A 139,985-nucleotide genomic window follows, 5' to 3' on the forward strand; every position below is an offset into this window, starting at 1 on the left:
CTCTCAACTTTGAAAATAATAATTTATTTTCATAAAAAAAATTCAATAACATATTATTATTATTATTATTATTATTATTTCTATTATACTCTTAGTCCTCATATTAATTTAAAACAATTTACAAGTGCTTGATGAAAATAAAAATGATTGAAATAAGAAATCACACCAATACTGTTTATTGAGATTTGAAGCAATATATTTTAACTAATTCAGTTGTAGTAGATATTTGAGTTGTTTTTTTTATTCATGACACATTTAATTTATTCACTATTTACTTAAGTCGGCCTCTTTCAAAGCCATTGAGTTTGCCTTTATTTGGACCAATTTATATCTATTGGGCCCAAGCTAAGTGGGTGAAAAAGATATATTTTAAGTGATCTGGTCATGACTCGATTATGACCGAACAATACAAAGACTTAAAAGAAAGAACATAAAGAGTATTAAATCATATATATATATATATATATATATATATAATACTCATAAAATATATAAAAACACAAATAATTTAGAATTACACAAAATTTAAATTCATTACTATAACTTAATTCTATGATTTATAATATTTTAGTCTATACAATAAATCTAACAACATATTTTATAAAATAATTTAGCTAAATTCAATTTATCAATTAGTTAATTTGATTTGATTAATTGACTGTTGATTAATTTAGTTTAATTTTGATTATTTATGAAAATAATTTTATTATTATTACTTTTTTACAATATTTTCTCATAATAAATAGTAAGGCGTCTATAATTTTATTATTGTTGACATTTCTTATTACAACAGTTCTATTAGCTCTTCATCTCAATTAATTAATAAATCAAATGTTTTGAGTTAAATACTTGTTTATTTTGAATTGTTTCCATAAATTATTTCGAAAATATTTGTTACATGTAAATCGTATATATTTAATCATGAACTTATACAATTTCTACAATTCATTAAATTTTTAAAATCAATCAATTGAAATACACACATAATCAATCAATTGAAATACACACATGCATGTGAAGACAAGGATCAAGATTTTGTTGAACTTCTAATCTCTTTACATTAAATCCAATAAATTGATTAGTGACTCACGGACCACGTTGGCTCGTGATTATACATAAAGTTTCTGCTCAACACAACAAAGTCCAAAATTTTTATTCTTAAAAAACATAAAAACACATAATTTCTTTGGAACAAGTATTAATTTCGTTAAAACATAGACTAAATATTATATTAGAATCATTTAAAACATATTCGAACAAGAATTTATTCAATTTATCATGTCATCCACTATCGGACCACTATCATATCATATGCTATCGGCCCACTTTTGAGTGGGTCTTGAACCCTATGCTTATCTTCCGGAAAGGAAAAAAAAAGGAAATTAAGAGGTAAATAGTATTTTGGAGAACTCGTCAAAGAATTCACTCACATGCTGCTACTGTCTATCTCTTGTGACTTAACCCCACCAACTTCTCCACTCACATGAATGTTATGCTGATATATGTATATATGAAATGAATTCCTCTACTTATCACATGACTTTGTCCCTTGCTAAAAGCTTCATGGCCAACATTCTCTGCTTCCATCTTTGCTTTTTTGTACTGTATACAGTCTTACTTCAAACTCTAAGTGGAGCTTACAACTCCGGGTTCAGTGTTCAACTAATCCGCCAGAACTCACCAAATTCTCCCTTCTACAAATCAAATGAACTTCATATGCATAGACGTGCCTCATTTTACCAAGTTCCCAAGAAATCATATGCCCCAAATGGTCCCTTGACTAGAGTCACATCCAACAATGGTGACTATCTCATGAAGCTCACATTGGGGACACCACCAGTGGATGTGTATGGTTTGGTTGATACAGGCAGTGACCTCGTGTGGGCACAATGTACACCTTGCCAAGGCTGTTATAAGCAGAAAAGTCCTATGTTTGAGCCTCTAAGGTCCAAAACATACACTCCTGTTCCATGCAATTCAGAAGAGTGTAATTCACTCTTTGGTCATTCGTGCTCTCCTCAAAAACTCTGCGCATATAGTTATGCTTATGCTGATTCTTCAGTGACAAAAGGGGTGCTTGCAAGGGAAACTATCACATTCAGTTCCAACAATGAAGAATCGGTTGTTGTTGGAGACATTATATTTGGGTGTGGACACAGCAACTCTGGAACTTTCAATGAAAACGACATGGGGATCGTTGGTCTAGGTGGGGGTCCTCTGTCACTTGTTTCACAAATTGGTAGCCTTTATGGAAGTAGAAGGTTTTCTCAGTGCCTGGTTCCTTTTCATGCAGACCCTCAGACTTCAGGTACCATCAGTTTTGGTGATGCCAGTGATGTTTCTGGTGAAGGAGTAGCCACAACTCCTTTGGTTTCTGAGGAAGGTCAGTCCCCTTATCTGGTCACACTAGAAGGCATAAGTGTTGGAGACACATTTGTGCCCTTTAATTCCTCAGAAATGCTTGCCAAGGGAAATATAATGATTGATTCAGGTACACCAGCAACATATTTACCACAAGAATTTTATGACCGTCTAGTGGAGGAATTGAAGGTGCAGAATAGCCTGTTACCCATTGATGATGACCCAGACTTGGGCACACAACTTTGCTACAGAAGTGAGACAAACTTAGAAGGGCCAACCTTGACTGCTCATTTTGAAGGGGCAGATGTGCAATTGATGCCAATACAAACCTTCATTCCACCAAAAGATGGGGTGTTTTGCTTTGCAATGGCTAGCACTGCTGACAGAGAATATATATTTGGCAATTTTGCTCAATCAAACATTTTGATTGGATTTGATTTAGATAAAAAGTTAGTTTCTTTTAAGCCAACTGATTGCGCTAATCAGTAGACTAAAGTTAAGGCTAGATCAAGAATATATTTGAGATGTAACATCTTCATATAGTATTTTAATTAGAATACCAGCATGCGTGTAATATTGAATCTGCAATGTTACGTACTGTTTTCATTCAACATTCTTTTTTCTTTCACTTTCGTAAAAATATGGACCCTCAGAAGAATAAGGTTAAAATATACTATGCATGCTAACGTAGCGTAGTGGCCTAGCATTTGAACACATATGAAACTTCCTGGTCGAGGGAGTCTTTTATATGTTTGGCTTTCATCCAAGATGCAAGCAAGAATGATCAAACAAAACTCAGTCCCCACATAATTACCCTTAATATTTTGATATATAAGAGATCATCAACATTTAAAATTTGTTAGTGATCACATACTTCAAAGAATCACATACAATTTTTTTCTTCGAATCTTAGTTATTAAAAAATAATCTGATGCTATATATCTTCAGTTTTCGTTTATTATGACAACAAGAATTTCTATTTGATCGCTTTTTCTCTATTTTTGTGTGTGTGTATACATGTAAATGGATTTATACATTCATTATATTTTAGAAAATGCATTTTAAAAAGCTATAACTTTTATCCTCTTAAAGTACACTCAATTTCTACCTTGTTAAATATACTATTTATAAAAAAACAGATTGCATACTGTTGGGAACCTTTTCTCTACCATCTCCAAGTTCAAGTGTCTACCGAGTAAAAAAAAGTTCAAGAAAGCTCAATTCATGGGATAAAAAATGCCGCATGGAATTAGCTACTCACTGAAAGGCCAAATCATGTACAAACCATGATCAGTAGACGGAGGCAAAAGATCCCTTCCCACACTCTCCAACTGAGATTTGGAGTATTTCTTTGCCAGCTTGGCTTTGCCGGCAACAGAGACGTCGTGGAACCTAAGACAACAAAACAGTGGAATCAAGAAATTACATTAACACTGAAAGCTGGTAATATCATCATATAGAATGCTTAAGTGCTGTACAACATACCAGATGCCAATTCTTGCTCAAAGGTTGCACAGCTACCTGGATCTCTCCCACATTGCGCATAGGAGGAAAGTGAGGAAAACATAAAATTCTCTTTTTGAAATCTTCTTTATCTCTACCCCGAACATATGAACCCCAAGAAGCATTACCCTCTCTTCTAGTATCTTTCAAGAAGAATAAAGTGGAACCTTTACAAAGAGATTTGTATGGTTCCCTAGCATCAAAATCAAATTCATTTGCTTCACTATTACCATTCCAAGCAGAGTAAGTTCTTTCAGAGCGCTCCAGTTCACGGGGAGAAACAATGTTAGGCAGGACTTGAACAACATAACCAAGTGACACCGAAAATGTTAGATGTTGTGTATGATCGTAACATATGGAACGCTGCAAAAAGCTTTTGGGGTTGGCTTTCATGGCTTTTGTAAAAAGTTTCAGGCTGTCCAAAGAGCTCAAGCCAGGATAAAAGGGATGTACAGCTTCAACATGATGAATTGACACAAATGGTGCTATTGGGTGAGAGGATAGAAGACCATGAGCGTTACCTCTTATATCCCACTGAAAGGTTAATGAAAAATTAATCCTGATCATTTACGAATTCCAATGAAAAAATGGCTGGATGATAATTATACTGTACATCTGACAATTTTCCTTTCTCTTAGAATGGAAAGAAACTATAAATTAAAAACAATAAAAGATGCGACCAAAATAAAATGGAGTATAACAAAATACCTGGTGAAAACCACGCTCCCATGTCAGTGGAATGCCAAGTTCAGTGATACAGGCATGCAGTCGATCATCACTACCATAAAGCTTTGGATACCTCTCAATGCATTCATCAAGCATCTCAGAGAGTGCCTTTGCAAGTGGCTGACTTATTGCAATCCCACCACCACCAAAGGCCATTGAGTGACTGAAATAGGAATTTGCTGAATGGCTCTCCGAGGGGCTACCTATATAAATCATTTCTGAAGAATTATACTTGCTGAGAACATCAACTAGGTTATTCACGTTAAAGATGGTATCATCATCACAGAGGACAAACCAGCGCACATCAAAGAGGCCGAGCCGAAAGCTCTCTTTGACAATGCGAGAAATCCGGAGGCCAGAAGGGTGACCAATGGGATTAGTGTAGCGGAAATATGAGATGTCTTCAGAAATCATGATAGGAGGCAATAAATCATCTCCAGGTTCTTCGAGCACTTGTTCTTCTAACCACACATGACCACGCATGTCATTAGGACGCCACCACAATTTGACATATTCCTTCCTCCGTTTCCAAAGTTGAGATGATCCTGCTATGCCAAAAACAATATGTTTAAGTGACAAGCCTTGCTGTTCGACAATACTGCTTCCATTACGATGATGATCTTTCATGGCTCGGAATTGGAGAGCAGAAGGGGGTGTTACTTTTGCATGGCAATGAGAAGCACACTTCTTCCAATTGAAAAAGTGGGGTCTAGTTTCCCGATCCTTTAAACTGTGAAAGCAACATGTAGTTGCATCAGAGAACACAAGAGAAAGCCAAGCAGTAGTAGATATGAGAAGTGCTGCAATGGCTACGGCCAAGGTTCCAATTCGGCTTTGGCGCCTCGGTGGACTGACAGGCAAAGGACATAGATGGGAATTCTTGTCATGGTCATGATAGGATGACACAATGGTCTTCAAAGTTTGAGTCATCATCACCATCATTCCAATTTGCATGTCTGCCTCTCACTACCAGCAGAGACACAGTGAAAAGGCCAAAGGAAAACTATAGAGGTATTTCACCTCAGCAGCACACGCCCGAACCAAAACGTGTAACACCCTACAAAAAGAAAAAATAAACAGAAAAAAGTTCCCATTAAGTGCATCATTTAGGATCTATTTGTTTTTTTCAAAACTGGCAACTTTTAGAAGTCTTTTCCAGAAAAAGAAACTACACCTCAAACCAATACAGAATGAGAAAAATAAAAAGAACAATGTTAATTGCATAATTTAGGATTCATTTGTTTGGGTGGAAAAATTATAATTTTTTAGAAGATTTTCTGGTATTACACTACTTTGAAACAAGCTAAAAATATGAAAAGTAAGTGCTGAAACAGGCTTTGTAAGCAGATCCGGAAAAGGAACAAACATGATAACATCACTGACTAGTTATGCAGTCACTAATAATTTTTATATAAAGAAAAACTTAAGTTTGAAATTGAACATCCAACAGCTATACTAGAATTGTACGTGACCTAGTTAACTCGCCTCACGCATCGCTTCGCAATCAAAAGGGAAAGGGGGAAATGGAAGAGTATAAGGAGACACTCTATTTTGGGCTACATTTACACCCTTAGTTTTCATGATCATGGTATTAATATATAGCTGTTTATTTTATATCATTCATATATATTTTCCAGCTTAATACCTACGAACTGCCATCAATCTATTCCTAGGCAGAAAGCCAATAGAACATAATGAAGGTGAAGGACGAGGCAAAAAAACCCCAAGACAATATGGGTTTTTTACAGTGGGGAATTTCTTCAAACAGGTAAGGAGCAGTAAAACAACGACGTAAAGTAAAAGGGAATGTTGAAAACAGCAAAAAAGTTTGTAAGTGATTGAAACAAATTACAGAGAGGGTATTGCAAAAGTGAGCCATTACCTCACTGAGAAACTGTGGAATCAAGGGGTTCCTGTTCTTGGTAGGTCTCCAAAATGGTGAAAGTGCAGTGATGGTGTTGAAAACTTGGAAGCGGTTAAGTAACCATTTGATTTGCTACATTTGCATGGCTCATCTCTTCATCATGGTGTGATATTGAAAACGGAGATCGGATTCAGAAGATGCAACCACCAAATCATGCCAAAATCAATAATTGAAGTGTTATGCTCCAAAGTTTTTGAACTCAATGTCAAGCGTAATCATCGCCGATACTCCTATACGTTCACTTTAATTTGAAATTTTTGTAATACCTTTGCCTTCTGTATTTTTTTTATTCATGTGCATTGATTGGTAGGGATTTCAAATATGATTTCTGATATTTCAGTTTCACAGTTCTTCTTTTGCCTTTCTTCTTCACAGTTTTCTAAATTTCAATTTACAGTTACATATAAAAATATAAATATATATATATATAAAGTTAATCATAAAAACTCAAAATTAGTAATTAATTTCATTCTAAATTTTGAAATTTATATATAAATAAAAAACATGAATCTTCCAAAAACTTTATAATTAAAAAAGATTAAGGCTTCCTATTGTATACTTGTAGTGGAACAAGGTAATGAAAAAAAAAACTGTGTAAGAATTTAAAATATAAAAAATACTACAATTAAAATTGATAAGTGCGATATATCACAATTGTATCTTAATAGGTAAAGATGATAGATAGTACCTGAAATTAGTTGTATAATTGTTGACGTGTCAGTAATCTCCTCGTTCCTTCCTTTGAGTCTCCTTCCTTATATGCGGGTGCTTGATCGGGGTTGACCTAAAAAAGGTACTCTAAGATCAAAAGTATTTTATGTAAAGAGTGTATTTTAAAGGGATTAAAAACGTACCTTACATCTATGCAAAAAGAGTTTATTTATAGTGTTGGTAATGGGTTCTTGTTGTGATAGACTGAATATTAATGATTCACTGATGTGTATGGTAATCCTTGATTCATAGGAAGATATACTGATATATAGGTATGTTGGTATATTTGAAGAATTATCTTCATTTGATTAGTTAGTATTAGCTTATTTATCAGATATATTTTCTGCATAATCCAGAATATAAATCATAAAAGACTTTTGTAACTATAGGTGTCGTAATTTATTAAATATTTTAAGTATATTTTGTTCTCATTTATTAAATATTTATGTTTTGGTATGATTGGGACCAAGTGACTCTTCCAGTAACAATCAAGAAGTTTACTATTTTAATTTGAAAATTTAAAAATAAGAATTTAAAAATTGTACTCAAAGAGTTAAGAAAAAAATCCTCTTAATGTATCTGTAGACTTTTATTCGTGGTGAAATACGAAATTATAAAAAGCATAAAAATCTTAAAATTAATTGTTTATTCACAAGTTTCCCTACTAATTCAACCACGTCTTTGTTGGTGTCAACTTTTTTTACTGTGGTAAAAGCAACATCAATAAAAGAAAAATGTTATTTAAAGTCCTTCAATATTTATCAAATTTAAAATTAAAGGACTTATTATTTAAATCATATTCAAAATAAAAGGAATTTGTTAATTTATTAACTCAGAAAAACATGTTACATCCTAAAAAATTTGTAAATGTGGCGGATAAGTTAAGTGAAAATGATGTAAATTCACACATCTTTAATTTAATTTAATATATAAAAATACAAGTATGTACATTAGAATAATTACAGTTTTCTCTAGCTATGTACTCTTTACTCTGAAATTCACTTGTATGCAAGTGAAATTTAGTTTAATTTTTGAATTTGTTTTTCATCTTAAGATAATGATACCATTAATCAATGGACCAACCATTGCCAAAACTTTGTCATCATTTTGTCTTTTTACACTGATTTTTTATAATTATGTTCATATTTTTTTTACAATATTTCTTTTAAACTATCTCTTATATTACCATGATGAAACTGATTTTATTTATTTTTCCTGTAATTGATTATAGAAAAGTTCTTTTAAAATAGATTCTTAATCTATTTTTCAATTTATATATTATGTACTATTTTTCCTTTAACAACAACTAGAAGCTCAACAAGAATTGCCAACAACATTCATTATATTTACTTACTGAGATGATAACATTTATTTCATGAGAAATGCTAACGACAAATTGAAATACACCAGTTTTCAATTATAATTTGATCAATATAATCTCATATAATTTGATCAATATAATCTCAAAATTATTTTATTTTAGCAAAAAAAATTTTAGTTATAATTTAGTATATGATTGTCAACGTATCATCACTTTTATTTCATATATAATCACAAGAGATGACAATGCATATTATCACATGTTGCTCAGAAAATTGCTAATGTGCCCTCCAAAAAAAGGCTGAAACAAAGTTTTTTGAAACTCATTAGAAACCTCATTCAACTATATCCTAGGAGTTTCAGAGACACAAGCTCCAATATTGAACAGCTTTGGAGGACAGAAAATGAATAAAATAAAGAAACATGTGATGGAAAAGTGTTACTGAAGACCATAAAGAAGCAAAGCTCCTACAGCACCAACACCAGCAACGAGTCCAACAATAACTCCAATAGGAGGCAAGCCCCCACCAATAGCTTTTCCAGTATTAACATCATATCTAGCAAACCTCTTCTTTGGTGCTTGACACTGAGGACATTCATATGTGTCCGTCTGCACAAGATCAAACAAGATGAGTATGACAAAAGCACTCTACACAAATACCATCCATCTCAAGAACACGAAGTTTCTCTGTTTGGAGTCAAATCAAATATCATTAATTGACTGTCACAGGATAGACTGTATCTAGTTCTGATACTATCTTAAAAAGTGGATTTTATGTCTAATTTAACATTATAAACCAACCAGCTTGTAAGGTGAGATTTGCAACCACTTATACATTATGAACTATCTCTAGTCGAAGTGTGATATCAAATCAGGAAAGATGCTAATGCTGACACTAAAACTACATCAATATCTCTAGTCGAAGTGTCTCTCAAACCAGGAAAGATGCTAATGCTGATACTAATATTACATCAATATCTTTAGTCGAAGTGTGATCTCAAACCAGGAAAGATGCTAATGCTGATACTAATACTACATCAATATCTTAAGTCGAAGTGTGACTTCAAACTAGGAAAGATGCTAATGCTGACACTAATACTACATCAACAAAAGTAAAGAGTTGTCCCCTTAGAGGAGGTTAACCACATAGATCATGTAACATAGTTGATTTTGGTCAAACACCAAATTATGCACAATGAAATCCCTTTAATAACCATCATACCATAATAAATTGCATAAAAGGCATTCTATATTAGAAAAAGGGTGCCTGAAGGAAAGAACAGAGGGATGAAAAGCTTAGAAGTACACTTTTATATGCTGTGTACTTACCTGCTCATCAAAAGGTTTCTGTAAGGTGTATATGTATCCACAATCAAGGCAAATGTGAGTAGCTCTTGCCTGCATGCAAGTTCACTTGATCAACAATTTAATTTAAAGTGGACATAACATCATCTTTAGTCCAGACAGCAAATAATTAGGAGGATGAACAAGAATGTCACTTCAAACAGATTCTTGCCTTTTGAGTCTCAGTCAGTTTTCTTCCAAAGCGAGGAGGAGCAGGACGCTTTGGGAGCTTTTTAACGTCTACCTGGGCACCTCTAGATAACAAAAGATGGAGAATTTAAGATGTTAAGCCATTGCAGCTGGTAGGTAAATGATAGAACAAAGACATGATTGCATGAAGATTAGAAAGACTAAAATATGTATCAGACACACTGACACGGACACTCATACAATACGGACACGAACACTTTGACACATATAATCTCCAAAATGCAGGGCACATGGACAGATCTATATATTATATTATATTATATAAATTAACAATAAAGATTTATGTGCATAAGTATGTCTCAATTTCTTTTTTGTGATAGAAAGATGTTTCTCATGATTGGTTCAAAAGAATTTGTTTCTTATTTTTATAATCATAATAAAAATTTATATGATAAGTTCGAATTTTTAGAAAATCAATGTATTTGTCATTTTCAAAATTGTGTTGGAACCGTGCTAGAATTGTTAGATATCCAACAAATATTTTTTGAATTTGACACTTCATTTATACCTGTTCTACGAGTGTCGTACGAGTGTCATTCGATAACTGTTTATGAACACACTATTTAAGAGGCGCGCCCGAGTCTCATTTTATGATGGAAGCAAACAGATGAACTTAAGTGGCATGATAATTTTCTCAGTCACATCCTGAACTTATGTAGCCTTTCTTCAGTTTTTATTTCAATAGTTTAGGGTGTTGGCTCCTCATGGTAGCCACAAGTTTACTAGAGAATTAATGCAAGTAAGAAGAGTGAACCTGCTGACAACAAAGTAGACAGAATCAGGTTTTGCTTGGATTGCTGTTTTAGTAAATCCAAGCTTATCCGCAGGCCACAATTCATCTCCAAAGAAACTGCTAGTGTAAAGAACTTGGTCCCCTGACTTTAGCCCTGCTTTTGCTGCATTTCCACCACCATCAACAGCCTATAGAACACAACAAACAAGCACACATCCATGAACAAATCCTCATTCAGAAATTGGAATGTGAAAGGGAGAGAGACACTATTATACTAACCGTGATGACAACACCCCCACCAGATTTTTGCCCTAAGGTGAGGCCAAGAGGCTTGTCAACCTCCACCTCAATTGTCTTTGAAGCTCCAGCAGTTTTTGCTGCAATCTCAAGCCTCCTCCCACTGATGGAGGAAACATTCTTTTTCTCACCAAGGAATGATTCTGAAACACCCCTTTTGGCTTCATGCAGTGAGAGACCTTGTAAAGATGTTTTCTGCAGATAAAGGAGCAAAAGATTTCAATTTGTTAATCTGCAAGGTAGAATAGTTACATGGTTTTTGCACTACCACTTTTCCATGATTCTGACTAATTTCCACTCAACAAGTTTTTGAGATTATCCACACCATTGTAGTGATTTTGGATCATGTAATGTAATAGTTTATTGTAAGAGAAAAAAAAATAGTACCTGGCATTGAGGAGGAGTATAGAGGTGAGAGTTTTTTAAGGAGGGACTCCTCCTGGTGGTGGTGAAGGTGGCTGAGAATGAAGTGGAGGAACCGGCAACCACCGCGGACATGTTTCCGGCGAGATATGTGGATAGGAATTCACCACCAAACAAACACACACGTTTGCTCTGAATTTTATAAAAAATGTATAGAGGAAAAAGTTTCTTTTTATTTTATTCTGAGATTAGATAATACTTGACTGGTGGTGGAAATGAAGACACCAAACAACCTCACTCTATGGCCACAAGCTATAGAGTTGCTAATAGTACTCCCAATCCACATGAAGTGTGTATCCCACACGCTTTTAAATGGTGTGTAAGACATTATACCTAAATGGTGTGTAAATGTCGGACATTATACCTAGACATTTGTATGGTATGTATCGATGAAATGTTCAATTTAAAAAAATATTTGTTAGATTTCTGATAATTTTAATATAATTTAAACACAATTTTTAGAAAAATACATTAATTTTCTAAAAATACAGATTTATTATATATTATTTTTATGATTATAAAAATAAAAAAAAATCCGTTCAAACAAACATTTTTTTATTAAAAAAAACTTACTTGTGGATACAAATATTTATTATCAATTTATATAATTCATAATTATGTAATATATAGATTTATGTCTCCAATCTTATATTTTAGAGATTATATTTATTTCTTTGTCTATGTTCCGTGTTTGTAGTCGTGTTAGTGTTTGTAGTAAATATGATATCTCTTGTTTGGCTCTTATCCAACCAAATCTTACATTTTTTTTTCTGTAGCAAGAAAAATACACCCTTCAGTTAAAAATAACCTTTAGCACAAAAGAAAATTAAAATTAAATAGGGATTTTTTAGTAAATAGGAGGAGAACAGGCCCTTTTTGGCAAATAGTTAAAATGCAAGAACTTTGAAGTAAAACCCTAGATCTGTTGGTTGTTCATTGCTTTGCCTGAGTGGTTCCAAGAGTGAGAAGTTGTAGCAAAGGGAAGAAGAGGAAGGAAGCGGGAAAAAACATAGCACACCAAATTGACGCTCTTAGGTTCGGAACCAAAGGGGTTAAGAGTGACTTTGTCGCTTCCCACACACTCTTCAATCTGCCCTCGAATCTGTAATCACTTTCTCTCAACTTCCTTGTTGTTAGTTTTTTTTTTTTTTTCACTTTAAATGTATTTTAAATTTCTAGCGAGAATCTTGATGAGCACAACATAGGCATTTGTAGCTGTTTCCCCTTTTCATTAGGACCCTTCTTGTGGGAAAGAAGGAAGAAATTAAAACTTGATCGTGATGAAGCTGATTATTTTGTTCGAATTGTTTTGGTGTCAAATTCCGCTCTGTCTTCTGGTCCACCCTTTAAATGTTTTGCTTAAATTTGTTGGTTTTTGGCAAGAAGAACAAATGAAAGTGATGAAAAGGCAACGTATGATCAATTTTTCTGAAACAAGTAAATAATATTTAGGTGTTATACTCCCCTCTGTATTTCGAATGATCTGGGTTTTTCTAACTGTTTTGAAACTAGCTTAGACTTCCTAGTCGGTGGCATTGGTGCATGGGTTCTCCTTGATATGGGCTAGTATTTGGTAGTATTTCTGAGCCTAGCTACATTTGCGTGATAAAAATTTGAAATGCATTGATATACATAGTATATAGGACAATCTCATATGGGGATATGTACTCAAAAACATGTACTATGAATATGAAATGGGCTATTAGCATGTAAATATGAGTAGTTCTGGTTCACATATTTTTGTGGTTAAGTGGGCAGTACTTACTTGTGTTACAAATCTTATGTTCTGTTCTGGTTCATTTTAATGTTTCTGACTTGTTTGGGTATAATTGCAAAAGAAATCTGATAATTATTAGGATTTTCATCAAAGTATGAATAACTGAGAAGCATTCACTGAAATACACGATGTAGAAAATTTGTTATTTCTAGGAGAATACCATTTATTTGGTTCTTAATGATTATCATCTGGTTTAAATTTAAATTATAAAATAACCTGATTTAATTTTGAAGAGGAAGACTAATTCATATTTAATATTTTTCAAGTTAGGAGCTAAGGTGAAGTGATCCCCAAATTACAAAGCTTGGAAGTTTCTCCCAAATCCTATAATGGAGAATAGAGTGAAATCCGAAAAGAGAAGCAAGGATCGACACCTGGAACGTGATGACAAATACCATCGTGATTCCAAAGACCACCGCAATCATCGTTCAGATAGGAATCACAAGCGTGACCACAAATCCAGGGACAAGGATAGGGATAGGACTTATGACAGAGATGGAGGAAAGGACAGGGATAGGACTTATGATAGAGAAGGAAGCCGGGATAGGGAAAGGGCTTATGACAGAGAAGGAAGCCGGGATAGGGATAGGGCTTATGACAGAGAAGGAAGCCGGGATAGGGATAGGGCTTATGACAGAGAAGGAAGCAAGGATAGGGATAAGGCTTATGAAAGAGAGAGTGGCAAAGATAGGTCAAAGGTGAAGCATGATGATGGTAGGGAAGATTTGGTGGAGTCACGGTACTCTTCACATTCTCATAAGCGGAAAGAGAGGGAGCACAGTGAGGACAGAGACTGTGAGGATAAGAAAATTAGGGTTTCTGAGGAGAGGAAGGAAGGGAAGAGAGAACGGAGGAAATTTGGGGATAAAGTCAAGGAGGAGAAAGAAGAAGATGGTGATAACAATATTAGAAGCATTCTTGAGGCCAAGGTCAAGTATGAAGACACTGAAGGTGACCATGTCTCAGCTTCTTCCAAAGACACTGTAATTGTCCAAAACGTGAGTTTCTTTCTTTCTGTTAATGTTTTCCTTTTAACAAGTATATGATGCTCAGCGTTTGTTTTAACTTTTCTTGGTTATAATTGAATTATAATATGTTTGCTTGCATAATCTTCCGAATACAGAGTTCTGATATAGAAATCATGTCAAATTGTAGGTTTTACTTTCAGTTATTGGCTTCCTGCTTCGTGAACTAGAATAGGGTTGCCAATTTACTTCAACACTATGAGATAACATATGCAGTTTGATTGACTCTCTTAACCTTATTGATAATTCTGTTTGCAAAAAGAGATGGTTTGTGATCTTATGCTTCTATCATTGTGATTTTTGTTTGTGTGCAGTTTAATTACATGCTCACTTCTCTCAGTTCTGTTTCCTAGTTCCTTCTCTTTTATTGTTCCTCTTGGAATACTTTAATAGGGACACTTTCACTGACATTTTATCCTTGCCCTTTCAGGGTGCCTTGGGATCACTTGCTGTGGCGCCCATGAGTGTGCTTGAGACATCTTTAGCTCCTCCTCCTTCATATCCTATCAAGGTATCTTTGAATTCTACCACAAATGAAAATAAGGGCGTTAGTATTACCGGGTCTCATGAGGTTACTGGAAAATCTAGTACAGACGGGTCATCTTCAACTGCTGGAAGAGCTGGAAGCCTCTCAATTGATGCCCTAGCTAAGGCGAAGAAAGCCTTACAAATGCAGAAAGATTTGTCAGAAAAGCTGAAGAAAATTCCTCAGGTAAATTGATCATTATTTCTATTAATAAGTACTTACTGTCAGCTGGACATTTCTCTTAAATAGCTAACTGATGATACTGATTTTGATTTTTTTTCTAACTGTACATATTCCTCTGAATGCATTAATTGCTGCTTTTGGCTGTGTAGTTGAACAAGAGTTCTACCCAAAATTCACAAGGAAGCTCAAACTTGGGTTCAAACAGTGAATCCACCTCTGCTTCTTTTGGCCATGTTTCAAATATGTCAATTTTCCCCTCTGCTGCTTCTGCTAATCCTCCAGCAAGTGGCACCAGTGCTGCTGGTATTGCAAATGCAACTCTACCCAACTTGGAAGCTGTAAGGCGTGCTCAGGAGCTTGCTGCAAGGATGGGGTTTCGTCAAGATCCACAATTTGCTCCTCTGATAAATATGTTTCCTGGTCAGATGGTAACAGATGTTGCTATTCTGCAAAAGCCAACAAAGGCCCCTGTTCTTCGTCTTGATGCTCAGGGGCGGGAAATAGATGAACATGGACATGTTATTAATGTGACCAAGCCCATCAACCTTAGCACATTAAAGGTGTGCTGCTTTCTTATTTGTCTCTTTATTAGTTTTTTCTTTTCTGTTTGGGATTCCTGTCTTAAGGCTGGAATCTGTGTCTGAATATTATAGGTCAACATTAACAAACAAAAGAAGGATGCATTTGAAATACTACAACCTGTATTGGATGTTGATCCGGAATCAAATCCTTTTTTTGATGCAAGTATGGGTGTCAACAAAACAAAGCTCCTGCGACCCAAGAGGATGAATTTCCAATTTGTAGAGGAAGGAAAATGGTCAAGAGATGCTGAAACAATAAAATTGAAGGTATACTGCATCTGTTCATCCCCTTCTCCCATTTTCTAGTGCCTTTCCCTCTTAGGTAATTCTTTTCAATTGCCTTGTGTGTGATCTGTTATTTTTATTTTGACTCATGTAGAGTAAATTTGGAGAAGCTCAAGCAAAAGAGCACAAGGCCAAACAAGCACAGTTGGCAAAGGCAAAGGCTGCTCCTGATATAAATCCCAACTTAATAGAAATAACAGAGAGAGTTGTAATTAAAGAAAAAACCAAGGACCAAATTCCAGACATCGAGTGGTGGTAAGCCTATGCTTATCTAAACTACTGCTTTCTATATATGTTTGTGTTTGTTAAAGTGTGCGGATTATTTAAGGGTGTTATTCAAATGTCACTAATTTTGCAATCAAAATTTAGCAGGTTCACTGCATATGCCTGTTTCAGTAGTCATCAGCTTGTGTTTTTCTGTTTTTTTATTTTATTTATAAAGATAGTTATAGTCACGTTAGAAATTATACAAATTGACAAACTGGAATAAACCACCCTGGCTGCGTTATAGGCCTGCTACAGTACTAGTTGAATATAAAACATGAAAATACCAGTGATAGTTGATAATTGCACTTGACAATGAACAATTTGAAATGAGTATGTATTTGTGATTCTAGTATTTCCTATCTTGGGGGTACTTCTTTTCTGTTCCATTGTACCCCTGGTTGTATGTAAACATTTATTCAGTTAACTATTTTGAATTTCAGGGACGTGCCTCTTGTGCATTCTGGAAGTTATGGGGACATTGATAATGGAACCATAGGTGCGGGTAAACTGAAAATAGAAAAAATCACTTTCTATGTGCAGCATCCTCGTCCTATTGAACCACCTGCTGAGCCCACTCCTCCACCACCTCAACCACTCAAACTAACTAAGCAAGAGCAGAAAAAACTCCGGACACAAAGACGAATAGCCAAGGAGAAAGATCGACAAGAGATGATAAGACAGGGCGTCATAGAACCACCAAAACCAAAGGTCAAGATGAGCAATTTAATGAAAGTACTTGGCTCTGAAGCAACTCAAGATCCTACTAGACTTGAAAAGGAGGTACGCAGCGCAGCGGCTGAGCGTGAGCAGGCTCACATAGATAGGAATATTGCACGCAAGCTTACTCCGGCCGAGCTCCGGGAAAAGAAGGAGAGGAAGCTGTTTGATGACCCAAATTCACTGGAGACAATTGTCTCTCTTTACAGAATAAATGACCTCTCACATCCAAAGGCTCGCTTCAGAGTTGATGTTAATGCTCAAGAGAACCGTTTGAGCGGATGTGCTGTGATTTGCGATGAAATCAGTGTTGTTGTTGTTGAAGGTGGAAGCAAGTCGATTAAGAGGTATGGGAAACTTATGCTTAGACGCATTAATTGGAGTGATGTTTCAAAAGAGAAAGAAGAAAATGAAGATTCAGATGATGAAAAGCCTGCCAATAAGTGTGTTCTCGTGTGGCAAGGAAGTGTTGCCAAACCCAACTTTAATAGGTTCAGTGTTCATGATTGCATCACTGAAGCAGCTGCCCGAAAAGTTTTTGTGGATGCTGGTGTTCCCCATTATTGGGATCAAGCCATCAACTACGTGGAAGATGAAGCTGTTTGATTTGTCTTCTAGTGTTTTTGTTCTTTGTTATTAGCCTTGGCTAAAATCTTGTGGTGAGTGAAGAGTTTTACAATGCATCATGCAGTGTTTTAACCGTAACAGTAAACACAGGATGGCTGCTAAATGATTCCTTGTTTCCTGCGGCTAATGGTATATATACTTTTCATAGATAGATCCTTTAGTGGTGTCACCTTTGTCATATCAAAGCTGCAAATGATTGTATGCAAAACACTGTTTGGTTAAAATTTTGGTCTTTTGGATTTTCACTACCATGTTTAAGATTCCAAAATGTGAGGTTTGTTTGAACTGATATATCAAACAATTGTTTAAGATTCCAAATTTGAGATTCAAATCTCATTAAGGAAGAGGTATCATATTAGAATAGTGGAATTTAAATTTATTTCATCTTCACAAAATGGGTTCATTTCTTAATGCTGGTGTTTTATGTGCTCGAACTTTGTTTATAATTGCAGATTTGTCAGATACATTAACTCTAATAAGATATTTTAAATAGACATTAACTTTCTTTTTAGCTTTAATATTATATAATTATTATTATACCTTCTCTAGTTTTTAAAAAATACTTATCTCCTGATTTTAGTAAAATAGCATCAGTTTTTAGTAAAGTGTAGTTGTTTATCTTTTTTTTTTTAAACTAACGTATTAAATATTTAAATAAAAAAATGAAAAATAAGAATTAAATTGTTCAAATATAAAATTAAACGATATAATATTTTAAATAGACATTAACTTTCTTTTTAGCTTTAATATATACATTAACTACTTATAATGTTTTAATTATTATTATTATACTTTCTCTAGTTTTTAAAAAATACTTATCTCTCCTGATTTTAGTAAAATAGCATCAGTTTTTAGTAAAGTGTAGTTGTGTATCTTTCTTTTTTTTATTTAAAACTAACGTATTAAATAAAATTTAAATAAAAAATGAAAAATAAGAATTAAATTGTTCAAATATAAAATTAAACGATATAATATATATTAATAATAATATTTAAATTAAAAAAATGAAAATTAAGAATTAAATTGTCAAATATAAAATTAAACGATATAATAACTAAAAATTATACTATCACTTAGTTACAAATTGTCTTAAAAAATATAAAAAAATATATATTTTTAAGAAAACACTGCTTTTAATATAAAAATTACTAAATAATTTTTAAATATATGATTAAATGCAATAACTTGTTATTATATTTAAATATGATTTTAATTAATACAAGTATATGTTGTAAAAAAGTACAGGTGTAAAATAATAAGAAATGTAAATGTTTATTTAAAATTAAAAAGGTATGATGAATATTTAAAAATTTAAGGAAAAATAGATGCATTCTTTGTATAATCTCTGTTTTTTAAATTACAAAGACCTGAAAGTATTAGAAAAATACCTATTCAAGAAACTGTATTTCAAAAGACAATATCTGAAGGCGTGTTTTTACTACGAATTTTCGTTAAACTATTCACACAATTTCTGGTATATACAAATGAACTCCATAAATTAAATATTTTAAAAAAAATATTTTCAACTTCTGAAGTAATTTTCACTTCACGTTCGTAAATGTTTTTTTAATCAAGGAGAAATTTTAAGTTTGGTTTTTATTTTCATCTGCAAAAGTTTGATTTTAGTTTTTCAGTTCTATAATTTTGATCATTTTATTCTGCAATCAGTTTTATGAATTTTAAATAAACTTTGTTTAATTTAATCATAAAAAAGACATTAAAAATGTAATATTTATTTAACACTAAACAAAAACAGAAAAATTATAAAGGTTCTATTGATTTACTAAATCTAAATAAAAGTTTTGATAAATCATATTATATTAAATTTTTATAAAAGTTTTGCCTCTGCTTATTATTTACTGTGAAGTTTCTTTATCAGTTTGTATCTTATATTTCTTATCCTTACTTACTTAGTGTACACAACATAACTAAAAACAACAGTGGCAAAACTGAAACAGTTAGAAGAAAGAAGAAGGATTTACGTGGTTCGTCACTTGTTTGTGACTACGTCCACGGGAGGGAAAAGTGTTCTTTTTTCCACTGATTGGTATGTTACAATAATTTACATATGGAAACCCAACAAATTCACCTCTCTGATTACAGTAATTGCTCTGCATGACACTGTTTTGAGATTACAGTGGATAGATACAATATATACATAAGTGTCATTAATGCAGTTCTTGGCGTGGCAACAAATATACAAATCCTTGCTTATCGTATACGATTCACATTTGAAAATGGCTCAACTCTGGCTTTAGGCGCAGCCTTAGATGCTGATTCTGGTGCTCCAAACACATTCCAGAATCTCAGTGTTTCATCTGCAGCAGCGGAAGCTACTGTGCAACCATCTGGACTCTGATATTAGTTAACATAACAGTAATTAGTAAAAGCCTTTTCAAAGACAACAATATAATCAGATTTGTGCTCAACAAAATCCAAAAGTAAATCAATTACCTGGGCCATGAAAAGAACTCTGGAAGTATGACCATTGAGCTCAGCCATCTTGACCATTGAGGGGTATTTCCAAAGTGTTAACTGATTCTGGGTGAAACCATGAGAGCTGAGTAACTCCCTCTCGTTCTTGTTCCACAGCAGGGAGCATACCTGAGACCCAGTGTCAATTGAGTTCAAGCATGCACCTGTGTGGGTATTCCAGAACTTGATGCATCGATCACCACTGCCTCCACCTGTAGCTAACAAATTCGATTGGAAGGGACACCAAGCAAGGGCTTTTACAGCTGATGTATGATCTTCAAGCCTGTGAAGCCACTGTGTTGTGGAATTAGACGATGCAGTGGCTCTATCCCAGATGTAAAGTAGATTATCATTTCCCCCGCTGGCTAATTGTGAACCTGAAGCTGACCACTTCAACCCACAAACCTCTTGCTCATGCCCGCTGTAGGTTTCAACAATATGTGATCTGATTCGAACATCATTGTTGATGATTCTACCATCCATTCCTCCAGTTGTGAGTATGTGGTTATTCCAAGCCAAAGATCCAACTCTCTGGCTGTGTCCACCTCTCAAAGTTCTCAACTGCAAAAATGAACAACACTATTAGTAAAGTATAAACGAATAGTTTATTATAGAGATTTAATAAGCCGAAGATATACCTGTCTATTTGAAGCTGTATCCCATAGTTGCACTTCAGAGTTGTTCAAACCAACTGCAATATGCCGTCCATCCGGACCCCAGCTAACGGATGTTACAGGGCCATCTTCATCCTCAAATGTAACAAGTTCTGAAGTGGAACCATTTGTTGCATCCCACAAGTACACTGTGCTTCCTAGTGCTATGGCAAGAACATTGGCGCTTCCCCAGTCCAGCAAATTGAGATAATAATCATCCACAAGATCCGGAGCATCCAAAGTTCTCTCAGAAGTCTGTTTATGACCAACAAATAAATTAGCACAACTTTGAAAACAATGACGAACCACTCAAACAAAATCTCTTCAGAAGCACTTCCATTGAAATAAAATCTCACTTGGGTCTATTCAATTAATGGTTTTCCACATAGTCATCACACTTAATACAAACTGAGGAATGAAATAAACTAAATTGATGGAATGTTAAACAGATTTTAGTACTGCACCTGAGGAATAAATCGTCGAGGCTTGACTGATCTATTATTACCCTGGAGAACATTAGATAGCTCGTGGGGGATTAAATCAACTGGTGCAGGTGGCTTGTTCTTGAAGGCGAGAATTCGTGTCCTGTTCATGTTTAGGGATTCTGCAAGCTGCTTCCTGTAGGCCTCTCGAGATGGAGAGTTCCCAACAGGATTTTCCTTACCTTTATTCCCATCTGTAAGCATGTAGTGAGCATAATCAAAGTCCATTGCCGACCGATTTGGTATGAATCTGTCCAACTGATGAGTGATCAAAACAAAAACACAATCAGATCTTGGTTTCTTTCCAAAAACAAATTCAAAGTGAGATATAAAGATTTATCATGTTTGGTTCCGAAACCCATTCAAAATCTTGGAAAAAAATAAGCCAATTTCAACTTCTCTGGACCACTTCTACATAATTAGAACTTCTAATTACTTAGATTTGAAACCCTAATCATGCAAATTATACAAAAGTTACAATCAAGCAGAAAAACATTGCAATAATCTTCTTACATTTTCTTTGGAACTCTTTCTTTGAATAAACTGTTCTTGAAGAGGGTAGCGTGATCGTGTCTTGAGGGTTCCGGAAGAACTCAAAGATCCTGCATCCATGGTTAGGAGTAGAAAACAAAAACACAAACAGAAAAGAACAGAAACAATATAGAAAACAGCGCAAATGAAAAGAAAATTAAGCACAAGGCAAATTCTGCAGAAACAGATTATTAGACAAAACGAAATCAGATAAACGTGGTTAGTAACAAAATGACAGAGAGAGCATTCAATGAAGTTCGAGCGCTGGAAAATGAATAGAGAGAAGAAAGAAGAAGATTTGAATGGTGAAGGATTTGAAGTAGGATTGTATATATAGTAGAAATAGTGACAGATGAAAATTAGGGTTTTGGAGATTAGGCCGCAACGGCTATTTTGATTTGTTTTTGGAAACAACCGTTATAAAGTGTATTGACCAAATTGTCCTTTTAATGGCGATAATAACGATGCTAGAATTGGTAATCATCTATAAAATTATAATAATACTTAGAAATTATTGACGCAGACAAATGTTCAGATATTAAATAATTAATTATATAAAATACAATGAATTTTTAAATTTAATCAAAAAATTATTGCCATAAAAAATGACAATTTCTATGATACACGTAGCATATTTGTAATGAAAAAATAATAATCTTCCATCTATAAAATAGATAAAATTTATTATTATCTTGCATATTTTTGTAAATCACAGACTATTTTTTTGTTTTTTTACATAATATATAGTAATATATTTCTAGTTTTAAATAGTTTAATTTATCGTTTTTACTCATTAATGTTTTTAACAATTATTTTACTCATTGGTGATAATTACTATTTATAATATTTTAATAATACAAATATTATAATAAAATCTTAAATTAATCCAAATTCGTCCGACACTTGTTCTAAAGCGTAGTATTTATACAAACAATATATATCAATATAAAAAATATATTTTATTGTATTAATAATATACCATAATATCAGTAATTATTAATTCAACCCTTGAATTAGTAATTGAAAATAATATCATCAAATATTATTGTATATCAATTTAAGATATCTAAGGAATGCATAATTTCTTAAAACTTATTTTGTTGCCGACTTATATTATATGATCTTAATAACGGTCAATTATTTGTTATATTTAGTTAGAATAAAATATATAAATTAAATTATTAAATTGATATTAAAAACATTATAATCTAATATCACGATATTTTAAAATAAAAAATATCCTAAAAATCACTACTCTCAATGATAGTTAGTTTTTTTAAAAAAAAATATCCATAGTTGTTAATAAAATGCAATTAAATACATAAGATTTTAGTTATAGTCTTTCTGTAGGCAATGAAATATTAATTAATTATATCCATTATTTATTTTATAAATCAAAGAAATGTTTTATAACAAGTTGAGTATTTTTTTTGGTTAGCTTTCTATATACTTATATTACATGACCAAAATATTAATTAATATTTAAGTTAAGGCTATTATTATTATATGTAATATTTTACGATAGTAAACATCTTTTGTTTTTTATTTAACATAATATATATTTTTGAGTAAAAAATAGTTTAAATTTTTGTCTAAATAATAACATTACATGAAAAACTACTTATAATAATATTTTCATCAACAATTGTTGTATATCAAGATATGGAAAAAATTGTGAAGATTTTTTTAAACTTGTTTTGCTACGAATTTATATTTCATGACCTGTTGTTTATAAAATAAGTAAGAAACTATTATTATCTTGCATATTTTTTCAAAAATCACAACTATCATTCTTGTTTTTTTAATATGAATATAATTAATATTATTAGGATTTTTAAAATCTTATTAATATTTGTACAAAAATCAAAACCCGTCTTTAACTAAAAATAATTTGATCAAAAGATTTTTACTTATTAATATTATTGGTTATCATAAATAATATAAGAGACATTGACGTGAAACACCGTCTATAAAAATATATTTATTTTGTAATTCTTTTCTTATATTTTTTATTGTGATAACAGAATTTGTTAATTGCATTAACTATTTTTTTATTGTTGTAAAAAATGTATATACATACAAATTTACATGTGTTTTTATTAGTTTAGGTGAAGCAATGAAACATACGAACTAGTATGATCATTTTGATGTTCATGTATGATCATTTTGAAGTTCATTGTGTAAAATTTTTTTTCTTTTTCATTTCTTTATCCCTGCATTCAAAGTTCACATTTTTTTTTCTATATTTCTTAGTTTTCTTCCTCTTTCGCCATTTTATCCATTATTTCGTTCAAGTAATATCTCATTGGTTAAGCGAAAATGAGATTAAAAATTTGGATTGGTCTCGGTTGTGTTTTAATTCAGGTGACACATTATTTGATCTAGCGAAACCTTTCTTACTTAAACGAAAACACAATGAAAAAAAAAATCTTTTGAAATTTATTTTTGTTCAAGTGATACTTTTTTACTTGATTTTTTATGTTTGATTTATGTGTTTAATGCATATTATGATTTACTTAAATAATGATACAAGGTAGATGATTATGATATTGTTTATGAATGATATACATGTGTCAAACATGTCTAGTTGAGGTCACAAATAGGAGACAATATGTGAACTTGTGTTTGCATGTGTATTAAGTATTGAAACTTATATAGTGAGAATATCATGACTTCAGTGAATGCTTAAATAACATAAATTTTCAAGTCGAGAGAAATTAAGAGAGATTTTATTACACATCTAACACAAAATAAGTTTAGGATATTGGATGCATTAAACTTGTCTTGATCTAAGTAGTTAAGGTTTGCATGTTCGAGGTGCTAAAATAGGTCAAATATTAGTCTTTAACAGAACATACTTAATCAAGTGTTTTCGAAGGAGTTAATAGATATTTGTAAAAATGGAAAAAATTAAAAAATGGAGGGTTGAATTGAGTTTTGATTAAGTTTTCAAATCTTTTGGATACTGGCTAAATAAGAGTATTGAGGTGATTGTTATGTATATTCAAGTACTTAGTTAGATGTAGTTTCGTCTGACCACGAGTTACAGACACAATCTTAATACTTATAATTTAACTTGTTTAAAGCTTTTAAGGCTACGTATTCACTTAAAATGTCTTCTCCTTCGTTAATGTAATGCAAATAAATAGAAAAATTACACACGATATTTTTAGAAAAATAACATATTTATCTAATTCTCAATCAACTATTGAATTTCACTAAACAAACATTCTTTAGCTCATAATTTGAATAAAGTGACCATTGTGAATTCGTGCTCGTTGGATCAGTTTCAATTTTTCTTTTATGTCTACTTCAGTCGTGTGATGAACTTGTTGGTCGAAATAAATTAAATGCATCTCATATATAATTATGTATTATTTTTTAATAGTTTTTCAAAAAAATTGAACGAAACTCTATTTTTTAATAAGTGTGACTTGATTTGATGTTGCCTATGCATACTTGTAAGAGGCATATATTATTTTTAGAGTTATTAATGCTTAGTGTAAGAATTTTACTTAGAAGAAACAACTTTAGAGTTTAATAGTATTTAATAAAAACACAATCTAATATAGTTATGTAAAGTACTAGATTTAGAGTTTTAAAATATTAATTTCTTATTTTTTTATTTAATAATTTACATTAACACTGGTCAAATTCCTGTTTTAATTAAGAATTGAAAAACTTATTTTACTTATCTAAATTAAAATGAAAATATGGTGCCACATGGCACCAGCCAGCACTGTCCACACATGTCATTATGTGGCTAACCAAATCCCACAGTGAAAACCAATGCTTCTAGAACATTCAAACATTTGTTTGGGCATGGAATTTTAATTAAGCAAAGTCAAAATTGAAAACCCTAAAAATTAAATTTCCCAAATCTGATTGGAATCCTGTGCCCTAACTCACGTCGCACTTATCGGACTGTCCATTCACGACGGTGCCCGAGTCCTCCGTTCATCGTGTCTCTTCGCCGGCGGCAGAGCCACCGCATTGACTCTCATCGAGAGCGGAAGGAAAAGAGTGGAAAACTGGGGAAGCGAAAGAAAGCGAAAGGTAAAGGGAGAGTTCGAGAGATGGAGAGTTCGGGGTTGGGTGCGGTGGATTGCGACGTTGGATCGATTGTGTGGGTTCGAAGAAGGAACGGTTCGTGGTGGCCCGGTCAAATACTTGGTCCCGATCACCTTTCTGCTTCTCATCTCACCTCGCCTCGTTCAGGAACTCCCGTTAAGCTTCTCGGAAGGGAAGATGCTAGCGTGTAATAGTCCTTTTCATTTTGTTATTTATTGAAATTTGATTACTTATATGTGGTTTCAATTTGCTCCATGCTTTGTTGATTGTAGTGCTGCTTAGTTTAGTTTAGACACTGATAACTAAGTCAATATCTGTTGAGAAAACTGTTATGCCGACGTTTATCTGATTGTGAGGATTTATGTGCATATACTATGTTTGTTGAATGGTTTCAATGAGTCAGAGAGTTATCCAGACATCTTCTTGTGACATCTATTGTGCTGCTGTATCAGTTGTCATTGGTGTTTTCATTATATTTTTCTGATTTTCCTTCTGTGGGTTGGTGTTGTTTTAAACAGAGATTGGTACAATTTGGAGAAATCCAAGCGTGTGAAGACATTCCGGTGCGGTGAATTTGATGGATGTATTGAAAGGGCAGAGTCTGCCCAGGGTATTCCCTTAAAGAAAAGAGAGAAATATGCTCGCAGAGAAGATGCTATTCTTCATGCTCTTGAACTTGAGAGGCAAATCTTAAAGAAGCAAGAAAAAATAGGTGTTGCTTCTTACTAGACTGATTTTAGATTATATAATGTACTGTTAAGAAAGGCATAGTCATGCATCCATTACCAGTAACATTAAGAAATGAGAATGAAAAACAAACTCACATGGTAGATCCTATGAAGAGGATTGAGCTCAAAATTTCCTTTGAGAGGCCCGCTCTCATCCTCTGATGATATAATGTTGATTATAAACTAATAGCTGAGTATAGCACCGCGCTAACCAGTGATGGGTCTTTGCATTGGAAGTTCATTCAAGCCAATGGTAAAACTATTTAGACAAAAAAAAAAGGTTGATGTTGGATGGAGAGAGAGATATATAATACAGTGGGTGATGCTTTGTTTTCAGGACTGGAGCAAGTAGGTGTAGCGCACCGATCAAAAAGGAGCAGATTTGTTTATTTTCCAGCAGAATCTAGTGATTCTCTGGATTACAAGGAGATTCCTGCCAATGTTGCAATGTCAGCTTCCCAACTTGGAGGGGATTATGCTTATTGCAGTTCTTTGGCTGATGAGAGTGAATCTGCTTTTATGGATGTTGTTGAATCTGATTCTTTTGAAACTGGTTCTGCTAATGCTGATTCAGATTCCTCTGAAATGGAACTAGACAAAGATGACGAGATGATTACACTTTCAGGTATATTTAGATATCCCCATCTTTTCTATTTCAAGTTAACCAACTGGTGAAGATGCTCTGTTTTGCTTACAATTTCTTGTGGGAAATTGCTATTCTCCTTCCATTCTTTAAGTCAAGAAAAAAAGGATTATAGATAGAGAAACTAAGTATGGAGCTGGAAGCATACAAAAAAGAAATATAATATAAACGCATGAGCTCAATCAAGCAATCCAGTCCTTAAAAAAACCGTGACATTATTTATTGTGGATTATGCATTAAAGCTAAACCAATTATATATGTCAGATTGGAAGTCAACATGGTTTCTGTTATGTTGTGGTACTACTTGCCTGTTTCACAGAGGGAGGGAGAGAGGATAACTTTTTTTATGTTGTTTCAAATATTCTTTTTCACTCTTCTGGTGTAATTGTAACCACAGAAACTTGTCATGATACTGAAGAACAAGAAAGCACTAGCAGTGAGGAACTTGATGAGTTGACAATTTCTCGAGACATTCCTCACCTCTATCCTCCTGAGCATATATCAGGTAATGAAGCGGTATCCAAATGGAAATTAAAAGGAAAGAGGAATAATCGTAATCTTGCAAAGAGGTTTGTTGGTGCTCCTGATGGGAGAGGTGTTGTTTTTTATGGAGCAGATGTTGGAGGACCGAGAAGCCGTTTAAATCACAGGAGATTGGATCCAAGTTTGCATTACTATGTGAATGGTATTAGTGATGTTTTTGATGACACAGATCAAAAGTTTGGGTTTGAAGATGAATATTCTCTAACCCCCAAAGCACTAGGAAAAGGTCAAAATAAAATTGGTCCCGGTGTTGAATGGGATGAATGGGCTCGGGAAGATCAGACTGCCTTCAAAGGATATTGGGAAAGTAAAGGGTGTGCTCCATTATATGGTGATCGCTATAATTTTGATGGAAGGAGGTCGATGCTGGTTGATGTAGACTTGAAGGTTCAAGCAAGCTATAGGAAAGCGCCTGTCCCCATTGTTTCTATCACAAGTAAGCTAGATGGGAAGTCAATAATAGGGCACCCAATCCAAATTGAAGCCCTTAAGGATGGTTCATCAGATAATCTTTTTTCTGTGGTTGATGACTTTAGTAACGAGGGGATTGGCTTTGAGGGAAGTAGTGTACTTCCACCAGCTTGGAGAACTGCAAGGAGAACAGCAAATTTTCGTGTTCCTCGTCCCCTTGTATTGTCATCTAATGGTGTTGAGAGTGATGCAGATTTTTCCATAGATCAAGAAAGAAATATTGAATATAAGAAATTAAATGATGGAAGTTCCAGTCACAAGGCCAGCCTTTCCAGGAAGAGTGGCCTTAACAGTCCTGCGCCTTGGGTAGACAAGAAGTCCACAAAAAAGATGCCAAAGAAAGTGAGCTTGTCATCATCTAGTCAGAAAACTAGAACTCTGTCTTCATTATCTATTGAAAGTAATCATGGTAAAAATCAATTACATGATAGAAGTTTTTATCAAACAAATAGGTTGATTAAACCAGAGATATCTGAGCTCACTACTGTCGCTTGCATACCAGTCAAATTAGTATTTAGTAGATTACTTGAGAAGATTAATAGGCCACCTTTAAAAGCAGCTACTAATGCAGCTTTGTCAAATACTGGTGTGGAGAGAAAATAATAGGTTACATGTACATTGTTTATATATGAGAACAATAATTTTAGCGGTGTTAGCAATTTGGGTATGTCTTGTTTCTAACAAAAGAGAAATCTTATGAGATTTATGGTTAGTTTTTTTTTTGGATGAATTTGTAGTATAGACCCCAATTCATCATGTAACTAGATAAAATATAAGGTGCATGAAGTTCATGCGTGAACCATTTTATTTTATATATATATTTGTCTTCTTGTCTTCTCCACCTTGACATTGCCCTTGGAAGCACTGTTTTTCTGTCTACTATATAGGTTTTTGATGGCACCTTGATCAAGTTAGTTCAGGTTTTTTCACCTCACTTTTTGCAAGTATGTTCTATACACTTTTGTATAAACTTTTCTATGATTACTTCTAACAGAGAAAAATATGAAAAAAAGTTAATTTTTTTATAAATTAAAATTAGTTTTTATATGAATTAAAAATATAGATCTAGAAAAGCTGTATAATATAAAATAATTTATACAAAAATTAGTTTTAGTATGCAAGGAAGTTAATTTTTTTATGGAAAATATTGTTCAAATATCAAAACTGAATAAGATTTCATTGGATAGTGTAGTAATGCAAATACTCAATTTTGTGACAATAGTAGAGAAATTTGTCTAAAAGCAAAATCTGAATAAGATTTCATTGAACAGAAAATGAATTAGACTTGGAATGAAATCAATCTGCTTCAAAAACTGTTGCTACTTCGAAGCTTTAATTAAAAAAAATAGTTTTTAAGGGTTACATTTAAAAGAAAACTGTTTTTATTTAATCATCAAATCTAAAGTTCAAGATGATATTAATTTTGTTGTCATTTATAATTATAATCTTATGTAACTTTTAACTAATTATTTAATTAATTTACATATTATACACATTATTGGGATATCAAAGTAAAAAGTCTTATAAACATTTTATTAAAATCAATAAAAAATTACTGTATTTATTGGGATTGGGATACTTAGAAAAAAAAAATGCAGTCCTTTTGTAATAAAAAGTATTTGTTTAATGTCAATTTACTACTACCGAAACTAATTCATATACACATTATAATAACCAATTTTAACCAAAAATAATTATACTCAGCTTTGAAATAGATGGGATCTTAAACTTGATTTGCCATTCAAAATCAAAATCACACGGTAAAAGTATCATCATGGGATGCACCAATGTACCACAGACAAATGTCCAACCAAAATGTGAAGCAAATAGTGATTTTACACTTTGAGGAACTGCTAGAAAGTGATTTTACACTTTTACACATTGATACATATTCAAAAACTGTTTTCCAAATTATTATCTATTATTAAAAAATAACTTTAACTGTAACTCAATCTTATGAATCCGATATTTAAAAAGTAATGTTTGCGTCATATATGTCAACTTGTGTGAGAATACATATTATTGATGGTCGATAATGAATGACCTAAAAAACTTAACAAACACTTGTTAAATTAAACTCATAAAGATTTTGATACTATATTAAAAAGTGAACTTTAAGTCTAATTCAATCCTATATCTCATTTAATCGTTAACCCTATCAATTTGATTTTTTCTTTTTCCTGAAAAATTCAAGTTGATCTAGGGTTTATTAAACAACATTTCATATATATAAAAAAAAGTTAAGAAATCATTTCTAATTCAAAAACTTTTAACATTAAGTTTGAGAGTTTTTTTTTTATATATATATTGTAATAATTTTTAGTTACCTCAATTTAAGATATATTCACATTTATTTACATTTATTTGTAACACTATTGTGGTAGCCGACTCTTCTTTTGTATATATTAATCTTCAAACACATTTTTCTCAATGTGAAAAAATTAAAAAATTATTTATAATTTAAATTTTGTTAACATTAAGTTTATGAATTTTTTTAATATATTATTTTTCAATTACATTTAATTTAAGATAAATAGAGATTTACTGAGTAAAAACACAATTTTTTTTATATATTGATCTTCAAACACATTTTTATTTAATACGAGACAAACTCACACTTAATTGTAAATGTATTTTTGTTGATCAATATAAGCTTTGTAGATTATCGATTTAGAAATTAGTTGACATTTTGAATAAAATTATTTCTTTCATTTAAGTTTTTTTTTTAATTTACAAGATTTAAATTTAATTTAAATGATTGTTTTAGTTGTCCATAGGATTATTATCACCTACTTGATAATGATAAAATAATTCATCTGAATAATTTAAAATGTCCTTGTTAGATTTCTCTTATTGATAATGTCCTTTAAAACTTTGACATTTTTTTATTTTTGAAGACTACCATAGAAAATAAATAAAATACGAATAGTTTTATTTTCAGGGTAACAAATACACATAATAAACGAGTATTTCTGATTAAAAACATTTATTTAAATATAAAAGATATATAGTTTTGGAAATATTTAGTTGTATTAGCTGCAAAATGAATTTTGTTTCTGCGACGTTGTTATATTGTTTGTTATTTGTAATGCGACACTGAAAGCAGTTCCGTTTTGGTGTGTTTGTCGCCGCCGCGAGGGAGTGCGGTGCCCTAGTTATCGAGCTTCGCTTCTACGCGACTGAGAAATTCATTTGTTTCTCTCTACCGTTCCGATTTTGAAACTGGTTGCGAGGTTCGCACTTCTCTCTATCTTTTCAATACTATGCTTTTTGTTTTACCTGCTCTGTTCATTTGCATTTCGATTCAAATTCATTTCAGCGTTCTTCCGTGCTCGACTCTGTCACGTGAATTCGAATCCTAGTTTACGGTTGAAAATTCTTGATATGCTCTGTTTCCGCTTGATGCCATGCCGTGTTTTTCCATTTCCCGATTTGCATTGATGCGACGAAATATTCTGTATGCATATGATTTTCCTTTATTAAGTTGTTGTTGTTGTTGTAATTGCTTTGAAACACTCTGTGCTTACATTTGAGTATGGTTGCGGAATGAATTTCTCTCCTAGGGTTTAGGAATACTGTGTGTTTGCAGTATGTTGGTGTTACTAACGTGTAGGTGTGAATTTGTAGGAGGGAACAATGGATGAGGGAAAGCATAGATCGAGGAAAGAAATTCATGAGGTGAAAGATGGGGATTCTAAGAGGAGTCACCGCGACCGTGACCGTGATAGAACTGGAGAAAGGGGTAAGGATAAAAACGACGGGAGGCACAGGGATAGGGAGAAGAGGGATCGTGAGTCACGAAAACCTGAAAGAGAGAGGAGTACTGATTCTGAAGAGAAGCATGATCGAGACAGGGAGAAGCGCAAAGATAAAGATAAGGATGTGGAGAGAGAAAGAGGTCGAGAGAAGAAAAGGGAAAGGGATAGGGAAGACAGGGAGAAGACAGACAGAGTAAAGGAAAAAGAGAAAGAGAGGGAAAGAAAAGAAGATAAGGAGAGGATTAGAGAGAGGGAAAGGGAAAGGAGGGATCATGAGAGAGAGAAGGAAAAGGAAAGAGAAAGGGCGAGGAGAGCACGAGAGAGGGAGAAGCGTAGAGAAGTTGATAGTGATTACAGTGATGGTGAATCTAGGGAGAGGGATAGAAAGCGGCACAGGAAGGAAGATGGTTATTACAAGAAGAGAGAGAGGGAAAGAAGCGTCAGCAAGCCAAGCAGGCAATCTGAGGAACATGAAGGAAGCCCAAGAAAAAAGAGTGTTGGAGATGATTCAGATACCAAAGATGGAGAGATAAAACCTACCCGTGAAGAGGAGATGGAAAATGAACAGAAGAGGTTGGATGAAGAAATAGAAAAGCGGAGGAGGAGAGTTCAAGAGTGGCAAGAGCTGAGAAGGAAGAAAGAAGAAGCAGAAAGAGAAAAGCATGGTGAAGTAAGTGCTAATGAACCTGAGTCTGGAAAGACCTGGACACTAGAAGGGGAATCTGATGACGAAGAAGGACCGGGAACAGAGAAGCAAGATACAGGTATGGATGTAGATGAAGATGACAAACCTGCTGATATGGAACCTAAGGATGTGATGGAGGTAGACACGGATAATGGGACAATTGCATCTGATTTACAGGAGGGAACTGCTGGTACACCTGAAGATGATGAAATAGATCCATTGGATGCTTTCATGAATTCTATGGTTCTACCTGAAGTTGAAAAGCTGAACAATGCTGTGACATCAGTAATTTCTGATAAAGCCGTTGACATAAAAGCCAAAGATAAAGGGAATGAGCAAAGTCGTGGTACACAGTCAAGGAAAGGTTCAAATAAGTCTATTGGCAGAATAATTCCTGGTGAAGAGTCTGACTCAGATTATGCTGATGATGAAGTTGAGAGGGATCCATTGGATGAAGATGATGATGAGTTCATGAAAAGAGTGAAGAAAACCAAAGCCGAGAAGCTTTCTTTAGTTGACCACTCAAAGATTGACTATGAACCATTCAAGAAAACTTTTTATATTGAAGTGAAGGAGATGTCGAAGATGACTCCAGAAGAAGCTGCAGTATACAGGAAGCAGTTGGAATTGAAGATACATGGAAAGGATGTGCCAAAGCCTATAAAATCATGGCACCAGACTGGACTTGGTAGCAAAGTTTTGGAGACAATAAAGAAGATGAACTTTGAAAAGCCGATGCCTATTCAAGCTCAGGCTCTCCCTGTAATCATGAGTGGCCGAGATTGCATAGGGATTGCTAAAACTGGGTCAGGCAAAACACTTGCTTTTGTTCTGCCAATGCTGAGGCATATCAAGGATCAGCCACCAGTTGTTGCCGGAGATGGACCTATTGGGCTTATTATGGCCCCTACAAGGGAACTTGTTCAACAGATTCACAGTGATATAAAAAAATTTGCTAAGATACTAGGTCTCAGGTGCGTGCCTGTGTATGGAGGCTCCGGTGTTGCTCAACAAATTAGTGAGTTGAAACGTGGTGCTGAGATAGTGGTTTGTACTCCAGGTAGGATGATTGACATATTATGCACCAGTAGTGGAAAAATAACTAACTTGCGTAGAGTCACTTATCTGGTTATGGATGAGGCTGATCGAATGTTTGACATGGGCTTTGAACCTCAAATTGCACGAATTGTTCAGAATATTCGTCCAGATCGTCAAACAGTTCTTTTCTCTGCAACTTTCCCCCGCCAGGTTGAAATTCTGGCTCGGAAGGTTTTGAATAAACCTGTTGAAATTCAAGTTGGCGGGAGGAGTGTAGTGAACAAAGACATATTACAGCTAGTTGAGGTGAGACCAGATAATGAAAGGTTCCTTAGACTCTTAGAAATATTGGGGGAATGGTACGAGAAAGGAAAGATCCTGATATTTGTTCACTCCCAGGAGAAATGTGATAGTTTGTTCAAGGATCTGCTCAGGCATGGTTATCCATGCCTTTCTCTTCACGGGGCTAAGGACCAGACAGACCGAGAATCCACAATATCTGACTTTAAAAGCAATGTCTGCAGTTTGTTGGTTGCAACAAGTATTGCTGCCAGGGGATTAGATGTTAAGGAGCTAGAATTAGTGATCAATTTTGATGTTCCTAACCACTACGAAGATTATGTACACCGAGTTGGGCGCACTGGACGAGCTGGTCGAAAGGGTTGTGCCATTACATTTATATCTGAGGAAGAGGCAAGATATGCACCTGATCTGCTGAAAGCCTTGGAATTATCTGAGCAGACTGTTCCCAATGATCTGAAAACTCTTGCTGATGGCTTTATGGCAAAGGTGAATCAAGGACTGGAGCAAGCCCACGGGACTGGTTATGGAGGCAGTGGCTTTAAATTTAATGAAGAGGAAGATGAGGTGAGGAGAGCAGCAAAGAAAGCACAAGCCAAGGAATATGGGTTTGAAGAAGACAAGTCAGATTCCGAAGATGAAGATGAAGGTATTCGGAAGGCAGGAGGTGATATCTCACAGCATCCTGCTTTTGCTCAGATTCTTGCTGCCACTAAAGTTAATGCTCCTGCATTGCCTACTCCCATCTCTGCTGCTCAGCTGATTTCTAATGGAGGACTGCCTGTTTCTTTTCCGTCTGTACTTGGTCTCCAGACCCCCGCAGTCTTGCCTGGTACTGGGCTACCCCTTGCTGCAAATGATGGCGCAGCTCGAGCAGCTCTAGCTGCTATGAACTTGCATCGCAACATAGAAAAAATACAATCAGAAGCATTACCAGAGCATTATGAGGCTGAGTTGGAAATAAATGATTTCCCCCAGAATGCTCGCTGGAAAGTTACGCATAAGGAAACATTAGGCCCCATATCTGATTGGACTGGAGCTGCCATTACCACCAGGGGGCAGTTCTTCCCACCTGGAAAAATCCCAGGACCTGGAGAACGCAAACTCTACTTGTTCATTGAAGGTCCTACCGAGCAGTCTGTTAAGACAGCTAAAGCACAATTGAAGCGTGTTTTGGAAGACATCACAAATCAGGCTTTGCAACTTCCTGGTGGAAATCAACCGGGCAAATACTCTGTTGTATAAAGGGTAAGATCCCATTCTAATGGATCCCAGTGTTGCTAATTTCATTATCATGGCTGTTTTATAGGCTTTATGCATGGTACATACCTCTGAAGGGATGTCCGTTTTTGAAGTTATTCTTTTTCTGTTTTCTATTTTATTTTTTATTATAGCCAGTAGGTGTATAATTATCCCTGGTTGGATGATTTGATTATATTTAAGTGGCTTTCTCCTATCTCCTCTTTAGGTAGACATTCTTTTGGTTCAGAACGGATATAGATACTGTTTTTATGGGTTTAAATTGGAAAGGGAAATGATGCTATGACTATCCTGCAACTTTTGATGTGATGGATTTAGATATAAATATATATAATAAATGATAAATTTGTAATTAAGTGATATAAAAAATTATTAAAATAATAGTATTGAAGGTTGTAACGTGGTTGTATAAAAAATGTATAAAAAATTGTAAGTTGTCAATGTATCGTTACTGTAAAACAAACTTGATTTATTTTATCAGATGTCTTAGCAATCTGGTGATATATTTGTTTAGTGATGCTTTTGTTTAGTTATTATTTTTTAAAAGGTTCTGCTACCTAAGTAAATCTACTTTTGGTAGTCAACGTGAAGGCGTAGTGGGACTCTGTTAAACAATCTTGTCTCGCGCCCCCAATCTGGGACGAGTTGCACCTATTGTCTGCCTTTCTTGTCCATTCGTTGTCATACAGGTATGGATATTATTGTAGAAAGTCCGTGCCATCGTTTTTTTCCCTCTCAGTGTGTTTGCACCTATGAAACTTCCATCATCTTTTTTTGTGCGTATCAGCTAATGTCAAGCAAGATTATTATTATTTTTTTAATTTTAATTGTGCAAAATCTCTATCTTTTTTATTGTTACCTTGTTGATCATTCACTGTTGGTGCAGGTGGTCTTTTAACCTATGCTTATCGCGCTTGCGTCGTGACTGTCTAAGGTGGTGATCGTGGTGCGACTTTTATTTTATCTTGGTTCTGTTTGATTTGAGGCAACCATTCTCTAAACTCAGATTTTTCTTCTTCTGTTATCTCATGTACCAGTTGTAGAATTGATGATATTTTTACGTGTTCATTTATCTGATTATACGCATGTATCTTTCAGGTTTTGATTCGGTGTCCTTTTGTAAGGGAAACAAGATTAGATGGAGAGTCAGTTATTAATTGATTTGCCTTATCATCACTGTATTTCACCACATGTATCATAATAGAATATATATCTTTCTAACTAGTTATATCTACATAACACCCATAAAATCTTTGGAATTGTATTGCTCCTGAAACTCATCAATTCTATTTTCTGTTGTAATTCTTCGGAATAATTCTTATTATGTTTGCTCCAAAAAGTGTTTTCAGGAATTATGGATGAAAAACTCCCAATTTTTAAATTACTGAACATTATCTGGACCCTGGAGCTATATTTATATGTACTCATGGCACTGTTCTGATTTAAGTGATTTTTATTTTTACAAGTACAGTGTTTTTTTAGAAAATAACCAATTTTTTTTTTATAACTGATTACTGTTTGATGGGATATCATAGTGACTAAATATTTTAATACTTGGACATGATATTTATTTTTGATTGGTGTTATAATAATACAAGTATTATGACAAATTACCATTTTTCAACTTGAAATTTTAAAAGAATAGATCAAAGTTCTTTCATGAGATACTAAATAGAGTTAATTTCCATGCATAATAATTTCGATACAAAAAAATGGAAATTATTACTACCAAAAAACTTTTATTTAATTGAAATGTTTAAAATAATTATAAAAACCAACTTACTTATCATATACTTATTTGGATGAGTGTATTTTTCAACCTTGGGAGTACGTGTTAGTTAGGTTTTTAAGTATTATCTTCCTCCTAAATATATTTTACTTTTAACTATTTTAATGAAAGAGGTGTAATGATAGAAATTAACCATGGAAAAATTGTCTTTTAATGTGACTTAGAGATGAGTTTAATCGTCAAACTATTAATTGTCTTGATTATACATATTATCAATTTTAATTTTCAATAAACAATTGGTATTGGGAAACATTTTCATTAAGAAAATATAGCATATATTAATTATTAACAAAAGGATAAATTAAATTCTTAGTCTCATTCAAAAGAGTGTCTACTTCTAGTTCATATTTTGATTCGTCAAGTTAAAAAAGAAAATTTATTCTGTTTGTAATTTATGTTCGTTTCGGTGTAAAAACGAGAGACTAATTGGTTTTGATAAAGAAAAGTAAATTTAACTAACCTTTAATAACATTTAAAAATGAAAATCCAATAATTCAATAACTTACTTGTAAAATAGAGTGTAATTTAAACCATTCAAAGGCAGGGGTTATTTGCATTTCCCCTCTTAATTTTTTAAATACCGTTGAGGATATTTTTTTAAAATAAAGATATTGATTAATTCTTTTACAACAAATTTGTATAAATAAATGAATAAATTAAAATGAGATAAAAATAAATATTGTTTTGAACCTTACTAATGATAGTTATTTTTTTCTTCTTTAAAAAATACAACATTTAAAAGAAAACCGAGGAAGTGAAGTATAAAAACATTTTTCATTCATAAAATAAGAGATTTGGTGTGAGTAGAAAGAAAGCAGAGAGAAAGAAGAAGAGATAGATAACAATGGAGTCAGAGGAAGGTAAAGCAGAAACAGAGATGCACCTCATTTCTCATTCTTCTTCATCTTCAAACCCAAAGCCAAAGCCAAAGCCAAAGCGTTTCGTCAAAAATCAAGTTCCAGATTCAATCCTCAACGACCCACTTCTCAACGCCGCCATCTCCGTCCTCCCCTCCAACTACAACTTCGAGATTCACAAGTCCGTTTGGCGCGTGCTCTCCACGGGCGCCAAGCGCGTCGCTCTCCAGTTCCCCGAGGGCCTTCTCATGTACTCTCTTTCCCTCTCCGACATCTTCACCACCTTCGCCGCCGTCACCCACTGCTACATCCTCGGCGACGTCACCTACGGCGCCTGCTGCGTCGACGACTTCGCCGCCGCCGCCCTCGATGCCGACCTCCTCATCCACTACGGCCACAGCTGCCTCGTCCCCATCGACGCCACCACGATCCCCTGCCTCTACGTTTTCGTCGACATCAAAATCGACGTCCCGCACTTCGTCGACACCGTCAGGTTGAACCTCGAATCGCGCCCCCAAACCCTCGTTGTCGCCGGGACAATCCAATTCGCCTCGGCGATTCGCGCCGCAAAGCCGCAGTTGGAGGAGTTAGGGTTTAGGGTTTTGGTTCCTCAGTCGAAGCCGCTCTCCGCGGGTGAGGTTCTGGGCTGCACCGCGCCCAGGGTCTCGTCGAATTCGCTTGGTTGCGGCGTTGGTGAAAGCGTTTTGGTGTTTGTGGCGGATGGAAGGTTTCATTTGGAGGCGTTCATGATTGCGAATCCGGGGATTAGGGCATTCAGGTATGACCCTTACATGGGGAAGTTGTTTCTGGAGGAATACGATCATGTGGGTATGAAGCGGTCGAGGAAAAACGCGATTTTGAAGGCGAGGGAGGCTCGGAGTTGGGGTGTGGTTTTGGGGACTCTGGGGAGGCAAGGGAATCCGAGGATTTTGGAGAGGTTGGAGAAGAAGATGAGGGAGAGAGGGTTGGATTACACTGTGGTTTTGATGTCGGAGCTAAGTCCTGGGAGGGTTGCTCTGTTTGAGGATTCTGTGGATTCTTGGATTCAGATTGCGTGTCCGAGGTTGTCCATTGATTGGGGCGAGGCGTTTGTGAAACCGGTGCTTACTTCTTTTGAGGCAGATGTTGCACTGGGATTGATACCTGGGTGGTGGGAGAAGAATGAGGTTTGTGATGAGAGTGTGGGTTGTGGTAAGAGGAGTGGTTCTTGTTGTGAGGGGGATGCAAAGGATTTTGGTGGAGACTATCCAATGGATTATTATGCTCAAGATGGTGGTGAGTGGAATTCATCTTATATGAAGAACTCTACTCGTCCTGCAAGGAGACTTTCTGTCTCCTCTGTTGCTGCTACTGCCATTTCGCAACACTCTTAGATTTTCTCCTTAGTTAGGACTATGAGTTCAATTTCCAATGTGAAGGTTTCTGGACTGTTTCTGACAGCACAACTACGGCAGCATTGACTGCATTTTATCATATTTTTTCTTGGAATATCGAAGATGCAGTGACAACCACAGTTTAGAACCTTGGTTGTAACAATTTGCTTTGAAAGGGTAGAGTCAATATAGTCTATTGTTTTCCTTTGTTTTTAGCTTTGTCTTATTTAGGATAAATTTTGTTGGATGAATATTTTGGGGAGGAGAAGAAAACATGCTGCAGTGCACTTTTCTTTGGTCTGATATGAGACTGAAGAAGATAGATTGTGATAAGGTCGTTTTCACATTACCTGGTTGGTTGGGAAAGTTGTGATACTTCAATTTTTGAACGTTTTTGCAGTCAGCAATTTCTGATTGAGAATGGAAGTATGGTTTTTGCTTTAGGTGATAGTTTTGTACATAGAAAATCATACTAATCGGGGGTAAGCAGGGGATATCAGATATCAGTCTCTTATTATATATTCTGCAACTTTTTAGGGCATTTCTTACTGTATTTGCCCAGGATTTTTAAGTTCAAATTCATGTTTATGCCTAAGAGCAGAGAATTTGCTTGCACAATGGTGCCCTGTGTTATGCTTGAGTTGATTTGAAATGCATATTAATTTTAGCTTTCAAATTGGTGAGTACCTCTTGAAGTAAAGTAGAAAAGTGGAAAAAGAAGGGTCATAAACTTTTCCTTATCCAAGTTAATGTATACACTAACATTCTTAGGACTTAAACTCAAAAGGGGGAACTGCTAGTTAGTGTGATTATTAAATAAATTATTAAAATCAGATATTAAAATATATTATGTTAATAAATTATGATTTAGTTATTTTGTTCTTTTTATCGTTCATTTATTTTATTAGGGTACTATTATATATCTAATATTTAATTATACCTGATTCTAGTACAAATAACTGATTTGACAAAATTAAGCGATTATGATATATGATCAATCTTGAAACTATTGGTTAATTTAAAATAGCTTTCTCGCAATTAATCTCAGTGTTTGGTGAATTAAATACCCTTATTTTTTCACTTTGAAGATATATATTTTAGTGTATATACACACACGACTTAAAGGACAGTATTTTTTTTTTTTAAAAGATAAAAGGAGAAATTAAATTGGAAACAGTACTTTTTTTACTTCTATCTGACAATTTAAAATCACAAAAAATATATTCTAAAACAATAATTATATATTTTCTTGATTAAGTTTCACCTTAAAAAAAATTCTTACCAAACAAAGGGATTTCAGTTACAATCTTCAAAACTTAGTGAAACGTTAGTATTTCACCGATTAATTTTTATTATTTCTATACACGGAAAGAAATAAGAAAAAAGGAAAATATAATAAAAATATTAAATTTCTATCGTTGATTGAATGGAGAAAAATTAATTTGATTGGATCACCAAATCATTATTTCGTACCAAATTGGAATAAATGAGATAAAAGTTCACTATCCCTCTCATTTAAAAAAAAACTTTGATAGTAACTTTATAAAACAATAAATGATTTTAATATTAGATTAAAACATTATTTAGATTTTTAATAATATCGAAAATATTTTGTTGATTGTGTATTTCATTCGACTCTCTATTTTATCTCCCAAATAAATAAAAATAAATCTGTCTATTTCCTTTTTTAATCTTTTTTTTTTTATCTTTTCAAACTATATATCTTATTCATCTTATTTTTCTGTTTTTATCTTCTTCTTTTTCACTATTTTACTTCTTATTATATTGAAAGAACCAACCCGTGTCTTTTCAAATTCGCGTTCTTATATTTTTATTTCTATAAAGAAAAAAACGTTTTACAAATTAATGCGCGGCGCGAAGAGGTCTCAGCGGCGGTTCCGAGCAGCGGTGGTTCCGAGCAGCGGCGGTTCCGAGCAGCGGTGGTTCCGAGCAGCGGTGGTTCTGAGCAGCGGCGGTTCTGAGCAGCGGTAGTTCTGAGAAGCGGTGTTTCTCTTTCAGTCTGATTGAAATTTGGCAGTGAAGAAGCTCTTTTCGTTGAAATTTGAATTTATCGGAACCTTCTCTTTTTCGGTATGCGTTCTAAGCTGCGATGATTTACACGATTTCCATTCGAAGCTTCCATGTTATTTCTCTCGTTGTTGCTACTTTTCATCATAGTTTTATATGCTTCAAGAAACTTCAAAATATCACTGATTATTCAATGCTATGTCTACGGCTTAATGCTTTTAATTAATTAATGGCAATTGTTTTTGTTCTGTTTGATGAATTGCCCCAAAAATAAACTATTGTGAATTTGAGTATGTCCGAATCTGTAAATTTGTCGATTCATTTACTTAATTATCACATTTTAATGTTCTACATTGCTTCTGAATGAAATGGTATAGATTACGTGCAGCAGTTAACTATGATTGATACGGCAGAAGAGCACAGCAACAAAAACTTTGTTTAATATTTTTTAACTTTAGGAAACTTATTTTCTTTGGAACTTATTTTTTAACAATGGTATAGATACTGTTCTGCATGTGTTGTTTTTCTCAGAAATTTTATGTGCAGCTTAAGAATCTTCTTTATTCTGCAGTTATTTTTCATTTTCATGTTTGAGGTGAGCTGTTTTATTTTTGGCCGTTTCGCTCTTCTTTATTATATTTATCATATTGTGCCTGGGTAGGTGTCCATGGATACAGATTCAAGGAAACGCACACTGGAGGCTTTGGAGAGAAGAATAGCTTTTGCTAAAGGTGAAGTTCTCCAAAATGAAAAGAAAAGCAAAGAGAGTATAAATGAAGAGCGGAAACCGCTTATTCATAAAAGTTCTAGTTCTAAAGATCCTTCTCCACAGATGTTGCATTCATCATCAGTCGCACCCAAGAAAGGTAATTCATTTTCAATTTTGTAGATTGTTCTTATTTCTTTCTTTCTTCACAACCGGTAGTAAGTTAATACCGTGAAGGATGTTTTACTTGCATTCGTTTTTCTTTAGTAGTATCATAAGCACTTATTATCTACATTAGGGGAAGTATTTTGTGTTCGTGTGTTGATTTTTGTGCTATTCATTAGCATCCAGTCTGATTGTCCAGGAATGGGGTAAACTTTTTTTTATTGTTAATTTGTGATTTTTGCATTATGATTCTGATGCATATATCTGTAAATATCTTGTTTGACATTTAGCTGATAATTTTCATTTCCCCCGTTTTAGGAAATTTCAGTTTTTCCGGTCATACCAATTCACAAGGTACTAGAAACTCAATGTCATACTATCCTTTGATATATAAGTTCTTTCTCTTATGTTTTCATCTTTTTGATTTTTGAGGGTTTTATGCAAAGTATATTTTAAATTTATCACTTCAATATATATGGACAAAATGATGTTAATATTTATTTGCAGAAATTCAAGATGGTCTTGTATATGCCCAACTTTCTGTGCCTATAAATGCCAATCTGCTCCCAACTAGTGAGGTAATTCCTTCTTGGAACTTGTGTCCTGACTGAGAATATTAAGAAAATCTAATCAAAGCATTTTCTGATGAAATTTTCCATTATAAATCTGTAATAATTAATCTCCTCCAACATCTGAACTTTAAAACAAACACTGATGCATGGAATGATTCCACAGATCTTAAAAGCCACCTTTTAACCAATTAAAATTGTTTGTGCTCTCAATCTAACCAGAATGTGGAAGTTTCTTTATCTTCAAGATTGAAAGATGCAGTTTTTTTCCATTAGCAGTGATAACTTGGTGGAAATTTGTATTTGTGACCATTGACATATATTTTGCAGTTTTCTGTTGAAAGAGGAGGTTCAATTGATGACATATTGCATGAGCTTCTTCAGAAGGGAGATGCTGCACAAAAGTACGCGCAGGGATCTAGAAACATGAAAATTGACAACTGTATCCTTCTTGATACTTTTGTACAAGGACGGGTGCTTTCTTCTGGTTCTCAAACCAGAGCTTTGCAAATCCATTCAAAACGCTCTAAGAAACACATGTCTATGAGACAGCATAAAAAGTGTGGATCATTACATCTTCCTCAAGAGTTCCAAAAGTAAGTTACAAGTACACTTCCTGACAATATGTTGATCCTTACTATTATTTTTTAGCGCTGCAATTGTTATAATGTGTATTCTTGTTGTGAGGAATCTTTTATTTCAGCATCAGCTTTTGTTTGGGAGTTTTAGTTTTATGCTGTGTACAAATAATGTTTTATACATGTTTTATTGGTCACACTTTTCCTACAATGGTGTTTTTTTGTTCCCTAATAGTTAACTCTGCTTGCAGATTCGACATTTTCAAGCCAATGCATGAAATGTGGAAAGATTACGTAATGCAGCTTCTTAAATCCACTGGGTACATCTTATGTATCATTTTTGTTGAGTTGAAAATTATCTGTTTCTTGTTTTCTGATTCTGCAGCAATGGGGGATGTAATTCATGATTATTTATGCTGCTTTCCTCTTGAGGCTTTTATGACTATTAACTCGTTTAATATTGCAGGAATAATCAATTGACTCAATGTCTCCTAGGTGCAGATCTACATGGTGCTTTCATTTTAGGTTTGAGCACATTCTTTTTTACTTTCAAACGAGTTAAAAACACCTAAGATAATCTTATAATAAAAAAGGAAAAGTTTCATACCAGGACAATTATTAAGGACAGTTATTTTATATTATTTTTTTTCTCAAAAGATGAATGTGTTTTAATGTGTAATTCTTTTATGTACATTGAAAAGTGTGTTAAAATTTCTGTTATATATATATATATATTACAATTTGTTCATATTTGTGCTCGATGTGGATCTTCAACAACATCTTAAACGTGAAACTAGATATTTATGGGTGATTTGATAACAACTCGATAGGAAGTGACATGATAGTCTCAATAGACTCACTAGAATAGGCTATGATATCATCTTAGAAAATAAAGTTTAATTAAACCGTACAAAATCAGTTTGTATATTGGAATTTTCACTCAATTATATATTATAATTTTTTCATATTTTTAATCGATGTGAAATCTCATTTTTAAAATTATGGCAATGAGTTCAATAGTGAAGATAACCCGCGGTTTGGTTCATGGTGCAGACCAAGTGTTTGATTTTCTTGTTCTAAGAAAAGATTCCCTGATCTGAACCCTCCCTTGACTTTGAAATCCCCACTTTCCTGCGTAACCTTTTTCACAGTCCATTAGAAGAAAAAGAGTTGTGCTTCTGATATATGTCTATATGAAAAAATTAATTATTTTAACCTCTATTATATAATCATCTGCATGTTATCACTGATTATACCAAGTCTATCTGTTTTTGCAGTTGTGGAGTGTAAAATAACTTATTTTGCAGGAATTTGTGGCGTCATGATTCGTGAAACTGCAGAGGCGTTTGGGATAATTACTGAAGATGATAAATTTCGAGGTAATAGAGACTTGCGTTGCATTATCAAAGTATGGGTTTTGACTTACTTTCACCTGTTCTCTCTTGTTCTGAGAATTCCTTAATCCTTATTTTAAGTTCATTTGTATCCCTTTCAACATTGTGAATTAGTTGATAACGAACTAGGAACCTTTACCATAACAAATTCTGGAAATTTTTTGGCTGAAGTTTAAGTTGTGATGATTTCTCTATCCTGAGATCCATCTCTCATTAATCTATTCGTTTCAAACTTGTGATGACCAAATATTTACTCTCTGTTTGGTATCGTGCAGTTGTTCCCAAAAAAGGTTCCGTGTTTGTGTTCCAAGTAGATTGCTGGAAAGTCACTCTGCATGGAGATAAACTTAGTTCAAGAAAGGTTGGATTATGATATTGGTGTTGATGATCCTTCAACTTGGCCCGATTTGTATCAGTTTTTGATGATGGTACTTCATCCTTTTTGAGGTGTGAACCTTGTTACTGTCATCTTGTGTTGTGCTTTGCTATTCTATGTTTTTTACAATGTTTTTCTTATTGTAAAACAGAATATCCGTAAACCCCTGTGTGTTTAAATGCTGATTGGTTGAAGAATTCTGAGCAGGAAGAAATATGTTCAGCCGTAATTCACTCAACAAGAGTTAATTAAATTATACGAACTAGATATACATCAATTTTTATATTTCAAATTGAATCATCATTACAAGTATCTCATAGCTATTCTAAATTAGTATTTTTTTTTTCATAATGAGCCTTGCTTTAAGGCTGTACAGTAGACAGCAATCCAAAGACTTTGGTTTGATATTAAATAAAATATTTCATACAACTATAACTACCATTAATATCTTTCCCATTTCTTTATACAATCATTGCAGTTTTGTAATAATAACCACACATACAGCCAACATAATAAAAAAAAGTAATTGCATGATAGCACATGTGGTTATCAAACATGTTTTTGGAATCTAGTCTGCACAACATTTGATTTTTTTTAAGTTATTTTACCAAGGACCCCCATGTCCCCAAATAAAAGTAAAATGAGATGAAATAAAAATTATTTACTTTAATCACACACGACCCATAAAGAATTATTTACATTTGTTTTAAAGAAAGAATAATTTAAATTCTTACTTCAACTACATCTCCGTCTTTGAGTTTTGTGTTGGGCAGTACTAACTGTCCATTAATCACAACCAGCCTTCCCTCCAAACCAACTTTTTGAGCAGCATCAGTAGCAGTGCTACCAGCTCTTAACCTCAAAATTTCACCATGAGGCCAACAAATAATTACCACTTCCCCAAGAGAACCGTGAAGATCATAAAGCTTTGCGTCGTACTTTGTTTGCTTCACACTTACTTCAGACCGCAATTGCTCTTCCCAGGAAAGCATTGTTCTCAAAAGCTTCACCTAAAACATGAATTACACAGTCACTGCAACATTCATTGACATTTCACAAAACTACGGGAATTGCGGGGTGAAAATAAAATATCACTTTCACTTTCGGACCGACATTTTGGCCAACTATGCAAAATAGACTACCTGATTGCTACCATCTTAACTGCATTTGAAATTTTAAATTTGCAACTACAATCATTACCAAAAATAAAAATAATGATCTGCAAAAAATATAGATTTTGCTTTGAGCAGAGCAAATTTCAGATTTCTAGATCAGCAACATTTTAATATGTAACCAATTTAAGGGACAGGAAGAATCAATCTTGAAATGAAGCCACTGAAAATCTCATAGCATGAAATAAAGATAATAATTGCATTTATATTATTTGAATGGCTATGATGATTTTGACACGGAAAGAAAACAAAGGAAAGCAAACAAAAGCAATTTCCATTTTCACAATGCGTATAAGATAATACCTTGTTATTGATGCCGGCTTCCGCAGAAGTTGATGCTACCAAGTCAAATTTTGAGTGTGATGTTATCCGGTCAACTTGTCTGCCCTCAAATACAGCCGACACAACAGCCCAATATTCAGATTCTTCTTTCTCAGTAAAATTGATAACTTGGATGAATGTTGGGAGTAGTCGTCCAAATTGGTCTTGCTGCGAATTATGCAAATAATATTATAAACATTATTTAAATATATTATTTTTTATGCATCTTCAGTATTAAAAAGTTTTACTTCTCATGTAAATGATGTGTAACCACTACATTAAATGAGTTTAATCACAAATGCAAACTAAATTCTAAATTATAAGAATCAAATATTTCAAAACAATTATTTTATCCATCGCGTGGCATTCGAAAGATCATAGAGACTAAGTAACATGAACCATTCATCTTTAAAACCAGAAATATGATATAGGATTGACATAAGTGATGAAAAATTAAAAAAAAAATGTGACCGATTAATATGGATACAGAGAAATAACTAGATACAATCAGAGCGGTACTTTATTATTTATGTTCCGGAATATAATGCTAGTTGTATAATTCATTTTATTTTAATATTTTTCTTCACTACCTGAGGACATAATGTTTCCTAAAATGAACTATTCAATCCTTATGTTTTACCGAGCACATAGTCGACACAGGAGAATAAGCTCTAACAAAAAATTGATGGATTACTGAGAATTTCGTCAATAGTAGTAATTACTGTACACGTTCAAATATTGACTTGGCATATGGCTGCCCAAAATGAATGAAGTTTTTCTCGATAGTAATTTCGACACCACAGATACATTTACAGCCCATGTTGGTGATTATGAACTAGATACGGCCAGTGTGCAAAGGATAGATTTTCATATCTAAAGCACAATTTCTGGTATGTCACTGTGTCTACATTGCTGATAAATAAAAAATAAACTAAAATGTAGCGTACAGTTATATTCTCTTAGAAAAACATACCTTGTGATACATTCCATCTCGACATAGTGTGTACTTCTCTAGACAAGTACACCAATCTCCATGTCCTGGTTCAAACCACCATTCATCAGATACCTGAAGCACATCAATAGGAGGCAAGTTGACCCAGGCAGTTTAAAACTTAAAATACACAAAGGAAAAAATGACAGAACAGCAGGATCTGGTCATGGAGAGAGCAATACAGAATACAGCAAGCTAGTCAGTAAGCTTAACTGTCACATATAGTGATCCATCCAAGAATTGGCTTCTCAGTGGGTGTTACTAATCAATGTGTCCTTTCCATAAACCATTCATCATGAGCCATCGCTTAGTTAAAAATGTTAATTTAAGTATCAAACCTTTTTGAATAGTCGTGCATAAGCTTCCCAGCGCTTGATATGGAAAGATCTTCTGTCAGCAACTGCTTCAGAGGCAGGTAGTCCAAAGCTAACAGCAACTAGCAATTCTCTTTCATCATTTTCTACACTGAAGAGATATTGAACACGAGTGATGACAATCAGTATGGGTAGCTTTTTACAATATAACATCCATTTGAAATGAAAGTGTTATGCACCTGATGATAACAGCAGCAAGTAAGTGACTTCCTTCTACTCTGAGAACTGGATGTCCAGCCTTGAATGACTTATATTTAGTTAATAAAATATCTGAAGAATTTCCTCCCCCTAAATCTTTGGAGAAATGGGAGGATGCTTCTGTTTCAGGTTCATCCATTCTGTCTATGGATAAAAACGGGTTTCCAGTTTCCTTGTAAAGCCAGTGTGCGGCAAGTCCATGTTCAGCACACTCATGCATCCTCTATCATGCAAAATGATAAATGAAAATATGAAGAACTAAAATACAAAATAGTAAACCTACAGCATATGCAAAATAATTTAGCACCTGTGTTCTTATTTGTACTTCTAAAGGTGAGCTGTCAGGACCTTGAACTGCAGTGTGCAAGGACTGCAATATTAATAGGTTAATACAATCATGAGCACAATTCTCATGACTAAAAGAACAAGATCGCTTTTAGTTTAGTTCATGAAAATATGAACAGGAAAGCCTAACCTGATAGCCACTAGGCTTTGGATTAATGATGTAGTCATCAAATTCACCATCTATTGGAGTCCAAAGCCTGTATAATAAAAGATAAAATAAACATATCAATTTAGAGCCATTTTCAAGGGACAATAGGGTTGGTGAATTAAAAAAGATCCCTAAGATCTATACATCTAACCTTCCACTCTTAAAGAACAAACACAATGAGCACACAAGTTCATACCCACCTCACAAGATAGTCCAAAAAACTGAAAAGGAAAAAATGATGGAAATGTAGAAGAGATTAATTTAGTTGATGGGTTTTTCATGGTTTTTTTCTCTAGGAGAATATCTTATCCTCCTCTGCTTCTTTGCTGCATTATTAATTCTATTGTGGATTTCTTTCCTAGTTAAGTAAAAAAAATATAAAAAATATACCAATATGTTGCATGTAAAAAAGGTTAAAATCAAGTTTATCTCTATCTTTATACAGTGATTGCATTTAATGACTTATATATAGGTTGTAGAATTAAAAATACTCTGAAATTTGATCATTTTTTTTACCTGTGTACAATGTCAAGCAGACTATAGCAACATTGAACTGCAGGACCATGTAAAGTTCCATTCTTGTCTCCAACAACTACTCTTAATGCACGTGCATCATATACCTTATCAATGCTTGTATCCTTTCGTTTCATCTACACAAGACACAATACAATCATGATATTTACCATTCAATTAGTTATTACCAAGTGATCTCCACAAACTTTAAGATCACTAGTGCAATCATTGCTCAGTAGGAAAGAAAAACATTCAACGCTATGGCATATTATAAAACGAATGATGGAGAACGTATTAATATTAAAATAAATGAATATTAAAACTCATCATTAGAAACCTCAGCAAATCCATGGGAACCTCAGATAAACAACCTATCTCCCACATCCCAAACACGGGAATTTGAATTCATATCTTATCCTTATAAGAGAAAAACTTCCGCGTTACCCTATTTAAGATGTTACTTTCCTTATTTGAACAAGTTGCACCACTATATAAGGGGATTTCAATCATCAAATCCGACTCATCCTTATGCACTAGCTAAACTCCTTGCTAAGTATGAAGTGTCTTTGGTAGCACCCCGTATAACCCATCACCATTGGAGTAGAAAGCAAATGCAAGAGTCACACTGTTGGTATGTCTAATGTAGAAAACGAGATGATTTTGTAAAATTTTATTCCCATTTGTTTTGTTGGGTAGAAGGTACAAGGAAAGATAAAAATATGTAATAAAAAGACATAAATGTCCCTAATAAAAAACTAAAATAGAAAAAAATATATATAAGTATTTTGGTCTTTTTGTTTAGTGACCAAATTTCCACTTCCCATTCTTCGCACATTTGGATGAATCAGGAATTAATATGGACCCCACACCTTTTTTTCATCCCTTCACCGTTAATTAAGCTTTAATAAAGGAGAAATAAAAAAGATCATGTTTTCCAATGTGGCTCATTTTTCCTTCCGCTTTAGGTCATTCCCAATAAACCATAAGAATCTAACAAAATTCAAGATCACGCAAATATGCAAATCTTTGCCAAAGAAAATGTGATTCAATGTTTTACTCACATTCACCAGTGCAGGAAAAAATAAACGAAGACTAACATCAAAAGCCTAGATGGTAGTTTGTGGGGGTGTTTTGAAGTAGGGATATCCATGTGAACATTGCCGAATAAAATCCACGGTCCTTCCAATAACATTTCTTGCTCACAAGAAAAGATGTGGTTAGCGAGAATAAATTTATTCTACAAAGATTTACAACCACAAAATTTGACGGAAACCTTAGTACTCACAGCAATATTGTTTTTTCATTAACAAGGTGTCATTATTCACTATCATCTTGCTCCTATTAAACTATAGGAAAGAGAGAGACATTGAGCTCAGACCATGTGTTTCTAAAACAACACGGATGTTTATGAAATCAATACAATAAATGAAGATTTGATATCCGCTAATAATAAAGATATGAAATATGGATATAAATAAAAACATTTCTAATATACATATATAATTTAGATATTCTTTCAACAACAAAGAAAGTTTCATAGACTTGTGTATCTTTTGGCAATCAAGCCAGCTTTATGACGATCCCATTTTAAGAGTGTACAACAACTGACATCCAACAATTGATTTGTGAGCTCAAAGAGGAACCAACTCCCAAGTATTACTACTTTGAAGGGTACACTTCTCATCAATCATCGATTGTCACTAGTCTAGGAGAGATAAAGCTTCAGCTGAGGACTTAGGAATAGGAATAGTAGATAACAAGCACAAACAAATATAATGTATGGTGGAAAGCTGATGATAATTGAGGTTAATATAGTGGGGAGAAGGATTACCGGTAGAAGATGTATCTTTTCTATAATAATGGGCCAGTGGTTTTCAGAAGAGACTAAATCTGATATAGGAGAAGGACCACACATAACCTCCACTTATCATTATTCGTCAAAGAGGAATCCCATACTGGAATTTCAATCGAGTGTGAATGATGTTAATATACTTGAGTTATGGCAGAGTCATATAGTGGTGATGAACGAAGATTGACAGTGGTGGAAAAGTGACTACATATATCATCATTACAAGGAACAAGTGTCTACGGAACAAACTCCAAGAAAGAGATATTTAAAAAGACAATACAAATTAATAAACAACTACAGAGAAAGAGTATCTCGACCATGTGAGGTTACATATAAAACATGTGGTACCAAAAACACATGGAGGAAGACTTAGAATGGGGGGAAATGATAGAGTGGGGTATCTCATCATTAAGGACAAGAGATGGCATCTAGCTAATGAGATAACATACTCTAAGGAGACATCCCCCCAAACACAATGAGGAAAATGATTGTGAAAAAGTGTCCGAGTACTTTCTATTAGATGTTTGTTTTTGGGTCAGTTACTCTATTTTGTTCAGGGGTACGAGGATAGGAAGTTTGTTGAAGAATACAATTCAATGTCATGACCAATTGGAATGGGTGAGACAAATATTCACAGGTTGTCACTACGAAAAACTCGTGTAGATAAACCAAATTGTGTTTTGATTTCATTATAAAAGTTTGAAATATAAAAAACACATTTGTTTAATTCTTCATTAACTAAATTTAAGTACATCAAGAATAATCATCAATAAAGGTAACAAAATATTTAAAAATGGAAGAAGTAATATTATAGGAAGGATTCCAAATATCAAAGTGAACGAAAAAAAGGAGAAGAAACTTTTTTACTAAAACTATCAAGAAAAGAATGACGAATGTGTTTTCCTACCTGACATGACTCACAATTCAAACTAGACAATTTTTTTCTCTAATAATAAAGATATGGTAAGAGAATAAATAAAAAATGTTCTTAATAATACATACATAATCTATATATTCTTGGTTATATAAGACATGATCCTTATTTCTACAATTATAACGCTAACCATACATATGACGCCATAATTTTATACAATTGCATACCTTACTGTATAAACTATACAGGCTTTTTAATCGGCTGGATAAGGTAATTTCCATTCCTGGAACATAACTGCAAATACAGACGAAAACCTTTAAGAACTATAAAATTGTTTATACCATGGCACTGTAGTCAGCAATAGATAGTGCTTCAAGAAACACAAAAATATGCTTCACCATTCACTTGCCATGGACGATACCAAAATGTAAAAATGGTAAAAGATAATGGTAAACAAGAACATACGAAGCTGATATAGTCATTTCCCGCTCAAGTGCTTCCTCACAAATTACCAATGATGCCAAAGCTAACCCAGCATCTTGTACAACCTTTGGTTTGGTGCATGTCCCAAGATTACTCCCAATACTATTGAGATAGTTAGCCCGTTTTCTCCGATCCAACAATATATCAAATGGAACTACAGCTTCCAAAAGATCCTGAAAAGTAAAATTAAAAAAAAAATTTGTTCTCACCCTTTCCTGAAACTTGTTGAAACAATGAAGATGTAACATTGCCTTACAGCCTCAGTAATTACTTAAACTATCAATCATGAACGTCTAAGGACAAGGAGTTCATTTCAGATAGCCCCCTTAAATATATCTTTAGAATTTTTATAACCATAATATACTTTGAATAAAATACATTCGATAACAAGGACTGAAAGAAGATTTTACAGGTTTCTTTCAAACTTCAAATATCCTTTTTTTATTGAGCTACATACGGGATATTAAGAACAAGTTAAGGTAACAATACTTCCTTGTTCACATACTTTTCAGTCTCACTTCCCCTCCTCATTCATTTTTTTCTATAATATTAGTAGAAAACAATTGGAACTTGCAAAATAACAGAAATATATATAAGCAAACAGTATAATCATTGAATTATTTTTACTCCTTCATATTTCATAGCCAGGACAAAACTAGCATTTTGGTGTAAGATTTTACAGTGGCAATAAGCACTAGCATAACCAGAAAGCAACCACAAATGAAAACTGTACACCAGAATTTAATCAAATCTAATGATCATACATAGAGTACAAACAAGTAGAATGAAGTAATCAACCCTTGCACTTAAAAATTCTTACCTTCATACTCACATCCCCATTGAACGTCAAGGATCCGTTATAGAAAGGTGTTGAATTGTTCTCATTCAAATGTATCAAATTGCCTTTTACAGAGAATCTTCTCAAGTTTCCTGTTCTGCTAGTAGGACTCCACATGGAAGCCAAATCGGCTCGCATCTTTTGAAATATTTGAGGCTGGTATCAACGAACAAATACAAACATAGGTGGGCCAGTGTCAATAAATTATAATGGTCTTATTATGTCATCTTGATAATGCTAACATTTTGTTGTTTATCTTAAAACTTGGGTTTGGGCTCAATTTAATCTTACAAAACTAACATATAAGGTAAGAATTGTTCTCCATTCATATAGACTTTAATTTAGTCATCTCACTAGTTGATGTGAGATTTATAGCACGCCTCTCACGTCAATAACTAAACATCACGATGAAATTTGCAAGACTTGACATGCAATGTAAGGATGGTCTGATGGACTGACTAGTAGGATTAGGGTTGTCCCCCACTTATATTCTTTAATTTGGACATGTCACTAGTTAATGTAGAACCTACAACTACTTAAATACAGAAATTTAAATAGTGTAACTTTCCGATCATCCACTTCCTGTTTAAAAATGAGATAAAATAATAAAGGTCCAGCAAATAGCTTAAGGGAGGTGAGAAGATTTTCATAGGGACCGGAGAACTTCATTGTTTCTGTATTTTTGTCTTTCTGCTGTGTCTAAGGTTCTTATAAGATTATATTAATATAATTGATCACTATCAAAGCAAAAGAAACATATATACTAATAGAAGACCTGTAGAACAGCAAAGCATAAATCTTCCAGTTCAGCTTTCAACGCCCACAGACCCAATCTTGAAGCAAGTGAACACCAAATGATTAAGGTCTCCTCTGCAACAGCTTGAGCTTTTTGCAATGGCAGAGCATGACTGCAGAGAGAGATAGTGTCACCTAATAAAAATGACCTATGAAACATAACTTATAACCTGCTTATCTAAAAAGTCAAAAGGCCCCACATGGCTAAGTTTGCTGGTTAAAGATGGCTACTAAAGCAAGGAAGTAAAAATCACTACCAAAAACCATGAAGAATTGAGAGGGCTATAATATTAAAATAAATTTTGTTTCATCTTCAAATAACAACAGATCTGGAGTAAAAGGCCAGAAAAGGGAAAATAAGCAAGACCAACAATAATCGGGTATAAAAGGAAAGAAGTTAAGAAGCCCAGAGTAAGTACATTGTTCTCATGTTGTGAAGACGATCTGCAAGCTTGATGAGCACAACACGTGGATCATCAACCATTCCCAAAAGCATTTCTCGTAAATTACTTGCCTAGCAGATTATGAATGTAACATATCAGAAAAGTTTGCTGCTAATTCCACCACCCTCTACCACGTTTTACAAATTTCAGAATGTGTATAGTTTCAGTATTGTCTTGACCAACCACCAGATGCATTATATTGATAGATACAAAAGATTGTTGCATTGACCTGTATTTTGGAAGCTTAGTATCGTAAAATGAAATGGATTGTGCACAAAATTGGCCAACCTCAAGCTTCTATAAGAATAAGTATTAAATATCTATTATAGAGAAAGAGGATGATATGATACAATCTTCTCTTCACAATTAATCTTTATATTGTTTAAAAACCATCTTAGGCATCCATTGTTTTCAGTATATTTTGATATTGATGATTAACATGATACCAAAGTAAACTTGAAAGTCTCAAGAGCTAATTGATATAATATATATATATATATATATGTGTGTGTGTGTGTGTGTGTCAAAGGCAGATTACGTACCTCTTCTTCGCCAAGGACACCCTGGTTTACACTTACCCTTCGATGTCTGCGTAATAGCTGCAAAAGTTGATGCAGTTATTGCATAATATGGTAATAAAAGAAAACAGCAACAATCTCCAGAGTTGTTAGGAGAATTAAGCTTGAAGCATCTAATCCACAAATACAATGAAATAGAAGAATATGTCACTAAACTCTTTCCCTATTGCCCCATACATCTGCATTAGCTATGAGATAACTGTTAGAGCTTAAGATTCCTAAAAACTTGAGATATTAGGTTCATAGTTGAAAATGGTTTACAGGTTCATAGTAACTTGTAATGAAATTTATTTCAATTATGAAAAATAGGGCAGCTAGGTAATAGATAGAGACTTTAATGCCATGTCCAAGACCAATACGAGCGAAAAGCTTTAGAATAAGTTTGTAAGATGAATGGATACAAAGACTTCTATATCTTTATTTCAATCAAGGTGTGTAGCAAATTGCATTCTAAAATCTAGCAAGCTAACTATTATGTACCTCCCACCTCCTTCAAGATACAAAAAAAATTCAAAGATATGGTACCTGATTAATGTAGCTTAACCTTGAAACACTAGCTACCAATTTGACCACATCATCCCCAAACTCTGCCCGAATGTCCTGCAGACTTTGGCAAGTGTCATCGACCACGTCATGTAAAATACCAGCCACAACAGTGTCAACAGCCTGAAACAGAGTATCACTATCTCAAACAAAGGAACAATTGAATAGAAACATGTTTTCAACCTGCAGTGCATTTAGCTGAAAAATGCAAACGATAACAGTAATATAAAAGTTAATGCAGTTCAAAGTAGTAAAGATTCAGTTTAGCTGTCTCAGTGACGTCAAAGGCTAAATCTGGTAAAAGAAAGACAATATTTTCAAAAAAAAATTCAATCAATTTAGAAACTGAGATGTGCAAGAAAGATATGGGAGCTTCGGTGGAAACTGCAGACATTTAAAAATAATAAAACAATATATCATACATTATCCAATAGTTTAAATATCAAAACTAAAAATTATGTATAAATGAGATAAATGATATTGACATTTATCAGTATAATTAATAGTACTTCGTCAACTTTAGTGTTCCACTAATATGTTTCTTCAGATTTTTTGTAACATCATAAAAGAAGAACATCCCCAGTATGTTTGTTGAAATTTATGGCGTATTAAAAATATATATGTTCTAATTAATGATACTGTCATTATATGCCTGGTTAAATGATGATGGCATCATGATCAAATTTATTAAATTATAATTAGGTCTGCCATTTTGTTTGTTCCATAACGGCATGGGTTCTCCTGAGTACATTGGATGATGAAGGGGCGATGAGGAGGAAAGGAAGTCGTGAATGCCTTCTTTTTTTCCACAAAGTAAAACAAATACCAAAACAAATCCAGTCACTATTACTAGCTGATCATTGGAGTTCATACTCGTTTACCACTTGATGGAACCAATGCAGCCAAAATTCTTCCTGTGTGGATACAATGTGTTAAATAAGGGTCTCCAGTCTTCCGCATTTGGCCACGATGTGCTTTTCTTGCAAATGCTATAGCCTTCTGTACCTACCTTCACACATAAGGTGTTTTAATGATGTAAAAAGATAACATACAAGTCATAATACAACACAAGTACAGATATTAAACCTTTGCATCGTTAAATATTGGGTAACCAGTAACATCTACTCCATCCAGCGTCACTGTACCTGCATGTTATAAATTTTGCTAATAAGAAAACTTACGAATAGACCAACCCTATCATGTGATGACAGACACGGCAACAGAAACTTTCTGTGGCATGCAAAGAACTATGAATTGTATATCTCAGCACTATTTAATGACACATGACTTGATGCTCCCCCTCAAGCATTTCGTATACGATATGATACTTACAAAATTATATAGCATGTGATAAACGTAGACTAGATGATACTAACATGATTCTAGTAGATTACTAATGTTGGAGATCCTACCGCCACTAAGAATAAGATCATATTAGTATATATAAGGGGTTAGTAAGATTGAGTTACACATAAATATATGTACTAAGATGATATCAGAATATGATATAGAGTCATACAGAATCCACTCTAGTTAGGTTTTTGGGGCTTTTATGCCACCGTTATAATTCTTTGTCCTTGTAAATCACTTCCTAATTTCTAGAAAAGTATTGATATATTCCTTTCTTAAACTTCACCCACGAAGGGGATTAGTTTCCGATTTTGGTTCATCCAAGAATAGAGCTTCTATATTTCTATCTTATACGTGTTTCTATGTCTCAAATGCAATCCGTAATATTATATTTTCATAACTTGTTTAGAGACTTGGATATACGTGAAGTACTATCAGAACTGAATACACGAAGCAAGTACAAGTATCCGTGCACGTGCTTCATAGGACACTATCTTCAGCAAAAGTCTTCAATCCGCAAATTCGTGAAATTAAACAATCATAAGCGCTTAAGCGACGCTTTAATTTGGCATCAGAAATCACGTAAGCATATTAAATCAAATTCAACCGCAATCGTGCAAGAGAATTTAAAATAAAATAAAGAGAGGAAAACAGAAGAAGAAGAAGAAGAAGACGCGGAACCTGGTTGCTCCTGCAGTTTAGGCCACAGGAAATCGACCTTAGTGGATAGACAAGCGCCGGAGGCAATTGCGACGGCGGTGACGGCAACCTGTGTGATGGCTGAAGAGACGGCGCTATGGACGGATGCGGCTTTGGCAGCGGCGGCGATTACGTTATCGGAGGTGAGAACAGGAGTGAGAGACGTCGGAACAGCGATTTGGTCAAGCAAACAGCAAAATCTGAAACGGTTAGGTTTGAAGGATCGGAATCTGCGAAGAAATGGAGATTTGTTCTGAGCTGCTAACATTTTGGAGCGTTGGCATGAGAGCACGCTCATGCTCATAGTTGTTTAACAGTGAAGTAAATAGTGATGATGGAAGAGACGGTTATTCTCCCGGGAAAATGGCGTGAGAGAGAAAATGAGTGGTTGAAAAGGGAAAAAAGGAATCTATGGCCACGGTTGCTGATTTTTCTCATTGAAATCTGGTTTTGTATTTTTGTGCGATGCATCTCTTCTTCACCACTAACGCTTGGTATTCTAGAGGATAAAGAAGGAGCAAGTGCCATGCCATCCTAAAACAAATTGTATTTTATTTAAATATTTTTTCTGAATATATTTAAAAATATAAAATAAATAAAGAGGATAATGACTATGTAAAATGGTTTTACAGTGTGATTTTTACGTCATTGTCGTATTAGTTATTATTAATAAATTTTCACATAATTACAGCAATAATATATTTATTTCTACGAGATAATTTATAATATATAACATTATATCATAAATTTTCATTATGATATATATTTTTTTCTATAAGATAATAACCTGTCAAACCGTGCTAATAACACAGTTAAAGAAAATAATAAATTAAATATGAAATTATTTATTTAGTTAATATTTATACAAAAAACTTATTATTATATATATATATATATATATATAAAGTATTATGTAAAGAGATTCCAATATTTTTGGTAAAAGTATTATTGATTGTAGATAATGATGGATGTGCTGTTCATGTTATATAAAGACCAAATTTGATAATTTTAATGGACAAATTCATGGTGCAGTTTACTGAATGAAAATAATGTGGCTAAAATAATTTATATATTAATTAATGTATAGATACTTTTGTTTTGCATTGTTTCTTTGAACTTTTATTTGTTTGGTTTGTAAAGTAAGTTAATTTTAACCTATATATTTAATCAATTTCATTTTTTATATTTTTCTTGTAATAGTTTTTTTTTCTGGAAAAGACCTTTGGAATAATTGTTATTTATGAAAATGATTTCATTTAAAAGTGATTTTCGGAGGAAAATTTATTTAAAAATTATCCAGAATAACTTTTGATTTTAGTGTACGCTTTTATAGAAAAAAAAAACTAACTTTTCTCAAAAACAAAACTTTTCTCAACAAATATTTAATGAAAAGGAATTCACATCAAATAATTTCTTTTATCAATCATTGGTCCTTAAATATTTCACATATTATCAATTTAGTCATTTGAAAAAACAAAAACAAAATATTGTCCCTAAATCTGTAAAACTACAAATTAGTTTGTAAATATTACAATTTAATAACAAAATAGTCCTTGATTAACAATAAAATAGTTGTACAAAACTTAACAATTCAACTTAACAGAAAGAATTTTTTTAATATTTAAATATTTTTTATTCACTTAAAAAATAAATTAACAACATTTCCTAAAGACCAAAATTATCACTTACATTTACCCTTTACTTCTTTCTTTATATATGCCTAAGCGACACTGCTTGAAGTTAACCTGTAAGAAGAAACTCCTTCGCTAATTCGAAAGAGAAGAGGAAGCGCAGGGAAAGCGTAACGACTTTAGAGGCAATTCCACGTTGAAGCAGGAAGTTTGAATTTAGCGAGAAGGGGGAAGTTTCCATTCGATCAATCAGCGGGTCAATTGTCTATTTACTTTCATCTCATCGTAAGCAAAAGCTTTGACTTCTGAACAACTATGAAAGACCAGTTGATGTTTGTCGTCGTAATCATTCTCGAATACCCTCGCTAGGGGTTTTAGTTCCAACTAGCAGCAAAAAGGCTTGAACACATAACTTCGTATTACTTAAGCAATTTAGAAAAGAGACTTTTCCACGTCAACAAAGTCCAACGATGAAAAGGGAGGGTACCCGCATTTAGACAAATGTGCTTAAAACGTGCAGCGAAAATGTTTTTTTTTAACAGAAATGGTACAATTTGATAAGAAAATTATGAGATTTTGAAAAAAATATTCATAACCTGGTATCATCGGAACACAACTTCATGAGAAGAGTTTGAATTTATAAAAAAAAAATTAATTATCTTTTTCGTCCCTATATTTATAGCCAATAGTCAATTTGGTACCGTGATTTTTAAAAAATTCAATTTGGTCCCTAAGTTTTCTAAAATGTATTCACTGTCAGCCAGGGTTGAATGGAAGACTCGTTTGTGTGTGAAACTGTTTGATTTTTTTCCTAAGTGAATACTCATCTGTTTGACGTGAAATTTGTGGCGTTTTATCCCAAATTCAATCTAGATTCTTACGTGAAATTTCAGAAAAAAATTATTCCGGGACAATTTATCTGAAATTTTGTAAAAAACCAAAGCTATCCTCTAGCAAAATTTGTGAAATTTCGCCATACTTTCTGCAATTTTATTCTGTGTTAAAAAATTGCGTTGAAAAATTCACACAAGCACTTTCTTGTGTTGTTTGCACCCTGCGAAGGAGACACGTCCATAATCAAATCACAAAAAGGAGATATAGGGAAGAAAAGCTAGGACATTTTGTTTTCGGAAAACCGGTTTTGTTCACTCTCGGTCTGTGTCTTACAATGCCCTATTCCTTGGGTCTTTAGGTCTGAAAATTTTACCAGACATTCTTCATTGTCTGTATTGATTTTTGGCTGAAATTTGAGCCCCAGATTCGTCCCACAAGATTTTCAATACATTTTCTATTCATCATTGCCAAGGTTGAAAGCAAGGCTTGTTTGTGTGTGAAATTGTTTGATTTTTTTTCCTAGGTGAATACTCATCTGTTTGACGTGAAATTTGTGGCGTTTTGTCCCAAATTCAGTCATATTCTTTCGTGGAATTTCAGGAAAAAATTATTTCGGGACAATTTTTCTGAAATTTTGTGAAAAACCAAGGCTATCCTCCACATTAAAGTTTAAAGTTTTTTTCCTGGGTATTTCTTTCTGGAGTTGGAGTACAAGTGTCGAACACAGAACCGCTGCACTGCCCCAGGTATGAGCTCTTGAATGGCAGGCAACAAACCCTATAAAAAATCAGATATAAAATAGTTAAATGAAAATTATAAACAGACAAAATCAACAATTGACAGCAAAGAATATACCTTTTGTTGGTCAGACATGAAAGTGATGCCTTCACATACATGTACACCCCCAACATCTTCAATTAAAAGCTGCAAAAACCAGGTCCAAGAATCTTTGCATTCAACCTCAACCACAGCATATGCTAGAGGTAGCATCTGATCATTTGGGTCACTCCCAATTGCTGTCAGCAGTTCACCACCATAAAAGCCTTTCAAGAAGCACCCATCCAAAGCAATTATGGGCCTACAAGATATAAAGTTATCCTTGCAGGCTTTTAAGCACACATAAAATCTGTTAAAATTTTTGAATCTATTCATGTCTTCAACTTTGACTTTCACTGTAGACCCCGGATTTGCACGCATAAGCTCATGTGCATAGTCATAAATTCATTTGTACTACTCTTGAAATGAACCTTGGACATTCTTCAACGCCATCGCCATTGCCCGTTGAGCTTTTGACTTACTTATACTTGTGTTCCATTTTCTAACAGTTTTATTCCTTACGTCATTAATTCTCAATTTTGAATTTTGACTTAAAGAAGTCTCCAACCTTCCACTCAACCATTTAGTGCTCAACAAATCAACCTTAAACTGCCTAGCACAGATATGCACATCATTTAGTTTTCTTAACTGCCAACAGCTTGTTGAGGGTAAGAACCCACAATATGCATACCATTCACATTGTCCTTGTGCTCCAATACAACGCACACGAACTCTCGAATTATCATTTTTTACTAATTTCAAATTCCTCCCTGAATGGACAACATAAGTTCTAATGGCATCTTTAAATGCTTCCTTATCTGTAAAATAGGTACCCAAATCCTACGAAAAATCTGCCATGTTTTTTGGCATTACAAAGGATGGAAATTTACCACCTGTCCTAATATCCTCATCACCATCTTCAAATTCGTCCATGCTGTCTAACTCTTCTGATTCCCAATCTGTATCTGACAGCCCTCTATCATTCACAAAGGTTCCTTCACTTTCATCGTCATCAACACCCAAATCATGCAAATCATCTGTACAATTTGGTTCTAAACCTTCAATAGGATTATTGGCCCGCCTTTTACTTCGGCGTCTATGCCTAACCTCGCCTTTAATTGTAGTACCCTCACCCTTATCTGTAGAACCCTCACACTCACCGTCACCCTCATCCTCACCCTCACCCTCACCCTCACCGTCAACCTCACCCTTATCTCTAGTACCCTCACTCTGAACTTCAATTTCACCTTCAATAAATTCAACTTCCCTTAACCAAGAAGAATCTTCTGAAGCATGCCCACCACCATGACCTTCATCCTCCTCATCATCTTCCTCACCCACACCTTCCGTACCATGATGCTCACCAATGTCCACACCACCACCATCTTCAACATTAGGTTCAACACCTTCGGGTTCCACACCACCACCATACTCAACATTATGTTCAAGACCTTCGGGACCACCACCATCCTCAACATCAGCTTCAACACCTTCGACTTCCACTCCATCACCTAAAACCAACATCACTTCTGCATCTGAAACAACATGCACTAAAAATAAATGAACTTCACCATGTGTATTTGCAATTTTCAGCATTTCTATTGCACCACCATCATCAACCAGAACCTCCAATGTATTTTCTAACTCTTCACAACCTCCACGTGAATACCACATCTCCTGTATTGATATAAACCCCATCTCCTTTAGGATGCCAACTATTTCAAAGTAACTCCATCTATCACTGTCACATGACCATGTTGATGTATCACCACCAACATATCTCGCATCACAAAATATCCCACTATGGTGGACCACAAGTTGAAAATAACCTTCTTTCATGATATGAACTTTATAAAAGGTATTCCTGTGAAATATAAATATACATATGACCACAAATAACAAACAAATAACAAACCAAACCTTCACTTAAATGTTGGACCACACATCACAAAATTATGTCAGAGACCAAATGTTGGACCACACATAAAAAATTGTTGCACATGGTGGACCCTACATCATAAACAACTCTGTATATGTTCTCTAAAAGTAATAAAAAACAGAACCACTCTGAAACTAAGTAAAAAATTACTAACCTTATAAAGGAGCAACCACAAAACGACACCACGGTCTGGATCGCAATCGCTGCCCCTTCACCACCTCTGGACCGCACCACATAATCGCTCCTCCAAATCGACCATGGGAACGCAGCTCACCATCGTAACTCACGATCGCACCACAAAGTCGAATGAGGGGAGCACACCTCCGAATGGAATCGAAGCAGGGAAGCGCACCACAAAATCCAACCAGTGGAGCAATCCTCGTATCAGAAACCCTAAATCAGAAATTCGAAATCCCCAATTTGAATAACCTAAACCCTAATTCAGTATTCACCAAAGTAATGTAAGCACAATCCACGTAATTTACACGTGTCTGCCACATAAGCACCACTTAACGCTGTTTGGTGATATTTAACAGAAATGACCATTTTGAATACATTTTAGAAAACTTAGGGACCAAATTGAATTTTTAAAAAATCATTGTACCAAATTGACTATTGGCTATAAATATAGGGACGAAAAAGGTAATTAAAAAAAAATGTGTTTAGTATGACTTTAGTTGGAAGAAAGAAGTTGTATATAGGGTTGTAAAAGTAAAATCAGATTACACTATTTTTATATTTAAACTAAAAATTATGGTGCATTTACATTGTCTTTTATGAGATTATTTCATTGTTAATTTTCATATTAATACATACAGTTTTATATAAAAAAATATTAATATGTTAACATTAATTTTTTATACAAAATATTATTCTAGAGATGTAAATTTTTTATCTACAAGTTATTTAAAAAAACAAGACTAATAGGTAATTTTTATAAAAGTTATAATAAAAATAAATTATTAAAAATATATAAATTATTATAAGGATGGTGAGACATGAAAATTAATATTTGTGTGATGGTGAAAAAAACAAGCTATAAATTCACATAGTAAAATAAAAATAGTTGTTTTTATTTACTTCGTCAATAAAAATATTATTCTTGACTTATTTGAGATTGGTTCGTCCATTTTTTTATGGAGATGAGTATTTTTTTTTAATTAATGTGTTGCATCATGAGGTCTGATATAAATTTGGTCTGACCAATAATTCCATTTAGAATTGGATGAAATTAAATATCACAAGTTTTGTAAATATTGTGGACACTTTACCTTGGAGAAAAATTACCTATGACAAAACAAGATAATAATAACACAAGGATAAGATAAACATATAACTTAAACTCCTCATAATCACATCATCATTTACTTGATTTAATTTTGTATAAACGACAAGAACAACAATGATGATTCACATTATCTTCTTTTGACTATCATCCTTTGTAAAGACCTATAAGTCAAACAAGAAGACGGTCTTCTCACACTTTCTCAAATAGAGAAATTACTTGATGTAATAAATCAATGTTCATATTATAATTTATTTATAATTTGCATTATTAACTTTTCATCATTCTTCATTTTGTGGTAAAAAAATTAATTTTAATTTTTTATAAATTTTTCACATTTAATTACTATTTTATATACTTTTAATGTATATTTTTTTATATTTTCAATGTATTTTTTTTATAACTTTTTAAAAAACAATACACATTTCTCTTATTTATTTTCTAATTGCACAATATTAATTTTTAATTTCATAATTAATATTTGTATATAATTTTTTTATACTAAAATATCAATATTTTTTTTAAACAATACAAGATCTTATGTAGAAGTTGTGTAAACTTACCGTGAATATTATCGCATTAAAATTGTGTCATGACATGATTTTATTTTTAAAAAATCAATTAAAATTAATCAATTATATATGAAACAACTTCATTTGAAAAAAATATCGTTTTCCATACTTCAAACTCATGTTAACACATACACCATTTGTTTTACATTGAAGTTGTGAGATGAAGTATGAGTTAGTCATATGAGTATTTTTTAAAAAATAATATGTAAATTTCAATCATTTTACATAAAATCTCACCAATTCAGTTAAAGTACCTATATTTAAGTTACATGTTGATTCTCTTTGCACTAATATATATTCTTTTGTAAAATAAAATTTTTGTATCATTCAACATTTTCCTAAACAACATTAGAAGAACAAAAAGAATAGTTGAAAAGAAAAATCAGTTATAGTAGAATTTGGGACAAAATAAAACAACAGAAAAAGATAAGGAATGAGTTGGAGAATCAAACGCCAGGAAAGAGAAGAACCAATGATTAAGAAACAAATAACACGCAAGAAGGTATGAGAACAAGTTCTTCTCTTTCCGCGTGTTCTGTGGAAGAGAGAGAGTGTGGCAAAAAGGGGGTCCCCCAAATTGATCAACCTTTGAAAAGAAAATGATTGTTCAACCCTGATTTCAAGCAATTGATAATGATGGGTTTTGTGAGATCTAATCCGAACATGAATACAAAGCAGCAATTGTTGAGGTTTTTGTTCTATTTGATGTCTCTGTTTCCACAACTATTGCATCTCCTCCAAATGTTTTGCTTCAAATTCAACAGCTTTCGGAAAGGGATAAACAACACTCTCATCACTCTACCACAAGCCTTTTCACTTTCCTCTCCGCTTCCCCAATGGCCTCAAGGTTATTATTCCCCAAAACACTCTTCATAAATCTTCTAAACTTGCTATTTCATATATTTTCATTATTATATATTTTTCTCAATACCATGATTTTACTGTTGTTTTTCTTTAAATCAGTATTTTTTAGGAAGTTGAGTGCCTGTAGTATATTTTGGAGTCAAAACTTGGATGCAGGTTGTTAAGTGATGTTAGTGTTGTGCTTTGATCAGAATTGAATGTACTATGAACATTTTTCATGGACTATGTGATAAAACTTCTATTTTAGTTAGAGAATAGTACAAAAAAAAGTAAGGCACTGTATAATATGTGTACTGTCTGTAAAAACTATACAAAGGTAATATTGGGCATGTTTCAGTTACTTGTATCTACATTAATGATTAATCCATGCCGTGATTTTGTGTATGTAGTCACAGGACAAGATTTTGCTTCTGGAATTGTAAACCTTGGTGAAATAGAAGTGCGCAAGGTCACTGGGTTTGAGTTTGTTTGGAACAGCAACATTGGAAAGCCTGTTGCATTCTATAAACCTGTGGGAATACCAGATGGGTTCCATGTCCTTGGTCACTATTGTCAGCCAAGCGACAAGCCGTTATGGGGTTTTGTGCTTGTTGTTAGGGAAGTGGAAGCTGTCTCATCTGAAAGAAGTAACTATGACAAGTTACCAGCTTTGAAGAACCCTCTTGATTATATGTTGGTATGGTGTTCCAATGCAGGAAGAAGGGAATTGGCAATTGGTTGTGCATACTTTTGGGTGCCTCAGCCTCCTGAAGGTTACAGTGCCCTTGGCTACTTGGTTACTAACAGGCCTGAGAAGCCCAATTTGGATGAAATGATTTGTGTTCGTGCCGACCTCACTGATAAGTATCAACCTTACCGGCTGATGCTTGATGCTACTTCAGTAAATCCTGAGTTTCCATTTCAGGTGTGGAGTTTGAGACCTTGTGACCGTGGCATGCTGGGAAAAGGAGTTTCAGTAGGGACTTTTTTCTGCACTAGTCATTGGAACAAGGGAGAAGAGCTACCTGTTGTGTGCTTAAAGAACTTGAATCCTATGCTACCTGCAATGCCACACCTCCACCAAATACACGCACTTGTACAGCACTATGGTCCTACTGTTTTCTTTCATCCTAAGGAAGTTTACTTGCCCTCTTCTGTTGATTGGTTTTTCAATAACGGAGCCTTGTTGTACAGAAAGGGCGTGAGTAAAGGAGAGGCCATTGATGCTGCTGGCTCAAATTTGCCAGGTGGGGGAACTAATGATGGGGAGTTTTGGATAGATTTGCCAAGTGATGATAGAAGGGATTTTGTCAAACATGGGGACTTGAATAGTGCTAAGCTTTATGTTCATGTGAAGCCTGCTCTTGGTGGAACTTTTACTGATATTGCTATGTGGGTGTTTTGCCCTTTCAATGGACCGTCTACTCTGAAAATTGGAATTACAAGTAGGGCTTTTACCAGGGTCGGAGAGCATGTTTCTGACTGGGAGCATTTTACACTTCGTGTATGCAACTTCTCTGGAGAGTTGTGGAGTATATATTTCTCACAGCACAGTGGTGGTAAATGGGTGGATGCCTATGAACTGGAGTATATTAATGGCAATAAAGCTATCGTCTACGCATCAAAAAGTGGACATGCAAGTTACCCCCACCCTGGAACATATATCCAAGGGTCTTCAAAACTTGGGATTGGTATTAGGAATGATGCTGGTCGTAGTGATTTGTACGTGGATTCCAGTGTTCAATACGAGATTGTTGCAGCTGAGTATCTGGGAGATGCTGTCACAGAGCCTCAGTGGTTGCAGTTTATGAGACAGTGGGGTCCTAAAATTTGTTATGATTCGAAAACTGAGTTAGATAAGATAATTAACACTCTACCTCGGGGGCTTCGAAATCCATTTGTTAACCTGATTAAAAAACTTCCAGTGGAGCTGTATGGTGAGGAAGGTCCTACAGGGCCAAAAGAGAAAAATAACTGGATAGGAGATGAAAGATGGTGAGAACTTGTATGAAACAAATTGGTCACATCGACAAGTTCTTTTTTTCTGGGCCAGAATGTTGTAACTATATGTTGTTGTTCGTAATATATATATATATATATATACATAGAGAGAGAGAAGTTATATATATACTTCTACATATTGACACTCTGCTCCACTACACAATCTCTAATTGATTATATAAAAAAATAGTATTTTTATCATTTCATAAAAAAAAATAGTCAAAGAAAGAGGATTGTATGGTGGAGTAAGATTGTTAATGTATTTTTCTACTTGTACTTTAGTTTTTGGGTGAGACTTCTGTTATTTTTATGGGATTTGGAGAGGATAGAAAGTTCAAAATTAGGATTTGTTGTGTGGACATGTGTGTTACACGAGAGTTGTTGTAGTGATAGTGTTTGTGATATCCTACAATGATTTGTTATCCATACCAAAAAATAATTTGGCATGAGTGTAGTTGATTCAATGAAAATTATTGCACTTTGCTTGTGTTTGGTGCATGTCAAATAAAAATAGACAGATAAATAGCTCTACATTTAAGTCCAGACTAAATATTGCTTAATAAAAATGTGATGATGTGAATAATTTCAGAAGGTAAAAAAACCAAAAAGTGTATGAAATGTGCTCTCGTTGAGAGTCGAACTCAAGACCTCCCGCTTACTAAACGGGTGCTCTAACCAACTGAGCTACGAGAGCAACTTTTTTATTCTACTAAACTTTAAGTATACAACAACAGTTTTTTTATTGTAGGCAATAAGAAACAATTTTAGGAAATATGTAAATTAGAATTTATGGTACTTGATATTTTTAAATAAAAGCTTTCATGGTACTTGATATTTATTTGTTGATTTATTACTGTCAATCTTGTTCAATTTAAGGACAATATTATGTAGATGTTTGTTACCTATTATTACTCGTATTTAACTTTGGTCTTTGGTAGATTATCTATAATTAAATCCGTTTTTTACTTCTCAATCAAATACCAACGTTTGTTTGTTAGTGTTGAATATGGATTCAACAATTATGAAGGGAATTAAATCATAATGCTATTGAATTCTTCCACCATTTTCAAGGCATTTAAAGTACCAAAGAAGGAAATATTTGGCATGACAAAATATTATTGTTTTTATTACATATATTTTCTTTGAAACATTTATATAATCTTATATACATATATTCTCTTTAACTTTCTACACATTCAATAAAAAAAAATATTTCTTTTCTTTCATTTTCTTCTTTATCAAGCAAACTAAAAAATCATCTTATTTTCTAAACTTTTTTAGAATCCTTTTACTTTCTTTTCCTCGTAAAACAACATACCCAACAAGAAAATAATTAAATAGTAATCAAATTCAAGGAGCAAAATAATTAATCACTATATTAACTAAATTTAGAGACTATTTTATAAATTAAAAAATTATTAGTATCTAAAATAATTTCTATTATTAATAAAATATTATAAAATAATTTATAGATTGGTATCTAACTATTAACTACCAAGATTTTAGTTACTGACTACTTAGGTTCTAAATTAGTCTCTTAAAAACTAATTTAAAACCTAAGTAGTTAGTAGTTAAAACCTTAATAACTAATAGTTAAATACAAATTTAGAAATTACTTTATAATTTTTATTAATAATAAAAACCACATTCGATATCAATAATTTTTTAGTTTCTAAATTAGTATATAATTTAGTCAATATAATAACTAATTACTTTTGGTCTCTAAACTTAATTTCTATTTAATGATGATTTTCTGGTAGGGATAACTTTTCTTAAAAAACTATCATTTAAAAGTCAAGTTCCACGAGGCTTGAATTATTGTCATAAAAAATGGCAAAATGAGTACAATATTATATCTTAACATTTCACATCACAACAATCTGAAGCAGACCATGAAACTAATGTAATACATTATCAGTAAATATTTGTATAAGAACATAAATTGTAGGAAAAATCGAAGAAGTAGCATACCATTAGATAATTTCACAAGCTTAATATTTTAGATCGTGTGTTGATATTTTGACACATCCTTGATTTATTAGGGATGAAGATTTAACATTACTCATTGGTCTAAAGTGAGCAACTCAGTTCAGAGAATCCAAATCTTAATTCTTTGGCATCAACTAAGGACCAGTTTTCAGCCACACAACAAAGGAAAAAGGGAAGGATCAGGGTAAATCATGTGAAAATGAATCAAAAGATACATGTCCACCATAAACAGGGGCATCAATATGACAATAGAATTCGTGAGATTGAAATTAGTTTTCATTCGTCACGCTCAAACTTCTATACACTGTGCAAAGTCTTATCACCTTCAAAGTCAAAGCATCTATCTACTTCATCAGGAATAGATAGAGGTAAGGTAACCTAATGCAACCCAAAAAATTTGATTACTTTTTTACAACATCCTTGAGTGAAACTGACCCTACACGTTGCTCAATGACAAAGGCTAAAATACCTGCACTATACAATACCCATAATGATGGAATGGTAAAATGAAGGTAACTTGTTTATGAACATTGAATAGTAAGATAGTTCAAACCTAGATTAGAAGGATGAGGTTCCTATTGAAGAGAACCCAGAAGCTCTTTTCTCCTTCAGAGTTGAAGCCAACCAATCCAGGCCCTCATAAAGGCCATCTCCTTTAAGGGCACAAGTGCCTTGTATGTGCCATTTTCTATTCTTTAGATCAAAGAGTCCTAGGCCTTCACATACTTCCATTGGCGTCATTGCTCCTCTCTACAGCAGAAAAAAAATATTAAGGCAAAACTCAACTTGTTTGACCAGAGTACTTTGTTCAGGAGTAAACGTCTGCTATTTTACATGATATCAAAGATTAATAATTTTATACAGCATACAATAAACCACAGAGAACAAAACAATTCCAAAATTTCATTTTTGACACCTTCTTTCTTGGTCTAGATTTCTAGCAAAAACATTTTATCAACACAAGTTAATTTCAGCCATCAACTTGTTACATATCTAGCAAAATATTTTCAATTCCACCCGTTCATAACCCCATCAAACACAAGCCTGCATTTGGCATGAATGATAGCATTATCCCCTCCTAATAACGGAAGAAGTAAAAACAGATATGGCTCCACTTATTATCGCAAAAAAGATGAGTTGAATTTTATACCAAGATGAAACCAAAGTTGTTAAGTGATTTTTTATGGTCCGGGCAGGCTATTTGGAGTATGGATTCATAGCTCTTACACTAAACGGTTTACTTCTGGTTATCTTTAGAGCTGTTGCATTATGTCTCTACCTGATCTAGTTCTAGCAAGGACCATGCTTCTAACCCTCTTCTCAAAGAGGCTTTAATATCATCACCCCAAAAGTTATATGAGCACATACAACTTATATGCTCTAGTTAGAGAAAGAGTGTTATAAGTACAAAATTAAGGCACAAATATTTTCTAATCAGGAATATATAAATTTTAATGTATTATTAGGAATGTTTTTATTTATTTCCCTATCATATCTTCATTAATAGAGGATACCAAATTTCCTCTATTTATTGTATTGATTTCATTTTCTGAATATAAATAAAACACTTGTAAGTTGTACTTCCCCAAAAACATATCATTTCAATTTAATGTCTCTCTATTTCCTAAAGTTTAACATCTGAAAAGTTTTATTATATTCACCTAGTGGGATAAGGTTTTTTTGTAGTTATTGCTGTTCTACACAGATTTAAGATAGCAGTAATAACATTTCAGAGACCTCCTAACTAATATCATGCGATTGTAATTGTTTCAATGAATTGATTAATACAAAACTTAACAGAAATTCTTACATCCTCTTGGTGTATTCAGTAAACAATGCAACCAATTACAAGCTTTGGCTGCTGTGCGATCTCCAGTCACAGAGATAACCCTAATATTAGCACGTGCAACTAAAAACACATAAAAAGGTAACAAAGACATACCAGGTCCTGTTTGTTGGCAAACACCAATATGACACTATTGAGCATAAATGGGTCATTTATGATTGTCTGCAAGTAATCCATGAATCAATTCAAAGTTTGACCAGAATGACATACAAAGACATTTATAAATGAAAGTGAAATTCATTTTATCACCTGAAACTCCTGCTTTGCTTTACCAATTCTCTCACGGTCCAGACTATCAACAACATAGATCTGCATAAATGATCACATCAACAAAAGTATCAACCTTGCTACCATATGCCCATATAAACCTTTCTTTCCAGCCCTACTGGCCTGATTAATGATGTTGAAATAAGGAATTTTTCACAAAACATGACGTAAATTTTCTTCCACTGAGATAAAAGCATGAGAATTAATTCTCACCAGGCCATCTGTGTTATTAAAGTAGTGCCTCCAAAGTGGCCTTAGCTTCTCTTGTCCCCCAACGTCCCAAACTGTGAAAATAACATTCTTATACTGAACTTTCTCCACATTGAAACCTGCAAGACAATTTAAGTTTATAAACCTAGAGAAACAATATATAGATCTATTTGCTAGCCGCAATTAACAAGTCATGTCAATACCATACAGACATTTAACAACTGTCACTAAAAAACTATTAACATGTCTATCTTTAGAGTTTGATGCAAATTATTAGGTTGCAATTATTGAAATCATAAACCACTAGAGAGAAAATTTAGAGAAAGCAAATATTGAGCAGAGACAACTACAATCGCAATACTCTGGCAGGTATGAAGAGTTGACATACTCAGACAATAACTGCCAGAGTATGTCAACTCTTCATACCTGCAATTTAAATCAAATTTATTAGGAAGTTGCATTAGATGTGATCTAGCCTACGTTAACTGCAGCCTCTTTGGGGGTTGTCTTAATTATAATTTCAAGGGGTGTGGTTTAATCTTACATTGACTAGTAATATAACTAAAATAGAATACACAAGCAGGGTACAAATCTTAATTTATAAGATGTTTAGTAGGGTTGAGTTAGGCTCTACATTTAATATCTAAGTAATTTTTTTGCTGAACTTTAGTTTGTTGTGCCAAACCCCTATTTTAGTATAATCTAACTACTGTACTCACAAACCATCTTCAAGAGAACAGAGAAGGGTTTTTTCAAGTTTAGTGGAGCAATCGAAGATCCCAAATTATGAAAACCGGTCCAGTTATTGACCCGGTTGAGAGATACTAGGTTAATGGTCGAACCATTGGGTCACTTATTGACTCCATTGACCCAATCTACATTAAAAAATATATTATATATATGTCTAACATAATTTAACAAATCCAACCCGAATTTAAATTTTTTATTATAATAAAGTATTAATATATGTAATAATAAATAAAGTTCAAGATAAAGTGATTTCATAGTTTAAATTTCAAAATACCATCATAGTAAAGTAATTATCCAAAATAAAGTTGTTAATAATAACATAAATCCATAAATAAAAAGTTAACCATACTATCAACTCCATAAATAAGTTTAAAAGGCAAACATATATATATATATATATATATATATATATATATATAAATGAAAAAAAAAAGATAAACTTGGACCAGGTCACCTAACTAGGTCATACCGGGTCAATTGCATAATCAGTCTGATCATAACCACCGAGTCGGCTTAAACCGGCTGGGTTTCATAACTATGCTAGAATCTCATCTAAGGGATAAAATAAAACCAATTCCTAAAACAAATAATAATCAAACAGAACTACATTAGCTCCAGTAGAAATGTGAGTCTGCTGCTTCAATCAAAGGAAGATAATTTGGCACCATATAAAAAACTATCCATTTATATTAATTAATCACCAAAATCCTTTTTATTTTCATTATCTTTTACCACTTTAAGGATATTGGCAAATAGAATATTTTCACTGACAGCACTTTTATAATCATGCTGTCAAGGATAAAAAAGAAGTTTGTGGTTCCAATCCCAAAACCAATACTTGCAAAACTAATTCCTTACAAAATATGAAAATGCACAGCAATTTGTGACTTTCATCCTCTGTCAGACAAGGAAAAACCACACCAATTTATTTCCAGCTCTAACTTTTGTTCACTACATTAATTGAAACTCCAAACACAGTTGCATGTATACGTCTGTATTGATTCACTACATTTGTAACCATTGCTAGTAGATATTTTTTTTTCTGACAATCATTCAAGAGGGGAAATTCTCTTTTCATCCCAACAAACTTATTCCTACAAAACTCAGTTCTATTGTAAGAAAAAAGCTTCCCAAGTCAATACAAAGTCAAGGGAGAAAACATACAGCTCTGCTAAAATCAAATTTACCCAATCAAAGAACAAAAACAAAGCAGAAAACCAAGCAAGAGAGAATTTAAGGAAGAACAAGCATGCTTTGGGATTTTGCAAATAAATAAATAAAAAAACAGTAAAAATTATAAAATTAGACCCAATCAATCCACCAACCAATTGTAGGAACAGTGGATAAAACTTCTCCAATGTGAAGCTTGTAAAGTATAGTTGTTTTGCCAGCAGCATCAAGACCAAGCATCACAACCTGAACAATTGGATCAGTGAAACACCAAATAATTGAGTTTAGAAATTAACATTTAACAGGCACAAGAAGAATAATCAAAAAGGGTTGTTAGAAATTACCCTCATGTCCGTGTTGCCGAAGAAGGTGTCGAAGAGCTTCCGAAAAGCTTGACCCATGCCGGTGCTTGTGTGTGAGAATCTATCAGGTTGTGAAAGCTGCGAAATTTCAATTTGGGTTTTGGTCGATTTTGCAAATTGAGCTGAGAATAAAAGAGAGTTTCTGTCAACTCTGAACAATCAAACCAATTTTTCTGCCTTTTAGATTTTTCCTTCCTTCCAAGAATTTTCTCCCTATGTAAGCACCAAAAAACAAACCAAAACTCACTTTGAATTGAAATTGAAATTCGAAACAAAACAAATACACTACACTTTTTGTTTATATTTAAACTAAAAAATATTTTATACAAAAAATGTTTTTGATTGAGCTTTTTATCGTTTATTTCTATCATAACATCACGCACTGTAAAATTACTACTTAAAAATAGTATTCTGCTTAATTTATTCTATAATATTAATAATAACCAAGATTATAGCAAATCGTGTGAGTAAAATAAATATGATCATAACATAAAAAGAAAATTAAAATTTATATAGGATAAAAAAAATGCAAATACCAAGTTTAAAATTAAAATTATTGTTTAACAAATGACTTTATTTTTTTGTCTTGTTAGGATTTTCTAGAGATGGTGACGCTGTGAATATTATAGTCTTCAAAACGTGTAAATATATGTGTTTAATTAATGTCTTAACCCACTATCGAGTTTAAAACTAAAGCATCAATATAGAAGACAATTTCTCTAATAATTGTTTTTATCCTGAAATTATAAGAAGACATTTCAAAGAATATTTTTTTTAAAAAAATAATATATATATATATATTATGATAAAATATATTATATTTTAACATTTTTTCTTGTTTTCTCTCTAGATTCATTTCCCCTTATTAAATAATTTTATTTCTAATTATTAAATACTTAAACTTTAATAATTAAATACCTAAAATTAATGAATGAATTTGTTTTTTAAAAATACTCTTATTTATGAAGTGTTTATGATATTGTTAATTTCTTTGGACATGAATATCAATATTGTTGATTATTGAATGAATTGAAATATGTTTTGGGTGTTACTTATGTTATTAATTTCTTTATAATATGATAAATGGTTCGTTCAAGCTAGATATCACTCAAGTGACGACTCAACTCAAACAACACATAAACAATTTGTAATGATTATCTTCATCACTCATCATCCCGAGTGTGGACACTCAAGCAAATGTTTGTTGTTTGAGTGAATGGTATGCTGAGGCAACTTTCTCTCAATTGAAAATGATGACACTCAAGTTGTACATTAGTTGCTCTACTCAAATGAAAATCAAAACAATATTGCACGAGTTCAAAATTTGAAATATCATACAACCACACTAGGATGCTTAAGTTTTAGTGAAACAATGAGTTTCGTGTTTCTGGAACTTATTGGAAATGATACAACATGCATATTGCTCAAGCAATAAATGTTGAAGTGTAGAAGTGGAGTGAATGAGTGAGGAAGACATATAGCATCATTCTTATTTTTGGAGTATCTTGCTTAAGCAACATGAGACCATTTGAGAAAGAAGTCTCTCCTTATTATAAAAAGTCAGGTCAATCAAACAAGACGAGTTTTTTTTAAGTGAAATTTAGTTGTGTTGATAATGATGAGTTATGTTCAATGTGGTTAATTATAGATAATGTTATATATAGTTATATAAGATATGCATGACAAAATGTATATAAATGAGAATGATGTCATGAATTATGTATATGATACATGACTATCTATATGATATGTGACTCTTTATAGATGTTTGTGGTGAGATATACCTAAGATGATATTAGGTTCTAAGGATGAGCAAGAGAGATATTCTAACTTCACTAATTCTTTGATAATGTAGATTAAAACATGAGGTAGTGAAAAAAAAAATACATCTAACTTAGTAAGTATAAATCACACTGACATAATAAACTAAAATTTACCAAAGATGTTTCTCATAAGTCAAATGTTACTCTTAAATAAGGTATATTCAAACTTGAATATCCAAAAGATATCAAGTGAGAAGTTACTCTATACATTAGAGATATGTAAATAAAGACTATAACATCTTATTGATAATGTTTTAATTTATAAGATAATTAAGGAATTTCTTTTATAATAGTAATAATGTACCACAAAATAATAAATACGTATATGGTGTGATATATATAATGTGTATAGTGTTTAAAATTAAATTAGTTTACTCATACATGCATAATTATGAACTGCTATGATTGTATATAGTATGAGAACGTATATATGCTTTATGCTTTTATATATATATATATATATATATATATATATATATATATATATATAAACTTTGTAATAAATTGAAGTGTTATAAAAAGTATTTATAATGTATATAATAAATGAGAACTGACACTAAACCTATGTTTGTATTTATAGAAAAAATTATTTGTGTACATGGAAAGGTGAGTAAAACTGAGAAAAACGAGACATAAATTACGAAAAACAAAAAACAATACAAATATTATACGTTATTAAGAAAAGATTTACAAAGAAAGTAAATAATAATCGATTATTATCTAAATAATAATAATTATTTACAACATAATCGATTATATTAAAAATATAATTGATTATGCTTTTAATTGTTTTACTACTTTTGCGTTTAATAAATTATAAATATAACTAATAGCTTTATAATAATTATACTATTAATATTTTATTAATATATATTTTTATATTTTAATAAAATAATTTAATATGATAACGTAACATTTATTAAAATATGCTTTTATATTGAAAAATAAAAAATAAAAAATAAAAAAACAAATAAATCAACTCTTTTATAATTTTTTTATTTTATCACATCATTCATTTATAAACTTTCATATTACTTTTCATTTAAATCTAATATTTTGTAAGTTCAAATACTCAATTTCTCTAACATGCAAACAGTCTCCTTTTTCACTTACTTCTCTTCATTTTTCTTTCCTTTCTACTCTTTTCTTTCTCTTTCCAACCCCACAGTCTCCTTTTTCACTTCTCTTTATTTTTTTTTTCCTTTCTACTCTTTTCTTTCTCTTTCCAACCCCACCCTCGTCCAAAGAGAGTGATAGTAGGATTCGAGAACACCGTTCCAAAATTTTGGGTAAATAAAGCATCAAAATGTATATTTGGTTAAAGGTTTTATATCAAATAATTGGTTAAATCTACCAAAAAGTGAAGATTTAGAAAAATCATTTACGAAAACAGTTCACATTTTTTTACGAAAGTACTTACAAAAAAATGATAGTTTTGGAATGATTGATGAAAGATTAAAATTGAAATATTTTCTCAATCCAGAAAATCCTATTTATTTTTGTCGCTTCCTACGATAACCTTGAAAAACAAATTCCATTAAAGCAAAAAAATTCTTTAAATTAAGTTCAGATCTTGAACCTTTAAAATAAATATTAGATTGTCAATTAAATAAAAAAATATGAATTTTTAAAACAATGGTTAGTGTATACAAAAACCTAACCGTAAAATCTGATTATTTGACTGGTGGTGGTGCTGAAGGAGTGGTACTAAGTTACAATGGCTGTAGATAAAATGACCCCCCCTACCATAACTTCCAATTCCAGCATTAGATTTTTCCCGCTACTTTCAACAGCATACAAGCAAAGACTAGACATTGGAGGTAAACTCAACTTTTCTTTCAACAATAATAATAAGAAGAAGAATAAGAATAATACCATGAAAACCATATATTAATGCAATCATGGTTACATCAATTACTCTAAAACTAATAGGTGGAAAAAAATACAAAATATTCAACCACAAGGATTTATGTGCACAAAACGTGAGAGGTTAAAATTGACTCATCCATCCTGTGAATCCCTCCCAAAGCATTACTATCATATCCTAAATTAGCAACTGCATAATCTAACACTCAGCCGATACACAGGGCAGTATCGCCAACCACCCAAACCTCTGAAACCATGAATCACTCCGAAAATGATTTTAAAGAGGAAAATGCTGCATGTGTTCTCAAACAGTCAGGTATTTGATTGCATCAAGGCGCCTGTGACACGAGTCAGAATACCTGGTATGATGTGTTAACTTCCGTATTGTAGATAACCTACTACGAGTCAACCATTTCATCTTGCAACTCGCTCGGGGCAACAAGTCCTGGAATAGAAAGCATTCTTTGTCGTTCCCTCTGTCTCTGAGCTGCAGCCTCTTCAGCATAAAGATCTTTGTTATCCTGCGGTAGAGGGGGACAATTAACAAACCTTGGTAGTTGCACAAATAAACTAAAAACTTAAGTTAACGATACACTTGTAACCTCAAATGATCTAAGTGAAGCAAACCAAAATAACAACCAGCCATGAATACATAGAAGCACAAAATTAGAATACCAGGAGGCATGTTACGGAATCATGAAGTTACGTATGGAAAAGACTGAAATTTTTTAGGTCATTTAACAAACAGATGCATTTAATGAGAAGAGAATAACTATCTTAAACAAAATAGTTTCTTTCAGCTGGTTTTTTCAGCTGGTACAAGGTTCTAAAAGGTGAAAAGTTTGATTTCATGAAATTCAAAAAAGAAAAAACGCAAAAGCTTGCAGAAATTTAAACAACTATAACTTGTACCAGCTTAGTTTAACAAAAAAAATGATGCAGTAGTCAATATTCTATTGGCACAAGATCAAACTTCCCAATTGTGGTGCTGGTGAAATGAGGTAAAACAAAAGCATTACCTGAGCTGAAAATTCTTTTGACTGTACAAGAAAATCCCGAATGTGAGTTTTAAATATGGCAAGGTCATTTGTTGACTCAAAAAGTCCATTAACAAATTGAGTAACCTGCAAATTTCTCACAATTAGTCTTCTATTCGGGCAAAGAATTTATAATATTAGTCGTTTCTCCTCAATTACCTCTGAAGCAGTCATGTTCGGAAATGAAGTGCTTAAAAGTTTTATTGTGAACTCACGTACAAAAGCTGCATTACTTGGGTAAGGATAAGGATTTGTAGCAGCATCCCAAAGAGGCTCAGTTAGGGAACCAGAGTCAGCCTGATAAATGCCAAACTCTTCATTATAGCAAATTTTCACTGACTAATGAAACAAAAACCAAAGTACGATTTTAAAACTTTACCAGACAGAACAAATGTTGAAGCACCAAGACATGTAATTTGAACCCAGGCTTATGAAAAGTGTCTGTCAAGACGGCAAATATCTCTTGCTCAAATGTCAAAAAGTACGTCCTATAAAACTGATTACAGAACTCTGATACCTGTTTAATATATGCAAATAGACATTAAACATAAAAAGCTCTTAGAGAAAAATGAGGGAAAACTTGAGGGAGGATCAGAATCATCCAGAACAGGAAAGTGATGGACAATAACAAACAAGAAAAACTAAAAAAAAAATAAAAGGTCGGTTTGTTTGAAAAGTTTTTTTTAATAAAATATGTAAGTTTCTACTTCTTTATGTCTAATTTGTTTATTTCATAAGCAGATTTCAGGTTTTTTTAAGGAATTTGGGCCAGTTTGTTTAGCTTAAAATAAGTGTTTTAGAAATAAGCACTTTATAAAATAATCACTTATTTTAAAAGTAGATAGGATTCTGCGGATTTGATTAAACAGGCACTTAAAAAAATAAGAACAAAATTGTTTATATTAGAAACATGTATTTGAAGTATAAACAAATTGTTTCACAGCTATGGAAATGAAGTGAGATATGGATTAAATAATATACAAAGACCACACCTGAAACTTCTTCAGCATCTCAAACAAGAGGTTTAGCCCAGTCTCAGCAATATTCCTTTCTGTATGCCGAAATGCCCATATTATCGAATCCATAACAAGCTTCAGTTGCTGTAACATATTAAAAACAACATCAGACTACAAAAATAAATTTGGAACAGTCACTGTTAACTTTAGACAAAATCAAATAAACTGCCACACAATTGTTTAGCATAGGCAGAGTATTAGGAAAGAAACACCACCTGACTAGACAAGCAGATCAAAGCTGGGAAACAATGAGTAGCTATGGCACGCAGTAATGAGAAGAAGTTTAGCCGATGCTCTGGGTAGTCTTCAAAATTCTTTGTAATCATCTGTGTAACAGAATAAAAGAATAATTACAAATCAGTTGATATCTAGGTGCAGATATTCAATAATTATACACCATCACAATTGATAGAATATAACTGATAATGAATAAAAAAACAGGACTTATAAACAATGTCAAACCAGGTTCTGAAAATCTAAGCATAGATTAACAAAAACCACGGACCAGAAAAAAGGCCATTCAACTAGGTAATATAAATGTGGGTTGGCATGCTGGAAGTCAATATAAGAGAATTATGATCAACTATGACCTTCACATCCTAGCAAAATAACCTAGACAATTACCTCCAGTGTGCACTGGAAAACAGCTTCAAATATGCGTGGGACATCTTCAACCATTGCAGCTTTATATCTGCAGAGTATATGAGAGAGAGATCTGAGTAATACATACTTCTTGTAATTAAAATAGCAAACATTTAGCATTCTGTTCCCACAAGCTTATTTTGGCTGAGGATGGACATTAGATACTAAAAGAAGAATATAAATGTAGAAACTTGAGTGTTAATGCTCGATAATTTAATTAACAGAAAAAGAGAGAAAATTGACATACTTATTTACAATTGTGGCAAAAAGTGACAAGACCTCTGATTCTCTTGCATCAGGCACATTCCTAGCATAATCTCCAAGAACAGGATCCATCATTGGTGGCACAAAATGTTTTGCAATTTGTGGTTGATCCTCAGCCTTGTCCAAGAATGTATCAACCAATTTAAGTGTTTCTCTCTTAACCGAACTGCATCAATAACAACACTATCAAGGTTAACAGTAATCTAGTTAGTACAAATCAATTGAATATCAATCAAACCCACCGTAGAAGTTTCACATAGGATGTTCTAGAAGCAAAAGGTCCACCCTCAGTAATACTTTTCGATATAAGCTCACTATACATTCTGTTACACATAAAACATATTATTCAATATTAATGGGAGGGTAAAAGAATATAATCTATATATTTGTTGCAAAAAACAAGAATCCATGTCAAAATAATATAAAGACATTTCAGTCAACAGAATATACCGGTACACGTTCAACACGTCCAAAAAGATCAATGTGATCTGTGGCAGGAAATATGTTCCTAGAGAAGATGCAACACTTGTATTTGTCTGCAACATAGAAGAGACTTAAATCACGAGGGGAAAAACCAAACAAAAGCTACAGACCATGGACTTGACAGAGATATTAATGGTTAGCTAATGTCACATAACTATGCAAGTGTTTTTTCCATACAGGTTGAGCCATTTGGAATAATTGGTTCATGATACGATATTGGAAGGAAGCCTACATTACATTACCAAGGGGTCAAAAATTGAATTTCAACAAAAGGTAGTGCATTGTCCATGCTTAAATAATAAGACCAAAAGGCTTATGCTTTCATGCAGGGACATGCATGTTAGAGAGTGTATCCACCATACAACTAATACTTTCAAAATAATAGATATGTGTCTAACAATTTCATATCAATGCTAGGTAGAAACTTAATATTTCCACTTCAAAAGCCTTCCAAGCATGCAAAGTGGAATTCTAAAAAATATACAGTAGAATCACAAAGTTTACTATAAAGTTATACCTGTAATATATTAAGAACATTTCGAATCACATCTTGATCCTTCAGAAAATCAACATTTTGATGTGCCTTCCCAATAATTTCCATCCATCTCTGCAGAAGAATGGAGTAGGATGATAATTCATGCATGTAAATAACATTAAATCAATAAAGGAAATAATGTGGCATCATAATCAAACAGATAACCTGATTCGGCAGCACCATCAACTTTTGAAGATATTCATCTCTCTTCTGGACATCAGACTCTGCTTGAATCATGTAGCCAACCTACAATATTATAATATCACTTAAAAATATGCACACACAAATATAAGCATATAACTTAAAGACTATCGATCAACTTAAGAGAAAAATGGATACAGATTCATAGAACGAGTGTATTTGATGAGGTTCAAGATCTGCAATTGTATTTGGAAGTGTAGTAAGAAGCTCGGAAACAAATGACCCATTTTCTCCAACCTGACATAATAATGAACATGATGATCATTAATATGCATATGGAAACGGAATATACTTGCTCATGGGAGGGTGTAAAAGGAATGAAATGTTACCTGAGTGATTACAAATTTACGCTTGCACTTCTGAACTATCTTCAAAAATGTATCGCAGGCCATATCCTAAAATAAGTTAAACATGAACAAAATTATGCAAAAATGAATTCTGAACAGCAAAAATATTCTACAAGTAAAAAAAATGTCTTGATCATTGAAGAATGCCACAGTATTTAAATTTTAGTACTCAAAATTGGAATAAACTACTAGTTAAAAATAAAAATAAAATAAGCTGGATGAAGGGCAACACACTAAACAAGGCATATAAGGATCAGAAATCAAATCACACATTGGGTTAAATACACCACTACTATAATCAAATTTTAAAAGAAAAAAGAGCATAGGAACTAAAGTGGAATATTAAAACTAAAGAATCTAATACTGATCTTTTAAGAAAACATATAATTTATTCTTGGATAGTTTATATAGGTTACTAACTGTAGTATTGAAAGTTTATGATACAATTTTAGGGGCATCATATTAAATTATTAAATATGATTGTAATAGGGGTTTCTGACTCTGGAGAGCAAATTCTGTTTTATTGTGTTCTGTGTGATTTAATATTTCTCTTCTCCAGACTCCAATATATCAATTGATGTTGTACAAATTTCAACTTTTAAGTCATTTGTCATAAACAAAGCTTCTAACAAAAGAAAAACACACAGCATAGATATATTCCAAACAAATCATGCTAATAACATAAAAAAACGAAAATCAAAACCTGAACTCCAGGATGTGTCTCGTGCATAAACTCAAACAACTTATTCACAACAGTTTTAAGAAACTTCCAATGAGCTCTTAAAAATCGTGGATACTGTCCCACAACATACCTGTCAGAAGAAGAATGCACATTATTCAACAAAGGAAATGCATCATTGAAAACAAAGAGCAAATGAATACACAATGATCACTTACATTATATTACTTGCAATAACAGCTTTATTTTCCTTTCCTTTTGTGATTTCACATAGGTTTAATAAATCACGTATGACCATAACCAAAAATCTGTTTTCCTGCCACAGAACCGAGATGTGAGTTTTAATTTACTTTTCTCGAAATAACACAACAAATAAAAGAATCCACAAGAAAAAAAACTAAGATATTTGCTAGGATACATATGTAATCTAGCCCATTGGGCCTGCGCATTGTAATGGTCAGAGTACCTGCGCAGGAGCCAATTCTCCTAGACTAGAAAATCCAGCTGGCTGCTAGCCTAATCAGCTAGATACAGCTATTAGGACTCAGTTGAGTTTTAGTTAGCTGACAGATCTGTTTGCAACTGTACTGTAAAAATATCAATATCTGTAATTTTCTAATTTCATGCATCAATTCAAAAACAGGAACAGAGTTAAGCAACATTGAGGATGCAAATAAAAACATAATTTTCTAATTTCATATCAGAATAAAAACAATAATTTAGGAATTATTTCTCAGTCAAATTATTCACACCATGAATACAACTAACATAGTCAGTAGGAAAATTATGTTATACATGCATCAATTCAAGAAAAAAAAAAACAGAATAAAGCAACATTGAGGATGCAAATATATTTACATTTAGGATATAGCAGTTTAGCTCCATATTACAAAGCCAAAATTGATGTTCATATGTATAAAAAATTATGTTATACATGCATCAATTCAAAAACAGGAACAGAGTTAAGCAACATTGAGGATGCAAATATATTTATATTTAGGATATAGCAGTTTAGACTCTACATTACAAAGCCAAAATTGATGTTGATATGTACCAACAATTGGGATGTATTCTAAGAGAAGATGGGTTTATATGGCTCTAGTCCTGTTACCATGTTTGTCAAACTCATAAACTCGAGTGAAGAAGAAGGTCAACAAGTTGAAATCAACTCTGAATTTTTTGCCTCCAATGGACCTTATTATGACAATGATTTACCATCATGACTCACATGATTTGAAGAAATTAACTCCTTTTTAAAATGATTCAACTTTAATAACTTATGTTTTTATGAATTTATAAATAACTGAGTCACTTTTGTAGTTTTAATTATTGTGATTTGCTATTTTACTACATTATTCGAATTATTGTTGTGTTAATATTATCGTGTTAAGCCAATGTCATTAATAAGTTTCTTAATAATCTTCTTTTTCTATTATGCAAGTCAAGTCCCAAGAGTTTCCGGGCGAACTCCACTGGACAAATTTAGGGAGGCTACATTGACATTGGGCTCTGCCTTGCATCTCTTCCAGCATTGCATTTCACCCAGAACCCTTTCTCCCAGTCCCAAGTCTCTGTTACTTCTCAATGAAGAGCGTTTCTTGTCTCATTTTGTGCCCTATGTTCTTTTATATTCCCTAAAATTGATGAGTTGGATTCTATTGTCTATTTTCAACCCTCAGCCAATCTTAGTAGGATTACGTTTTAGCAACAATAATGGATATAGGGTTGTTCACAATACACAATACCTGCTCTTCCAACATGGAACCAGATATAGATCCTATCGCCCAGCACAGTGTGTTCAAATTGTTCCACGTCCAGTCCTCACCACTAAGTTGTTTGCTTAACTTTCTCAGCATCTGCACATTACAATATAAAAGTTCACTGCTTCAAGTTCAGATATTTATATAGGGACAAAAATGCGTCAGTTTCTTAATTGCAAGTCAGTATATGAAAATTTTATCTCCCTCCAAAACAAAAGATTGATTTCTATTTCACATACCTGCTTTTCAGTATCATCATGGTCAAGATGTGACAAGTAAATAAGAGTCTCCCTCATGATCTGTATAATTGATCAAACTTTGACTAATCAGAATCTGATGACAGAAATCTCTCAAATTTATTCTTTAATCATCCAATAAAGTACAATCTTCAGAGGAAAACGGTTTCAAACATTTTCAATATTTTTACCTTGTATTGGACAAGAACAGCATTGTCTTTCATTGTTTCACGCACTAGATTTCCATTTTCATCTTCAACTATGAGAACCTCCTCCGGTTTTGCCATTCGACTGATCATAAGCATTCTCAACTTTGACATGGGACCAGCATAAAGTTGCCGACGCTGAAGAAGTTGTGAACCAATGCCGTCAACCATACCAGGCACCTGCTTGCCATTGAGAAAAATATAATCATCACCTTAACCATTCTTGGAAAGATGATTAGAAGGATCACGAGAGGCAAATGGAAATTTAAAGCGGAACAAAAATACACATTTGAAAATGGTGCAAAAATTGACAACATAATATTATTAATTGAAAATCATTCAGACAATGTATATTCCAAAATAATGATTTTTGGGTTTAAACCAACTGATCCAAACTATATCTTATAAATAAATATCTTAGATCTCAGAAAACAGACTGTAATAGGAATACCCTATGTCAGTGCACCAGAAAAAAAAAACAAAAAAACAAAAAAAAAAACTGATGAAAGACGATGAAGTAAAGTACGAAAATTTTCCATAGTTATTTATTACACCTACGTTTACCAGATTTCATTTTATTCATTAGATTCCAATTACAGCATCGTACTTCATTAGTTCATTAACAAGTATATATATATATATAGAGAGAGAGAGAGAGAGAGAGAGAGATTTCTTGGGAAGATAGCATTCACAAAAGGAATAGTACAAAAAATATAAATGGTTCTCAATTGCTTTAGTAGGGGAAATGATCAAGACTAAGAAGAAAATTATGGGTAAAGAACGATAAAATAATCCTCTTTAAAAAGATATAAGTAAAGAAACAAGGAATGGAAGATATTAATGTAGTGAACAACGTCCAAAATAAGTACCAGACACAACAAACAACGTTACAGCTAATAATACCAATATCAATTCTTAATGTTCAACACATAAAACTATATCAAACACATAAAAACGACAGGAACCTATTTTACTAATCAAGATCAAGGTATGAGGAACCATAAAAAGAGACAGCACCTGAAGTCCCATCATGCTGGCTGCTGCTGCTGCTGGGTTCTCCAAGCGGTGTGGCTCAAACAGTTCTGCAACCAAGACATTCCAGTAGTCCAGACAGACCTGATATTTTCCAGAAAACAAGTACACATAAAATTCTTGTACATTTCAGAACACTAAGTTGGGACACTTCCAGGGGTGGGGAGAAAAAGAGGTCTATCAGGAAAACTTGAGAATGAAAAACAAGTTTGAGCAATCACAACATAAGTATGCAAAGGGAAGACATATATGTCATCATCATACCTTAAAAACCTCAGTATCATCCACATATGAGATGTTGATGAGATATTCAAGACCTAATAGCAAAGCAGTTATATTCTCTTTAGTGGATTCCAGAATTCGAATATGAACCTGCATAAGCAGAAGGGTATCACCACACAACTATTCTTGTTAATAAAGACTTGAACACTCAACAAAGAAACAGAAAATCAATACATGCAATATACAGAAAAAGAGAAAATAAGCGGAAGAGTTGCTGCACAGATACAAAAAGAAAAACAAAGGAAACTTAGGCGCAACAGTTCATGATATGGTACATTCTTTCACCGGGTCTCATTACATTTCATAAATATCAACCTTCCTTGTAATCACAGATAACATAAAACTGAAAAAATAAACCTGCCTTGAAAAATGATGTGAAGAACAGTGCCACGTTTTGTATAAATGCCTAAACAGGGGGAAAACAGTCAGATAGATACTTCACAGGTAATTTAGTAGTAAATCAGGCTAGCTTATAGCCAAATTACATAGACTTACTTGTTCCTCACTTGAACCATGTGCATATGCCTCAGGTATATTAGTAGTGGGCGGAAGTATGCTCTGCATTAGACATAACACTATCCCAGAATCAACCAAAGAAATTATCATATAATCAAAGTAGAACAAAATAGATATAGGAATATATTGAAGAAAATAGGCAAATACAATGTGGAACAGAAAGTTATTATTAAAACACACCTGCAACTGAACCATGAATATGTTATACATCTTAATATGAGCATCATAGTAATTCCGAAATTGAAGGACTGCAACCTGTGAACATTAAAATATAATGCTATTCATCTTGAAAGTTTCAGGTAAAATCATAAGCACATAGAGGATGGAGCATACCTCAGTTAAACATTGCAATGTCAGGTTCTGATATGCAGGAACTGGGAAAAAATTTAGCAGTGTCTCGAGCTGTAATGAACAAACAACCAAAAGATTTCAGAATTCCGCAACTGCAGTGTTACTTAAGCAGAAAACTGCACCTACCAATGGTGATTCAAATATATAGCCCAAAGGAATCCATGATAAGAAGGCATGCAATGTAGACAGTGTTGCACGTATTAGTTCAGTTCTTTGGGACACCGATAACACGTATAAGCACAACTCATGTATGAGCTGAAATTCACTGCAAACAGTCACGTACAATTCTTAGCAATATGTAAGCACTGCACTCCTTAATAACTAAAATGAACAACTAGAGTCAGAAAATCAGGAGCGTAAAAAAATAGATGATTAATAAACACAATTGAGAAATCGGTTCCAACTATAAACTAAGACAAGAGAGAATGTCCTCCCCTGTAAGAGAGAGATATACCTTTCCTGATAAAGGTATTTGTGCAATTCCTTTATACATAGTTTAGCTCTCAGTATGTCAGTTATAACTGTCACTGTAAGACAATTATAACTGATAATCATGAGAGCTTCAGCTACATATATATATATATATATATATATATATATATATTCTGTAACATAAGTTTATCTTTCTACACATTTGAACGAAAACTTGAGTTTATTTTGTCTTTTCTAGAGATTTCAATTTAGAATTCTCTCTTTTAATTAATTTATTATCACCTTCTGTTTGTCAGGGCCTACCATATTAGTATTTCCTTCCTTGAACCAGAAAATATGCCATATCACCAAAGTAAAAGAAAGAGAAATGTAATAGAATCCAAAAAAAACATCATCTTGTAGATTTTCTATAAACAAAGTCATTCAACATTACCTATTTAATGATTGTTTAAGCTCTTTTATCTTCTGCTGAGTCATCTCTCCTCTTGAAAAATCAAAAACCTCTTCACTCAAGAGCTGAAAGAACATTTTGTAATGTTACTCATTGATAAAAGGAACAATTTTTTGGTGGAAAAACGATGAACATACCTTCAATATTGCCATACAATTCTGACAAATTGTTTCACTTGTTTTAGCTGCTGAAACAAGGTCAGGAATGAAGCTTCTCCATCTCACTGGCCATTCATGCTTCAAAATCTGTGCATGCAGGATTTATTTGAGCAAAAAGTCATGTGCAGTTAATCAAACAGAAAAAAAATGTAATCAAGGAATGCAACAGAATTATTAAGTGAAAGGTAAAAGAAACCAACACATCCATTAGAAAAACAGAGGAAAACTACGGAAAATGTATAAATTTTATAGAAAAATAAAATGTGCACATTATAACTGGATGAGAATAACAGAAGTATACCTGAACTAGTATAATATCGAGTTTGTTGACATATAACCGCTCTGTTCGAAATGACACTTCATTGCGAGATAGCTAAACAGAAAAGGGTCAGTAAAGAAGAGAAAAGTTGCAGAAAGACTCTAAAGCATACAAATCAACACAACAAGTGTCACTATCTATGGTCTCTGCATTTTACAGATGTCGCTGATACCTGTACAATAACATCAGAGATGAAATTTTTCATTCCGTCTCGCTGCTCAGCAGGTAATGCATTCCATCTATATTTAATTACACCTTCTAGAACCTGTATATACAATAGAATTATAGTAAGAAAGTGGATAACTTGTTTGATACCCAATAATGTTGCTTCCATGGACACTTAACTCTATAAACCAGTTAAATGCAGAAGTCAAGGCAAAAAACAGTGTAAACATACAGACATAATACACAAGAAGTAGAAGAGTCAATAATTCCATCAACAAAATAACACCAAAACTGTACGGGGGTTAAGATTTCAGCAAATATAGTAATTAGGCCTATGGAAAGTAATTTTGGCTTCAAATACTTCCACTCAAATATTAATTAGCTACAACTGAAACAAATAATTATATCCTTTAAAATAAGCATACTTCCAACTTCGATTGTCACGAATAAAGCCTCAATCTAGCGCATAAACCTTGATCCATACAAAAAAACATTATCTTCCATGTTGTCATATTCTGAAAATGTTTACAAATTTAAATGAAAGGAAAGCTAATGAAATATTAAGTTCAATGAACAACATTGAACCTGCCTGTAACTTCCATTATCTGGGACTGTCCATAACTCAACCTAGTTGGGTTGTAATCAACACAGTGATTCGTTTGCGTACCTATTTTCATTAAAAAAATATTTAACAAGTCTTAATTCTCAACAGGGTGAAGTCGTAAAAACTCTCAACATTTGTTTCTCGTTGCATACAAATAACTTAAATATTAGTCGGTCCCCTGCATCTCAAAAATTCGTTCATATTTTATTCACAAGTAACCATCATTGTTTGCATGCGATGGCCATGTCTGTGCACTCTAACAGTGAATTGTGCTTAAATTCAAGAACTCGTCAAGCAACATTTATTCTAGATGATTTAATCAGGTATGCCAATGGACCAGATTCCTCTATAAAAACAAATGTAGTTAGTTCTGAATATCAATTTGGGCATTAGCGTATAACTTAAGGAACTATCTCCTGGATTTTAATCGTAGAAAAATTTTGTTGACTCCATGAAATTGTATAATAATCTAAAAGTATGATTCGCTATTTAGGACGGAAAAACGGTTTTAAGTCTTACGAATGAAAAATAGTCGACATTAAGTATTTACCCCACGCAATCGATCATCAAACAAACTAACCTGCAGGGCAAAGAACTTCGTATTTAGACTTTGAGTGTTCTGTAAAATATGCATGACTTGGAGCCACATATCAGGATTATTTTGCAAGTCGCGCAGAATCTGGTCAGCAGCAGTTCTCTGCATGGTTATAAAGAATCGTCACTTAAAAATCCAAAACAAGAAGTATATACAAAAAACAGAAGAAAAAAAACGGTGTGTTTTCCACATTGACAACACTACCGAGAGTTTCATTTCCCAACTCCACCTTAGTGAACCAAGTTAGTGCCTCAAGAAAGAGTAATTACGAGAGGCGAAAACAATTTAACAGTGAATGATTAAAAACAACGACTCCGTAAAGCTTCACATAAACCCTAAGCGCGTAAGTGTGTTCTGTACGGCAACACTGTTCTCACGCATTAGGAGACGCGAAGAGACAGTGAAAGCGTAGAGGTTTGGAGAAGCGAAACAGTGAGTGAAGACGAAGAGAGAATGTGACAGTGAAGAAGAAAGATGCAAATTAGGGAGAATGTTGAATAGTGTAGACGCAGACGAAAAGCGAAAGCGTGACGGAAAGGGAGAAGAAGCGTGACCTGTTCCTTGGATCCGGTGCCATAGAAGGCGGCGACGGTGGCGTCGAGTAAAGAGACGTCAATAGGTTGGGACAAATCCCTGAGCTTCTCCGCGGCCATGGGAGTGAACGATAAACCCTAGAATCTGAGAGAGAAGAGAATGCACGAAGCGAGAAAATATTGTGAAAGAATTGATTTGATTTGAGGAAGGAGAAAGAGGGAGGGAGGGAGAGGGCGTTTGGACTTGGTACGTTATATATTGTGAGAGAACACACATGACAGCTTGAATTTGAAGCAGAGTTGGAAATTTGGGGAATTTTTTTATTGTTATAATTATTAGTATTTATTATTATTCCGTCTTCTTCTGTTATTTAGTTGCCACCTGTTGCCAACACCCAGATTGAGACAACGCGAAACAGTATCGTTTTATATTATTCTTAAAATAATAAAGTTTCAAAAATTTCTACAAATAAAACACACTATTCATTCCTCTTAATTAAAAAAAATTAAAACTAAATGACAATTTAAAAAAATTTCAAATATTCAAATCACAATAATTAATTAAATTCAGGGATTAAAGTAAATTCATAAAAAAAAAATATTGTATTAGGGTCTCATTCCTTAGAAAATCAAGTCAGACACTTGTTTAATTTTGTTTTACGATAAGGATGTATGTTAATTAAATTAATAAAAAAAAATCATTAAATATTAAATGAATTTTTATTTTTATAACTTAATATGATTTTTATTGAATTTTTTATAGTTATAGTATCTTTATGATTAGTATCACGATTTTAAAGAACTTGTCTTGATTCTTAATTGATATTATTTTAACCAGTAAAAACACATTATGTGTAAATTTTTATGATAATAAAAATTAATTAAAAAATCCAATTTTTGTCATTAATTGTTACATAGTTACATAACTAACAGATTGACTATTATATGTTAAAAAGTAATCATTATATTGCTTCTTTAGGTTTATGGTTGATAGAAAAATATTTTATTATATATTCTGTTAATACTTAATGATTAATATTTTATTACGGTTTCATTCATTAGTAATTAATAATGGATATATTCCGTTAATAGTAATAAAAAGTAGAATCAGCCTAATATTAAATTTATATATCTATGTGTATAAATGTCTAAAAATCCTAAAATTAAAGATAAATTAAGAACCACGAGTCATAAATCATAGTTTACATAAATTCTGTTTTCCTGCCACGTAACCAAGATGTCAGTTTTTTTTTTAATAACACAACCAATAAAAGAATATACAGAGAAAGACAAAAATATGATTGCTACTTCTTGTGATTTCTTTCTATATCTTTTTGTGAATTCTTTTTATATCTTCTTGTGATTTCTTTCTATATCTTCTGAAGGATGGTGAGACATTGTTGTTACTTCTATGTCTTAATTCTTCAATTCGTGATTTCAATTCACGGATTTAAGTGATTGTACCAATTCATGAAGAAGAAAAGAATGGCAGAAGCAGTGAAACAAACCTGAATTGCTTAAACATAAAGGGCTTCTAAAAATTCCATAGCACTTGGTCCAGTTTTTAAGTTTTAGACTTCTAGTTGAAGATGTTCCACATCCTAGTTATCAAATTATTTTTAATTTTGCATACCAAATTACAACCTCTTACCTAATGATAAGGTAACAAATAGGAATTGTGTTCGGATTCTTGAAACAAAATAATATTTATCTTTCGATTTCAATTAAATTTGTTTACATAAGCATTTTAAAAGTTAATTACCACATCTTAGATATTGTTTAATTTAGACCTCGTAACCCTCTCTTTGTAGGTTAAAAGAGAAAAATATATTTAAACTATTATTGACTCTTAAATAATGTGAGACTATTGAGTTTACAATATTTATATACGATAATTGACCTTAACGATACTATTTTAACCGACTTGAGATCGGAATATTGACGCTCTCAGTAAAAATGAAAAGGGGTTCCAAAGACGAACTCTCATTTTACAAAGAAATTGAATAATAATTAAAAAAATGAACTCTCATTCTCTCAACTCTCGACTGAAAAACTTAAACTGTTAATACTTATCTTTCAACCTCAATTTGGAACTCACAACTCTATCTCGATGGGTTAAAGGAGAAAAGTATACTCTTAAGTAAGGTGAGATTATGGAGTGCACAATACCTCGAATACGATAATTGACCATACCAATACTATCTTAACGGACTTGAGATCAAAATATTGAAACAATTTATGAAAATGAAACAAGGTTATAGAGATAAACTCTTACTTTAGAAGAAAATAGAAGAGTAACTCAAAAAATGAGTTCTCATTCTCTTAACTCTGGACTTTAAAACTTATTTTAATACATTCAATGAACTAATATTACTATCTCAAGAGAGTTGAGATCAAAACACTTTAACTTCTACAAAACAAAACATCATATGACATAGTAACATCAACAAAGTAACTCATAATAACAATATAGGATGCACAATTTATGGAAAGGAAAGAAAAGAATAATTCCATTGGGAAGGAGTTTCTGCATAAAGTCGCTGACTACATTTCCCAGAAGAGATGAGGAAGGAAACATATTTTAAACGAATAGAGGAAGAGGAAGCTGTAATTTTGCTATGAGGCAATTAAACTTTGAGGAATCAGAGAATTCTCCCTGCTCTCTCTTTTCCTATCTCTCCTCATCACCAAAATTACTCCTAAATCACAATTTCATCAAATAGAATCAATGACACTTTTTCCTCACTGTTTACACCCAAAATCTTCCAACCACGACAATAATAATTGGGAGTCTAGGATTTTTCCATTTCAATAGACTTAAAAGAGTGAAATATGTTTGGAGCTTTGGAATTCAATGTAATTTAATAAAATAAAAAATATGTGTGGGGCTTTAGTATAACTTTTTTAAATTATTTTAGTTAATAAAAAAAATTCTTATTTTTTTTTCTTGTGTGACAATATGTCAATATATTTATCAGTGACTTAAATTGTTAGTTTCTAAAATCATAAAATTAATTTAGAATTTAGTTTTAAAAGTAATTAAAACTTTGACAATTAATATTAGAGACCAATTTAAATTACTACTTCAAAACCAATTTAACTTCTACTATATGGAAATTAATTGACCAAAACTATAATATAAAAAAGAATTCAATCAATCATTATATCATATAAAGATTGACTTAATGATCAAATATATAAAGATGAAAGTTAATTACTATATTATTTTAAATAGTGAATATTTATGATTAAAATATTTTTTATTTTTTAGTTAATTATGTTGGAGATCTCAAAGATTAAGACATTTCATAATATATAAGTGGGTGCAAACCTCACCTTATAAGTTGGTTTTATAAGGTTGAGTTAAGTTTAAAGTTCATGGTATCAAAGTCATTTTGAGCTTATCCTAACGATAATTTATTGAGTTTATTAGGTCACCCGCTCTCGGGTTAGACCATTCATAAATATATAGTCTCATCGACTAGAGATTAAGACATTTTATAGTATATAAGTGAGTGCAAACCTTATCTGTATTGGACTACCCGTTATCAGACCGCTATTGAATCACCCATAAATATATAGTTTTATCGATTAGATATTAAAACATTTCATAGTATATAAGTGAGTGCAAACCTTACATTATAAATCGGGTTTATAAGGTTGAATTAGACTTAAGTCCACTTCTTAATAAATTACTTAATATTTATATTTTTATCTTTGTTCCTAAATTTAATTTTAATAAATTATCAATAATTAAAACTTAGTTTATATAATAGTTTAAATTATTGATTACAAATTTAAAATAAAAATATTTAAATTTATTATTTATTTATATATTCATTTTAATTATAATTTAGTTTTATATGCATTACAAAATATTTATCACAAACAAAGATAGAAGGAAAGTGTTATGAGTCAAGATTTCTCATAAGTGAAATACAGATCAAACACTATTATATCTCCCATAAGGGATTATGCAGCAAAACCAAAAGTGCATACAAATATTTTAAAAAAATATTAAAGTTGTTCAAGTTGTATAAAACAATATAAAAGTATGTCACATTCTTCAACCACAAACTCTACCAACCGAATAAGCAATAATTTCACAAACAAGAGTGGTTATTTATTACATTAAGTGTCTTTGTTTTTATACACTGTGAAGGACACTCAAGCACCAAGTTCATATAACAAATCATGTCCATAAAATATCCACATATTACTTCAAACTCAACTAATTTGTAAACAACCTTAGTAGTAGAAAATAGATTAAGAAAACAACCTTGTTTCTTCCCATGGTTACTCTTCAACACCTTCAACATTTAATTCAAACACACACTCTGTTCTTTATATCTTATAATCATAAGCTTCAACATTTATTTCAAACACACAATTTCTTCTTTACATCTTATAATTATATTCTCTTCAATTGTTGTTTGATTTGTATAGTTGTTACTTATCTGCTAAAAATATTAGAAAATTACCCAAAATATATTCATAAAACTACCAAATAAAAAAAAAAAGAATGCAAAGAGTCAATGTTAAATAATAAAAAAAAAGAGATAGTATAATCTCGAGTTATAATCAAAATGATTACAATGATTACAACGATAATATATGCATCCCATCTTAAATATTAAAATTTAGAAATACAATTATTAATTTGATAAAAGAAGGTTAAAAATAAAATCGGGTAGGGGCCAAATAGCCTTAATGGCGAATAGGGTAGGGCATGGTGTGAGTGTTATACTGCGACACTGTGGAGAACAACGGTCTCAATGGTAAGTCCAGGTCCAAACCCAAACAAAACACCCCATTCAAGTCCTTCACCTGTCGTTTTAAGTCCATTTTCAACTGATTTCCTCCTCATCTCATCCAAGATGAATAGCACACATGCACTTGACATGTTCCCATAATTGCTAAGCACATCCCTAGTGGCCTTCATCTTTTCAGGTTTCAAACCCAACTTTTGCTCAACTTGGTCCAGAATTGCAGGTCCACCAGGGTGTGCAATCCAGAAGATGGAGTTGTAATCAGAGATGTTCAATGGGTTGAAGGCCTCAAAAAGTGCCTTTCCAATGTTCTTTGAGACAATCCCAGGAACATCCTTAAGGAGGTGAAACGTGAGTCCAACTTCACGAAGGTGACCATCAATAGCACCATCACTGTCTGGAGCAATGGTCTGTGCAGTCCAAACCAGCTCAAACAAAGGCTTCTCAATCTGTGGAATTGGGTCAGAACCAACAATCACTGCAGCTGCTCCATCTCCAAACAATGCCTGTCCCACAAGACTGTCTAGGTGGGTGTCACTTGGCCCACGGAAGGTCACCGCAGTTATCTCAGAACACACCACAAGCACACGGGCACCCTTGTTGTTCTCAGCCAAATCCTTGGCCAATCGAAGAACCGTGCCTCCTGCAAAGCACCCTTGTTGGTACATCATGTATCTCTTCACATAGGGCCGAAGTCCCAAGAGTTTGGTGAGTTGGTAATCAGCACCGGGCATGTCCACGCCACTGGTGGTGCAAAATATCAAGTGTGTAATCTTTGACTTTGGCTGCCCCCACTCCTTTATGGCCTTCACTGCAGCCTCTTTCCCTAGCTTTGGTACCTCTACCACCACTATGTCTTGCCTCGCATCCAAAGAAGGTGCCATGTAAGCACACATGTTAGGATTCTCCTTCAGTATCTCCTCGTCCAGGTGCATATATCTCTTCTTTATCATCGACTTGTCACCTGAAATATTTTAAACCAATATGAATGTTAATCATCTTCATTGAACATCATAAACTTGTTAAATTTAGGATTTTGGTAGATATGAGAAGATGAGAGGACTTACACATGCGCTGGAACTTCTCTTTGAGGTCGGTCATGTGCTCACTGTTTGTGATTCTGAAGTAGTAATCAGGATATGTGCTTTGATCAACACAGTTTGATGGGGTTGCAGTTCCTATGGCAAGGATGGTTGCTGGGCCTTCTGCCCTTTGAGCCTGGCGGATCTCGGATACACTCACCATCTTAGTTTTCTTGAATAGAACCAATGAAGTGGTGATTTTGACGATGGTTTAGAACACCGAATCAAGCACTGCGATTTGGTTAAAAGATGAAAGAAGTGACCAAGTTCACAGCACTTGAGTGGTAGAGAGGGTTGTTGGTTTGGTTGCTGAAGTTGTGTGTTTGAAGATGTTGGAGGAGTTAGCATTTTATATGTATGCAAGGGTGGATAGGAAGTAGGGTAGGTGAGTATCACGTGCAACACCAAAGCCTTCTTACGTTGAAAACATATATTTTTTGCACTGCCTACCATGTCTGCTTCCTAGTTCGTGAGGTAGGAGTTTGGTGGCATATTTTTGAAGACCATCTCCATCCACATATAACTCATTCATTCATTCACTGTTAAATTTAGTAACCAATAATTGGTGATATTTTATGCATCTCTACCCTATGAAAATATTTAATCACAGTGCGTCCAACTTTTTGTGTGTTTTTAACTTTTAATTTGAGTCAAGCTTGGTAGCGCAGCAAGATTGTCTACCACTTGTATTGGTAGGTGGACTGTTAAATAACATCGACGGCCACAATCAAATGAAAGTAAATTCTACGGGCAGATTTGCGCCACGTCAGGTTTTTGAATTGCACAACACTACCTCTTTCATATATTTTATTGTATATTTTCTACTTGGTTACATGGTTGGTCAAGGTCAAGCATAATTGAGTTCTATTAAGCCAAAAAAAAATGTGGGCACTGAATATTTTAATTAAATTTCAACGAGAGAAGTTTATTCTTGAACGGTCAAGGTAATAGAGCTACCTACCCATTTTGAACCAAAGAAGCATTTTTAGTTTGCTTGATGCTCCTTTATTTATACAATAACAAGTTTTTAGATAACATTTTCGGTATATGTTTGTTGATGTTACTGAACTATAAGAGTATCTCCTTTTTATCTGAATAAATAAAAGAGAAAAGTTTTGTTGAAATATGAAGAGTAAAAAACACTTTTGACATTGTTTATCATAATATAATAATATTTTTAAATTAATATATATATATATATTAATTTATTAAAAGGTGAAGGGTATGTTTTTACTATTGAGAGTTTTAATATATTACCATCCTAAATAAAAACGATACCTGTGAGAAGTAATTTAATCATGACTTATTTATCATGGGTTGATATAACTAAAGTGCCGGAGTTAAATATTGTAGTGGTTTAGAATTCCACATTTGTCCAATAATAATAATAAAAAGATAATAATAAAAAGTTAATTGTAATTTGTATTTTTTTTTATCAGCAAAGAATTAAGTAAATTAATGATACTTCAGGGTATTCCAACTCTTATACAAATACCATCAACAAGTCTAAAGAAAAAATAAGAATAGCAACTACAAAGAGTGACATAAAGCTGCATAATATCTAGCGGAACCAAAGTTTTCATCCACAACTTGGTTACCGAACACAAAGGAAGAAAATGTAGGGACCTAAGTCCCCTTCCCACATCAATGTTGATCTTACATTTGCATCGTACATCACAACAGCTTGCCCAAAAACCTTCCAAAAATCCTTGGTCTATCATTGCATGAACTCCACATACACTGCCATTTTGTTCCATCATTTTATCTAAAACGAGTCTTAGGTGATTGGCAAGTGGAATGGCACGTTGGCTCTCTCACCCCTACTTCTTTCTTAGGTGGCTTTGAAGAAAGTATATCATCTCCAGCTTATGAATATGAATGTGTGTCCACATTTTTTATTTTTATTATTGTATGTATATTATTATATGTGTATTCGTATATTTTAAATGTCAAATATCACTAAAAAAAATAAGATAAAAATATTTTCTCTCATCAACTATGAGTTTCAACATACAACATACAATTTTAATAATTAAGTTATAGTACAAAATATATTACACAAATTCAAATTTATAACACAATGAACATAATTATATTAAAGCAATTACGTCATTTGTTTCATTCTCAAGACTTGTAAATCATTAATTTTGATTTGTTACTAATATAAAATTAAAAAAGAAATATAATAATGAAAAGAAAAAGAAGAAGAATAAGATGAGAAAGTCCCACTACAAGAAAAAAATCAATTTATCTATCGAAGAATTCCATAGGTAACAATCAAAATTCGTAGGTAAGTCAACATGACCTATGGAATACCACAAAACAAAATTCGTATGTAGTGTGTTCGTGGGTAATGAAGACAGGAGTTACCCACCAACTCCAGTCCATGAGTAAATCCAAAAATAATTCAACATATTTTATTTTTAAATTTTCAATTATTATTTGAATCTTTTTTTTTTATTATTATTATTGTAGTGTAACATTTATTTTATTTTATTTTAAGATAATTGAATTTAATGTACTAAAAATAAAATGTTTTTTTTAATCATCTAAAAGAGTTAGTATTAAGAGTGACAATAGACTTGGTTTTAGGTAAAGTCTTATTTAAAATTTGTTAATAAAAATAATATAAAGAAGATATTTCAATAAGATATTAAAAAAATTAGTCATCTTCATTAAAATATTTTGTAGCAAAATTTGATAAGATACTCTGATACATTTACATACATATAGAGGAAAAATGGACGCAAAAAAATAATTATTTTTAATCAAGCCTTCTAACAATTCTCATACTTGAATTCATATTTTTATCTTAATTGAATGAATTGAAATATAAAATAAATTTTTAATTTTTCAGCAGAAGAAATAATTATTTTTATAATTAATAATTTTTAAAAAAATATTTTTTTATGCGGGTTGACCCGCACACCTCTTATGCGGGGCGGGCTAGTGAAATAAACCTGCATTCCTTGCATAGGGCGGACCAAACACAGAACAAGCCTATACGAGGCGAGTCAACCTGCATTGTCATCCTAATTAGTAATTAGAATGACACTAAGTTGACTCTTGAACTTCTTGATATACAATTTGTTATTTTAAATTATGATATTTTATTGAGTTTTTTATATTTAAATTTTGTTACAACACATATGACACACAAGTTTATGACACATAAGTTTACAACGACAGTTGGTAACTACAGCTTCAATAACTAATTATTTTTTGTATTTAAATTTATTGCTATTTAAAGATTTTTTTTTTGGAATGTAATATAGGGTTTAATGACTCAGATAAACAAGATTTAATTGATCAATTTTAAGATTACTTTTAAAATTTTGTATCTATAATTTTAAAATAATATTTTCATCATTTAAAAGAGATAATCACGGTTAAATGTTTTGTCACATATATATGCAGAATTACTAATTAGTGTGAGATGTAAAATAGGATTATCGGTAGCCTGCAATATAGTTCTCATGTTTGTGTTGGTAATATTGAAGACTCTTTCTTTTGGCTTCTACTAAACTTATAGAAGGTTGCTAAACTTTTCAAGATATTAAAAGAGTAAATGAGTAATATATCCCATCTTCAAGAATGCATGGTATAACTTGGTTTGTTGCAACAAGATGATAAATAAATTATAGTTACAATTCATGAGATAAACATATGTTTTTTATTCTTTTGATTTCAAACCACATTTAAGCCTGAACTTGTGTGAGAAGTTAGTTGGAAAGAGTTTTGTGGTGATATTTTCCCCAAGTAAAGAAGAATTCTCAAATGGCTTAAAGTTCTCTACCACAAATATAAGAAATCCTTCAATTCAATGGTATGACATTTTTCTCAATTGATAATGTCACAAGCTGTCAAGAGTTGAATTTTAATGGCACTTATTTATCATAATGGTTGAATCAACATATTTCTTCCACGTTGATGATAATTTTTTTTGTTTAATTTTACCTTTTCAATATCAAACTTTGTAAATATATTTTCATGAGTGTCATTAGACAACTATTTAGATCTCTTGAGTTGAAATACCTATAAATATTAAATTCAAAAAATTTATTATGATTCCAATGATTGATAAAGTTTATTTATTCTAATATTGTTGAAAACTTTAACAACATTTTTTTTATCAGCAAAGAATAGAATATAATATAATAAAGAGATACTTCAGTACCTCAATCTGTATACAAAATTCATGAAATCCAACACTAAACCAGCTCATATACAATAACCATGAGACCCAATACAAACTAAAGAAGAGATCCTACAACCAGCTCCAATACATACACAAGAGTCTCAAAATCCACCTATGAGCAAAGAAAACATAGATAGGACCTAAAGAATCTCATTCTTCGGTGCCTATTAAAGACAAAGGGAGTGTGGCCACAAAAGCTTATATACACAGTTAGGCATTCAAAGATAATGGCTTAGAAACCATGTGCATTTTCCTAGTGACTCCAGCACAGTTGCAACTTGAGTAAGGCATAGAGACTACCACGTGTCAATACAACAAATCATATGCACTAATGTCCTCTTTTTTCTTATCAGCAACGAATTAATGAAATAAAAGGGACAATTCATAAATGTCTTAACCCTTATACAAAGAAAAGCCAACTAAGATAAACAACAGAATAGGCAACACAAAGCCTAGCTAACAAAACATCAACTTAAGAGCATCGTTTGTATCTTAGTCTAACATAAACACCTACACCTAAATGATACTACACCATGTGTTGTCACAAGAGACCCAAACACCAACTATAAAACAAACCTGTGTTGCAGAAGGCACCGAATACAACTTCACCTACCTCTTTGAGTGCTATCTGCTCACATCCCCAACTCACCGACTCCATCTATCATATCAGCGTAGTACCTCATGATCCCCTTTTATACCTTGTTTTTGGTTTAATGGCTACCATTCTACACTTATCCTCCGAACCTGGTATACCCTTCCCCCTTACAACCTACCCCCTTACATTCAATTGTCAATAACAGCAGCATCTCACACTAATGCCCTGTTATTCAACATTTCTTATTCAACATCAAGTTATTTAATTCTTACTTTACAGATTGCTTTAAGTAAACAAATATATCACGACGTGGCATTAAAAAAAATATTTGAATTAGAATTCTATATATAAAGAAGAGGATGTTCACAGGTTGATATCAAAGTTGTTTTTTCCACTTAAATGCTTTGCTCAAAGAACTAATATTTAAATTGTCACTCCGTGGAAAGATGTTGCTAGACTTTTAAAAAAAATAATAACAAATACATAATAGAAACAGATAATGATCATAAAAGATAAAAGATGTAATTTTATATGGTTGTTATTAATTAGGCTAAAAGGCCACCAAACCATGTATAGTTTTAATGTAAATTACAACCTCCAGCAAGTTCTAAAATTGGTACATAATAAAATAATATGATAGGGGCATGGTGGGTGTTATACTGCGACACTGTGGAGAACAACGGTCTCAATGGTAAGTCCAGGTCCGAAACCAAATAAAACACCCCATTCAAGTCCTTCACCTGTGGTTTTAAGTCCATTTTCAGCTGATTTCCTTCTCATCTCATCCAAGATGAAAAGCACACATGCACTTGACATGTTTCCGTAATCACTCAGCACATCTCTAGTGGCCTTCATCTTTTCAGGTTTCAGACCCAATTTTTGCTCAACTTGGTCTAGAATTGCAGGTCCACCAGGGTGTGCAATCCAGAAGATGGAGTTGTAATCAGAGATGTTCAATGGGTTGAAGGCCTCAAAAAGTGCCTTCTCAATGTTCTTTGAGACAATCCCAGGAACATCCTTAAGGAGGTGAAACGTGAGTCCAACTTCACGTAGGTGGCCATCAATAGCACCATCACTGTCTGGAGCAATGGTCTGTGCAGTCCAAACCAGTTCAAACAAAGGCTTCTCAATCTGTGGAATTGGGTCAGAACCAACAATCACTGCAGCTGCTCCATCTCCAAACAATGCCTGACCCACAAGACTGTCTAGGTGGGTGTCACTTGGCCCACGGAAAGTCACTGCAGTGATCTCAGAACACACCACAAGCACACGGGCACCCTTGTTGTTCTCAGCCAAATCCTTGGCCAATCGAAGAACCGTGCCTCCAGCAAAGCATCCTTGTTGGTACATCATGTACCTCTTCACATAAGGCCGAAGTCCCAAGAGTTTGGTGAGCTGGTAATCAGCACCAGGCATGTCCACACCACTGGTGGTGCAAAATATCAAGTGTGTAATCTTTGATTTTGGCTGCCCCCACTCCTTTATGGCCTTCACTGCAGCCTCTTTCCCTAGCTTTGGTACCTCTACCACCACTATGTCTTGTCTCGCATCCAAAGAAGGTGCCATGTAAGCACACATGTTAGGATTCTCCTTCAGTATCTCCTCGTCCAGGTGCATATATCTCTTCTTTATCATCGACTTGTCACCTGAAACATTGTAAACCAATATGAATTTTAATCATCTTCATTCAACATCGTAAACTTGTTAAATTTTGGATTTTGGTAGATATCAAAAGATGAGAGGGACTTACACATGCGCTGGAACTTCTCTTTGAGGTCGGTCATGTGTTCACTGTTTGTGATTCTGAAGTAGTAATCAGGATATGTGCTCTGATCAACACAGTTAGATGGGGTTGCAGTTCCAATGGCAAGGATGGTTGCTGGGCCTTCTGCCCTTTGAGCCTGACGAATCTCGGATACACTCACCATCTCAGTTTTCTTGAATAGAAGTAATGAAGTGGTGATGTTGAGATGGTAGAGAGGGTTCTTGGTTTGGTTACTGAAGTAGTGTGTTTGAAGATGTTGGAGGAGTTAGCATTTTATATGAATGCAAGGGTGGATAGGAAGAAGAGTAGGTGAGCATCACGTGCATGACCAATTGCCACTTTACGTTGCAAACACATTTGTTGTAGTGTTAGTATATCATGTGGTAGTTTGTGACGTAGAGTTTGGTGGCATATTTTAGAAGACGATATCTACCTCCGTTAACTCGTCATCTATCTTTGAATTGACCAACCAATAATTGGTGATATTTTATCACGTGTGTCGAACTTGGCCGTGGAGTGAAAATATTGAATGAATTATTCTCCTACCGTCCATCAACTACAGATGCTGTGGGTTGACTTTTTTAATCCAGGGTTAATTTATGCTAATGCTGTTATTTAGTTTTACTAGTTTTAATCAAAAGTTGTTTAGAACTTTAAGAGTTGTAAAGTATATTTTCCTAAATAATTAACACAGTTTTGTAACGTTAATTGGAGTGAACGGTGGTAGCGCAGGAAGATACCGGAGGCAATAGTGTTGGTAGGTTGCAGGTGAAGTAATCGAACGGTCACAATGAAATCCCAATTAAATCAGAGACCACTAATTCTTCATATTGTTTTATTGTACATTCTCTCCTGTTGGTTACTTTCGTTTGTCATCATCAAGCAGCATTAAGTTCTATGAACCCATAAAAGAATGTGCCCACTCAATATTTTAAATTAAAATTCAAAGTGATTAGTTCATTCTTCTACGGTCAACCTATTAGAGCTACCATTCTTTTGATTTGCCCTTCTATTTATATCATATTTTTTAATAACATTCTTTAAATGCTTTTTTTTTCATATTTCATATTTTAAAATTTGTTACTTGATTTTTTATTAACTAATTAGATATCAATTTAAAATTTATTTATTAATAATATAAATTATTTTAGATACTAATAAATTTTGTAGTCTTTAAAATAATATATAATTTAGTGAACACAGTAACTAATTACTTTTTATCTTTAAAATTAATTTATATTTAATTATGTTTTTAGTAAATGGAATTTTTTCACTCGTGGATCATTAGACCAAGAGATTTACCCGTTGGAAAACGATTATTTTGAAGTTCGTAAATGAGACTCGATTAGGTGGCTAGGGACTGTTTGATGGTTTCCTCAGTAACATTTTCATTTTTATATTTTTGCAAGTGTTGGCATGTAAGTTTACAATGAGTGACTTTGGGTAGGCGTATGTAAGTGTTGATAAGTTTTTTCAAAGTTAATGTCGATTAGGATTATATAACCGAACATGGATTGTCTACTTGTAAGAATAATTGACTTCTAGTCGATCAAAAGATAGTCAATCACTTAATTAGGTGACAGATGAAGATCTGCAAGCAGAGTTGGTTAAAGAGGAGTTAACTTTGAGTCTTAGGTACAAATGGTAGAACCAAACATGAAAAAATATTTTGCAAAGTATAAAGTGGTCCTTTATGTTTTATGCTTTGCTTATAGTGTAATTTATTATTATTTTTACTTTAATTTACAAATTTAAAGAAGTTTATTTTTTACATTTAATTTTTTTAAAAAAATTATTTTATAAATTATTTTCTAGATGCATTTATATACAATAAAATTTGTACTCACTTTCACTAAATCTACAATCTCACTTTCCACACTGTTTTTATCTTTTTTTTTATCTCGTCATTTTCTTAATCTAAACACATTTTGTTTTGATTGGGAGTGGAGAGAAAAACAAAATGATTAGAAAGATAATACAAAATTAGTATGTTTGGATTAAAGAAAATTAAATATATTTGAATATAAAGTTTGTAGATATGATTGATTTTTTTTTTAATTTTAATAATATTATATTATTTATTTTACTATAATAATTAAAAACGTAAATATGAATAAAAAATTAATCAATATCAATCAATTATGTTCAAGACATAATCGATTATGAAAGACAAAAACATAATTGATTATGAATGAGAATATAATTGATTGTGACTACAATTTGCATAAAAAAGTAAAAATAAAAAAATGACTTCAATTTACATCACCGGTGCAGAAACACACAACGAGTGCGGCTATTTTGAATATATAAATGTGGATATATAACTGCATTTGATCAACACGCACTTGTAAATCGAAGAGATACAAATGCGGTTATATATCCGCATTTATAAATATCATTTATAAGTGCGGCTATTTCTTTTAGCCACATTTGTATATGCTTCAGTAAATAAATAATAATAATAAATACGTTCAAATGTAACCTATAATGTACAAATTATTTATAAATAATATATAAATTATAATACATAAGAAAATAAATTCAAAATATTAAAGAAAAATTCAAAAAACTTAAAACAGAACACTAACCTTATGTATGAACCAACATTGGTGGTGAAGAGTGGCAGGAGAGTGCCAGCAATGACGACAGCAACGGAAGCGGTGGCGGAGCAGCAATGGAGATGAGAATGTCAATGGAACAGTTCAACCACAATGCAAGGAGAAAAAACAAATATAAGGAAAACGAAAAAAATTTATACGTAGTTAAGATGTAGAGGAAGAAAGCAATTCAAGAAACTCACAATGGCACAAATTAATGAAGATGCAGAAGAAGAGAAGAACTGCAAGCGTACGCGAGCGCAGGAACGGTGAAAACGAAAGGCAAAGTGGAAAAGAAAATATGAAAGTGGTGTGGTGCAATTCAAATTTTAGGGTAAAAAATGATTTACAAGTGCGACTATTCAAATAGCCAGCCGCATTTGTAAATTAAGCGCTTTGATTTACAAGTGCGGCTATACAAATAGCCGCATTTGTAAATCAAATTAATTACAAAAATGTCACCGCGTTTTTTACGGATGTGTTTGAGCGCAAAACCGCACTTAATAAATAATATTCTTTTCATCATTTTGTACTAGTGCATAAATCTTTTTGTCAGAAAATTTGTATTTTTTCAATTTTTAGTCCACACTACTTCTTTTTTTGTCGTTAGATCCAAACACAGAATATATTTTTCTTTATCAATTGTTCTCACATTGATGTTGCATAATTACACTCCTATAAATTTTTTTTATGTAATTTTCTACATAATTTCGTCTCACTCAATCAAAATGTTATGGATGAACATTTATTTAAATTTCTAAGCAACTTGTCTCCCACACCTTTGAGGATCAATCATATATTAATGGACTATTTTTTTTATACAATTTTCTCACTAAGCATGTCTCTACACTCAATTGGGTGCAACTTACACTCAATTTTGAAAGATTTTTTTATTCATTGAATTATATGTAGATATGTAGATATTTTAAAGGATATTTTATAATGAAAAATGTTATATGTAGAATAAATTGTACAAAATTTATTTATAAAGAAGAGAAAATATATAAACCAAAGTATGAAATATCATACGATATGAAGAAAAAATAATAGAAATAAAATGTATTATTATATATATTATTACATAAGTAAAAATAAGGACAAAAGAGGAAAATACTACCATTCTAAATGACTTTCTCCTCGAATATTTACATATAAGTAGAGGGAAAAAAATCACTACCCAATTCAAATCATAGATATCTCCTCACATAATTTTTGTAAACAATAAATTCTTAAAACAGACATATAATATGAATGGAACTTCTTCTCTTAGTATATCTTCCTTTCCCATGAGTCAACCTCCTCTTATGTCATTTTCCACATTAACATTATGTACAAATCTTATAGATAAATTTCTAAGACGGTTTTCTATGAGTATGTTTCTCATAATTAACAATGTGATTGAAATTACAAACTTATAGTTAATTGAAATTCTGTTATAATTTTATATATTAACACATATTCCTGACCAATTTTCTCATCTTTGTTTTGTTGTATTCACGGTCCAGTTTTTCATTTTCATTCCAATTTTAACTCTTGTAAATTAAATGAATAGCAAAATACAGTTTATAACAAGTTTTTATTATGCTTTTCAATTTTGTTAAAAAACTACCACCATCATACTTGTTCATTCTAATTTGTATTATTTTAAAATATATTGAATCTTTTTCACATTATACTTGATATCAATTTTTTTTTATTCTTTTCAATTTTGCTAGAAAAATACACTATCAAGCATTTCCCCAATTTTACGTAATTTCCAAAATAAAAAAATTACAACAATTTATTGTAGTATTTATTTTATGTGATAATTTATTATTTCATATTAGACAGGTAAAGATTCATGCAAAAATAAAAAAAATGTCAAGTAATAAAAAGGCAAAGTATTTGGAACATGGTTTCTATTTTTTGCACAATTAATTTTGGAATCAATAAAATAAAAATTATACATTCTTAATTCTTATTATTATTATATATTATAAATAAAACTTAAAAAAAATACATAAAAAAATCAAAAATAAAATCTGAATGCGGAAACAACAGGGTAAGGCATGGTGTGAGTGTTATATTGCGACACTATGGAGAACGACTGTTTCGATGGTAAGTCCGGGTCCAAAACCAAACAAAACACCCCATTCAAGTCCTTCACCTGTTGTTTTAAGTCCCTTTTCAGCTGATTTCCTCCTCATCTCATCCAAGATGAATAGCACACATGCACTTGACATGTTCCCATAATCACTCAGCACATCTCTTGTGGCCTTCATCTTTTCAGGTTTCAGACCCAACTTTTGCTCAACTTGGTCCAAAATTGCAGGTCCACCAGGGTGTGCGATCCAGAAGATGGAGTTGTAATCAGAGATGTTCAATGGGTTGAAGGCCTCAAAAAGTGCCTTTCCAATGTTCTTTGAGACAATCCCAGGAACATCCTTAAGGAGGTGAAACGTGAGTCCAACTTCACGAAGGTGGCCATCAATAGCACCATCACTGTCTGGAGCAATGGTCTGTGCAGTCCAAACCAACTCAAACAAAGGCTTCTCAATCTGTGGAATTGGGTCAGAACCAACAATCACTGCAGCTGCTCCATCTCCAAACAATGCCTGTCCCACAAGACTGTCTAGGTGGGTGTCACTTGGCCCACGGAAGGTGACTGCAGTGATCTCAGAACACACCACAAGCACACGGGCACCCTTGTTGTTCTCAGCCAAATCCTTGGCCAATCGAAGAACCGTGCCTCCTGCAAAGCACCCTTGTTGGTACATCATGTACCTCTTCACATAGGGCCGAAGTCCCAAGAGTTTGGTGAGCTGGTAATCAGCACCAGGCATGTCCACGCCACTGGTGGTGCAAAATATCAAGTGTGTAATCTTTGACTTTGGCTGCCCCCACTCCTTTATGGCCTTGACTGCAGCCTCTTTCCCTAGCTTTGGTACCTCTACCACCACTATGTCTTGCCTCGCATCCAAAGAAGGTGCCATGTAAGCACACATGTTAGGATTCTCCTTCAGTATCTCCTCGTTCAGGTGCATATATCTCTTCTTTATCATCGACTTATCACCTGAAACATTGTAAACCAATATGAATGTTAATCACCTTCATTCAACATCATAAACTTGTTAGATTTCTGATTTTGGTAGATATGAGAAGATGAGAGGACTTACACATGCGCTGGAACTTCTCTTTGAGGTCGGTCATGTGCTCACTGTTTGTGATTCTGAAGTAGTAATCGGGATATGTGCTCTGATCAACACAGTTTGATGGGGTTGCAGTTCCAATGGCAAGGATGTTTGCTGGGCCTTCTGCCCTTTGAGCCTGGCGGATCTCGGATACACTCACCATCTTAATTTTCTTGAATAGAATCAATGAAGTGGTGATGTTGACGATGGTTTAGAACACGGAATGAAGCACTGCGATTTGGTTGACAGATGAAAGAAGTGACCAAGTTCACAGCACTTGAGAGATAGAGAGGGTTATTGGTTTGGTTGCTGAAGTTGTGTGTTTGAAGATGTTGGAGGAGGCAGCGTTTTATATGCATGGAAGAGTGGATAGGAAGTAGGGTGGGTGAGTATCACGTGGAAAAAGGAAAGCCATCTTACGTTGAAAACATATTTATCAGTTTGGTGGCATGTTTTAGAAGACCATCTCAGCCACCATATAGCTCATTGGTTCTTTTATTTTTATATTTATCAACCAATAATTGGTAATATTTTATGCATCTCTACCCTATTAAATTAGGTCCTGACACAGTAAAATCCATGCACTTCATATACCAATAAACTAATATTTTAATCATATTTTATTTATTTTTTAATTTAAAATATTATTATTTCTTTTTTGTGTGTTTGTGATATTTGAGTCAACCTTGGTACGCAGCAAGAAAAGTCAAACACTTGTGCTGGTAGATAACATCTTAAATTACATCAACGGCCACAAACAAATGAAACTAAAATCTGTATGTTTTCTACTTGGTTACACTGGAGGTCATGATCAAGCATCAATAACTTTATAAACCCATAAAAAAGTGTGGCCACTGAATATTGTAACTTATATTTCAAATAAAGAAGTTGTTTCTTTAACAGTCAAGGTTGAGGAGCTACCTACCCATTTTCTACCATTAAAGCATTTGTAGTTTGCTTGATGATATTCTCTTTATAATATAAGTTTTAGATAACATTCTTGTATATTTGTTGCTCTTATTGGATAATAAGAGTATCACCTAAACATCTCAAGTGCAGCAATATGCTTTTCAAAAGTAACTAGAGAGTAAAAAGAAATCATATACCTATAATATATACAGGTTAATAATATATGTACAATTATTTTAATTATGTCCTTACTAATTCAAAGCAATAGCTTTTACTTATTATCTATTATTTATTTATAATTTTTATTTGTATATACACTTTTAAATAAAGTAATAAAATTAAAATTATTACTACAAAAAAAAGGAGTTTTAAGGGAGGATATTTAGCAAACCTTAATATAACCTTAGGAATTGATTTAGGTAACGAATGTTTTTTTTAACCATAACTAAGTTTCAAAGGTTATTATAAAACCTCAGCAAAGTAACTAAGGTTTTTTTAATCTTATTTAAGTTTCAAAGATTATTCTAAAACCTCAGCAAAGTAATTGAGATTTTTTTAATTTTCGTTACATTTTAAAGGTTTATTTTAAAACCTCATCAAAATAAATGAGGTTTCTTAACATTCGTTAAATTTCAAAGGTTTATTTTAAAATCTCAACAAAATAACGGAGTTTTTTTTTAACTTTCGGTAAATTTCAAAGGTTTATTCTAAAACCTCAGCAAAATAACGAACATTTTTTTAAACTTCGTTAAATTTCAAAGGTTTATTCTTAAACTTCAACAAAATAACAGAAGTTTTTTTAACCTTTGTTAAATTTCAAAAATTTATTGTAGAACCTCAATAAAACACTCTAGATTTTTCGAACTTTAATAAATAAATATAATTAAATCTATTTATAAATAAATAATTAAAAATTATATAGTTTTAATATATTTTATAACTAAATTCTCTAAAATTTTGAAAGTGTAACTTTACATTACAAATAAGTTTTATAAAGTTTCAAAAATTTATTTTAAAAACTCAGCAAAATAACCTTGGATAATAAGTATTTCAACAACTAATCTTGGATAATAAGTATTTCAATGGTATTTGCATATTTCTTATGGTTGATAGTAGTTGGTTTATATAATTCCTAGTTTTTTTTGTCAGAAGCTCATACTTCAAAAAAATCTGATTTATTTTGTTTTAGCTTTTGATGTATGTATATTTTATGTGCAATTTTAGTTGTAGTTATAATTGTTAATATTTAATTTTCATAATTTTGAAATATTTTAAATTAAGGTCTTTATTTTGAAATGCATCTAATAATTAATTCATTGTGAAAGTGAGAAGTAATAAAGTTAATTTCTCCTTGCAACATGTTCTAGCAATCTTTAGCCAAGAACACACATGGCTATGAAGCCCACATCTGACAGATAATGCAATTATTTAGGATATATAAAGCAGTGATAAACAATACTTGTTGTCGAGTTAGGTAACAATGGCTTGTGACCCAAGTTGGGGCAGTAAGTGTAAGGTGATTGAAGAATCAATATTGGATTAAGAAGAAGATAGTGCCTTATCTAGTGTTTCTTCTACTTAGATATAATAAACATAAGTGTGGCTGAATTATAATTCCTTGTTAGGACTGTTGTTGGCAGCCATTGAGTTTGACAGATAATGCAATTATTTAGGATATATAAAGCAGTGATAAACACTACTTGTTGTCGAGTTAGGTAACAATAGCTTGTGACCCAAGTTGGGGCAGTAAGTGTAAGGTGATTGAAGAATCAATATTGGATTAAGAAGAAGATAGTGCCTTATCTAGTGTTTCTCTCCTTAGATATAATAAACATAAGTGTGGCTGAATTATAATTCCTTGTTAGGACTTTTGTTGGCAGCCATTGAGTCTGTGCCAGAGATCAGAAGGATCGTTAGAGATGGTGGAAAATGTGGTTGAAGGTTATTTCAAAATGACAAGTCAATTTACAAAATTTTTGAAACTCATGGTATTTTACGGAGGTTTTGAAACTCATGGTATTTAACGGAGGTTTCTTAAACCCATTGCTATATAATAGGGTTCTGAATGACTTTTCTTGAGGTTTAAAAAAACTCCAGGTAACACGTTCTCCAGGGATGGTTTAGCGGGAAACTACAACCCTGGGTAATGGCTTTATAGAGGTTTTAACCCTGGATAATGTAAAAATAACCTCTGTTAAAACCAATTTTTCTTGTAGTATATTGATGAAAAAAAATCATTAACAATTAAAAAATTATTTAGAAATTAAACTTATTTTGAAAGAAATTATTTTTTCAAAATTATATTGGGGTGTAATTTATTTAATCTTTTTTAAAAGATTAAATTTATTTGTATTAATATTTATTATGTAATTTTATTTGTATTTTTGTAACAGTAATGAATAAATAAATATATTTGATTGACAACATCATTTTTTCTTTGTTAGTATATCTTTAAACTATATTGAATCTTGTAGGTAATCTAGGATCATATGTGTGGCACATAAAACCAGTTTCATAGTTTGACCATATTTCTTTTTGTCCTGTATTCTTTGACTCTGTCATGGTTTAAGGCAAAATTATGTAATTCTGTTGGGTTTACTTTGTTGTTGCTTTCCAGAGTCTAGTGTTGGTTTATGCAGCTTTTGTATTATGAGTCCTTGTATTTTTTGGTATGCAATGACATTTATGCAGTGTTTGGTATGTTTTGTAGTTGGAAAAGATGTTTTATGCTTTTATGCATGTAATAGTAACAAGGTAGTTTGACAACCTTTAGAGTTGTATACAACTCTTCTTGATATAATGAATATTAGGAGTTGTAATGTAATTGTATAAAAATTGTGCATTGTCAATGACTGAATGACATATGCAAAGGGAAAATGATAGGTTGACAACTCCAAGAATTGTATACAACCTTGATGTGATGGATTTAGAAATAAATATATATAATAAAAGGTAAATTTATAATTAAATGATATAAAAAACATTAAAATAGTAGTATTGAGAGTTGTAATGTGGTTGTATAAAATTTTGTTGTTTTCAATGTATCATTACCATATGCAAAATGCCAAACTCTTGTATCTGGGAAGGGTTCTTATAACATCTGTGGTGGTTACTATCTCTCTCCAGATGGTGTTTTGGGATGAGCTATGATATTTTGATAACTCATTTTTTTACACCTATCCTACAACTCTTAATACTATATTATAATCTTTTTTCCTGGGTGAACACTCATCCGTTTGACCTGAAATCTGTCGTGTTTTATCCCAAACTCAGTGAAGATTCTTACGCGGAATTTCAGGAAAAAACCATTTCGGGAGAATTTTTCAGAAGTTTTGTGCAAACCAAGGCGATCTAGCAAAACTTGTGAAATTTCGCCCTACTTTCTGCAATTTTTTTCCGCGTCCGTATTGCGCTGAAAAAATTCACACAAGTACTTTCATATGTTGTTTACATCCAGGTAAGGAGGCACATCCATAAACAAATCACAGAAAGAAGATACGGGGAAGAAAAGCCAGGACGTTTTGTTTTTGGAAAACCGATTTTGTTCACTCTCGGTCTGGGACTTACTGCGCCTTACTCCTTGGGTATTTTGGTATGAAATTTTTACCAGACATTCATCATTGTGTCTATTGAGTTTTGGCTGAGATTTGAGCCCCAGATTCGTCCCACAAGATTCGCAATAAATTTTTTATTCATCACTGCCCGGGCTGAAAGGAAGGTTTGTTTGTGTGAAACTGTTTGATTTTTTTCTTGGGTGAATACTCATCCGTTTGACCTGAAATCTATCGCGTTTTGTCCCAAACTCAGTGGAGATTCTTACGCGGAATTTGAGGAAAAAACCATTTCGGGAGAATTTTTCAGAAGTTTTGTGCAAACAAAGGCTATTCTCTAGCAAAACTTGTGAAATTTCGCCCTACTTTCTTCAATTTTTTTCTGGGTCCGTATTGCGCAGAAAAGATTCACACAAGTACTTTCGTATGTTGTTTGCACCCAGGTAAGGAGGCACGTCCATAAATAAAATCACAGAAAGAAGATACGGGGAAGAAAAGCCATGATGTTTTGTTTTCGGAAAACCGATTTTGTTCACTCTCGGTCTGGGACTTACTGCGCCTTACTCCTTGGGTATTTTGGTCTGAAATTTTTACCAAACATTCGTAATTGTGTCTATTGAGTTTTAGCTGATATTTGAGCCCCAGACTCGTCTCACAAGATTCGCAATAAATTTTTTATTCATCACTGCCCGGGCTGAGAGGATAGCCTTGGTTTGTGTGTAAAACTGTTTGATTTTTTTCCTGGTTGAATACTCATCCGTTTGACCTAAATTCTTGTCGCGTTTCGTCCCAAACTTAGTGGAGATTCTTACGCGGAATTTTAGGAAAAAACCATTTCGGGAGAATTTTTCAGAAGTGTTGTGCAAACCAAGACTATACTTTAGCAAAACTTGTGAAATTTCGCCCTACTTTCTGCAATTTTTTTTCCGGATCCGTATTGCATTGAAAAAATTCACACAACTACTTTCGTATGTTGTTTGCACCCAGGTAAGGAGGCACGTGCATAAACAAATCACAGAAAGAAGATACGGGGAAGAAAAACCAGGACGTTTTGTTTTCGGAAAACCGGTGTTGTTCACTCTCGGTATGGGACTTACTTCGCCTTACTCCTTGGGTATTTCGGTATGAAATTTTTACCAGTCATTCGTCATTGTGTCTATTGAGTGTTGGCTGAGATTTGAGGGCCAGACTCGTCCCACAAGTTTCGCAATAAATTTTTTATTCATCACTGTCCGGGCTGAAATGAAGGTTTGTTTGTGTGTGAACTGTTTCATTTTTTTCCTTGGTGAATACTCATATGTTTGACCTGATATCTGCCGTGTTTTGTCCCAAACTCAATGGAGATTCTTACGCGGAATTTCAGGAGAAAACCATTTCGAGAGAATTTTTTAAAAGTTTTGTGCAAACCAAGGCTATCCTCTAGCAAAACTTGTGAGATTTCGCCCTAGTTTCTGCAATTTTCTTCCGGGTCCGTATTGCGTTGAAAAAATTCACACAAGTACTTTCGTATGTTGTTTGCACCCAGGTAAAGAGGCACTTCCATAAACAAATCACAGAAAGAAGATACGGGGAAGAAAAGCCAGGACGTTTTGTTTTCGGAAAACCGATTTTGTTCACTCTCTGTCTGGGACTTACTGCGCCTTACTCCTTGGGTATTTGGGCCTGAAATTTTTACCAGACATTCGTCATTGTGTTTATTGAGTTTTGGCTGTGATTTGAGCCCAGACTCGTCCCACAAGATTTGCAATAAATTTTTTATTCATTACTGCCTGGGCTGAGAGGAAGGTTTGTTTGTGAGTGAAACTGTTTGATTTTTTTCCTGTGTGAATACTCATCCGTTTGACCTAAAATCTGTCGCCTTTTGTCCCAAACTCAGTGGAGATTCTTACGCGGAATTTCAGGAAAAAACCATTTTGGAAGAATTTTTCATAAGTTTTGTGCAAACCAAGGCTATCATCTACAAAACTTGTGAAATTTCGCCCTACTTTCTACAATTTATTTCTGGGTCCGTATTGCGCTGAAAAAATTCACAGAAGTATTTTCGTATGTTGTTTGCACCCAGGTAAGGAGACACATCCATAATCAAATATCAGAAAGAAGATACGGAGAAGAAAAGCCATGACGTTTTGTTTTCGGAGAACCGGTTTTGTTCACTCTTGGTCTGGGAATTACTGCACCTTACTCCTTGGATATTATGGTCTGAAATTTTTACCAGACATTCGTCATTATGTCTATTGAGTTTGGGCTGAGATTTGAGCCCCAGACTCCTCCCACAAGATTCGCAATAAATTTTTTATTCATCACTGCCCGGGCTGAAAGGAAGGTGCGTTTGTGTGTGAAACTGTTTGATTTTTTTCCTGGGTGAATACTCATCCGTTTGACCTGAAATCTGTCGCGTTTTGTCCCAAACTCAGTGGAGATTCTTACGCAGAATTTGAGGAAAAAACTATTTCGGGAGAATTTTTCAGAAGTTTTGTGCAAACCAAGGCTTACAAAACTTGTGAAATTTTGCCCTACTTTCTGCAATTTTTTTCCGGGTCCGTATTGCGCTTAAAAACTTCACACAAGTACTTTCGTATGTTGTTTGCACCCAGGTAAGGAGGCACGTCCATAAATAAATCACAGAAAGAAGATACGGGGAAGAAAAGCCAGGAAGTTTTGTTTTCGGAAAACCGGTTTTGTTCACTCTCGGTCTGGGACTTACTGCACCTTACTCCTTGGGAATTTTGGTCTAAAATTTTTACCAGACATTCATCATTGTGTCTATTGAGTTTTGGCTGAGATTTGAGCCCCAGACTCGTCTCACAAGATTCGCAATAAATTTTTTATTCATCACTACCCGGACTGAAAGGAAAGTTCGTTTGTGTGTGAAACTGTTTGATTTTTTTCCTGGGTGAATACTCATCCGTTTGACCTGAAATTTGTCACGTTTATTCCCAAAATCAGTGGAGATTCTTACGCGGATTTTTAGGAAAAAACCATTTCATGAATATTTTTCAGTTTTGTGCAAACCAAGGCTATCATAAACTTGTATAAGGGTGTGTTTTTGGGTGTGTTTTTGTTATAGGTGTTTGGTAGGTCCATGTTCTTATGGATTTTGTCTTTTTGGGTTTTCATGACAATTCTTTATTCGATTGTGTTTTGGGGAGCTTTGTGAATGTTTTTATTTAAAATGTTAGAATATCTTTTAAATACTTTTTTTTAATAAAAAAAAGATTTGAAACATTTAAATAATGATTCAAGCTCTATACAAAAGAGTTAACTAAGGTAGTATATTCTAAAAAAATAAACTTAAAGATCATGTTGCCACCGAAAAAGATATAGGACTCACAACTAGTTACAACCAAGGTCTCTTAGAAAAACACAAAAATTATCCCAAATTTAATTACTATAAAAGATGAATAAAATTAAAATAATATAAAGAAATAATAAAATAATTAACACCATCTAATAAACCAAATAAGTGCAAGGTTTGAAATAAAAACTGAATTTAGTTAATAAAATTCAATAAATACAAGATGTGAAATAAAAACTGAATTAAGTTAATAAAACTCAATAATGATTATTATAAATAAGTGATTTGTTTAATATGATAAAAGTAAAAGTCCGTTAGTTAATAAAATCAAATAATGAACATTATAAATCATAAATAGGTGATGTGTTTTTGTATTTTTTAACATTAATTAAATAAACTTTTATTATCAGAACACTTTGCACGTATATCTCACGTATATCTCCCCAATCCAAAGAAATCCAACAGTCAAGAGTAAACCCAAAACCTACTTACTTAGGTACAGTAAGAACACAAGTAATTTCTGAATCAATAAAATTGCAATTTTTTTATTATATTATAACTATTCTTTTCTGTATTATAAATACAATTATTAATTTAATAAAAAAGTTAAAAATAAAATCTGAATGCGGAAACAATAGGGTAGGCCATGGTGACTTTTATATTGAGACACTGTGGAGAACAACAGTCTCAATGGTAAGTCCAGGTCCAAAACCAAACAAGACACCCCATTCAAGTCCTTCACCTGTCGTTTTAAGTCCATTTTCAGCTGATTTCCTCCTCATTTCATCCAAGATGAATAGCACACATGCACTTGACATGTTCCCATAATCACTCAGCACATCTCTAGTGGCCTTCATCTTTTCAGGTTTCAGATCCAACTTTTGCTCAACTTGGTCCAGAATTGCAGGTCCACCAGGGTGTGCAATCCAGAAGATGGAGTTGTAATCAGAGATGTTCAATGGGTTGAAGGCCTCAAAAAGTGCCTTTCCAATGTTCTTTGAGACAATCCCAGGAACATCCTTAAGGAGGTGAAACGTGAGTCCAACTTCACGAAGGTGGCCATCAATAGCACCATCACTGTCTGGAGCAATGGTCTGTGCAGTCCAAACCAACTCAAACAAAGGCTTCTCAATCTGTGGAACAGGATCAGAACCAACAATCACTGCAGCTGCTCCATCTCCAAACAATGCCTGTCCCACAAGACTGTCTAGGTGGGTGTCACTTGGCCCACGGAAGGTGACTGCAGTGATCTCAGAACACACCACAATCACACGGGCACCCTTGTTGTTCTCAGCCAAATCCTTGGCCAATCGAAGAACCGTGCCTCCTGCAAAGCATCCTTGTTGGTACATCATGTACCTCTTCACATAAGGCCGAAGTCCCAAGAGTTTGGTGAGCTGGTAATCAGCACCAGGCATGTCCACGCCACTGGTGGTGCAAAATATCAAGTGTGTAATCTTTGACTTTGGCTGCCCCCACTCCTTTATGGCCTTCACTGCAGCCTCTTTCCCTAGCTTTGGTACTTCTACCACCACTATGTCTTGCCTCGCATCCAAAGAAGGTGCCATGTAAGCACACATGTTAGGATTCTCCTTCAGTATCTCCTCGTTCAGGTGCATATATCTCTTCTTTATCATCGACTTATCACCTGAAACATTGTAAACCAATATGAATGTTAATCATCTTCATTCAACATCGTAAACTTGTTAAATTTAGGATTTTGGTAGATATGAGAAGATGAGAGGACTTACACATGCGCTGGAACTTCTCTTTGAGGTCGGTCATGTGCTCACTGTTTGTGATTCTGAAGTAGTAATCGGGATACGTGCTCTGATCAACACAGTTAGATGGGGTTGCAGTTCCAATGGCAAGGATGGTTGCTGGGCCTTCTGCCCTTTGAGCCTGGCGGATCTCGGATACACTCACCATCTTAGTTTTCTTGAATAGAACCAATGAAGTGGTGATGTTGACGATGGTTTAGAACACTGCGACTTGGTTTACAGATGAAAGAAGTGGCCAAGTTCACAGGACCTGAGAGGGTTGTTGGTTTGGTTGCTGAAGTTGTGTGTTTGAAGATGTTGGAGGAGTTAGCGTTTTATATGCATGGAAGAGTGGATAGGAAGGTGGATGGGTGAGTATCACGTGCAAAATGGAAAGCCATCTCAAGTTGAAAACAATTTTTATCAACAAAAATAAAATTAAATTAAAGAGACACTTTAGTAATGTCCAAACCTTGTAGAAGCTACATAAAATTCTACACACGCTAAAATTCTACACACGCCAGTATTAAAGAGCTAAAACAGAAAACAGATTCAAGGTTCCTACATAAATTACAGCAGAGATGCCAAACAATATATTCCAACCTAACAACAGGGTGATTCTTCCTATGATTTCCATCCTTCAACTCATTACTCCACCTAAGAAGAAATCACCTTCACACTTGTGGGCCATAGTTGTAAATCCCTAACACAAGCCCATCCCATTCTCCTTTAGAAAATATGATGTTGTAAAACTCCACTAACACCTTCTTGAAGCGGTCCAGATAGACATTACCTCACTTCTTAAGTTTTTGCAGCTTTAGCATACTACTTTGGCTCATGCTAAGGTTTACACCTCAAAAGCTAAACACCAGAACTTAAAAGGCATGCATAGAGCACCGCTAATGCTTCTTTGTAACAAGAGAGGATGCCTACAAAACCTAACACTGCCTTCATATTGGAACCTGACACTGATATTTTATGCATCTCTACCCTATTAAATTAGTCTATCACAGCTATTTGCTTGGTTCTTTTTGTGTGTTTGTGATGTTTGAGTCAACCCTGGTAGCGCAGCAAGAAAAGTATATAGCTCTTGTGGTGGTAGGTAGCATCTTAAATTTCATCAACGGCCACAAACAAATGAAACTAAAATCTATGTGTAGAGTTGCGCCATGTCATGGGTATGACTTTCCAGTGTTTTGGATGGCACACCACTTCCTCTTCCTATATTTGACTCTATGTTTTCTACTTGGTTATATTGCAGGTCATGGTCAAGCATTAATGAGCTTTATAAACCCATAAAAAAGTGTGGCCACTGAATATTGTAACTTATATTTCAAATAAAGAAGTTGATTCTTTAACAGTCAAGGTTGAGGAGCTACCTACCCATTTTCTACCATTAAAGCATTTGTAGTTTGCTTGATGATCTTCTATTTATAATATAAGTTTTAGATAACATTCTTGTATATTTGTTGATCTTAAACATCTCAGGTGCATTTTATCTAAATGAATAAGAAATATGCTTTTCAAAAGTAACTAGAGTAAAAAGAAATCATATACCTATAATACATACACCTTAATAATATGTACAATTATTTTAATTATGTCCTTACTAACTCAAAGCAATAGCATTTACTTGTTATCTATTATTTATTTATAATTTTTATTTGGATATACAGTTTTAAATAAAGTAATAAAATTAAAATTATCACTAAAAAAAAAAGTTTTAAGAGAGAGGATATTTAACTAACCTTAATATAATCCTAGGAATTGATTGAATTAATGAAGGTTTTTTTAATCATGGTTAGTTTCAAAAATTATTCTAAATCCTCAGCAAAGTAATGAAAGTGTTTTTTAATCTTGGTTAAGTTTCAAAGATTATTCTAAAACTTCAGCAAAGTAACGAAAGTTTTTTTAACTTTCGTTACATTTCAAAGGTTTATTTTAAAACCTTAGCAAAATAAAGGAGGTTTCTTAACCTTCTTTAAATTTCAAAGGTTTATTCTAAAACCTCAATAAAATAACGAATGTTTTTTTAACCTTCGTTAAATTTCAAAAATTTATTGTAAAACCTCAATAAAACACTCTAGATTTTTCAAACTTTAATAAATAAATATAATTAAATCTATTTATAAATAAATAATTAAAAATGATATAGTTTTAATATATTTTATAACTAAATTCTCTAAATTTTCAAAAATTTATTTTAAAAACTTAGCAAAATAACCTTGGTTAATAAGTATTTCAACAACTAATCTTGGATAATAAGTATTTCAACGGTATTTGGATATTTCTTATGGTTGATAGTAGTTGGTTTATATAATTGCTAGTTTTTTTTTGTTATGAGCTCATACTTCAAAAAAATCTGACTTATTTTATTTTAGCTTTTGATGAATGTATATTTTATGTGCAATTTTAGTTGTAGTTATAATTGTTAATATTTAATTTTCATAATTTTGAAATATTTTAAATTAAGGTCTTTAATTTAAAATGCATCTAATAACTAATTCATTGTGAAAGTGAGAAGTAATAAAGTTAATTTCTCCTTGCAATATGCAATATGTTCTTGCAATATTTAAAGCCCACATCTGACATATAATGCAATTATTTAGGATATATAAAGCAGTGATAAACACTAATTGTTGTCGAGTTAGGTTATAATGACTTGTGACCCAAGTTGGGGCAGTAAGTGTAAGGTGATGGAAGAATCAATATTGGAATAAGAAGAAGATAGTGCCTTATCTAGTGTTTCTTGTCCTTAGATATAATAGACATAAGTGTGGCTGAATTATAATTCCTTGTTAGGACTGTTGTTGACAACCATTGAGTCTGTGCCAGATAGCAGTGTGTATACGGTAGAAGAGAGAAGTCAGAAGGATCGTTAAAAATGGTGGAAAATGGGGTTGAAGGTTATTTCAAAATCACAAGTCATTTTACAATTTTTTTGAAACTCATGGTATTTTACAGAGGTTTTCAAAACTTGTGGTATTTAATGGAGGTTTTGAAACTCATGGTATTTAACGGAGGTTTTTAAACCCATGGTATTTTATAGAGGTTCTTAAACCCATTGGTATTTAACAGGGTTCTGAATGACTTTTCCTGAGTTTTAAAAAAACCCTGGGTAATGGGTAACATGTTTTCCAGGGATGGTTTAGCGGAGGAACTACAACCCTAGATAATGGCTTAATAAAGGTTTTAACCCTGGATAATGTAAAAATAAACTCCTGGTAAAACCAATATATTGATGAAAAAAATCATTAACAATTAAAAAATTATTTAGAAATTAAACGTATTTTGAAAGAAATTAATTTTTCAAAATTATGTTGGGGTGTAATTTATTTAATATTTTTTAAAAGATTAAATTTATTTGTATTAATATTTATTATGTAATTGTATTTGTATTTTTGTAACAGTAATGAATAAATAAATAGATTTGATTGACAACGTCATTTTTTCTTTGTTAGTATATCTTTAAACTGTATTGAATCTTGTAGGTAATCTAGGATTATATGTGTGGGACATAAAACCAGTTTCATAGTTTGACCATATTTCTTTTTGTCCTGTATTTCTTTGACTCTGTCACGGTTTAAGGCAAGATTATGTAATTCTGTTGGGTTTACTTTTGTTGTTGCTTTCCAGAGTCTAGTGTTGGTTTATGTTGCCAGGCTTTTGTATTATGAGTCCTTGTATATTTTGGTATGCAACGACATTTATGCAGTGTTTGGTCTGTTTTTTAGTTGGAAAAGGTGTTCTATGCTTTTATGCAGGTAATAGGATTAAAGCGTGTTTGGAATCATCGTCAGTGTTTGGTATGTTTTTTAGTTGGAAAAGGTGTTCTATGCTTTTATGCAGGTAATAGGATTAAAGCGTGTTTGGAATCAGCGTCAGTATCAATTCTTGTAAATGGGAGTCCCACTAAGGAGTTTATTCCAAAGAAGGGGTTGAAACAAGGCGATCATTTAACTCCGTTCTTGTTTCTGATAGCGCCTGAAGGTCTAGCAGGAGTGTCTAGGACTACGGTTGAGAAAGATCTGGTGGAAGGCTTGGAGATTGGGAAAAAGATGGTAAAGATAAATATGCTCCAGTACGTTGATGACACCTTGGTTTTTTGTAAGGCAAATATCAAAAGTATTTTCAACATAAAGGTTATGCTGAACTGTTTTGAGTTGGCATCCGGCCTTAAGGTGAATTTTTTCAAGAGTAGACTTGGAGGAGTGGGGGTGGATCAGAAGGAGGTTCTACGTTTCGCTACAATCTTAAATTGCGAGGTGACGAAAACTCCTTTTAAATATTTGGGGATGCTAGTAGGGGGTGTCATAAGAGGGGTGTGTTTTGGGATGAAGTGGTCAATAGAATAAAAACCAGGTTATGAAGGTGGAAGGGCAGATACATTTCATTGGCATGGAGGATATGTTTGATTAAGTCGGTTCTTTCTTCAATACCTTTGTTCTATCTTTCGATTTTCAAGGTACCATCTACGGTGTTGAAGAAAATTGTGTGCATACAGAGAAATTTTTTGTGGGGTTGGGGGTCAGAAGGGCGGAAGATAGCTTGGGTTGCTTGGGACAAGGTCTGTAAATCCAGGGAAGCGGATGGACTCGGTATTTTAAATGTGAGGAGATTTAATTTGGCTTTGTTGGGAAAGTGGATTTGGCGTTTGAATTCGGACAAGGGGGATTGTGGAGGGAGGTCATCGATTCTAAATATGGAGGATGGAGAGGTCTAAAGGAGCAGCAAACAAATAATAGCAAGGTTTCCTTGTGGTGGAATGATTTGACAAAGGTCTGGAGGTCCGAAGAATGGGGAGGGAAGTTCGAAGACTGTTGGAAATGGGAGGTAGGAAACAGAAGAAATGTCTCGTTTTGGTCAGACAGTTGGGTGATCTCCGGAGATCTAAAAAGTAGATTTTCGAGGCTATTCTCTTTGTCTGAATCTAAGGAGGCAAATCTATGTGACTGCGGGATATGGGTCAACGGGGTCTGGGAGTGGAAATTAAGGTGGAGGAGAATTTTCTTTACTTGGGAGGAGGAACAAGCACGTCAGCTTCTAGAGAAGATTTCCAACAAGCGACTCAAGTTGGAAATAGGGGACAAATGGGTTTGGAAAGATAGTGAGACAGAAGGGTATTCAGTTAAGTCAGCTTACGAAATTTTAAGGGGTGAGAGAGGCGAGGAAGACTCAAGATTGTACAAGTTTTTCTGGAAGATTAAGGCGCTTCCTTCGGCTCACGTAACAACTTGGAGGGTGATTGAAAATAGAGTTGCTTCTAAGGTAAATTTGGAGAGACGAGGGATAGGGGTCAAGAGCAATCTTTGCATTTTTTGTAGAACGTCAGAGGAGTCAACGGAACATCTGTGTTTTGGATGTAGAGTCGTTTGGCTAGTTTGGAATCTTTGCTATGACTAGTTAGGAGTGAGCTCAGTCGACCTTATGGACCCGGGACAACATTTCAAACAGTTCAAAATTTTGGATGCGTCTTGTTCAGTCAATCTTATTATGGGTAATATCTGGATAGCATTGGTTAGCGAGATTTGGAGATACAGGAATAACTGCTTATTTAAAGGTGGAGTGGTTGATCACACAGAGGTTTTTTCATTGGCACAGGTTAAGGTCTGGTCTTGGATCTCATCGAAGATACGGTCAGTGAGTTTCTCGTTCTATGATTGGTGTCTAGAGCCCTTGGTATGTATGAATTTTATCTAAAGTCTCTAAGGGATGATCCTTGATTTTTCTATTTGTAGTGACAGGGTTGGTGTAATTGGGAAAGGTATGTTTTGAACTTTTTGTTTTCTGTATAAGGGTTGTACCACCCCTGAAGTGGTCCTTTAATTTTATTGCTTCTTGCCGATAAAAAAAAGAGTATAACAAGGTAGTTTGACAACCTTTAGAGTTGTATACAACTCTTGATATAATGGATATTAGGAGTTGTAATGTAATTGTATAAAAATTGTGGATTATCAATGACTGAATGACATATGCAAAGTGCCAAACACTTGTATCTGGGATGGGTTCTTCTTCTGCAACAGATGTATAACATGTGTGGTGGTTACTACCTCTCTCCAGAGGGTGTTTTGGGATGAGCTATGATATTTTGATAACTCATTTTTTTTACACATATCCTACAACTCATTTGTTTGGTGTTTTAAACATTTGATTGGTAGATTCAGTGTGCCATTTTCTGGAAGATACTTATAAGTTTGTATAAGGGTTCTTTTTTGTTATAGGTTGTGGGTAGGTCCATGTTCTTAAGGATTGTTTTTTTGGGTTTTCATGACAATTCTTTATTAGATTGTGCTTTGGGGAGCTTTTTGAATGATTTTTATGAAGGGTTAGGATGTCTCTTAAATACCTCTTTTTATTCATTTTATTCTTTGTTAATGAAAAAAGAATTGAAACATTTAAAGAATGTTTCAACCTCTATAAGAGTTAGCTAAGGTAGTAATTTCTAAAAGAATAAGCTTAAAGATCATCTCGCCATCGAAAAGATATACATCTCACACTAACCAAAGTCTCTCAGAAAAACACAAAAATTGTCCCAAGTTCAATTACAATTGAGTATGGTAAATGATCCTTACCACTTATAAAAATCCTTCTATCGCACAAAATATTTGGCACATGCTTTCTTAAACAAGTTGTACTGACTAGGTTAAAAAACCGTTAGAATATTAAAAGATGAATAAAGTTAGAATAATATAAAGAAATAATAAAATAGTTAACATTGTATCAATGCCCAATGAATAAGCCAAAAACACTAAAAATACATTTAGTAAGTGCAAGGTGTGAAATAAAAACTGAATTAAGTTAATAAAACTCAATAATGATCACTATAAATAGGTGATTTGTTTAACCGGATAAAAGTAAAAGCCTAATTAAGTTAATAAAGTCAATTAATGAGCACCATAAATATGTGATAGGTTTTTTACATTAATTAAGCAAGTTGATTATGATTTTATCATCGGAAGGTACACCTACCAAATCGAAAGTGAGCTCAAATCCATCAGGCAAGAGTAAGACCAAAACCAACCAAGAGAGAATCCATGTCTAGTAGGTATGGTAACTGAAAGTGAGTCCAAGTCCATATGACCAAAAGATAGTTCAAGTTAACTTATCCAATAACCAGAAGTCCAAGTTGTTAACGAGAGACCGGAAAATCGGGAGGAGGAAAAAAAGAAAACTTAGATAAGAACACAAGTAATTTTCGAATCAATAAAATTGCAAATTATTATTTTGTAATATTATAACTCTTATTTTCTGTATTATAAATACAATTATTAATCTGATAAAAAAGTCAAAAATAAAATCTCAATGCGGAAACAATAGGGTAGAGCATGGTGTGGGTGTTATACTGCGACACTGTGGAGAACAACGGTCTCAATGGTAAGTCCAGGTCCAAAACCAAACAAAACACCCCATTCAAGTCCTTCACCTGTCGTTTTAAGTCCATTTTCAACTGATTTCCTCCTCATCTCATCCAAGATGAATAGCACACATGCACTTGACATGTTCCCATAATCACTCAGCACATCTCTAGTGGCCTTCATCTTTTCAGGTTTCAGACCCAACTTTTGCTCAACTTGGTCCAGAATTGCAGGTCCACCAGGGTGTGCAATCCAGAAGATGGAGTTGTAATCAGATATGTTCAATGGGTTGAAGGCCTCAAAAAGTGCCTTTCCAATGTTCTTTGAGACAATCCCAGGAACATCCTTAAGGAGGTGAAACGTGAGTCCAACTTCACGAAGGTGACCATCAATAGCACCATCACTGTCTGGAGCAATGGTCTGTGCAGTCCAAACCAACTCAAACAAAGGCTTCTCAATCTGTGGAATTGGGTCAGAACCAACAATCACTGCAGCTGCTCCATCTCCAAACAATGCCTGTCCCACAAGACTGTCTAGGTGGGTGTCACTTGGCCCACGGAAAGTCACTGCAGTGATCTCAGAACACACCACAAGCACACGGGCACCCTTGTTGTTCTCAGCCAAATCCTTGGCCATTCGAAGAACCGTGCCTCCTGCAAAGCATCCTTGTTGGTACATCATGTACCTCTTCACATAGGGCCGAAGTCCCAAGAGTTTGGTGAGCTGGTAATCAGCACCAGGCATGTCCACACCACTGGTGGTGCAAAATATCAAGTGTGTAATCTTTGACTTTGGCTGTCCCCACTCCTTTATGGCCTTGACTGCAGCCTCTTTCCCTAGCTTTGGTACCTCTACCACCACTATGTCTTGCCTCGCATCCAAAGAAGGTGCCATGTAAGCACACATGTTAGGATTCTCCTTCAGTATCTCCTCGTTCAGGTGCATATATCTCTTCTTTATCATCGACTTATCACCTGAAACATTGTAAACCAATATGAATGTTAATCACCTTCATTCAACATCATAAACTTGTTAGATTTCTGATTTTGGTAGATATGAGAAGATGAGAGGACTTACACATGCGCTGGAACTTCTCTTTGAGGTCGGTCATGTGCTCACTGTTTGTGATTCTGAAGTAGTAATCGGGATATGTGCTCTGATCAACACAGTTAGATGGGGTTGCAGTTCCAATGGCAAGGATGGTTGCTGGGCCTTCTGCCCTTTGAGCCTGGCGGATCTCGGATACACTCACCATCTTAGTTTTCTTGAATAGAAGTAATGAAGTGGTGATGTTGACAATGGTTTAGAACACGGAATGAAGCACTGCGATTTGGTTGACAGATGAAAGAAGTGACCAAGTTCACAGCACTTGAGTGGTAGAGAGGGTTCTTGGTTTGGTTGCTGAAGTTTGTGTGTTTGAAGATGTTGGAGGAGTTAGCGTTTTATATGCACGGAAGAGTGGATAGGAAGTAGGGTGGGTGAGTATCACGTGCAAAAAGGAAAGCCATCTTAGTTGAAATCATTTTTATCGGTTTGGTGGCATGTTATAGAAGACCATCTCAGCCACCATATAACTCATTGGTCATTGGTGATATTTTATGCATCTCTACCCTATTAAATTAGTCTATCACAGCTATTTGGTTGGATCTTTTTGTGTGTTTGTGATGTTTGAGTCAACCTTGGTAGCGCAGCAAGAAAAGTATAGCTCTTGTGGTGGTATGTAGCATCTTAAATTACATCAACGGCCACAAACAAATGAAACTAAAATCTATGTGTAGATTTGTGCCATGTCATGGGGTATGACTATCCAGTTTTTTGATGGCACACCACTTCCTCTTCCTATATTTGACTCTATGTTTTCTACTTGGTTACACTGGAGGTCATGGTCAAGCATCAATGAGCATTATAAACCCATAAAAAAGTGTGGCAACTGAATATTGTAACTTATATTTCAAATAAAGAAGTTGATTCTTTAACAGTCAAGGTTGAGGAGCTACCTACCCATTTTCTACCATTAAAGCATTTGTAATTTGCTTGATGATCTTCTCTTTATAATATAAGTTTTAGATATCATTCTTGTATATTGTTGATCTTACTGGATAATAAGAGTATCGCCTAAACATCTCAAGTGAAAAAAAATTGTAGATATTTTTTTCTCCTTATCTCATGGATAGTGGGGACAAATGTTGTAGTGATGAGAGTATTATTGAACAAATTTAAAATAAAATTTTACATATATTGTCATTGAAAAATGTTATATAATTACCATCACAAATTCATTATAAAATATTCATCGTGAAAAGTTAATTAATTGTGCGTACGTTTCATTAGAACTAGGTGTTACACTATATTTTTATGATTATTAAAAAAATAAATTCATGAAAGTATTTTTAAGGGATATTACAACTCTAAGAAATTACCAAAGGATATCTATCAAAATATCTAATCCCAATTCATATACTCACATCCAAATCCACCTGATGCAAATAAACATTTGCCCAAAAATTAAACAGTTTCAAGAAAGACTACCATAAACAAAATATAAAATCTGCCAAAGCTGAATAAAAAAAGGTGTATCCCCAAAGTAAAAATAAATGAGAACATCTGATACATTTATTGGGAATTTCTCTGAAATCACATTATTGATTTGAGCAACTACTACAATAATTAGGTCTAATATTATGCAGTAGGACATTGTATTTTATGCAATAGACACATAATTTCTTCGCTCGTTCCTTAGAATATATGTATATATATATATAAGATATTTTTTTATTAAAGTATGTTCCTATACTGGTGTGAATTTTGATCTGAAATTTATGAACACCCTTATTATATATATCCACTCAGGTTCAAAACCTAGGATGATTCGAATGACTCATACTTTTCCTAACTGTCGTCCCTTTTTATTTTATACACCCCAGCTTTTAATTTCTTGTAAATGTATATATATAATAAATATTTTAAACAAAATTATTTGTTAAAAATAAAACTATATCTAGTACTAAATTTTTTATGAGAATTTAGTTATTTTGAAAATTCTAAAATTATTATTAATTAGTACAAATTTTTTTCAGAACCCCTCTCTTATATATTCCCACTCCCAGAAATTTACTATTTCACTGTATTCTTCATATATCTACACCATATTTCGTAAAACTTGGGCCCATTCATCTTGCCCATAATTTTTCCTATCTGCATCTTATTATACATGCAGTCAGTTGACTATTTCTTCCTGCACCTCCATATCTTCTTCTGCCACCTCCATACGCAACATAAAAATACATTTTTGTCCTTCTTGTGTCACCCCCATGTTTCCAGATTATGTAAGTCGAAAACTCATTTGAAAAAAGAATTCCGGATTACATAATCCAGAAGTTAAATAAGACTTCGGGATTATGTGATCCGGAGAATAATCATGCATATGAAAAATGGCTTCCAGATTATGTAATCCAGTAGCTAATTACAAATTTGAAAAATGACTTCCGAATTACGTAATTTGGAATATTATAAAAGGGCATTTTTGGAAATTTGAAAACTTGTGGAGGTGAGAGAAGAAGGTATGGAGGTGCAGGAAGAAACAGTCCAGTCAGTTTAAAATCTGGGTTGATTAAACTGGCCCTTCAAATTTTCTATCTGCCACCACTATTTCTTTTATACACCAACCAGCTTTTAATTTCTTTATATATATATTATAAATATTTCAAACAATATAATTTGTTAAAAAAAAACTATATCAAGTTCTAAATTTTAATGAGAATTTATATATTTTAACAAATCTAAATTATTACTAATCAGTACACCATCTTTTTAAACCTTGGACCCATGAGTTTTCTTAACTGCAGCACCCTTATTATATATGCACTCAGTTTTATAACCAGGGCTTATTCATTTGGGCCATCAATTCTCCTATCTGCCACGCCTATTATTTTCTACACCACCAGCTTTTAATATGTTTTTTAAAAATATATATAATAAATATTTAAAACAAAATAATTTGTTAAAATAAAAAATAAATTAAGTACTAAATTTTTATACAAAAATAAATTATTTTAACAAATATAAAATTATTACTAATTAGTTCAAATACTTATAGGCCCCCTCTCCTTTATTTTCCCACACGAAAGAACTTTACTATTTGGACCATATACTTCATATATCTGAATCATGTTTGTTAACATTGGGCCTGTTCAATTGGGCCACATGTTTGCATATTTTCCCCACCGTTATTATATATGCATTAAGTTGGGAAACCTGGGCTAATTCAACTGGCCCATTCTTTTCCTATCTACCACGCCTGTTTTGTAAACCCACCAGCTTTTAATTTCTTTGAAATATATATATATATATATATATATATATATATATATTATAAAAAATTGTTACGAAAAACACTATTTCCAATACTAAATTTTTAATGTAAATTTAATTATTTTGAAAAATCTAAAATTATTACTAATTTGTAGAAATACTTTTCAGACCCCGTCTCGTTTGATGTCCACTTTCAATACTTTACTATCTGCACCGTATACTTTATGTATCTACACCATGATTTCTAAGGCTTCGGCCATTCAACTAGCCCGTGATTTTTCCGATCTGCAACACCCTTATTGTGGATGCACTCAGTTTTAAAACCTGGGCTGATTCCACTGCCCATCTCTTTTCCTATCTGCCTCCTCTGCTTATTTTGTACACCCACCAGCTTTTAATATTTTAAATGTTTATATATATACAAGAAATATTTTAAAAAAAAATTAAAAAAAAAACTATATCTATCCAGTACTAAATTTTTAATTAGAATTTAATTATTTTGAAAATCTTAAATTATTACTAAACAGTACAAATACTTTTCAAACCCTCTCTCTTTGATATTCCCACCCAAACACTTTTTTATTTGCACCATAAACTTCATATATCTGAATCATGTTTGGTTATATTTGGGCCTATTTAACTAGCTCATTCGTTTTCCTCTTTGCCGCACTGTTTTGATATATCCACTTTGTTTTGAAACTCGGGCTGATTCAACTGGCCCATCACTTTTCTTATCTCCCACCCCTGTTTATTTTATAAACCCATTAGCTTTTAATTTCTTATATATATATATATTAAACAAAATAATATGTTACAAAAAAAACTATATCCAGTACTAAATTGTTAATGAGAATTTATTTATTTTGAAAATCTAAAATTGTTACTAATCAGTACAAATACTTTTCAGACCCTCTCTTTCATATGTCCACCTCCAATACTTTGCTATCTGCATCGTATATTTCATATATCTACACCGGGTTTTGTCAAGCTGCGGCCCATTCAACTAGCCCATGTTGTTTCTATCTGCACCACCCTTATTATCTCAGATTTAAGACCTGAGTTGATTGCACTCGCCCATCTCTTTTCTTATCTGCCTCCGCTGTTTATTTTGTACCCACCAGCTATAATTTCTTTTAAAAATATTTATATAGAATAAATATTTTTTTGTAATAATTTGTTAAAAAATAACTATATCCAGTAGTAAATTTTTAATGAGAATTTAATTATCTTGAAAAATCTAAAATTATTACTAGTACAAATACTTTTCACACCCTCTCTCTTTGATATTCCCATTTCCGGCCCATTACTATTTGCACCATATACTTCATATATCTGCCCATGTTTTGTTATGCTTGGGCCCATTCACCTGGCCGACGATATTTCGTATTTGCACCACCCTCAGTATGTATGCACTTAGTTTTAAAACTTGGGTCAATTGGGCCATCTTTTCCTATATTCCACACCTATTTATTTTATACACTCACCAGCTTTTAATTTCTTACATATATGTATAATAAATATTTTAAATAAAATAATTTGTTTAAAAAAACTATATCCAGTAATAAGTTTTTAATGAAAATTTAATTATTTGGAAAAATCTAAATTATTACTACATCTTACCTCGCATCCAAAAAAGTATCATCAAGCACAAATGTTAGGATTCTGCTTCAGTATCTCATCGTTCAGTTGCATATATCTCTTCTTTATTATCGATTTGTCACCTGAAACATTGTAAACCAATATGAATGTTAATCACATTCGTTCAACAACATAAACTTCTTAAATTTTGGATTTTGATAGAATGAAAATTTAAGAGGTTTCTTTTGTTTAATGAAGATGATTAAGATTGATATTGGTTTACAATGTTTCAGGTTACAATTTCAATGATAAAGAAGAGATATATGCACCGGAACGAGGAGAAAATGAAGCCACCACAAGCAAACACTACCAATAGAAAATGAAGAAAAAAATATCACACTCTCCATCATATTTAGAAGGATATTTTTGGAATTAAAAAAATATGGAGGTGTAAAAAGTACTGGGAGAATATGTGATAAAAAAAATATGATTTTTTTATCAAATAAAATAATCAAGCAATAAAAAAAACTAATACAAAAGGAAATCTTTGTCAGAAGAAAATGATTTTTTTTTTCTCAAACATGAAAAACCCAGCCATTTATGGTCTCAACCTTCTATTGGAAGTCTGCATTGTCTTACTTAAGAAAACGTAATACGACGCACAAATGTTTAAGGATTCTTCTGACTATGTCTTATGTATTAACTTTTTTAATTATGCATTAATCCATGCTGCAATGCACTGCACATTGCAATATTTTTTTTAAGTTTTAACCCAGATTTCATATATTAGTCCACGACTGTGAATTAATGTATTGGTAGATAAATAATACTATTTTTTAAAATTACATGCTCTTAAAAAATTGATTTTCATTTTACTGTAGACACATTTAAACGTGTCAAAGAATGGAAAGTAAAACAAAAAAAATACATACAAAAGGTAACTCTAAAGAGTTTTTTCACATTGTTTTTCTTATTATTCATGTTGGTATCTTGATTCCCTCATTTGTATATACTTTATTAAAAATAATTGATATTCTATAAATTGATCAGGTTTACGATTTATCTTTTATGAGATGTGTTCATTTTTGTTGTTATAATGAGTGTTAGGTATTCAAAATATATTAAAATTGTAGTGTTCCCGATATAGTTTATATTTATTTATTTATTTTTCTATAAAAGAATAAACCAACAATCTTCTCAAAAATGAATAAATATACTCAAAACATATCGAGAAACAAAATATTGTATACATACAAGTAAAAATAAGTTTATACCATATCAATACTACAAAATAACAAATAAATTTACGAGTTTTGAAATAAATAAATTAGTCGAAACCATGGTTTGAGAAGGAAATAAATAAATAAAATATAAATTTTAATTTTAAAATAAAGATAGCAATATTTCCAATTTTAAAAGAAAGATAGCAATAATTTTAATTTTATGTAAACTTTTTGAAATATTGTACTTGATTTATCACTTAATATTATAAATGAAGACATTAAAAATATAAGAACATGCTATTCTATAAGATTTTATAAGGTAATAAATTTAAAAATAAAATGTTGTCACTAATCTACAATGTTTAAAGTAAGTAAAATGTTTTATGTGTAAGGAGTAAAATCATATACAATATTGTGTGATCTTGCAACAATATACTAAGTGCATCTGCTTGCCTTTAAGTTGAAAACAGCTAACAGTTCGGGATGACTTCCCTACTTTGTAACCGAGTCGTTACTTGTTATTAATGACTATTATAATGAAACAGTCTAATCAATAAGCCTTAAATGATGAACGACTATTTATGAAAAAATGTATAACAGTTATATGACCAAGTCAAGGGACTCATAACAGTTCATTCAAAAGATAACACTTGATTAATCTATAAACATCTAGTCTCCAAAAAAATACAATCTATCTTATATGATAGTAACATTGATACTAACATACTTTTAAATACTTACTATATTTGTGCTCCTACTTACTCAACTCGATCCTCTTCGAATTACACTTCCAAACTCATTTCAATAAGAACTGAGCAATGGACATTGATGTTGCATTAGAGAATAATTATTGTAAAATATTTAAATAGTTGTTTCTAACCTATTTAATAAAAATAATTGACTACTCACGTGTATATATATGAAATAAAATACATTTGTCTCTCTCTCCTTTAACTAAGTGGTTGACATTTATATTTCTATTTCTTAATGGATGAATCATTTGAAAGTTAAGAAAGTTATTACACATGTCATGTTTTGTCCTTATTTACACATAATCAAAACATATACTTAAATTATTTAAAAGTTGATCAATTATATAATATTATATACATATAATGTTTATTATAATGTTTCTAAGATATAAAAGATCGGTACTTAAAATGTTTATTATTAAAATTAATTAATTATATATATATATATATATTATATAAATTTTAATAATATAATTTTTTTTACAAGAAACAATAAATAAATAAGAATTATTTAAGGATGGACCCAACCCTAATAAAAAAATAAGAAAAAAAAGAATATAAAATCCCACTCCTTAACTTGCCTCAAACAACCAACAAAAACTATCAATAATTTCTTATCCAAAACCAACAAAAAAAAAACTTGCCTTTAACAACCATCAAAATATAACCTCACGTCATAAAATACATACCAACACTAAAATACTAACAATTAACTTTTATTATTATTGTTGTTGCTAAAAAGGAAATACTAAATCACTAAAATATTCAAGTATTCCCTTGAAGAGACAGTCACCCCATGGTGTAAGTCAGGAAGAAGTCACCTCTCACAAGTATAATTGTTCTCATTTATTTAGATAAAATCCAAATAAGATGTTTAGGACATACTATTATAGTTAATAAGATTATAAAAAAAACGTATACAATAATGATATCTAAAACTTATTGTATAAATAGAAGAGCATCAACCAAACTAAAAACACTTTATTAGTAGAAAATGGGTAGGTAGCTGGACCTTGACCGTTCAATAATCATATTCTCTTTTTGAAATTTATGTTAAAATATTCAATGCCCACATTTTTTGTGTTTGTAGAACTCAATCATGCTTCATCATCACCCACAATCTCACTAAATACAAATTATACAATAAAATAAATAAAGACACAAACACTGAATATTAAGAGGCTACCCGATGACATGGCGCAATTGTACCCATTGATTTTAGTTTCATGTCATTCTAGCCGTTGATGTAATTTAAGAGGCCACCTACCACCACAAGTGGTTTACTTTTCTAGCTGCCCTACCAAGGTTGACTGAAAGGTCAGAGAGAGACACACAAAAAGTTCAAAGCAAGTGGCACAGATAGAATAATCTCATAAGGTAGAGATGCATAAAATATCACCAATTATTGGTTGCTACTTTTGGAAATGAATGAACCAATTAGTTATATGGTGGCAGAGAGATGGTCTTCTAAACTATGCCACCAAACCCTCGTAATGGAAAATGCTATTGGTGATGCACGTGATACCCACCTACCCACTTCCTACATATAAAACGCTAACTCCTCCAACATCTTCCAACACACAACTTCAGCAACCAAACCAACAACCCTCTCTACCACTCAAGTGCTGTGAATTTGGTCACTTCTTTCATCTGTCAACCAAATCGCAGTGCTTCATTCCGTGTTCTAAACCATTGTCAACATCACCACTTCATTGGTTCTATTCAAGAAAACTAAGATGGTGAGTGTATCTGAGATCCGACAGGCTCAAAGGGCAGAAGGTCCAGCAACCATCCTTGCCATTGGAACTGCAACCCCATCTAACTGTGTTGATCAGAGCACATATCCCGATTACTACTTCAGAATCACAAACAGTGAGCACATGACCGACCTCAAAGAGAAGTTTCAGCGCATGTGTAAGTCCTCTCATCTTCTCATATCTACCAAAATCCTAAATTTAACAAGTTTATGATGTTGAATGAAGGTGATTAACATTGATATTGGTTTACAATGTTTCAGGTGACAAGTCGATGATAAAGAAGAGATATATGCATTTGAACGAGGAGATACTGAAGGAGAATCCTAACATGTGTGCTTACATGGCACCTTCTTTGGATGCGAGGCAAGACATAGTGGTGGTAGAGGTACCAAAGTTAGGGAAAGAGGCTGCAGTGAAGGCCATAAAGGAGTGGGGACAGCCAAAGTCAAAGATTACACACTTGATATTTTGCACCACCAGTGGTGTCGACATGCCTGGTGCTGATTACCAGCTCACCAAACTCTTGGGACTTCGGCCCTATGTGAAGAGGTACATGATGTACCAACAAGGATGCTTTGCAGGAGGCACGGTTCTTCGATTGGCCAAGGATTTGGCTGAGAACAACAAAGGTGCCCGTGTGCTTGTGGTGTGTTCTGAGATCACTGCAGTGACTTTCCGTGGGCCAAGTGACACCCACCTAGACAGTCTTGTGGGACAGGCATTGTTTGGAGATGGAGCAGCTGCAGTGATTGTTGGTTCTGACCCAATTCCACAGATTGAGAAGCCTTTGTTTGAGTTGGTTTGGACTGCACAGACCATTGCTCCAGACAGTGATGGTGCTATTGATGGTCACCTTCGTGAAGTTGGACTCACGTTTCACCTCCTTAAGGATGTTCCTGGGATTGTCTCAAAGAACATTGGAAAGGCACTTTTTGAGGCCTTCAACCCATTGAACATATCTGATTACAACTCCATCTTCTGGATTGCACACCCTGGTGGACCTGCAATTCTGGACCAAGTTGAGCAAAAGTTGGGTCTGAAACCTGAAAAGATGAAGGCCACTAGAGATGTGCTGAGTGATTATGGGAACATGTCAAGTGCATGTGTGCTATTCATCTTGGATGAGATGAGGAGGAAATCAGCTGAAAAGGGACTTAAAACAACAGGTGAAGGACTTGAATGGGGTGTTTTGTTTGGTTTTGGACCTGGACTTACCATCGAGACCGTCGTTCTCCACAGTGTCGCAATATAACACCCACACCATTCCCTACCCTATTGTTTCTGCATTGAGATTTTATTTTTGATTTTTTTATGTATTTGTTGAAAATTTTATTTATAATATAATAATTATAAGAATTAAAAATGTATAATTTTGATTTTATTGATTCCAAAATTAATTGTGCAAAAAATAGAAAGCATTTTCCAAATACTTTGCCTTTTTATTACTTTACATTTTTTTTTTGCATGAATCTTTTACGTGTCTAATATGAAATAATAAATTATCATTGACATGAAATAAATACTACAATAAATTGTCGAGATTTTTTTATTTTGGAAATGACGTAAATTTAGGGAAATGCTTGATAGTGGTAGTTTTCTAGCAAAATTGAAAAGAATAATAAAAAATTGATATCAAATATATATAATTTGAAAGCGATTCTATATATTTAAAAATAATACAAATTAGAATGAAAAAGTGTGATGGTGGTAGTTTTTTAACAAAATTGAAAAGCATAATAAAAAGTTGTTATAAACTGTATTTTTCTATTCATTTAATTTACAAAAGTTAAAATTGGAATGAAAGTGAAAAACTGGATCGTGAATACAACAAAACAAAGATGAGAAAACTTGTCTGGAATATGTGTTAATATATAAAATTATAATAGAATTTCAATTATAAGTTTGTAATTGCATCACATGGTTATGGAAACATGTTCATAGAAAACCGTGTTAGAAATTTATTAATAAGATTTACACTGAGTTTCTAAATTTGTAGATAATGTTGTTAAGAAGTGAGTTTTAAGCCTAACTCAACTTCGTAAAACTGGCTTATAAGGTGAGGTTTGCACCCACTTATAAAGAATGAAATATCTTAATTTATAGTTGATGTGAGATCTCCAACACACCCCTCACATGTGTGAAGATATATGTTATAGGTGGTCCGATAACGGTCCGATAGCGGGTGACACAATAGGCCCAACAAACACTCACTATGATAGGTTTTTAAATGGCTCTGATACCATGTTAAGAAGTGGACTTTAAGCCTAACACAACCTCATGAAACAAGTTCATAAGGTGAGCTTTGCACCCAATTATAAAGAATAGAAAAAACTTTCAAAATTGAGTGTAAGTTGCACCCAATTGAGTGTAGAGACATGCTTAGTGAGAAAATTGTATAAAAAAATTAGCCCATTAAGATAGGATTGATCCTCAAAGGTGTGGGAGACACGTTGCTTAGAAATTTCAATAAATGTTCACCCATAACATTTTGATTGAGTTCACATGAGTAAGACGCAATTATGTAGAAAATTACATCAAAAAAAATTTCATAGGGGTGTAATTATGCAACATCAATGCGAGAACTATCAATAAAGTTATATTATGTGTTTGGCGTATTCTAACTGGGAAAATTGCAACCTATGATAATCTATTACATAGAGGAATTTAGAGTGGTGGGGGGATGTGTGTCATGTGTGGGATTGAGCTAGAAACAGTAAATCATCTTTTCTTTACATGCAAAGTAGCTTCTAAAGTGTGGTGTATGTCTGATGTGTGGGTTGGTAGAGTTTTTGTACATTGTGATAATACTACTCAACATTTTGAACATATTGGCTTTATGGACCTAAATTATGTGGGTAATTGTGTTTGAAAGTGTATGTGGACAACCATTATTTGGGGAATTTGGAATCATAGAAATAAGATTATTTTTAATAATGGAGTGGTAGATCCTTTTGAAACTTTTGTTATGGCACAAGTAAAGGTGTGGGACATGGGTAACTTATAAATTCCCAAAATCAAACTTCTCTTATTCTGATTGGTGCTTTGATGTATATGAAAGTTTGAAATCACTACATTGATGGTTAACTATCTTCCTCCTCTTTTATGGTGGGTTCTATTTTGGATGAGAACACATATTGCTGAGTGTGATTCAACCTCTGATACTGGGGAGGAGCAAAGAACCAACATACCTTTGTGGAGATGTCATGCCTTATATCCTGGACATGGGTTATGTTGTTGCCTTATTTTTTGTATTATAGTAAGCTGGATATGTACAAATTTTGGCTAAGAACTAGGCGTATTGTACGTGGATTGGAGTACCCAAGTATTCTCATTTATATTATTTTTTATTGTTAATTAAAACAAAAGTGTTTAGATCTAACAATTGAGACACCAAATCATTGAAAAAACACAATTTTTATGATAAAAAATTCTTTGCATAAGAGCGAAGATTTATGCAAATTATAGTCATTTTTTTATGCAAATTGTAGTCATAATAAATTATATTCTTATTCATAACCGATTATGTTGGTCTTTCATAATCGATACGTCTTGAACATAATTGATTGATGTTGGTTAATTTTTTATTAATATTTATGTTTTTATTTATTATAATAAAATAAATAAATAATATAATATTATTAAAATTAAAAATTAAAAAAATCAATCATATCTGCAACTTTATACTCAAATATATTTATTTTTCTTTAATCCAAACCACCTATTTTTTTATTGTTTTTCTCATCATTTTGTTTCTTTCTCCACTTCCAATCAAAACAAATTGTGTTTAGATTAAGAAAAGGATGAAAAAGGTAAAAAAAAAAAAGGGATAAAAAGAGTGAGGAAAGTGAGATTGTAGATCGAGTGAAAGTGAGTAAATTTTTTTTAAAGATTTGATTGTGATAGAATAAATTTATTGTGTATAAATGCATATAGAAAATAGTTTATGGAATCAATTTTTAAAAAATTGAATGTAAAAAATAAACTTCTTTGAATTTGTAAATTAAAGTCAAAATAAATTTTAAATTACACTATAAGCAAAGCATAAAACCTAAAAAACCACTTATACTTTGGAAAAGATTATTTCATGTTTGATTCTATCATTCGTACTTAAGACTCAAAAGTGATTCTTCCTCAACCAATTCTACTTGCACATCTTCATCTGTCACTTGGTTAAAGATAAAATTAATTATTATATTCACTAAATTATATATTATTTCAAAGACTAAAAACTTTATTAGTATCTAAAATAATTGATATTATTAATAAATAATTTTTAAATTAATATTTAATTAGTTAATAGAAAAATTTAGGTAACAAATTTTTAAAATATAAAGTACGAAAAAAATGCATTAAAAGAATGTTATTAAAAAATATGATATAAATAGAAGAGCAAACTAGAAAATGGTAGCTCCAATAGGTTGACCGTTGAAGAATGAACTAACCACTTTGAATTTTAATTTAAAATATTGAGTGGAAAAATTCTTTTATGGGTTCATAGAACTTAATGCTGCTTGACGATGACAAACGAAGTAACCAACAGGAGAGAATATACAATAAAATAATATGAAGAATTAGTGGTCTCTGATTTTATTGGGATTTCATTGTGACCGTTCGATTACTTCACCTGCAACCTACCAACACTATTGCCTCCGGTATCTTCCTGCGCTACCACCGTTCACTCCATTAACGTTACAAAAGTGTGTTAATTATTTAGGAAAATATACTTTACAGCTCTTAAAGTT

The 139,985-nt window shown here is 33.0% G+C and overlaps 19 protein-coding genes, 1 non-coding gene and 1 pseudogene across 44 annotated transcripts; 8 read left to right on the top strand and 13 right to left on the bottom strand.

The window, feature by feature from the left end:
• Positions 1–1,445: 1,445 nt before the first annotated feature.
• Positions 1,446–2,908, top strand: LOC137810295 (aspartic proteinase CDR1). The gene has a single exon (XM_068611481.2). The coding sequence runs from the start codon at positions 1,516–1,518 to the stop codon at positions 2,848–2,850; it is 1,335 nt and encodes a 444-aa protein (XP_068467582.2). The 5' UTR covers positions 1,446–1,515; the 3' UTR covers positions 2,851–2,908.
• A 545-nt stretch (positions 2,909–3,453) lies between these two features.
• Positions 3,454–6,907, bottom strand: LOC137810294 (beta-1,3-n-acetylglucosaminyltransferase radical fringe protein, putative (DUF604)). The gene is made up of 4 exons (XM_068611480.2): positions 6,473–6,907; positions 4,573–5,647; positions 3,847–4,398; positions 3,454–3,753 (listed from the first exon to the last, which is right to left on the bottom strand). The coding sequence occupies exons 2-4, from the start codon at positions 5,542–5,544 to the stop codon at positions 3,652–3,654; spliced, it is 1,626 nt and encodes a 541-aa protein (XP_068467581.1). The 5' UTR covers positions 5,545–5,647; positions 6,473–6,907; the 3' UTR covers positions 3,454–3,651.
• Positions 6,908–8,738: 1,831 nt separating this feature from the next.
• ENH1 (rubredoxin family protein) lies at positions 8,739–11,839 on the bottom strand. The gene is made up of 6 exons (XM_068611482.1): positions 11,518–11,839; positions 11,113–11,325; positions 10,855–11,021; positions 10,063–10,144; positions 9,876–9,944; positions 8,739–9,155 (listed from the first exon to the last, which is right to left on the bottom strand). Exons 1-6 carry the CDS (start codon positions 11,626–11,628, stop codon positions 8,985–8,987), a joined length of 813 nt encoding a protein of 270 aa, XP_068467583.1. The 5' UTR covers positions 11,629–11,839; the 3' UTR covers positions 8,739–8,984.
• Positions 11,840–12,488: 649 nt separating this feature from the next.
• Positions 12,489–17,786, top strand: LOC137810297 (protein RDM16). Of its 3 annotated transcripts, none has more exons than XM_068611484.2 (7): positions 12,489–12,657; positions 13,601–14,328; positions 14,786–15,067; positions 15,214–15,624; positions 15,718–15,912; positions 16,025–16,185; positions 16,638–17,786. In XM_068611484.2, the coding sequence occupies exons 2-7, from the start codon at positions 13,660–13,662 to the stop codon at positions 17,518–17,520; spliced, it is 2,601 nt and encodes an 866-aa protein (XP_068467585.2). In that variant the 5' UTR covers positions 12,489–12,657; positions 13,601–13,659; the 3' UTR covers positions 17,521–17,786. The 3 variants fall into 3 exon arrangements, with proteins under 3 accessions (XP_068467585.2, XP_068467584.2, XP_068467586.2); XM_068611483.2 differs by having other exon boundaries at positions 12,503–12,657; positions 13,597–14,328; XM_068611485.2 differs by lacking the exons at positions 12,489–12,657; positions 13,601–14,328 and having other exon boundaries at positions 14,786–14,866; positions 14,949–15,067.
• Positions 17,787–19,518: 1,732 nt separating this feature from the next.
• LOC137810298 (cell division cycle 20.1, cofactor of APC complex) lies at positions 19,519–22,042 on the bottom strand. Its single transcript, XM_068611488.2, has 5 exons — positions 21,665–22,042; positions 21,134–21,409; positions 20,655–20,924; positions 19,996–20,577; positions 19,519–19,896 (listed from the first exon to the last, which is right to left on the bottom strand). Exons 1-5 carry the CDS (start codon positions 21,761–21,763, stop codon positions 19,753–19,755), a joined length of 1,371 nt encoding a protein of 456 aa, XP_068467589.1. The 5' UTR covers positions 21,764–22,042; the 3' UTR covers positions 19,519–19,752.
• Positions 22,043–25,496: 3,454 nt separating this feature from the next.
• On the top strand, positions 25,497–28,979 carry LOC137810299 (uncharacterized). Its single transcript, XM_068611489.2, has 4 exons — positions 25,497–25,940; positions 26,272–26,465; positions 26,819–27,106; positions 27,522–28,979. The coding sequence occupies exons 1-4, from the start codon at positions 25,759–25,761 to the stop codon at positions 28,739–28,741; spliced, it is 1,884 nt and encodes a 627-aa protein (XP_068467590.1). The 5' UTR covers positions 25,497–25,758; the 3' UTR covers positions 28,742–28,979.
• Positions 28,980–31,163: 2,184 nt separating this feature from the next.
• On the top strand, positions 31,164–36,355 carry LOC137810300 (P-loop containing nucleoside triphosphate hydrolases superfamily protein). Of its 16 annotated transcripts, none has more exons than XR_011080868.2 (5): positions 31,164–31,371; positions 31,766–35,167; positions 35,710–35,868; positions 36,066–36,164; positions 36,278–36,355. XR_011080868.2 is itself a non-coding variant. In XM_068611490.2 (3 exons), the coding sequence occupies exon 2, from the start codon at positions 31,775–31,777 to the stop codon at positions 35,162–35,164; it is 3,390 nt and encodes a 1,129-aa protein (XP_068467591.1). In that variant the 5' UTR covers positions 31,164–31,371; positions 31,766–31,774; the 3' UTR covers positions 35,165–35,167; positions 36,066–36,355. The 16 variants fall into 16 exon arrangements, 1 of the variants encoding a protein (XP_068467591.1); XR_011080872.2 differs by having other exon boundaries at positions 36,066–36,125; XR_011080875.2 differs by having other exon boundaries at positions 36,066–36,113.
• Positions 36,356–37,740: 1,385 nt separating this feature from the next.
• On the top strand, positions 37,741–39,641 carry LOC137810302 (diphthamide synthesis DPH2 family protein). The gene has a single exon (XM_068611491.2). It carries the CDS (start codon positions 37,813–37,815, stop codon positions 39,196–39,198), a length of 1,386 nt encoding a protein of 461 aa, XP_068467592.1. The 5' UTR covers positions 37,741–37,812; the 3' UTR covers positions 39,199–39,641.
• A 1,427-nt stretch (positions 39,642–41,068) lies between these two features.
• Positions 41,069–45,326, top strand: POP4 (ribonuclease P family protein). Of its 5 annotated transcripts, XR_011080877.2 has the most exons (10): positions 41,069–41,289; positions 41,888–42,092; positions 42,416–42,451; positions 42,605–42,675; positions 42,997–43,262; positions 43,496–43,564; positions 43,711–43,769; positions 44,522–44,623; positions 44,914–45,085; positions 45,166–45,326. XR_011080877.2 is itself a non-coding variant. In XM_068611495.2 (9 exons), exons 2-9 carry the CDS (start codon positions 41,894–41,896, stop codon positions 45,009–45,011), a joined length of 900 nt encoding a protein of 299 aa, XP_068467596.1. In that variant the 5' UTR covers positions 41,069–41,289; positions 41,888–41,893; the 3' UTR covers positions 45,012–45,326. The 5 variants fall into 5 exon arrangements, 2 of the variants coding, with proteins under 2 accessions (XP_068467596.1, XP_068467597.1); XR_016518364.1 differs by having other exon boundaries at positions 43,496–43,538; positions 44,914–45,326; XM_068611495.2 differs by having other exon boundaries at positions 44,914–45,326.
• Positions 45,327–45,660: 334 nt separating this feature from the next.
• LOC137810303 (putative GTP diphosphokinase RSH2, chloroplastic) lies at positions 45,661–58,060 on the bottom strand. 3 transcript variants are annotated; one of them, XR_016518363.1, is made up of 18 exons: positions 57,511–58,056; positions 56,566–56,624; positions 56,353–56,484; positions 55,462–55,602; positions 54,901–54,957; positions 54,335–54,429; positions 53,896–54,028; positions 53,103–53,276; positions 52,265–52,455; positions 52,027–52,093; positions 49,080–49,213; positions 48,546–48,612; positions 48,378–48,424; positions 48,052–48,293; positions 47,837–47,963; positions 47,481–47,573; positions 46,490–46,675; positions 45,661–46,024 (listed from the first exon to the last, which is right to left on the bottom strand). XR_016518363.1 is itself a non-coding variant. In XM_068611492.2 (18 exons), exons 1-18 carry the CDS (start codon positions 57,830–57,832, stop codon positions 45,737–45,739), a joined length of 2,571 nt encoding a protein of 856 aa, XP_068467593.1. In that variant the 5' UTR covers positions 57,833–58,060; the 3' UTR covers positions 45,661–45,736. The 3 variants fall into 3 exon arrangements, 2 of the variants coding, with proteins under 2 accessions (XP_068467593.1, XP_068467595.1); XM_068611492.2 differs by having other exon boundaries at positions 48,378–48,440; positions 57,511–58,060; XM_068611494.2 differs by having other exon boundaries at positions 48,378–48,440; positions 56,353–56,488.
• A 2,509-nt stretch (positions 58,061–60,569) lies between these two features.
• Positions 60,570–62,507, bottom strand: LOC150028944 (uncharacterized; annotated as a pseudogene).
• A 2,506-nt stretch (positions 62,508–65,013) lies between these two features.
• Positions 65,014–67,941, top strand: LOC137810305 (hypothetical protein At1g04090). The gene is made up of 2 exons (XM_068611497.2): positions 65,014–65,452; positions 65,859–67,941. The coding sequence occupies exons 1-2, from the start codon at positions 65,239–65,241 to the stop codon at positions 67,445–67,447; spliced, it is 1,803 nt and encodes a 600-aa protein (XP_068467598.1). The 5' UTR covers positions 65,014–65,238; the 3' UTR covers positions 67,448–67,941.
• Positions 67,942–68,069: 128 nt separating this feature from the next.
• Positions 68,070–68,143, bottom strand: TRNAT-AGU (transfer RNA threonine (anticodon AGU)). The gene has a single exon. It is a non-coding gene; the product is annotated as a tRNA-Thr (tRNA).
• A 1,489-nt stretch (positions 68,144–69,632) lies between these two features.
• Positions 69,633–74,339, bottom strand: LOC137810306 (uncharacterized). 2 transcript variants are annotated; one of them, XM_068611499.1, is made up of 7 exons: positions 74,026–74,339; positions 73,837–73,927; positions 71,765–71,880; positions 71,534–71,593; positions 71,381–71,446; positions 69,992–70,188; positions 69,633–69,907 (listed from the first exon to the last, which is right to left on the bottom strand). In XM_068611499.1, exons 1-6 carry the CDS (start codon positions 74,080–74,082, stop codon positions 69,997–69,999), a joined length of 582 nt encoding a protein of 193 aa, XP_068467600.1. In that variant the 5' UTR covers positions 74,083–74,339; the 3' UTR covers positions 69,633–69,907; positions 69,992–69,996. The 2 variants fall into 2 exon arrangements, with proteins under 2 accessions (XP_068467600.1, XP_068467599.1); XM_068611498.1 differs by having other exon boundaries at positions 69,633–70,188; positions 74,026–74,324.
• A 3,396-nt stretch (positions 74,340–77,735) lies between these two features.
• Positions 77,736–90,877, bottom strand: LOC137810307 (protein EXPORTIN 1A). Its single transcript, XM_068611501.2, has 32 exons — positions 90,598–90,877; positions 90,029–90,145; positions 88,852–88,944; positions 88,662–88,733; positions 88,340–88,447; positions 88,185–88,267; positions 87,446–87,584; positions 87,302–87,370; positions 87,149–87,223; positions 86,948–87,010; positions 86,814–86,858; positions 86,435–86,542; positions 86,156–86,254; positions 85,124–85,318; positions 84,936–84,995; positions 84,682–84,792; positions 83,155–83,252; positions 82,961–83,069; positions 82,240–82,305; positions 82,049–82,147; positions 81,875–81,955; positions 81,692–81,781; positions 81,142–81,227; positions 80,934–81,014; positions 80,675–80,857; positions 80,410–80,476; positions 80,001–80,111; positions 79,762–79,869; positions 79,149–79,286; positions 78,929–79,066; positions 78,752–78,856; positions 77,736–78,253 (listed from the first exon to the last, which is right to left on the bottom strand). Exons 1-32 carry the CDS (start codon positions 90,694–90,696, stop codon positions 78,131–78,133), a joined length of 3,219 nt encoding a protein of 1,072 aa, XP_068467602.1. The 5' UTR covers positions 90,697–90,877; the 3' UTR covers positions 77,736–78,130.
• A 4,237-nt stretch (positions 90,878–95,114) lies between these two features.
• LOC137810309 (chalcone synthase 17) lies at positions 95,115–96,919 on the bottom strand. The gene is made up of 2 exons (XM_068611503.2): positions 96,413–96,919; positions 95,115–96,309 (listed from the first exon to the last, which is right to left on the bottom strand). The coding sequence occupies exons 1-2, from the start codon at positions 96,588–96,590 to the stop codon at positions 95,318–95,320; spliced, it is 1,170 nt and encodes a 389-aa protein (XP_068467604.1). The 5' UTR covers positions 96,591–96,919; the 3' UTR covers positions 95,115–95,317.
• Positions 96,920–101,735: 4,816 nt separating this feature from the next.
• Positions 101,736–103,334, bottom strand: LOC137810310 (chalcone synthase 17). The gene is made up of 2 exons (XM_068611504.1): positions 102,971–103,334; positions 101,736–102,866 (listed from the first exon to the last, which is right to left on the bottom strand). The coding sequence occupies exons 1-2, from the start codon at positions 103,146–103,148 to the stop codon at positions 101,875–101,877; spliced, it is 1,170 nt and encodes a 389-aa protein (XP_068467605.1). The 5' UTR covers positions 103,149–103,334; the 3' UTR covers positions 101,736–101,874.
• A 4,131-nt stretch (positions 103,335–107,465) lies between these two features.
• Positions 107,466–109,181, bottom strand: LOC137810311 (chalcone synthase 17). The gene is made up of 2 exons (XM_068611505.1): positions 108,738–109,181; positions 107,466–108,634 (listed from the first exon to the last, which is right to left on the bottom strand). The coding sequence occupies exons 1-2, from the start codon at positions 108,913–108,915 to the stop codon at positions 107,643–107,645; spliced, it is 1,170 nt and encodes a 389-aa protein (XP_068467606.1). The 5' UTR covers positions 108,916–109,181; the 3' UTR covers positions 107,466–107,642.
• A 7,843-nt stretch (positions 109,182–117,024) lies between these two features.
• LOC137810312 (chalcone synthase 17) lies at positions 117,025–119,322 on the bottom strand. The gene is made up of 2 exons (XM_068611507.2): positions 118,259–119,322; positions 117,025–118,155 (listed from the first exon to the last, which is right to left on the bottom strand). Exons 1-2 carry the CDS (start codon positions 118,434–118,436, stop codon positions 117,164–117,166), a joined length of 1,170 nt encoding a protein of 389 aa, XP_068467608.2. The 5' UTR covers positions 118,437–119,322; the 3' UTR covers positions 117,025–117,163.
• Positions 119,323–125,459: 6,137 nt separating this feature from the next.
• Positions 125,460–127,036, bottom strand: LOC137810313 (chalcone synthase 17). Its single transcript, XM_068611508.2, has 2 exons — positions 126,700–127,036; positions 125,460–126,596 (listed from the first exon to the last, which is right to left on the bottom strand). Exons 1-2 carry the CDS (start codon positions 126,875–126,877, stop codon positions 125,605–125,607), a joined length of 1,170 nt encoding a protein of 389 aa, XP_068467609.1. The 5' UTR covers positions 126,878–127,036; the 3' UTR covers positions 125,460–125,604.
• A 7,870-nt stretch (positions 127,037–134,906) lies between these two features.
• LOC137810314 (chalcone synthase 17) lies at positions 134,907–136,672 on the top strand. The gene is made up of 2 exons (XM_068611509.2): positions 134,907–135,400; positions 135,504–136,672. The coding sequence occupies exons 1-2, from the start codon at positions 135,223–135,225 to the stop codon at positions 136,493–136,495; spliced, it is 1,170 nt and encodes a 389-aa protein (XP_068467610.1). The 5' UTR covers positions 134,907–135,222; the 3' UTR covers positions 136,496–136,672.
• The last annotated feature ends 3,313 nt before the right edge of the window (positions 136,673–139,985 follow it).

This window comes from Phaseolus vulgaris, chromosome 2 (genome assembly GCF_051622355.1).
Source record: "Phaseolus vulgaris cultivar YP4 chromosome 2, ASM5162235v1, whole genome shotgun sequence".
In the NCBI taxonomy this organism is placed as follows: Eukaryota; Viridiplantae; Streptophyta; class Magnoliopsida; order Fabales; family Fabaceae; genus Phaseolus; species Phaseolus vulgaris.

Bases quoted from the DNA above. Each gene is read 5' to 3' on its own strand.
- LOC137810295 (XM_068611481.2), top strand. From the start codon at position 1,516: ATGAATTCCTCTACTTATCACATGACTTTGTCCCTTGCTAAAAGCTTC.
- LOC137810312 (XM_068611507.2), bottom strand. From the start codon at position 118,436: ATGGTGAGTGTATCCGAGATCCGCCAGGCTCAAAGGGCAGAAGGCCCA. The intron at 118,156-118,258 runs GTAAGTCCTCTC...ACAATGTTTCAG, and splicing joins AGAGAAGTTCCAGCGCATGT to GTGATAAGTCGATGATAAAG.
- LOC137810297 (XM_068611484.2), top strand. From the start codon at position 13,660: ATGGAGAATAGAGTGAAATCCGAAAAGAGAAGCAAGGATCGACACCTG. The intron at 15,625-15,717 runs GTGTGCTGCTTT...TGAATATTATAG, and splicing joins TCAACCTTAGCACATTAAAG to GTCAACATTAACAAACAAAA. The intron at 15,913-16,024 runs GTATACTGCATC...TGACTCATGTAG, and splicing joins CTGAAACAATAAAATTGAAG to AGTAAATTTGGAGAAGCTCA.
- LOC137810309 (XM_068611503.2), bottom strand. From the start codon at position 96,590: ATGGTGAGTGTATCCGAGATCCGCCAGGCTCAAAGGGCAGAAGGCCCA. The intron at 96,310-96,412 runs GTAAGTCCTCTC...AAAATATTTCAG, and splicing joins AGAGAAGTTCCAGCGCATGT to GTGACAAGTCGATGATAAAG.
- LOC137810305 (XM_068611497.2), top strand. From the start codon at position 65,239: ATGATGGGTTTTGTGAGATCTAATCCGAACATGAATACAAAGCAGCAA. The intron at 65,453-65,858 runs GTTATTATTCCC...TTGTGTATGTAG, and splicing joins GCTTCCCCAATGGCCTCAAG to TCACAGGACAAGATTTTGCT.
- LOC137810314 (XM_068611509.2), top strand. From the start codon at position 135,223: ATGGTGAGTGTATCTGAGATCCGACAGGCTCAAAGGGCAGAAGGTCCA. The intron at 135,401-135,503 runs GTAAGTCCTCTC...ACAATGTTTCAG, and splicing joins AGAGAAGTTTCAGCGCATGT to GTGACAAGTCGATGATAAAG.
- LOC137810302 (XM_068611491.2), top strand. From the start codon at position 37,813: ATGGAGTCAGAGGAAGGTAAAGCAGAAACAGAGATGCACCTCATTTCT.
- LOC137810307 (XM_068611501.2), bottom strand. From the start codon at position 90,696: ATGGCCGCGGAGAAGCTCAGGGATTTGTCCCAACCTATTGACGTCTCT. The intron at 85,319-86,155 runs GTGCTGTCTCTT...AATGGCAAGCAG, and splicing joins CCAGCATGATGGGACTTCAG to GTGCCTGGTATGGTTGACGG. The intron at 79,067-79,148 runs GTAAAGTTTTAA...GGCATTTATCAG, and splicing joins TTCAACATTTGTTCTGTCTG to GCTGACTCTGGTTCCCTAAC.
- LOC137810311 (XM_068611505.1), bottom strand. From the start codon at position 108,915: ATGGTGAGTGTATCCGAGATCCGCCAGGCTCAAAGGGCAGAAGGCCCA. The intron at 108,635-108,737 runs GTAAGTCCTCTC...ACAATGTTTCAG, and splicing joins AGAGAAGTTCCAGCGCATGT to GTGATAAGTCGATGATAAAG.
- LOC137810303 (XM_068611492.2), bottom strand. From the start codon at position 57,832: ATGAGCATGAGCGTGCTCTCATGCCAACGCTCCAAAATGTTAGCAGCT. The intron at 56,485-56,565 runs GTTTAATATCTG...GTGTGAAGGTAG, and splicing joins CAATATTTAACGATGCAAAG to GTACAGAAGGCTATAGCATT. The intron at 49,214-52,026 runs GTATGCAATTGT...TGTCTTGTGTAG, and splicing joins TGTATAGTTTATACAGTAAG to ATGAAACGAAAGGATACAAG.
- LOC137810306 (XM_068611499.1), bottom strand. From the start codon at position 74,082: ATGGGTCAAGCTTTTCGGAAGCTCTTCGACACCTTCTTCGGCAACACG. The intron at 73,928-74,025 runs GTAATTTCTAAC...CCAATTGTTCAG, and splicing joins TCGGCAACACGGACATGAGG to GTTGTGATGCTTGGTCTTGA. The intron at 71,881-73,836 runs GTTGGTGGATTG...ATTGTCTTGCAG, and splicing joins ATCCACTGTTCCTACAATTG to GTTTCAATGTGGAGAAAGTT.
- LOC137810300 (XM_068611490.2), top strand. From the start codon at position 31,775: ATGGATGAGGGAAAGCATAGATCGAGGAAAGAAATTCATGAGGTGAAA.
- LOC137810310 (XM_068611504.1), bottom strand. From the start codon at position 103,148: ATGGTGAGTGTATCCGAGATTCGTCAGGCTCAAAGGGCAGAAGGCCCA. The intron at 102,867-102,970 runs GTAAGTCCCTCT...ACAATGTTTCAG, and splicing joins AGAGAAGTTCCAGCGCATGT to GTGACAAGTCGATGATAAAG.
- LOC137810313 (XM_068611508.2), bottom strand. From the start codon at position 126,877: ATGGTGAGTGTATCCGAGATCCGCCAGGCTCAAAGGGCAGAAGGCCCA. The intron at 126,597-126,699 runs GTAAGTCCTCTC...ACAATGTTTCAG, and splicing joins AGAGAAGTTCCAGCGCATGT to GTGATAAGTCGATGATAAAG.
- LOC137810299 (XM_068611489.2), top strand. From the start codon at position 25,759: ATGGAGAGTTCGGGGTTGGGTGCGGTGGATTGCGACGTTGGATCGATT. The intron at 25,941-26,271 runs GTAATAGTCCTT...TGTTTTAAACAG, and splicing joins GGAAGGGAAGATGCTAGCGT to AGATTGGTACAATTTGGAGA. The intron at 26,466-26,818 runs GTGTTGCTTCTT...CTTTGTTTTCAG, and splicing joins AAAGAAGCAAGAAAAAATAG to GACTGGAGCAAGTAGGTGTA.
- LOC137810298 (XM_068611488.2), bottom strand. From the start codon at position 21,763: ATGGATGCAGGATCTTTGAGTTCTTCCGGAACCCTCAAGACACGATCA. The intron at 20,925-21,133 runs GTGCAGTACTAA...GGTCATAAACAG, and splicing joins CTCGACGATTTATTCCTCAG to ACTTCTGAGAGAACTTTGGA. The intron at 19,897-19,995 runs GTAATTGATTTA...AACTAATATCAG, and splicing joins GAGTTCTTTTCATGGCCCAG to AGTCCAGATGGTTGCACAGT.
- LOC137810294 (XM_068611480.2), bottom strand. From the start codon at position 5,544: ATGCAAATTGGAATGATGGTGATGATGACTCAAACTTTGAAGACCATT. The intron at 4,399-4,572 runs GTATTTTGTTAT...TTAACCTTTCAG, and splicing joins GGGAGCGTGGTTTTCACCAG to TGGGATATAAGAGGTAACGC. The intron at 3,754-3,846 runs GTATGTTGTACA...TTGTTGTCTTAG, and splicing joins TGAGCAAGAATTGGCATCTG to GTTCCACGACGTCTCTGTTG.
- ENH1 (XM_068611482.1), bottom strand. From the start codon at position 11,628: ATGTCCGCGGTGGTTGCCGGTTCCTCCACTTCATTCTCAGCCACCTTC. The intron at 11,022-11,112 runs GTTAGTATAATA...TGTGTTCTATAG, and splicing joins GTGGGGGTGTTGTCATCACG to GCTGTTGATGGTGGTGGAAA. The intron at 9,156-9,875 runs GTAAGTACACAG...GATCTTGTGCAG, and splicing joins AGAAACCTTTTGATGAGCAG to ACGGACACATATGAATGTCC.
- POP4 (XM_068611495.2), top strand. From the start codon at position 41,894: ATGGATACAGATTCAAGGAAACGCACACTGGAGGCTTTGGAGAGAAGA. The intron at 42,676-42,996 runs GTAATTCCTTCT...TATATTTTGCAG, and splicing joins ATCTGCTCCCAACTAGTGAG to TTTTCTGTTGAAAGAGGAGG. The intron at 44,624-44,913 runs GTAATAGAGACT...GGTATCGTGCAG, and splicing joins TGAAGATGATAAATTTCGAG to TTGTTCCCAAAAAAGGTTCC.